At 41.0% G+C, this 144,179-nt stretch overlaps 5 protein-coding genes across 5 annotated transcripts; 1 reads left to right on the forward strand and 4 right to left on the reverse strand.

Moving 5' to 3' along the window:
- Positions 1-117: 117 nt before the first annotated feature.
- Positions 118-1,068, reverse strand: LOC311613074 (olfactory receptor 6K6-like; the record flags this gene model as incomplete). The annotated part of the gene is made up of 1 exon (XM_084866544.1): positions 118-1,068. The coding sequence occupies exon 1, from the start codon at positions 1,063-1,065 to the stop codon at positions 118-120; it is 948 nt and encodes a 315-aa protein (XP_084722670.1). The 5' UTR covers positions 1,066-1,068.
- An 11,235-nt stretch (positions 1,069-12,303) lies between these two features.
- SPTA1 (spectrin alpha, erythrocytic 1) lies at positions 12,304-81,481 on the forward strand. Its single transcript, XM_084865792.1, has 52 exons — positions 12,304-12,528; positions 13,884-14,123; positions 14,974-15,099; positions 17,239-17,379; positions 18,150-18,296; positions 20,634-20,767; positions 21,279-21,423; positions 22,469-22,623; positions 23,573-23,708; positions 23,809-23,910; positions 25,359-25,496; positions 26,113-26,223; positions 28,711-28,788; positions 28,928-29,083; positions 30,714-30,918; positions 32,509-32,690; positions 35,593-35,836; positions 37,555-37,677; positions 40,383-40,600; positions 42,759-42,851; positions 44,019-44,156; positions 46,182-46,333; positions 47,126-47,312; positions 49,284-49,385; positions 50,385-50,476; positions 51,837-51,981; positions 53,045-53,226; positions 55,200-55,299; positions 55,388-55,585; positions 56,769-56,912; positions 57,728-57,831; positions 58,271-58,433; positions 58,686-58,817; positions 59,527-59,664; positions 59,863-59,967; positions 60,760-60,968; positions 62,801-62,921; positions 63,521-63,642; positions 64,615-64,747; positions 65,385-65,483; positions 66,610-66,772; positions 67,339-67,415; positions 70,637-70,846; positions 72,719-73,015; positions 74,032-74,144; positions 75,597-75,614; positions 76,098-76,149; positions 77,226-77,413; positions 78,538-78,591; positions 79,534-79,680; positions 80,392-80,536; positions 81,021-81,481. Exons 2-52 carry the CDS (start codon positions 13,887-13,889, stop codon positions 81,147-81,149), a joined length of 7,230 nt encoding a protein of 2,409 aa, XP_084721918.1. The 5' UTR covers positions 12,304-12,528; positions 13,884-13,886; the 3' UTR covers positions 81,150-81,481.
- Positions 81,482-86,085: 4,604 nt separating this feature from the next.
- On the reverse strand, positions 86,086-87,039 carry LOC311613138 (olfactory receptor 10Z1; the record flags this gene model as incomplete). Its single annotated transcript, XM_084866627.1, has 1 exon — positions 86,086-87,039. One exon carries the CDS (start codon positions 87,037-87,039, stop codon positions 86,086-86,088), a length of 954 nt encoding a protein of 317 aa, XP_084722753.1.
- A 7,846-nt stretch (positions 87,040-94,885) lies between these two features.
- On the reverse strand, positions 94,886-108,439 carry LOC311613075 (T-cell surface glycoprotein CD1e, membrane-associated-like; the record flags this gene model as incomplete). Its single annotated transcript, XM_084866545.1, has 5 exons — positions 94,886-94,902; positions 105,394-105,711; positions 106,539-106,817; positions 107,748-108,044; positions 108,355-108,439. The coding sequence occupies 5 exons, from the start codon at positions 108,437-108,439 to the stop codon at positions 94,886-94,888; spliced, it is 996 nt and encodes a 331-aa protein (XP_084722671.1).
- A 21,110-nt stretch (positions 108,440-129,549) lies between these two features.
- Positions 129,550-135,793, reverse strand: LOC311613288 (T-cell surface glycoprotein CD1b-2-like). Its single transcript, XM_084866997.1, has 6 exons — positions 135,617-135,793; positions 134,839-135,105; positions 132,574-132,852; positions 132,086-132,364; positions 131,051-131,144; positions 129,550-130,045 (listed from the first exon to the last, which is right to left on the reverse strand). Exons 1-6 carry the CDS (start codon positions 135,675-135,677, stop codon positions 130,024-130,026), a joined length of 1,002 nt encoding a protein of 333 aa, XP_084723123.1. The 5' UTR covers positions 135,678-135,793; the 3' UTR covers positions 129,550-130,023.
- Positions 135,794-144,179: the final 8,386 nt, after the last annotated feature.

Here is a 144,179-nt window from a genome sequence, read left to right on the forward strand (position 1 = left end):
TTTATTTATAATAATAGAACAAGTATCTGTAGCAATAGAAAAAGCATAATCATAAACAAGTCATAGAATGTAAAATGCTGAACTTCCAGAAAGTTTTTCACTCTCTAGGATCTAAATCTAGCTCCCAATCCTTCCTGCTCTCTTCTGAGAGCAGAAAAGCTTCTGTATAGCAATTTTTATATCCTTGTTTCTCAAGCTGTAGATAATGGGGTTGAGGAAGGGAGCCAGGATAACAAAGGTGACAGCGATAACTGTGTCCCAAAACACTGAGTAGGTGGCCGAGAAGCGCAAATACATGACAGCCACACTGCCTAAGAACAGCAGGAACACTGCAATGTGGGCAGCACAGGTAGAGAAGGCCTTGTGACGGCTCTCGGCTGAGGGCATCCGCAGAATCACCATGATGATCCGGATGTAGGAGAGGGCAATGACCATGAAGGAGGACAGGATCTCCACTGCATGTATGGCATCCACAATGACCACCAAGGATGTGTCCGTGCAGGCCAAGCTCAGCACAGGCGTGAAGTCACAGAAGATCTGATGGATCTCATTGGAGCCACAGAAAGGCAGGGTGGCAATCCACACAATCTCTGGGAGTACGAGGAGGAAGCCACAGAGGCAGGAGCCAGCTGTCAGCTGGATGCAAAGATTGGAAGTCATGATAGTTGGGTAACGGAGAGGATTGCAGATGGCTATGTATCTGTCAATGGCCATCGCTGTGAGGACACAGCCTTCTGTGATACCAAGAGAGTGGAAGAAGTACATCTGCATGAGGCAGCCAGCCAGGGAAATGCTCTTCTGCTCGCTGACCAGATTGCATAGCATCTTGGGGATGGTGGTTGTGGTATACCAGATCTCCAGGAAGGAGAGGACACTGATGAAGAAATACATGGGGGTGTGCAGGGCCGTGTCCAGCTGGATGACAATGAATATCACTAGGTTCCCAGTTATGATAAATCCGTAGATGAGAAGCAATGGAATGAAGAATAACAGTCCACGTTCATGCAGATTCAGGAAGACAGAGAAGACAAAGTCAGTGACCATGGTCTGATTCCCACTGGCCATAGACTGTGTAATCTGTGGAGGGGAGAAAGGGGACAAACTCCTGGAAATGGGATGGTGATTATTCATTGCAAAGTGCTTCACTCTTTTCTGTAATCAGTTACTTAAGCTAATTCTGGGGCCCTAAACAGGCCAGTTAGAAATATTTCTCAGTTGTACTTAAAGTGAGAGAAAAAGCTCAAATATTTGCTTTTGGAGCCCTGAGTCACTGGTTCTCAACCTTTTTAATACCATTACCCTTTTAATCAGTTCCTTATGTTGTGGTTACCCCATCATAAAATTATTTTTGTTGCTACTTCATAACTGTAAATTTTGCTACTGTTATGAATCATAATGTAAATATTTGTGTTTTCCTATAGTCTTAGATGACCCTGCTAGTGGTTCTCAATCTGTGGGTCATGACCCACAAGTTGAGAACTGCTGCTGTTGAGCCTAAGACCATCGGAAAGCATAGATATTTAGATTACAATTCATTAACAGTAGCAAAATTATAGTTATGAAGTAGCAAAATTACAGTATGAAATAGTAAAAAACATGTACCTATCTTTCCAGCTATTCTTTATTTCTGTTTTTCAGAAAAGAAGGTTTAAAAAAAAAACTGTCAGAAGCCCTTCTAATAGTTCTTCATGCTGCTCTTCCCATCTTTTCTAGCCATGTTATCTAATCTGAGGTTGACTAAAGCATTCGTCTTTATGTCTCTGCCTTTTCCTGTTGATTTTGTAGTGTTATTGATGGAATTGTGGTGTCCCTTTTCCCACTGGGTGCTGAGTATGGGGTCCTTATGATATCTGAGACTCACCTGGAAGGATGAGTGATTTTTATTTGTGTGGAATTACATCCCTGGGTTTTCAAGGCCCCATTTACCTCAATCCAGTCCTGGAAGAAGCACAGCTGGGGATTCAGCAGAGCTAAAAGCAAAGCCAGTGTCTAGAGTTTCCGTTTCATGTTGAAAATGGGTCCAGTTAGCATTAGGCTAGTTGGAGACCATTAGTCCATTGAGTGTGAGGTCCACATGGCTGTGGGCCATGAGGGCAGATGTCGGAGGGAGGAGCAGGAGAGTGAGCAAGAGTGCCAGGAGACAAGAGTATGAAAGCCTTTGCTTGGGGGGTTAAATATCTCAAATCTTCCCATGCTTACATTGGCTGTGCTGACTCTGGCCAATGGCCTGTTCTCGGTGTGACTGACAGACAAGTGCCTTCCATATACCTCGCAGACGTTACTGGGCAGGCATCTATTCTCAGCCCTGCTCAGTCCTCCCCGCAGTGATCTATGGGGCATTATCTCGTAGCTCCCTGGGAAGTGTTAAGCTGCAGCTTCCTGGCAAAGCCTATAATTTTTGCCTTCCCTTCACTCCTTTTTGGTTATTTATAACTAGATAAATTACAAGGGTAGCAATAATAACATGCTTGTTTCTTATTAGATAATAAATATTCAATTGTCAGAAAATATTCTTCCTATCATTCAATCTCTCTCTCTCTCTCTCTCTCTCTCTCTCTCTCTCTCTCTCTCTCTCTCTCTCTCTCTCTCTCTCTCTCTCTCTCTCTCTCTCTCTCTCTCTCTCTCTCTCTCTCTCTCTCTCTCTCTCTCTCTCTCTCTCTCTCTCTCTCTCTCTCTCTCTCTCTCCTCTCTCTCTCTCTCTCCTCTCTCTCTCTCTCTCTCTCTCTCTCTCTCTCTCTCTCTCTCTCTCTCTCTCTCTCTCTCTCTCTCTCTCTCTCTCTCTCTCCTTTATCCTCCTTTCTCAATAGTTCATTTTGATAGTTACTCAGACCAAGAGCCTCTCCAGAATGGCCTTAGCCTAATTAGTGGATGCTGAATTTTGGACGAGCATATAATTCCTCCTTTGCATATTCCATCTGTTTTAGGGAGGTCACACCTAAGACCTCAAAAAAGGAAATCATTCTGAATTTTTTAAAAATTACTTCTGTGTAACTATGGCTATATTGGGAAAGAGGTGTCACAAAAGTCAACTACAATAGAAATCAGAATAGCATCTACTTATTGGGGAGGAAGAGCAACAAAAGTTTTTGCAAGGCTAATTATAGTGTCAGAAGGATGCATTACCACTTACCATGACTATTTAAGCATCTTTTCCACTTGTCTTCTTACCTCCAATAAGTCATTCTACAGATGAATATTCCTAAGCATGGCTTTTACTGTCTTTCTTCTGTTTTTAAAATTTTAAAACTTTTAAATATATATATTATTGGCCCTGACTGGTTTGCCCCAGTGGATAGAGAGTCACTGTAGTGTGGTGATGGCCAGACAGATGGAAGACTGGGTCTGGTGGAGGTGTGCAAAGTAGGGGGATGGGAGGGCATCTGTAATGGTGTCAACAATAAAAATAAAGTTTAGCTCTAACTGGTTTGGCTCAGTGGATAGAGTGTCAGCCTGCGGACTGGGGGGGTCCCAGGTTTGATTCCAGTCAGGGGCATGTTCCTTGGTTGTGGCACATCCCTGGTGGGGGTTGTTCGGGAGGCAGCTGATTGATGTTTCTCTCTCTTTAATATATTTTATTGATATTTTACAAAGAGGAAGGGAAAGGGAGAGAGAGTTAGAAACATCAACAAGAGAGAAACATCAATCAGCTGCCTCGCAAACACCCCCCACCAGGAATGTGCCACTAACCCATCAGTAGAGGCGTAGATAAAAAAAACTGTTTCTCTTCTTTTCTAATACATTTATGGATAAAACCCAAAGGTTTTAGCCTGATATTCCTTGTCTTTTTTATCTGGTTCTAATTAAGCGTTAGAGGCAAATATTTTTCTACCTACCTATCAGCTCAATCAAATAGGACCATTTTCTTGCACTTTAATTTTTTGCTCATGTCACTCTTTCCTTCCATTTATAAAAATCTCTTTCTGTTGGAATTCTAGTTGCCAATATTCATTAAATGTTCCCATTATCATGGAAGTCTCATCCATCCTCACCAGCAAAAATAAACACTCTCTCCTCTGACTCTTAAGGGTGCTTTATTTTCCTTTTTCATGACTTGTAACATATCCTTCTTGCATTTTAGAAATTTACATGTAAATCAGCATGATCTCCCTCAAGTAGAACGAAGGATAAACAAAATAGTGTTATTGAATAGTTCCCATGCAATGGTCATGAGACTAGGCATTTTCATATTTTATTTCATTTAAATTATTATTATTATTATTGTTTTATAGGTAGAGAAACTGAAAACCAGAGGGGAGAAATAACTTGTCCAAATTCACACAGAGAGGATGCAAAACAAAAATGGGAAGTCTGGTCTGCAGGTCTTAGAAGCCCACTCTTATTTTTTATGCCACAGTGGGAAATTTAGGTCAGAATTTTTCAGTCATTCTGTCTGTTTCCTGCTCTAAACACCACTATATATTAGAACTATGCGGAGTATGAAATGATAGAGCTGATATGTTTTTGTTTGTTAGCTTGTTTGTTTTTTAGGTAAAAAATAGATGAAAATGAATGGATTGCAGATTACAAACATTACTTTAGAGAGGATGCCCTTGGCCTTAGGCCTTCAGCCTTGAGAAAGAAGGATGGAATGATGGGCTTTGGAAGGGAATAAGCAATGATGCTTAGCAGAATGGTAGAGCCCAAATGGGGAAAGGTGTGACAGATCTGAGGGTGCTCTGGCCTAGGCAGCCAGCCACTTCTTTCACTGTATCTTTACTGTGTTGTCTTTCTCGGCTTAAAGTACCAGAGGATGACCATGCTAAGTAGTCATTATTGAAAACAAGTCAACAAAGCAGGAGACGATGGGGGCTATGAGATAATGCAAGAAAATGTGAGCGCTATGTGGCCCATAAAGGCCAAATAAAGTGGCTACTTTGTGGCTCTAGGTGAGGCCCTTCTTTCTCACTAATAGGGCTGCATTATTCTTCATTATTCATCATTCATACATTGATACTCATATGCTGATTGATCCTCTGTTATGTGCCAATCACTGCCACATGTTGAAGGGCTATATAAAATGGAATACAACATTATTCTTACTTCTGAAAGGGCATTTTCAATTTCCTGGAAAGATGGATAATATACAGTGCCATGGAGCTCTGTCTACAAATAGTCCTTGTATTGTAAACAGAAACTTGAATTAGATTTAGTCCTGGAACAAAAGCACTGAGTTTCTCTGTTACTCCCCAATGAACCACCATTCTTTGAGATTCAACAAAATAGTAGTGTTGGGAAGACCTTAGACAATATCAGTATCTTTATCCGCTCAGTGAACTATATCCTTTCTAATGTTCCTTCAAGAATTATTCATTCATATAATAGTTTCCAAATTGTGAAGTTTTATCCCATATATTGAGAAAGTTTTATCCTGAAAGATTAGGGAAAATCAGGGCCCAGAGAGTTAGGATTTAAGGAATGTGTTGGGCAATAGTAAAGGTAAAAGGCAGGTTAGCATTGGATATTGCCCCTTTGATAGTCTTAGCACTTACCATGCCTGAGCCCACAAAAATCCTCCTCAGAATCCCTGCAGCAACATGCCCCCCTCTGCTAGTGGGTCAATGAGGATATAAATGCCTCTGAGGGATGTCAGGGAATATCCCGAATGAAAGATTGTCTTTCCTGGGAGTTCCTCTTTAGATGATGCAAGATCAAAGGAAAATGGTGCATCTCTCTCTCCTCTAAGGGACAAATTAGGGGAAAAGTGTCTCGTAGTAATTAGACATTCCCCAGGTGAGATGGAAGAAACTTCCAGGCAGCTCAACAACCTTGTCTCTCACAGAGAGTGCACCTGGGGGTGAAGAGAGTGGGTGCCTGGTGTAGTTATCAGAATAGACTTCAGTTAGGATCATGCTTCTGTGGAATACACAGTCATACACCTCACTTTCTTCTCAGCCTTTCACTCACTGGTTACTATGCTTTTCATTTCTTCTGCTGATATACTATTGTTACTTCTATTAATAATAATGTGTTTCAAAATTTAAAATACACATTGCCTCCTTTGATTCTTTACATGTCCTCTGTAAACACTGACTTTTTAATCACTCAAATAATTTGTATGCTAAACATGGTTAAGATAGTAAATTTTATGTTACATGCTTTATACGTATATGTATGAAGCAGACAAGAAAAGTTATTTCTATTTTGCAGACAGAGAGATCAGAGAATCTAAAGTCTTGCCCCAGTTTACATAAGCAACACAAGATGGCGAAGAATTTGCATCTTGGTCCTCTGAGCTCCAATCTCATTAAACATTAACTTTATCTGTTAATTATAATTCTACTAGAAGCAGGGTGCATGAAATTTGTTCAATGTGTGTTGGGAGGTGTCCCTCAGCACAGCCTGCACCCTCTCCAATCTGGGATCCCTTGAGGGGTGCTTGTTGCCCATTTACTGGGATCGGGCCATAGGGGTGTGGCTAGCCTGGGTGAAGGGCTGAGGGCTGTTTGCAGTCTGACTACACACCCTGGAGACCCAAGCTCCCAGCCCCTCCTTTTTTTTTCCTTTTTCTCCTTATTTATTAATATATTTTTTTTTTTTATCAGTGCCTCCTTGAGCAGAGGCCAAGGCTGGCTGGAAGCAGGTATTTGGGATTTATTTATCTTCTATAATTGAAACTTTGTAGACTTGAGCGGAGGCAAGGTCCAGTCAGGGCAGGCAGGAAGTTTGGCTTCCTCCATCACCAAGGTCAACCCAAGTCTCCTGCTTGCTCCAGCTTCGTGGCTGTCACCATCTTTGTTGGGTTTATTTGCATACTAGCTCCTGATTGGTTGGTGGGTGTAGCAGAGTGATGGTCAATTTGCATTTTTCTCCTTTATTAGTGTAGATTGGTTACTTCCTATACATGTTATTATCAGAGATTACATAATTCATTGCAAAAATATAATGGGTTTTCTTATTCATTATAGTAATACCAAATAAATAAAACAGAAAATAATAAAATAAAAAAGGTAGAGTGAGAGAAGATAATATAATAATATGGGGAAAAAAGGAGTTCTATTTTTATTATACAACTGGAGGCCTGGGTGCACAAAATTTGTGCATGTGGGGGGTGTCCCTCAGCCAAGCCTGCACCCTTTCCAATCTGGGACCCTTAAGGGATGTCCGACTGCAGTTGGACATCCCTCTCACAATCCAGGACTGCTGGCTCCCAATTGCTTGCCTGCCTTCCTTCCTGATTGCCCCTAACCACTTCTGCCTGCCAGCATGATCATCCCCTAACCACTCCCCGGCCAGCTTGTTTGTCCCTAATTGCCCACCCCTGCAGACCTGGTACCCTCAACTGCCCTCCCTTGCAGGCCTAGTCCTAACCAACTGCACTCCCCTGCTGGCCTGATCTCCCACAACTGCCCTCTCTTACAGGCCTGGTCCCTCCCAACTCCCTCTCCTGCTGGCCATCTTGTGGTGGCCATCTTGTATCCACTTGGAGCAGCCATCATTGACCACAAGGAAGCAGCCAACTTGTGTGTTAGAGTAATGGTCAATCTGCATATTACTCTTTTATTAGATAGAATAGAGGCCTGGTGCTTGGGTGGAGGCCAGCTGGTTTGCCCTAAAGGGCATCCCAGATCAGGGTGGGGGTTCCCTTGGGGCATGGGGCAGCCTGAGTGAGGGTCCTGTGGTGGTTTGCAAACCACCCATACCCACCCCCCACCAGCAACCCAAGTGGAGGCCCTAGTATCTTTGATTTATTTATCTTCCATAATTAAAACTTTGTAGCCTTGAGGGAGGCCAAGGCAGGCCAGGACTGTGGAAGTTTGGCTTCCTCCATTGCTGGGGGCAACTCAAGCCTCCTGCTCTCTCCAGTTCCATGACTGCCACCATTTTTGTTGGGATTTATTTATTTTCTATAATTGAAACTTTGTAGCCTTGAGTGGAGGCCAAGGCAGGCCAGGGTGTGCAGAAAGCTTGGATTCCACCATTGTCAGGGAAACCCAAGCTTCCTGCTCACTCAGTGGCCACAGCCATCTTGGTTGGGTTAAGTTGCATAACCGCTCCTGATTGGCTGGTGGGCTTGGCTTGTGGGTGTAGCAGCATGCTGGTTAATTTGAATATTACTCTTTTAATAGATAGGATTGAAAAAATTGAATAATATATGATTTAAAAAAAAATACAGTCAAGAGATAAATACCTTTAGAGGACCTGAAGCAATAAGAGTTGATGTGAATACAATAAACTGCAAAAAGCATTTTTATTTACTTTTCTGAATAATATTGTCTAATATTCTAATCCATTTAGGGACCAAAAACTGGAGACATTTTTAAATGAGAACTAATTCTGAAGAAACAAAAATAAAACATAGTAAAATAATGATGACCTCTTTTAAAAAAAATAAGTGTTTTTGCTTTAAAATTAACACATTTTTCCTGTTGGTAAATAAGTTGAGAAAGTTTGCCTCCAAAAGATCTATAGTAAACATATGAATTTTAGTGATGCAGGTTGAGAAGACTTCAGAAATTTTGTATATAAAGCATCTCTTGGTGTTACTGAGCCCAGGAGAGGACCATCTGATAACGGAGCAGAGTTCAGGCAGGCTGGGCAGGGCAGATTAAACCCGTGTGTGAAGAATGTATCTGCTCAGGGCTGATAGCCACGACCAATAAAACAGCCCTCCGAATCGCTCCCACTTCTCATTGAAGACGTCTCCTTAATGAAACGTCCGTGTGAACTCCAGCTCCCTCTGTAACCTCTCAGCACTCATGCATGCACAGTGCAACAACGTGCAGTTTTCAACATGAATCTAAATGCCCACGGGATTTGTCCTGCATTCTTTACCTGAGCTTCTCTGACCAGGTCTCTATGTCATCAGAGCCAACAGGCATTCTTAAAAAACTATAAAAGTGGCAAGAGGTCAGAGTCCAAATGTTAAGCCACTGGAGTTGAAGATTTATTCATCGTGCTCATCCATAAATCCTAAGGCTGCACCATGACATACTAATAATGGTAAACAATGCTTGGAGTCTGGTAAAACTTGGTCAGCCTTTTAGAACATAAGGTGGGACTAAACTTAAAGTCAGCCAGTACCAAACTAGCAGCCAGGGGCTGTCAGAGAAACTTGTACCATGCATTTTAAAATTTTTAATTTCAACTGTTTCTTATTTTATTTTTATTTTACAGAGAGGAAAGGAAAGGGATAGAGAATTAGAAACATCAATGAGAGAGAAACATCAATCAGCTGCTTCCTGTACTGGGAAATGAGCCAGCAACCAAGGTAGATGCTCTTGACTGGAATCAAACCTGGGACCCTTCATTCCGTGGGTGGAAGCTCTATCCACTGAGCCAAACTGGTGAGGGCCTTTTTTTTTTTTTTTTTTTTTTTGTAGTGACTAAAAATTCAAAGAACAAACATTTCTTCATCACTATAAAACCTCTTTGCTGACTGTCTCCTGTGCACAATCACCTTGTTACACGCTTTAAAGACTATTCTTCTTATCCACATTTATTTCCTGATAACCAATCCTGCTGATTGTTTCCTATTATTTCTTTGGTCATAGGTTATCTCATGGCTGGCATTCTTGGTGAGAAGGTCCTGGAATAGGACCTTCAGAAATATTGATGGACTGGGAGAAATAGACTAACACCGAGGAGGAGCACAGTGGCATCATGGACATACTCACATGGATTTGGCTTTGTTTAAAAACACACAAACCAGCCCTAACCAGTTTCGCTCTGTGGATAGAGAGTCAGCCTACGCACTCAAGGGTCCCAGGTTTGATCCTGGTCAAGGGCATGTATGTACCTTGGTTGTGGGCACATCCCTAGTGGGGGATGTGCAGGAGGCAGCTGATTGATGTTTTCCTCTCCTTTCCTCTCTGTAAAAAAATCAATATAATCAATCAAAAAATCAAAAAAATCAATATTATATATATATATATATATATATATATATATATATATATACACACACAAACCAAATAACATAAGATGAGCTTACCTCTCAGGGACTATCTCTGATTTCTCTGTTTTGCAAAACCCTCTAAGGATTAGAGAATAATAAAGTAATCATATTGATATGCAAATTAAGATTTGATAGATTCTAATTGAAGGTAGTCCATCTTATCTCTTGAATAAAGATAAAAAATGTTACCTCTCCGCCTCAATTGCAGTCAGAGTTTCTTAGGTGTATGTGATATAATGCATTTTTTTAAAAAAAAGATTTATGCCCCTGCCTTTAGTACTCAAATTTGATTTGAACATAATAAAAGTATATGGGGAAAAAAGTAGTACTAGACTCCCAAGAAGGGAATTTAAGCTCGCTCTGTTTCTCTAGGTGACATGATCCAGGAACAGGGAAAATTGGAAATGTAGAACCTTGATTCAAGCTAGTAGGTCATGAAACTTCGATTATTCAAATTGGACTTATACTAGAATGCAGTTTGGCATAGATCATGCCATTGTTAACATACGGTAGGTAGTAGATATCAATGAAGGAAAGGAGCAAAGAGGATCGAACGTTATTAAGATAAGCAAACAGGAAGCAGAAGCCTGCTTGCTAGGAAGCTGCAGCACTCCAAGGTACCCCAGGGGATCAGAGCATCGCCCAGACAGGGGGATGAGCACCCCTCAGTCCTCCCACCCCTTAGAGAGGAGGGACCTCTTTTCAACCTTCCCGGAATATGACAGTCCCTTCTGCCAGACCATGGGGGAAGAAGTAAAACTAGCAGGAGAAATTCCTCTGCTAAGAGCATGCCCACTAGAAGCCAAGAAGGCATTGGGAAGGTGTTTCCACCATGCGGCCTGCACAGGAGAAGCCAAGAGGGTGACTATACAGGTCTGTCTGCACAGGCCAGGAAAAGGATCAGACTGGATACAGGACACAGAACTCGAAGATCTGGGAAATGGGTTGGTTAGGGGTAGGAACCAGCAAAGCCCACAAAAGGTTGGGAAGTTGGTTACTTAGTTTGAAAAAGCAGCAGGCCTAGCCGGTGTGGCTCAGTTGGCCGGGTCTCATCCCATGCACCAAGAGGCACATGCCTGGGTTGTAGGCTCATACAGGAGGCAGCTGATCAATGTCTGTCCCCATGTGTTTGCCTCATGGGGACAGATATGGACTGAACCAATGGCTCAGACCCTCTGGACATTGGCCCTATGCCTGGGCTTAATAGAGACAAGGCTGAACTCTTTCCATGGCTCAACGGACGGAAATGAGACACCAGATCTGCAAACACAGTCGTTTGTGTTTGCTCCACCTTCTTCAATCAACCATCACGCCCTCCCAGGCCTGGTCTCCCAGAAAGCTTTCCCTGTGACTCTGTGACAGAACCCACTCCCACTGGCAACACCACTGCTTCGTGGGAGGATCTGAACCATTCCACGATCTTCCTTTTGTTTCATTTTGGTCAAGTTGCCTTAAAAAACAACAAACAAACAATGCCTTTGAGAAAGAATTTCTGCTTCCTTTTCTCTCCATTAAAAATAATAAAATAAAATGCATTTACACTTAAAATAGGATGACTTTATCTCACATTTTAGATCCTCTGTCCCATTTTCAAAGGCTTTGCGACTCCATTCGTTTGTTAAATGAGGTCTCTTACATTTTGCTTCATGAAGTGCAAATAAACGTATGCATTTTACTTCCTTTGGAGCCAAGTCAGATTTTTTTAAAATATATTTTATAGATTTTCCACAGAGAGGATAGAGAGCTAGAAACGGCGATGAGAGAGAAACATAGACCAGCTGCCTTCTGCACAACCCCCCACTGGGGATGTGCCCACAATCAATGTACATGCCCTTGACCAGAATCGAACCTGGGACCTTTCAGTCTGCAGACCTACACTCTATCCACTGAGCCAAACCAGTTTCGGCCCAAGTCAGATTTTTAAATCCCAATCTGTGAGGCCAGAAATAAAATTTCTTTCTATTTAGGCAGCAGTTCTACAGCAAGAAGTAGGATACCTTGTTGAATTAAAGGCTGTCAGAAATCTGCGGTGGGGTCTGGATGCTGTTATTGAGTTGTGTTTCGTAGGGACCGGTTGGCACAGAAACCTATGCATGCCCTGAGTTCTTTTAATTTTGCTCAGAGTCTGAAGAATGGGCGACATGAAATTATTTCTTAATTTATGGTTCTCAGACATAAACTAACTAAAGAAACAAAACACAATCTCAACACAGCCTCTTTATCTTACATCTGTAACTGTGTGTTTTTTCCTATTTTTTCCTCTAAGAACCTTGCTTTTATTTTTTATGAAGTCCTACTGAGTACCTTAGGAGCCACAGTTCCCCCCACCGAACCCCCCAAACTGCTGAGTCACTCAGCATCTGAGAAAGTTTGCGGCTGCCTCAGGCTGCCTCTGTCTCTGGAGATAATGTAGGTGGTAGCTGGCGGGATTCTGAGCCTGAGTAAAAGGCTTTTTTTTTTTTTTTCTTTCTCTGACACATGTAACGTTTCTCTAGTCACTATCTGAATTAGACTAGACAATTCCATGTGAATTGTCTGTCTTTCTCTCCTTCTTTGCCTCTCTCTTTTGGATACATTTTATCTTCCCAGTTCCGAGACCTTTAGGAAAACTAGAACACTTCCCAAAGGAAACGGTGAGTAAAGAATTCTTTTGTTTTCTTTTAAAATATGTTTTTATAATTTTTCAGAGAGGAAGGGAGAGGGAGAGAAAGATTGAAACATCAATGAGGAGAGAGAATCATTGATCGGCTGCTTCCTGCATGCCCCATACTGGGGATGAGCCCACAACCCAGGCATGTGCCCTGACTGGGAATTGAACTGTGACCTCCTGGTTCATAGGTCCATGTGCAACCTCTGAGCCATACTGGCCGGGCCAGAATTCTTCCTAGTGCAAGTTGTCCTTGAACTTTCTGCGCTGTCCTTGACAGGAGGATTAAAAATTGTCCTTGGCTCTTACAAAATAGAAAAGTTAAATTCTAACTCTCTTTTCGGTGAATGTTTCCTTTTGAACAGTGTCCTTGAACTTTTGGCTATACAGGACTAAAACCCAGCATGACCTGCTTCCATGGAGAATGACTAAGTAACGTGGGAAAAAATAATACATAATTACTTATTTAAGTTTCCATAGGATGATTTGGTTCTCTAGCCAGACTAGTAAAGGACAGCCACAGGGCAGTAATATATTTAGAAAGAAAGAGATGGAAATTTGAACTTTATATTGAATGTTCTGGCTGAGATAAACTAGGGAATACTATACCTTTATCCAGATGAATGGAGATGGACACTGTGGAAATTTATAAGATATCATCACAAATTAGTTAGCTCCCACTATAGAAAGGCAATATTTTATGTTGCGTGTTTTATATTTCAAAAGCTAATTCCAAAGATATTAATAATTTGACATTTGTAAAAATTTGAGAGAAGGGCTGAACTTTCAATTTGGAGTGTTTATGAATTAAGCAAATAAAAAGAGTAAAGAATCTATGAGCTACATTTTTTAATAAGAAGAAAACATTTTAAAACTTCTGTTATAGCATCAGTAAAATTAATTGCAAGCCAGTTTTCATCATTTATTACATTGAGTTCAGAATGATTAGTATTTGTCAACCTTATTCGCCTTTGTAAGCAATAAAATTATATTTTTACCTATCTGAAACCGTGATTTTGCTAGCTTAAACATAGCACTTATTATTAGTCCAAATCAATTCTATTTATGTAACTCAATAAATGACACAGGCTTATGTGAAAAGTTGGCAAAAAGTGTCGTGGCTGATCAGGAGTTCTTAGCCTAGTCTTAGCCGTATATGGTTAAAATTATATAAATGTACTAACAGCAGGCTTTTTACTAGGACAGGCTTAAAGATACAATGTAATTAAGTAAGTTTGAATGTAAGTAAGTTTGAATGTGAGCAAATGCCTTGGGACTCCTTAAAGTGACAGTGTACTGGAAACTTGAGAGCCAGCAGCGGACAGAGCTTTTCACTTGCAGGCCATGGAGAGCGGCGGGCCCAAGGTGCTGGAGACAGCGGAGGAGATCCAGGAGCGGCGGCAGGAGGTGTTGGCCCGGTACGCGAGGTTCAAGGACCTGGTTGCCGAGAGGGGCCAGAAGCTTGAGGAGTCCTACTACTACCAGGTGTTCAGACGGGACGCGGATGACCTGGAGAAGTGGATCTTGGAGAAACTCAAGATTGCAGGAGATAAGAGCTATGAAGACCCAACTAACATACAGGTCACTGGGTTGTTGGTTTTTTTTTAAAATATATTTCATTGATTTTTTACAGAGGGGAAGAGAAAGGGAGAGAGAGTTAGAAACATCAATAAGAGAGAAACATCCATCAGCTGCCTCTTGCACACTCCCTACTGGGGATGTGCCCGCAACCAAGGTACATGCCCTTGACCAGAATCGAACCTGGGACCCCTCAGTCCACAGGCTGACGCTCTATCCACTGAGCCAAACCGGTTTTGGCAGGTCACTGGGTTTTATGAACTTCCCCAGAACAGACCACTAGATCTCTAGAAAAGGAAATATTCCTGTAATAAGTGTGTATTTGGTTAACTGCAGGAGGAGGATGTAATAGAAAGATTAGACTATCTGTTAGAGGCAGTAATTTTGCCTATAAGTAGCCTATGCCTTCAACTTTTTAAGCCCCAGTGCCTTTTTTACAAAGGAGTGTCATTCTAACATTCAATGAATATAAACTATGGGCAAAACCGTAACTGAGAGTCTAAGGAATTTGCTTGTGTGATTTTCATGTTTTGTGTAGTTAAGGATGGAATTGAGGTGAAGAGACAGCAGTGCGTCTGAAACAACCGATGTCCACTCTCCTCTGGAAGAATGAGTTAACCAGTGTTTTCCTGGTTTTTCTACAAAATATGAGTCATACCCTTTGTTAAGTCCAAATGAGAGGTCCCATTTCTTTTAGGGTGTGACTGCTCCAGCTGTGGTCATAGGTTGTCACTTAACGTAGGTTGGGCAACAAGTAGTTCTGACTAAAGGTAAGAAGGGGAACAAACGGACCCCTTTGTGGTCCAAGGAGGCAAGGCTCCATTAACCACAAACTGTGCTTTCTAAACCTCAGGGGAAGTATCAGAAGCATGAATCCTTTGAAGCAGAGGTGCAAGCAAAATCGAGGGTCATCCCTGAGCTGGAGGAGATCAGGAAAGTCCGGTTTGCTGAGGGGCACTTTGCCCACGAGGACACCAAGGTAAAGACGGGGAGGGCTCTCAAAGGTCGGCTTCTAATTGTTGATTACTTCATCGGGGCTTTCATTGATTATGCGAATATGAGCTTTGATGCAGCTGGCTTGAAATTAAGACGTCTGACTCTTATCTTCTGTGGGGTGGGGTAAGAAAAACAATGGGATGTCCTGTGTTTGTTGGGGAGAAGAGCTATGACCCAAAAGCTGTCGTTGATGACATCACATTCCTCCTTTCGCCACTGCAGAATAAATGGACTCAAGATCGAGCCCACTTCAATCTGGTTCCACAGTTCCCAGAGGAAATGGCTTTCCCAAATATCCCAGTTATTTCTTCAGACCTCAGAGTCCTTGTCCCTTAAACTTTTCGAACAAGGGGTGCTCTTCCTTTGAATCTTCTCTGAAATCTTTACCCCTTTGTCCATAATAACTCTTTCTCTTCACAGCCCACGTGGTGTGATCACTACTGTAGACCTCCAAACCCTCCTGATCACTTTGAAAAAAATCCTACAAACCCCTTTCTTCAGGGAATTCTTCTTGCACACTGAATACTGAAGATCACACCACTGTGGAACCCGCTATTAATGTATCAGCTCTCTTCTAATTTAATCTATGTACTGTTCCAACATACATTATATAGTCAATTCAGGATGTTTTTCCTATAAGTGGAGTTGGTACTGCTTATGTACTTTTAAAATTGTTAATACATTTGTGTCACATATTTTTAAAAATATATATATTTTATTGATTTTTTTTACATAGAGGAAGGGAGAGGGATAGAGAGCTAGAAACATCGATGACGAGAGAAACATCGACAAGCTGCCTCCTCACAACCCCTACTGGGGATGTGCCTGCAACCAATGTACATGCTCTTGACCGGAATCGAACCTGGGACCTTTCAGTCAGCATATCGACACTCTATCCACTGAGCCAAACAGGTTTCAGCTTGTGTCACATATTTAAAAATTGGAGCTTGACTTCCGATATTTAGCAAATTCGACCCCATTTTACTGTCAATAAAATATAGCCAGGTAATAAAATATAATTCTATTAGAAAAGAATTTGTAACAAGACAATTTCAAAAATTATTTATTGATATAAAATAGAAATCATTTGTTATGAATCACTGTTTTGCTGCCACCAAGATCCTACATTAACGAAAATGTTTGGGAAGTGTTTAAAACGTCTTCACTTCCATCAGAATCACCAGGGCTATGTCAGATTTCATCCTGCTAGATTTAGAGAGAAATGTGGCCTTACCTATTACCTTGAACAATGGAGTAATTGTAAGATACAAGATCCTGTAAGACATGACAAAGACGATAACTTCATTTTTATAAGATATGTATTACATAATATCCAAAATAACCTGCCATCAAAGCCCTCAACTATATGCTCTCAAAATTTTATTGCTTTGGGGCCATTCATTTTTTTATTTTTTGAAAGCTAGCAAAATTGTAGTTCTGATATTTTCTGGCAAGCTGCTCATGCTACGTTTCTTCTGTGACTTTGTCACTGCTTAGGACACCCTCTGCCTATCACCTATTTGTCGAAGTTTTGCTTCTTTTTTAAAATATGTTTTATTAAATAAAATAAAAAAAAATAAAAAAAAATAAAATATGTTTTATTGAATTTTTTACAGAAAGGAAGGGAAAGAGGGAGAGAGTTAGAAACATTGATGACAGAGAAGCATTGATCAGTTGCTTCCTGCATACCCCCCACTGGGGATGCGCCCGCAGCCAAGGTACATGCCCTTGACCAGAATCAAACCTGGGACCCTTCAGTCTGCAGGCCGACACTCTATGCACGGAGCCAAACCAGCTAGGGCCCAAGTTCTGTTTCTTAAAGTCCAGTTCCAATGAGCACTCATTCCATGAATCCTTGACATTGTCCATCTTTGTGTTTGTAATCATTTTATGGTGTAAAACCCCAAAGCATTTCTAACCATTTTTGTCTTATGAAAGATACTATATGGCTTAGTTTAATAGCTATTCCTACATATATCCTATCTTCCCTTTAAAATATTTGTTGATCAATTGATGCACAGTGAGTGGGAGGAGACTTTCCTACCTGGACCCTCTCTGCACAAGTCTCTGCGTCTGCCCCTGACCCACAGCCTCTGAGCAGTTTTGCCTCTTTTCCCCGCAGGTCCATCTGGAGGAACTGCGCCGCCTGTGGGACCTGCTGCTGGAGCTGACTCAGGAGAAGGGCGCCTTCCTTCTGCAGGCCCTGAGGCTCCAGCAATACTTGCAGGAGTGTGCCGACATCCTGGAGTGGATTGGAGACAAGGTGTGAGGCTACCCAGTATGCCTTTAGGACCCACCGCCCTCTATCCCAAACACCCAGCGCAACTAAATATAGGCTACTCATAAAAAAGGCCGGGGTCTGCTCCTGGACTTGTTCCTTGGAAGAAGGAGACATTTGGGCAAAGGTTTAGAGATATTCTGGAGATTGTTAACACAGTAGGTGAGAGGGTAAGCTAAATTATGACTCTGGCTCTGAAGAAGACGTGACTTACACAAAAAATGTGCTCTGGAAGACAATCTAGGCTTTGTCCCCTTCTACCTCCCATGATATTTCACTCCTTTTTCTAGATTTTCACTCTTACTCTAGGTCTAGGCTGACAGTATTGCTAGATCTTTCCCTGGTCCCTTGTCTCTCAGTGCCTAGAATTATGAAGGTTTCTTTAAAAAAAAAATACTTAAAGATTAATGACTTTGTAGATATTAAGTATGTTGAGCTGAATAGAACAAGGATAAATTTAGTTTTATGTTCCAAATTTACATTTTACGATTCATAACATAAAGGGAGCTTCCACAGGCCCTGGCCAACAATACCCTGATTGCTCTAAAGTATTAGCCCAAAGAGCACTGTCCCCTGGGCTCGAGTGCCATCTTAGGAAATACACTTCTGCTTCTGGCTCTTTCTAGAAGTAGTTCTCCCAGGCTCCACCTGTATCTCCTCAGTTGTTCTAAGAAGAAGGCAGGCAGTTAATGCATTTTACCAAAAGGAACTCCTAAAGATTGCTGGTGATTCAACAGACTTTTCTGTGTCTATAGGAGGCCATCGTGACATCGGTAGATCTGGGTGAAGACTGGGAACGCACAGAGATTCTGCATAAGAAGTTTGAAGAGTTCCAAGTAGACCTGGCAGCTCGGAAGGGGAGAGTGGACGGAGTGAACGAATACGCTAATAAGTGTGCTGAGGTGAGGCAGAGAACAAAAGGCTCAACCCATAAATAGGGTCCTGACCTTCAAGAAGAACTTGTGGTCATTAGCAGCTGTGACTGGGGTACGTAGGGCATTGTGGTAAAATAGAGACGCCTGTCCCTGGAGTGACATGCCTAAATCAGTTTCTTCTCCTCTCTGGATCCATGCCTTGCCAGTCCATGGGAAAGGAGGTGTGAGTGAGTGAGTGCATATAGAGAAATGAAATATACAGTGAGGTAGCTACTGCATTGTGCACTATACTAATTACTCATGCTTATGTAGCAATCTTTCCTCATAAAGAAGTATCAGAATAAAATAGCAAAGAATATAATATAATGGTGAGCTACTATAATATATACTAGAGGCTCAGCGCATGAAATTTATGCCCTCAGGGGGGGGTAAGGGGTCCCTCAGCCTGTCCTGTGCCCTCTCGCAGTCTGGGAGTCCTCGGGGGGTGTCCAACTGCCTGCTTAGGCCCACTCCCCAAGAGTCTAAGCCAGCAGTCAGACATCTTTAGCCCTGTTGCGGAGGTGGGAGAGGCTCCTCCTATTGCCACTGTACTTGCCAGCCATGAGACCAGCTTCTAGCTTAGCAGCACAACCCCTGTGGGAGCCCACTGACCACCAGGGGGCAGCTCCTGCATTAAGCGTCTGCCCTCTGGTGGTCAGTGCGCATCATAGCCCTTTATTATATAGAATGATATCATTATAGATCACTTCTATGCAGGGGCAGAGGGAAAGGAGGCAGATTTAACTGTAGTTAAGAAAATGCTTAAATATGTTTTCAATATCTGAGCAAATAAATAGAATAATATGCAAGAAAACTTGGAAGCCAGTATGGTTTTATATGTGTATACAAAAGTAGAGACTCTAACAGTTGGCTCTTTTTGCTTTCCCATTCATGGTTTTATTATCACTACAGTTTTATAATGGCAATTATTTTTTTCCGAGTTAATAGAACCAAGATTTCAGGATAAATACATAATGGAGTAGAAAAAAATGACACATTTCTCAAATTTTTTCCAGGCTACCATTCCAACAGTTCCTAAATTTACCATATCTCTCTTGTTTTAGAAACTTTTATCTGTTGTTATCACCAACTGCCACAAAATTTAAAATAGCAAACATGATTTTGCTGAAAATTAAAATTATTTTTTCATGATTTAGTAAGTCAGATTCACTGATTCATGACTCAGTGATTCAGTTGTTCAGCTGGGCAGGTCTCCACATCGCTTTTAAGTTGCTGTAGTTATTTGGTGGTTAAAGTGGAAGATCTAAGATGACTTTGTCCAGTGTCTGGGGTCTTGGCAAGGATAATGAAAACTTTCTCCATACGGTCTCATATTTCAGTAGCTCTGTGTTTTTTTGTGTCAGTGTTTCAACAGGTGAGAACAGACGCTGAAATGCCTCTTGAGGCCTAAGTGCAGAAGCTAATAGAACATTTATGCCACATACGATTAGTAAGCAACACCCAGGCCAATCCATAGCCAATGAATGAGGAAATAGAGTCTGTCTCTTGACATATCATGGCCACTTTTTTTAATCTACCATAATAAGGACTAATCCAAAACAGAGTTTATCCCATGTTCTTTTGAAGTGGGGCTCACACAGCTGCAATAAAGGGGGCCATACACTCAGAAAGAAGAATGTGGAAAATTCTGGAGAGGCTTTGGAATGGGAATGGAAATGGGAAGAAATGGGAGATAGCCATAGAGGAACTACTCAAAATTTCCAAGTATCAAAACAGATTCATGTTCTATTCATAAATCTCATCACTTCAGATGATTTGCAAAAATGTATGTAAATAAATATAATAATATGCAAGAGAAGTGGGAAGCCAGTATTAATTTTCAGCAAAAATTAAATGTGTGTGAATTTGTATATAATTCTGGGTAGAGAAAAATTGTTCTCATTTGATTTTTAAAGGTATTAGGACCCCGAAAGTTTTAAGAAATACAGTGTTAAGTTTGGAAAATTAAGTCATGCTTCACAAAGGGAATTTTCTTTTTCTTTTTCTTTGTATCAATGATGTTCAGGGGGTGTAGCTAGCATCATCAAGTTGGAGCTCTGAAAATAACATCATGATTGGGCAACTGTGTTAGTAGGCTAGACTAGTGCTGTGAGAAAAGATACAGCATCTGGCAGGTTAGTTTTTTTAGATTTTGTAATGTAGTTCAGATTAGAGCCAGGGAGCCTGGCTAATGTGAATTTCAGTATCTGGCCCTATAGTCGTTCTTCACTTCTGAGAAAGCATGAGCCAGTGTGAAATGGAACGTGTTTAAGTGATGGAATAATTTCCTCTTCGCATAACTCCAGCACTTGTTTCCTCTCAAAGGAGAACCACCCAGAACTGCCTCTGATTAAGGCAAAGCAGGACGAGGTGAACGCCGCCTGGGACCGTCTCCATGGTTTTGCTCTCCAGCGACGGAAAACACTGTCCGACGCCGCAGACCTCCAGCGATTCAAAAGGTATGAGCCCAGGCACTGCATTAGCAGCATGACCTACTATTAGTGATTAGTGGCCAATACCGCAAAGAAAACCATGTGTTGCCTTTAAGACAATGAGGGAGAAAGTAGTTCTAAGAAAACTGTAACCCTCTCTATAGCTAAACTTGTGTTGGCTGGAGCCCAAAGCAGTGAAAATAGCACCAGGAATTAGTGATGGAAGCTCTGGAAAGGCAAAGAAAGCCGATTAAGTATTGGATGGGGAAAGAAGATGGAGCTTAGAAGAAGAAAGACATTCATGAAGTGTTGGCCATGATATGAGAATTATTTGGAGGCTCAATGGTCAGGTTGAGCAGGTCTCTACATCTCAAAGGAAACCATGAAAAGCAAGAACTCTTTACATTGCTTTTGCTGGCGTGTAGGAAGATAGCGTAATTTCTAGCTGGGTGAATTAGGTTAGATCTTGCTGTGTGCTCTGTTTGCTCTGGAATGCCTGCTATCTTCTTTTGTTGGAGCTCATGTGGATGTCTGACAGGGACGTGACTGAAGCCATCCAGTGGATCAAGGAGAAGGAGCCCCAGCTCACCTCTGAGGACTATGGCAAAGACCTCGTTAGCTCTGAGGCACTGTTTCACAGTCACAAGGGACTTGAGCGGAACCTTGCAGTCATGGATGACAAGGTAAGCCGTTATTGGAGGAGTGGCCGACCCCTGAAGCTAAAGAGGTATTTATTGATCTTCTTGCCTCCAGAGAACACAGTAAATGTACTATTTCAATAAAGTAGAAGTTTCATGGTCCTTGAGCGTGCTTTCTCATTTAAGTTCATAATTTGTATCTGAATATTGGATATCCTTCATTTTATATATTTTTCTCCAAGTAACTTTTAAAAAATTAGTTGCCTATATTTGTACGTAAGGTTTTCTGGTACCAAGAATTAGCCAATGAGACACAACCTTTTTATGTGACATGACCAATCAGATGCAACTCTATTATATGACCTATATATTTATGGTTCAAGACAGGGTAGTCACATCAGGTGGCTGCTGTTGTATTGGCTATCGTCATTTTTCTGTTTGACAGTCTGAAGTAAAGAGGTCAGTACCCCTAACTAAATAGTCGGGTATTCTATGTTTTAAAAATCTCTGCGATACACAGTTGAAAATCACTGCCCTAGACAATACCTGATTTTAGTTAGTTTTAATAAAGGACTAATGGTAACATGTGGAAAGTCACCCATATCCATAGTTTTGCCTGATAACCCTGCTTAAAATGAGCTAGCATTACTGGCATTTCTTGTCCTCTAAAGCAGAAATGTCTTTCTGATTCCCACACTAATATTTATGGAAACAGTATGCAGGCTGGTGAAGAACAGACTTAAGTCTACACCTTGCTTCTGTCAGTTCCTCGCTGAGTGATCTTGAGCTAATAAAATATTGAACTCTCAGGCATCACATAAAGGGACTAGGAATAGTATGTACTTTATAGTTTCATTAAATAAAGGCTATAAATCAAGAAAGCACATGTGAAGTGCTTAGCATGAGAGACTAAAAGTGCTTAGTAAATTATTATTAATATAGTTCATTAGCGTATTAATAGAAATATGTCAATTAATGTGTATTAATAAATTATTATTATTTATATGATCATTTAGTTGCATCACTCCACTATAAGTCTTCCAGGAGAACCCAGATACTTTTCCCACTAGGTGTCCTTTTCATCCTAAAGGTGAAGGAGTTATGCGCCAAAGCAGACAAGCTGAAGCTCTCCCATCCTGCAGACGCACCTCAGATCCAGCAGATGAAGGAAGACTTGGTCTCCAACTGGGAGCATATCCGTGGCTTGGCTACCATCAGATATGCAAAGCTGCAGGCTTCTTTTTGGTGCAGAATTCTTCCTTTCTATTATTCTATTCGTCTCTACAGAATTCAGGCATAATCCTCAAAACAGAAATGAAAGAGCAAAAGCAGTAAAACAACGAGGCACTCAAACTCCCTGCCCACTCAGTAGAGGCAAAAGAAGTACTCAGCTGCCAAGAGAAGTCTTTTGCAGGCCTATTGTCCTAGCATGACAGCTCTGCTTACCTGCACATCTTTCCTCTTCCTCTGTTTGTTTAGTTGTAAGATGCTATGAAGTGGCCCGTGAAGCTGGGAAAGCAGTTAAAGAAATGTCAAAATCTTGGTTCTAATGAAGGAACTGAAAGAAATTTCCAATCTGATGAGCGTATTAATAATAAATCTAGAATTATTTTCTGAATGTGGATTGGCTTGTCAAAAACATGGGGATCATTTCAGTAGTTAATTTTATGATGAGTCATTAAATCATCAGAAAATACTGCTTATCTTAAGGTTATGATTTAAATTAAATGGTGAGCATTTAATTTTTTTGAATTGTTTTTGTGAGTTTTGTTTGTATTAATAGGGCTAAGGGTGAACTCAGATACATGAGGCCTCCTCACCTTAACTCTAGTACCCGATTCTCACAAGGTGCTTTTTTTGCTTGTTTCTATATTATGTGCTAATTTATCAGCCTCATTGGGGGTACTTTACTTCAAGCGCCTCGGGGGTAGGTGTGACCTTGTGATGTTTGAGATGTAATGCCTATTTGCCCCATCACATAATGGCATGTCTACCCAAGAAATACACAACCTGGAGTGAAGGACTTACAACTTGAACCGTTAAAGGAACAGGGAGTCCATCAGGGGAAGAGAAAGGGTAGAATCAGGGCAAGGAGCATATTGCACTTTTAGCTCAACTCAACCCATACCCTTCGACAAAGTCAGTTTACATCTGGTTTCTCCTTCTTGGCCTTGTTTGTACCTTTCTCCCACAGGTACCAGCGCTTCCTATCCGACTATGATGAACTCTCAGGCTGGATGACAGAGAAGACTGCACTCATCAATGCTGACGAGCTGCCCACAGACGTGGCTGGTGGAGAAGCCCTACTGGACAGGCATCAGCAGCATAAGGTAAAGAGAAAAGGCCTCCTCTAGAAGAGGAAAAGAGAGGAGCTAGGAATGCCATAAAGTTCCTCGCTGCATGTTAAGACATGTTGTCTTGTGGTCACAGCATGAGATTGACTCTTATGACGACCGATTCCAAACGGCTGATGAGACTGGTCAAGCCCTGCTGGATGTCAACCATGAAGCCTCCAGTGAAATTTTGGAAAAGGTAATTCATTTACCAGAAGTTGTGCAATTTTGATGTATATTTAGCTCTCATTTAACCTCATAATAATATAATAATCTTTAAATGGGAAGAGGATAGACATCATATAAAGATATTAGTAATATGACAACAACTCACACTGCTTCCTTCACATATTGCTCTAGCTAAATGGAGCAATTTGAAATTCTCTGGACAAAATGTGTGCTTAGCTTTGTATCATGAACCTATTTAATTTCACCAACCTACACACAGCCTAATTTGAAGCCTCCATACCATTTTTCCTTGTCACATAGAATCTGTTTTGTTTCTTTCCCATGATCACCTCTAGATGATGAATTCTGTGAGGACTGCACCTCACTGATCTTTGGATTCCCCAGGGTGCCTGGGATGTATACTTCCTCTTTTCTCCTCCATACAATTTCAAATCAAAAACTGATTCTCCTTTTTCTGTGTTTTTGAAAACCAAAAAGCTTTGAACGTTAAGAATTCCACTAAGTAAAGAACTAGGTTTGCCATCATCCTAACCTCCTGGATTGCAGGGGCTCATCTCAACTATCTGACCCCTAAGAGACATTTTGCTCCAGTCACCAAATCCCAGGAGCTCTTTGGGATGATACTCAAAATAATATCCGTAGGTTTTTTTGCATTTTGTTACATTCTAAGCACAGCCTCCAGTGCTGTGTGATGGATGACGTTGAGATAATCATAACTTGAATTTCCCCAGTAATCTATGGGTACCTTATAATATGGCTTTTATTATTAACCATTTCTACCAAAGGAATGATAGAACCCTACATTTTTAAAAACTTACCTATTATCCTTGGATTCTGAGAATTTGTGCTGCCCTTTTGGTGGAGCTCACAGCAGCTGTGGTTACAGACTGGTGTCTCCTGGATAGATGCTTGGGCAAACACGGGCTTTTTTATGGGTTTGGTAATGTCACTTTTCTCTTTGGTGGTTCTTATTTGCTTTCATATAATTTAAGTGCTCTATGAACTTGAAATTCAACAAATGTCCACTTTTTAAAGGCACATTCATTTCTCTGGAGCACTTTGTACAACCTAACAATCACTTGGAACAATTACTTATTTGTGGCATTATTTCTACCTACAATCCTGATTCTCCTCCCCACCCTTTAAATATCCACTTAGTAATATACTTCCCATATTTCTACTCCTTGGGTCTTCCAATCAGAATTAATCTTTTCTTGTTTATTTATGTAAAGTAAATGTGCTGTACCTCTGTTATGGTATTTGTCCCATTTTTTTCTATGCTACATTTATTCATTTAGCTGTTGGAGCCCATAGAGAAAAGCCCACTTACTGTTCATTTTTGTGTCCTTCAAAATACCTTGTATTTATTAGATGCTCAATAAAGTAGACTTTTTGTTTAGTGGACTGATATAAATTAGTTAAATGCCTTCCTGATACATCGTCGTTTCCTTTCCAAAGATGACAAAGCTTGCCAACAACTGGGCTGCACTGCTGGACCTATGGGACAAGCGCCAGCATCAGTATGAGCAGTGCTTGGACTTGCACCTATTCTACCGTGACAGTGAGCAAGTGGACAGCTGGATGAGCAGACAAGAGGTAACAGGAAGGATTCAGCAAGTGTCTGGAACCAGTATTTTACCCCTCAATTACCGCCATGATGAGTATCTACAGTCTCACAACCATTTCCTTGGTCCTACGCTTGTCCTGGGAACTGAAGAGTGAACCACTCAGAAAAGATTGACTCCTTTTTATACAAGGCTGTTATTAGTCCCTCATGAACAAATGTATGGAAATAAATACCTAAATATATAGCAGAGAGTTTGATCTCAAATAAACATAAGGAAAAAATAATATCAAATTGTAAAGGGATTGTGATGAGTCGGGCAGGATTAACCAGAGATTTTCTGGGGGATGTGAGTGGTCCTCATGAGGCAGCTTCGAGAGCTCAGAATAGTGCCTACATTGGCTGGGAGAATTCTATATGAACAGACCTAGAGACAAAGGTGATTAGTTCTATGAGAGGCCTGGGAAGAAAGTCAGAAGCTCCTGCTTTTGAGATTAATCTCTAATTACTAAACTTTTCATGTTAATTCCCACCTTTTTCTCCAACTCCCTTTTCACCTCCTTCCTTAGTCCTTGTCTCAAAGATATTCCAAAGGCATGTTTTGCACCAATGAGGTACAGCACAGGTGTGTCTTTCTGTGTTCTATAGGCTTTCCTGGAAAACGAGGACCTGGGAAACTCTCTGGGTGCTGTAGAAACCCTTCTTCAGAAGCACGATGACTTTGAAGAAGCCTTCACTGCCCAGGAAGAAAAGATCACAGTAAGAAATGGGCCTTGGTTTGGGTATTGGTTTTATATATATATATATATATATATATATATAACCTCCAACACTTATCCTTAGGGAGAATCACTCTTGTAACTATTAGCTATAACATGAGAATTATTCTTAAGAGAAAATATCCAGAAAAATAGTTATACTAATTTCTATTGATTCAGTATTTGCTCCACAAAAAATAATTAGAATTTTTTGAGTATTTATGACATTTATATTTTTGATCAAGTAAATGATTGCATTTTTTCTTCAATATAAATAGAAACCATAATATTCATAGTTTGACTGTATTATTTTATTTTTTTCCTTTTTAGTAATAGAGAGGGGGAAAACAAAAACTAAATAAAGTTGTTATTTTTCTTTATAAGCATATCTTCATCTTTGTATTTCTCATCTAATGCTACTACAATTTTCCTGTGAACTGTATATTGCAATGTCTAGGAAAACTAGTCAATATGTAAGCAGAGCCCAGAGAAATGTATGAAAATTTTTGTGGGTCCAATATATTTTATCTTTAGTCATCTCCTAAGATGGAACTGGTTGAAATTCACACATAGGCACACATGCCACCATCATTGCAATAATTAAAATAACAATCAAATTCTAAGTCTTCCCTGTTAATCATCAGACATATAATTCTTTGGTTTATTCTCATTGGTAAAAGCAAATGGTATAAAATAATGTTTTTAGTTATAAAGTGTTATCATTTATTTTAGATTCTTTTCCTGTTATGAATTAATTAATCCATCTTTCACTCTGGACATTTAGCGGGAGGGAGATCCATGAATAAATATAAGTAAAAATTTACCTCTGCAGACATATGGGCAGCTGGCTGGTGGCAGCAGGCTTTGATGCCCTGAACCTTTGGCTGACCTGCCTCAGGCTTGATGCTGGTGGAAGCTGTCTTCACTTTGCATTGTGCTCCCTCCCATATGCATCCAGGCCAAGCACAGGCGGCCTGCACTGCAGATCTCTTTGTACTTCCTAACAGGTAGCCCTGGGACAGTTACCGACAGCATCTAACACTGATCTGCACTCCAGTTCCTTCAAAGAAATCACAGAAACAACTCACTCAGTGACCAGTTTAAGACCACCAACTAGCTCTACAAGTGGTACACTGAAAGGAGACCTTTATAGACAACAAATTCCACTGGGGCAAATCCCACCCCATGCATCAGCCCCTGCACAGGAGCCATTCTTAACAGTTATCCAGTCTAAGGGGCATTCTGAATCACTGATGTACCAATAGCAAATAAGGCTTAACTACAACAAAAGGGCACACACAACCCACACAAGGGACACCCTGGAGTAGCTGGCTCAGGTGATGAGGAGGATGTATCACTAGGCTCCAAAGAACACCAAATACACAGGCTACCCAGCAAGACTCAGGGACATAGCAGATTTACCTAATACATGGAAACAAAGACACAGAGACAGATAAAATGGGGAGATAAAGAAACATATCCCAAATGAAAGAACAGAAAAAAAATCTCCAGAAAAAGGAACCAAATGAAATGGATGCAAGTACTCTATCAGATATAGAATTTAAAAAGCTGATTATAAGGATGGTCAAGGAACTTAGAGGGAAAATAGGTCAGTTCAGTGAGAACATCAACAAAGTGATAGTCAGCATAAAAAAAGGACATAGAAACCATAAAAAAGAACTAGTCAGATAAAAAGAATACAGTAACTGAAATGGAGAATACACTAGAAAAAAATCAACAGAAAATTAGATGAAGCACAGCATTAAATGTTGATTAGACCATCAAACCTCAGAGGGAAGGTAGGGGAGGGTGGAAGTAAGGGGGAGAGATTAACCAAAGGACTTGTATGCATGCATATAAGCCTAGCCAATGGACACAGACAACAGGGGGGTGAGGGCATGAGTGAGGGGGTGGAGTATGAGTGGGGAGGTGCGGTTAGTGGGGGGATAAGGACACATATGTAACACCTTAATCAATAAAGAAATAAAAAAAGATAAAAACACACAAAAGAAGACAAGACAAAAACACCAGACATACACACACACAATCCAATTAAAAAATGGCAGAGGACCTGAATAGACACTTTTCCAATATCGAGATGACCAACACACATATAAAAAGATGTTCATCCTCACTAATCATCAGAGATATGCAAATTAAAACCACAATGAGATACAGCTTCATACCTATCAGGTGGTTATCATCAATAAATCAACAAACAAGTGAGAGAATGTGGAGAAAAGGGAACTCTTGCACTGTCATGGGGATGCAGATTGGTGCAGCCACTATGGAAAGCAGCATGGAGGTCCTTCAGAAATTTTATAATAGAACTAAGGTCTACATTTTAAAATATAATTTATAATAGAAATTAGAGTAGGATCTCTCTCCACATTACCATGATTCCTTCTTTAAATAGCTACCCAAACATACTCACGGATGGCACTCAGTTAATCAAAACAACCCTGGGTTCTTTTGTTTTGCTTTTCAGACATTAGACAACACAGCAACCAAGCTGATTGACAATGATCATTATGATTCAGAGAACATCGCTTCTATCCGGGATGGGGTATGTTCAAGGGCTCATCTGTGCTGGTCTGTGCACCCGGCCAGGGAACGTGCGGGGGGCTGGGTGACCGGTGTGAGCAGTGACTCTCCTGTGCCCACCTTTGGTTGAGCCGACAATGACTTTGCTCCTGGTTTTGCAGCTGCTGGCTCGCCGGGATGCCCTGCGCGAAAGAGCTGCCACTCGGCGCAGGCTGCTGGAGGACTCCCTGCTTCTGCAGCAGCTGTACCAGGACTCAGATGACCTGAAGAACTGGATCAACAAGAAGAAAAAGCTGACAGATGATGAAGAGTATAAGGTAGGCAGGGTTTCCCAGCCCTGGACATCGTCACCAGGATCTGTTAGTTTTGTGGACTTACAGTCTTAAAGCTGAAAGGACCACAGGGTTCAGTTAGTAAGCCTCACTTCACAGATGAGGAGACAGAGTCTCGGAGAAGGGCAATGGTTCCCTTAAGGCAGTGGTCGGCAAACTCATTAGTCAACAGAGCCAAACATCAACAGTACAACGATTGAGATTTCTTTTGAGAGCCGAAAATCGACTTCTGCGCATGGGCCATGAAGTTTCAATCGCACTTTATATGGGCGCCCACACGTGGTCTTTTGTGGAAGAGCCACACTCAAGGGGCTAAAGAGCCGCATGTGGCTTGCGAGCCGCAGTTTGCCGACCACTGCCCTAAGGCTCTGCATATAGGGAAGAGCCAAGAATCTAGTTTTTGGTTTTCGTATACCCTGCTGCCCATCACCCTTTCTTCTGGCACAAAATTTCCAAAGGGCCTTAACAGAGTGGTGTAAAGGAGGGACTGCTCCTTACTGAGCTCTTTGTTGATCTTTTATCACGTCTTCTGTTCCCCTCCGCACCCTGATAGTAGAAAAACCTTGTGTTTAATCCTAATGGACACTCACATTTCTTGGAAGCTACTTGGGTTTGGTATAAGATAGACATAGAGTTTTGTAGCTCGGAGGGAACAACCTCTAGTTTAATAGATGAGAAAACCAGGCGTATAAATTGTGAAGTCAGTTGCCCAATTTATCCAATTGTTTAGAAGGCAATTTAAAATAAGGGGGTTAGAGGCATGAATTTTGGAGGTGAACTTGGGCTTCTTTGGGAAATTCCTAGATTATCATGTATTTGTAAATGTATACCTCAGATTTTTTTGTATATCTTTATAGAACTACCAGAGGCCTGGTGCATGGAATTTGTGCACTGGTGGGGAGCACGGCCTGTGGGGATTGGCCTGCTGTGGGAGCACTGCTCATCCTGGTCAGCCAAGCAGCACTCCCACTGTGGGAGCACACTGACTACCAGGGGGCAGTCCTGCATTAAGCATCTGCCCCCTGGAGGTCAGTGCGCATCATAGTGACTGGTCGAACGGTTGTTCTGCTTTTCAGTCACTGGGCTTTTATTAAATACGATTAAAATTACCATCTTATCTGAACCTTTTATTCTTTCTGTAAAACTCAGCACCATCTGCCTGTGTTCTCTAGGGGAGTTGTGGTTCTGGTGCATTTAGGGTCAACATGTCTTCTACATGGGGCAAAAGGATGGAGGGTAGATATACTAGGACAGAAATGGACCATAATTTTCATCCTTCATGACAGCTCTGACTGATAGTTATTTCTTGTGTGAGGTGTCCAGTTCAAAAACAATTCCAGGCTCAGTAGAAATAATTTTAGGGATTGATTAGCTATGTCTGCCACATGTATAGAAGGAAAAATTAAGTCACATGTCTGACTCTGCACTTGGACAAGGACAGCTCTGTCTTCTTTCTTCTCCCTAGGACATAGTGAGAAGTAACCCCTGTCCTCAAAATGTTTTCCCCTCATTTTTCAAGTAATGATTAATTTTTATTATTATTTTATTTATTTGTTTGTTTGTTTGTTTGTTTGTTTATTTATTTATTTATTTATTTATTTTTGCCTTGTCTCAGGATACACAGAACTTGAAGAGCCGGGTTCAGAAGCAGCAAGTCTTTGAAGAAGAATTGGCAGCTAACAAGATCCTACTCAGTAACCTGGAGAAGACCGGCCAGGAGATGATCGAGGGAGGCCACTACGCCGCGGACAGTGTGGCTGCTCGGCTGGCGGAAGTGGCCAGCCTGTGGGAGCAATTGCTGGAGGCCACAGCGCAGAAAGGTGAGGAGCAGAGGTTTCATGGAAAGGCTAATTCTTAAATTCTGAAACCTACCACGTTCATCTTCACCTTCATCTTCTTGAATTTCCCTGGTGACCTCTTTGAGAAAGATGCTACTCATCCGCTTCCCAGTATCTTCCTCCATTAGTCAAGACGTTTTCAAAGTCCAACCTAAGTTTATCACACTATACATTTACAAATTTTATGTTTCCTTCATGCACGTAGTTGTGTTTTGTTTTGTTTTTTACTGAAACTTCTTTTGTTTTCTTCCATTTGAAAAATTTTTTCTTTAAAAAAAATATATATTATGATTTCAGAGAGGAAAGGGGAGAGAGAGAGAGAGACAGAGAGAGAGAGAGAGAAAGCATTAATGATGAGAGACAATCATTGATTGGCTGCCTCCTGCACATCCCCACACTGGGGATGGAGCCCACAACCTGGGCATGTGCCCTTGACCAGAAACAAACCTGGGTCCTTCAGTCTGCAGGCTGACACTCTATCCACTGAGCAACACCGGCCAGGGCTAAAATTTTTCTTAAAAAATATTCAGCAACCATGAATTCTATGTTGTCTATGCAACTAATACTAGTGTCCTTAAATTAAGGTTCTGGTTCCATAGACAAGATATTATAACCCAGGTAACTAAACATTAAAAGATTGTCAGCGCCAAATGTGATGTTTCCACAATATTTTATTTTTATAAAAAGGGCTTAATGACTTTGTTGTTGTTTGTTTCTTACCTATCTTGAAGTGTTCAGACTCTGCAGTAAGCTCTTTTTAAAAACTCCACATATCTACTTGAATATTTTTACTAACATTGAATTTATCTGGTGACCTCTAGGTCAGTTTTCTCTAGTGTTTTTTTTTTTTATAATCAGTTATAATTAACACAAATAATGAGGTTCTCTTATTAATATTCTCCTTGTTCTGAACATGCTCTGTCCTGGTTAGAGAAGGATTCATACTGATTTTGTTTGATGTCATTCTGAAAAGTAAGGGGGAAATCCAGCTTGACTGTAACAATAAGAAATCGCCATACAGTAATTGCTATGCAGAAAGAATGTCATTAATTGCTATAAGTTCATATAATTTAAAGTTTATCAGGGAACAGTGTGCATAGTCAGGACTGTTTTTGGAAGAGAAGGTGTGGTGCCTGGTTTGTGGTGAAGGACAGGCACTAAGAGGGGCTAACAAAGTTCTGAGAAAGGCATTTATAAGAAGACACTTCAAAACTGTAAATGGAGCCAACCCCCAGTGTTATACTTCTCTTGGAAAATGCAGTGCTTGGGTTTAAATTCCCTTGAAAAGGAGGTCTCAAAGAAGAGCAAGAAATGACATATGAAAACACCCAAGCTGTTTAAAATCTAACAGCAGCCCTGACTTACCGTTTTTCTTTGTTTTGAGAACATAACTTTATGTGAAAACAAATACCAAGAAGTTCTACAAATGTAAAGTGGTTTCTTGTATGACATCATATGATAGTTACCATTTTCATTGGATTATCAAAATGTATTTCTGCTTAAGTTGGCGGGAGGTATTATTTGTCAGGAGAAGCAGTGACGGTACCTCTCATACTTGCTGTCCTTTCGCAGGGACCCAGTTGTTCGAAGCTAACCAGCAGCTGCAGTTTGAAAATAATGCCGAAGACCTGAAGCGCTGGCTGGAGGAGGTGGAATGGCAGGCCACCTCGGAGGATTATGGGAAAGGCCTGGCTGATGTACAGAATCTACTCAGGAAGCACAACTTCTTGGAGTCTGGAGTGGCTGCTCGTCAGGTTTGTTGCTAGCTATTTACCAGTCGTAGGCCAAAGCACCTGAGCAAACTCATCCCAAGTAATTATTATCAAGAGAAAGAGATTAAAAAAAAATTAAAGGTAAAAATGCAAAGATTTTAGTTGGTAAACTGCCTCTTTCCAATATTTCCTTTAACACAGCCATTCTCCTGGTTGCCTGGTCTCAATATATAAGGGTTTGGATAAAATTGCCTTTTCTTGTTTGAGCATTCTGCATTTCAAAGCATGAACATATCTTTTATCCTACCAGTTTTATTTGTTTGTTTTAGTTTAGAAAATTGAAACCTGTACAAGTAACATAACTTCATAGGGAAAATTAACACCAGGGCCAGGACTGTGATACAGATGTCTAGGCTCTTACTTTGAAGTTACACCCCCTGGAGTCCCCCCAGACTGTTATTTAAAATACATTTATCTAGTAAGTTTCTAGACTATAGACACTGTGCATGAGTTTCCAGAAACCTTAATGGAAATTCAATTCCAGTTGACTCAATTTTTCAACCTTGGGAATCTTAGCTTGTGTTTTAAAATGATTCTGCTGTTTCCTAGAAGGTCTCCCTAATCTGTCTTGTTAAAATACATTCTTATGCTATTTACTTTTTGGTCACTTTGGGTGATATGGGAAAGAAAGAACAATCTACAGAAGACAGAGCTAACAAACTAGGTCATTTACATGGCTCTAAGAATGGCTTGATGGGGCATGAAATAAGGCTGGGGATAGAAAAAACACAAACTGTGTGAAGATGGCTTGAAATCTAACATGGAGGGAGAGAGTTTGCAACAAGTTTTCAAATGATTTGATGAAAGATAAACAAAACATACAAAGAGGAAGAACAGTATATGTAAATACATAATAAATATAATAAATATGTGAACCTTTGGGGAAATTTAGGGCATCCAATCACCAGGAATTGGTTCTTCTGGTTGGAAAAGAGGCTAAGATATGTGCTTGCAAAAGTAATTTCAAGTATGGAATATTATAGTTAGAAAGGATCTTAAAATACCCTCCAGCCCAAAGTCCTTACTATATGGACGAGGACATTAAAATTAAAATTAAAATAGGTAAAAGAGCTTTTCCAAGATCAAGTGGCAACTTGCTGACTGGCAGCCAAGAATAAAAGTCACGTCTTCTATCTTCTTAGTCTGGGCACCTTCCACAGCACTTAGAGGTTTTCAAATAATGCAGTAGATCCATCATGATGATGACAATTGTGATGTTTCAAAATCACTCTAGTACACTATGTTGTTTTCCAAAGTTAAAGTATCCTAAGAGATGAGAACAGTTGGCTAGTGAGAGATATTAATTTTAATTCTTTAAGGAGCTTTTACTTTTTTATGAATAAGTGTGTATATATTTTAAGGAGCTATTGATGGTTAATGGTTTGTTCCAAATTGAGACAAGGTATATCAAAACCTTTATAGGTTGAGAATTGGATATCAAAATAGAATAAGTAAAACCAGCGCTTACTGTTCATTTACCTCTTGAAGAACTATTTTGGGGCACTTTTGTAATTTTTTATTTTTATTTGTGTTTTAATGAATTCATTGGGGTGACCCTGGTTAACTAAACCATACAGATTTCAAGTGCACAATTCCACAACGCAGCATCTGTGCACTGTACTGTGCACTCACCACCCCAAGTGAAGTCTCCATCAACCACCAGAAGTTTCCTTATGTACCTCTCTCCCCTACTCCAGCAAAAAGGCAAAACAAGCAGACAAACAAAAATCCTATCTACCTGTTTCTGCCAGCCCATTTATAGTTGACCTCACTAATAAGAAGGAACACATCTGTATATCTATTTTAGCATACAGAAATACTACTGAAATTTTTTTTTTCCAAGGAGATCTTTTAGAACCAGATTTCTGTATTTCTCCTTTCTTAAATAATGGCTCAAATGAAGACTGTGATTTATTCCATTTCACACAGCTGGGTACTGACCAAGGCGTGCCTTTACATTTCTTTTTCTGGGGTTTTGACATTTGTTTTGTGACATCACATGTAATCTCATAGCAATCATTCCTGTTATGCAACAGACTTCGGCTTCAGAAGTATCTATGTTATTTACAATTATAGCTCATTTTAAAGGGAGATGATGAGGATGAAAGGGGAACTGAGATTGAAAAAGCCCAGCACCATTTTCCTTAGGACCAAATTTATCAATAGTCCCATACAGTTAAGGTTCTATAGCTCTGGTATCTCTGCTTTCCTTGGCACACACCATAAATATTTAGTCCTTTCTGAAATGGGGTTTGAAAGTTACTTTTGAAGCATAGTAACCTCCATCTTGGCTAAAAACTGCTGTTTAAAATTTTAACCCTGCTATTCTGGATTCTGTAAATGTTTCCTTGCTTAAATGACAGGGGGAAATAAGACCACTCCCATTCCAGAGAAGCCATAAACTGTGCCTCAGACAGAGTTGTCAGTGCTGGCACCAGGCCAGGCCTTGAGATATGGCCTCACAGTCCTGTCCCAGCACAGAGGACTTTTTCTCAGGTCTGGAAGTCATGCCAAATTTGGAAGACAAAAGGCTGAAAAGAACATATAAATAGAAAAGACTTCCACCATCTTGGACCCCAGAATTTGAGAAGCAATATTTTCTCTGGGTCCGCTAGTGCTAGCCAAATGAAAAAGACTCCACATAAATTTGGCTTATTGTAAATTAAGGCGTCTTCTGATTTACAATATAACACTTTCCCACAAATCGCTCTTTTAGATTGATGAAATGGTCCTCACAGTAGCAACCCCTTCTGCTCGAGTTCACTGATTTGATTAGAATCACAGCACCTAATGGGGCTGATTCTCTCCAGGGCCTCTCACCAAACCCTCATCCCTTTCTACTGAATGGCAGCATTTCCTGACCCACATGCAATGTCTTCCTTAGGAACAAGTCGACACCATCACAGACCTGGCAAACTATTTTGAAGAAACTGGCCACCCCGATGCCGGGGACATTCGGGCAAGGCAGGCGTCCCTGGTGTCCCGGTTTGAGGCCCTGAAGGAACCACTGGCTACCCGGAAGAAGAAGCTCGTGGACATCCTTCGCCTGCAGCAGATTTGCAGAGACACTGAGGATGAGGAGGCCTGGATCCAAGAGACCGAACCTTCAGCAGCCTCCACCCTCCTTGGTTAGTACAGAGGGACCCAGTGGAGCCGGAAGGCGAGCCCCAAGGTCTGCAGATAGTTAGAAGGATCTGGGATACAATAGCAGGGTGGGGCAAAGCTTGGAAATTGTTTTAAAAATTGGAACTTAAAAGTTTATGTCCTAAAATCGACATGAACAGGACCATGAACTCAAGGTCTTTTGGAAGAGCTTCAGTGCTCTGCTCTTGGCTACTTTCTCTAATTTAGGTTATTGCCAAGGTTCCTGGTTGAGCAGTCATAGTGTTTGAGGTACCAAGAGTTTTTAATCTAAATTGTTGACGAATCCCTTTTATAAGCAAATGAGCTATTACAAATATAAAAGGGGTGAAGTAGCAGATAAAGGACACATTTTCTTTTCCTTGGAAGCTATCAGTTTACCATTGTCAGTGCCAGGACGCTTGCATTGAAATAGAAAAAAAAGTAGGCATCAATATAATATAAACTTAATATGCCCGTATTGGGGACATCCATGAGGGTCTAGACAATGGTGACAATGGGAGGCTAGTCTGGGAAAACTTCCTAGAAGAGAAGGATCTCTTTTAAAGGTGGACGACATAGAAAGTTTCTAGAGAGGCATTTAGTGTGGAGTATAGGGAAGGAAATTTTGAAGGAAAAAGAGGGGAAGCATGGATGGGAGAAAAGGAGGATTCACTAGGGACCTAGGAAGATGGAGGAAATTAATAAGATATTGTATTTAGCCGGGACCGGTTTGGCTCAGTGGATAGAGCGTCGGCCTGAGGACTTAAAGGTCCCGGGTTCGATTCCGGTCAAGGACATGTACCTTGGTTGCGGGCACATCCCCAGTAGGGGGCGTGCAAGAGGCAGCTGATCGATGATTCTCTCTCATCGATGTTTCTAACTCTCTATCCCTCTCTCTTCCTCTCTGTGAAAAATCAATAAAATATATTTTTTTAAAAGATATTGTATTTATTATATGCTTTTGAATGATAAGCAATGAGCCCAGCTGGTGTGCTTCAGTGGTTGAGTATGATTCATGAACCAGGAGGTCATGGTTCAATTTCCCGTAAGGGCACATGCCCAGTTTGCAGGTTCAATCTCAAGTAGGGGGCATGCAGAAGGCAGCCAATTGATGGTTCTCTCTCATCATTGATGTTTCTATCTCTTTCTCCCTCTCCCTTCCTGTCTCTGAATCCAAGGAAAACTATATTTTTTAAAATATGATTAATATTAAGCAATGAGAAAGGCACTTTTCATGTTATATCTAATCCTTACAAATAAAAATTTAAAACAGCTAACATTGTGCCAATTTTATGATAAAAAAAAAAAAACACAACTAAATTTAGAGGATTAAATAACTCCTTGACACCCATAAAAATTAAAAGTGGAAGACCCTGATTTTTGTGCCACAATATTCTGAAAGAAAATCGGTTGCATTATATTGGAAGTTGATTTGGAAAGTTATTTACCTTTCTACTATCTTACAAAGAGAATAGTGATTTATTTATCTTTTGTTGTTGTTGTTGTTGTTAGTGAAAGAGTAGAATTTTCTTAGTACAGAGAGGCAAGGGAAATAAAAAAAAAACTGAGCAGAGTTAACTCAGACAAATGGGGTAGATTTCAGCAAGCCATTCAGTGGCTAGAACCTTGAAGGAAAGAACTTGTAGATTCAAGAGTAACATAGCCTCTTCTTATTGAGTACACTACAATAATACCAGACCTTAAACTTATTTTTCTTCTGTAGGCAAAGACCTGATTACATCAAAGAATCTTCTGAATAGACACCAGGTCATCCAGGCTGACATTGCCAGCCATGAGCCACGCATCCGAGCGATAACAGAGAAGGGAAACAAGATGGTAGAGGAAGGTATGTATGATTCAGATTGAGTTGAACAATCATCCCTAACCCAAACTCTAGGAATTTGAGATCCACCTTACCATCTAATACAGAAATTTCCCTTGGCCATTTCTGACAGATACAATGTTTGTATCTATCTAATAAAAGAGTAACATGCTATTTGTGATGCCCACCAGCCAATCAGAAGTGAGTATGCAAATTAACCCAACAAAGATGGTGGGGGCATGGAGGGATGCAGGTGTTCAGCCCTGCCCCCTGGCAACTCTGGGCCTCTGAGCAGTGTAGGAAGGTGGAAAGGCAGCTCAGGCCGTAGCAAAGGTGGTTCTGGCAGCCAGGGAAAGGAAGGCCCATTCTGGCACTAATCTTTGTGCATTGGGCTTCTAGTTATTAAAATAAACTACATTACCCTAATAATCAATATAATTTTCTGTAGGAGTTATAAAATTCAGAATTTATGATCCAAATCCCATAAAACAAATCAAACACTTTTCCCCTATGGGAACTTCCAAGTCTGTAAAGACATGTCTGAGGTTCCCACTGTCTTATAGTCATGGTAGTAAGTAACACCACTTCTTCACATTTTTTGCTTTAATTGTCTCAATGTCTTTCCTCTTCTTGGTCTCCCATCTTCACAAACCCCTACTGGTTAAATGTTGTTCAGGACCAAATATCAAATACCAGGTGTGGTATAACCAGTGCAGACTAAATTAGGATTCTCCTTCTATTGACTCAAAAATAAATTGTCCAGCTATCAAAAGTATACTTTAAAAGGGTGCTGAACAAAATTTTAGAGCTTAGTTGAGTGATTCAAACCTAAAAAATTTTTGTTTGGTATTTCTATTTTATTATAGTGACTTATCTTATTGTTATTTTTAATCTCTAGCTGTAATTGTGAATTTTATCTATTTCTATTTCTTTTAGTTACATTTTATCTATTTCTATTTCATTTAGTATTTTGAAGCCCTGTTATTAGATTCATGTATATAGGCCTGTTATGTCTTTTTGATGAATTTAAATTTTTAGCATTATGGTATAACATTCCTTATCCCTGGTGTCACCCTAAAGGCTACTTAGGACAACTTTAGCAAAGCCACACACCACAGTGTCTGGCTCCTGTTTGCATAATATGGATTTCTCCATCCTTTTGCTTGCGCTCTCTCTCTCTCTCTCTCTCTCTCTCTCTCTCTCTCTCTATATATATATATATATATATATATATATATATATATATATATATTATAGCAGGGTTTTGTTTGTTTTTTTTATCATGCTTGCTTCAGCAGCAAGTACACTAAAATCAGAACAATGCAGAGAAGATTAGCATGGCTCCTGTGCAAGAATAAAGCAGATTTCTTATAGGCAGCATATACTTAGATTTTGCTTTTATTATATGCATTCTGGTCATCTTTCCTTTTTATTGGAATATTTAGACCACTTACATTTAAAACAATTGTCAATATATCGATAGTTAAATTTAAATGTAACATTTTGATATTTTTTTGTTGTTGTTTGTCAGTTTCTGCTTTCTTTGGATTAGCGGTATATTCATTATAATTTTATCTACTATCTCTACTTGTTTATTAGCTATAGTCCTGTGGTGTGTGTGTGCATGCACATGCATGTGTTTTATTCTAGGGTAGTGATTCTCAAGGTTTGTTTTATGGTTTTCATCATGATGCTAAGACATTTGCCTTTTTCACACTCATTCTTTCACAAGTGTACAGTGAAGATTTCTGGGGTCTAATGGCCAATGGAATATATATTTGTGTATACAGTTAACATCTGGCCCGCAGACCATACATATAATGATCTAGAAATCGTTTGGTCTGGCCCTGCCAAGGCATTAGGAGTGAGTTAATTAAATGTTTGACCAAATACATATAGCAGGCTAATTTTTAAGTTGACAGTTTTGTATGGCCCAAAAATGATGTTAGAAATATCCAAATGGCCCTTGGCAGAGAAAAGGTTCCCCACCCTGCCCTAAGGCACCTCTCTGCATGTCTTTGAAGCTCCATCTCTGGGCAGCACTTTTCTCTTCTGTACTGGGTTCCACAGGCTCTACCTGTCTGGTCTCCCCATAACTCATTCCTGTCTCCTCTACTCAGTGTGATCGCTAGTTCTGTCTGGGTTACCCCTCCCCCTCCCACATCTACTCCTCCACCTTCCCTCCCTTAATTACCCCCCCCCCCAACAACACTGCCGTCTAGAAACTGATCCAGACATACACTATGGCAGTCATAGGTCATGCCTCATTTCTTTCTTCCCCTTCTCTCAGAAGTCACAATCCTCTGCCTATTGTCTGGAAATCATCGCATTTTATAGTTTTCTAATTGTTTAGGTGCAGAACAATTCCTATAGTAATATGTCCTTTATAGACAGAAATGGGAATATGTTGAATTTTCTCTTTAGTCTAGAGAGCACATGTTTTTGGAACACTGAGCAGCACCCACACAAGTGTATTTTGTTTTCAGGTCTGTATAACAGAACATAGCACTTAATGAACCACCGTATAGACACACTTACGCCACCACACATACACATCTATCCCTCATTAGCATCCAGCATCCTAATCTCCAGAAATTTAGGTAAAATGGCAGATTGAGTACATCAAGCATCATCCTCATCCTCCCTTTCTCTCCCCAAGATCACCAAAAGGATTGAATTGTAGTGAATGGTCACGAGGGTCACACTCACCTTTTCTGTCTGCTCCACAGGACACTTCGCAGCAGATGATGTGGCCTCCCGGGTCAAAAGCTTGAATGAGAACATGGAGTCTCTCCAAGGTCGAGCTGCGAGGCGGCAGAATGATCTGGAGGCCAATGTCCAGTTCCAGCAGTACCTGGCCGACCTGCACGAAGCAGATGCATGGATTAGAGAGAAGGAGCCCATTGTGGACAATACTAACTATGGGGCTGATGAAGAAACAGCTGGGGTAAGGCAGACATGGGGTGGCCGTTGTCTGGTGTTCACCAAATTATTTTGTGGGGCGTTAACAGGTATTGTTAGGTTATTCAGGTATTTCAGAGTGATACGATAGCTTTTGGGTTTCCCCCTATACCCTCCGAGTTGGCAGAGATCCCAAAAGATAGATTACGTTTTCCCAATCCCACAGAAATCTACAGATCCCCTAGAGATAAGTTAAAGTCAAAAAGGCATGACTGGAGATCCCTGCCTGTCTTGGTCCCAGCTTAAATTTCCCAGAGTCACCTTCAGATGTCACAAATCAACCATAGTTTTAGTTTTAAGAATTAATCACCTTAAATAGTTGTGTCTGTTTTTTTTAAAATATAATCAGACAGACATCTTGGGACAAGAAAAAGAAAACAAAGATCATGTTACCTTTTATATCAATTTATTTGTTTTGCTCATTGTCCTGTGGGAATACAATATAATATTTCATAATTAGTGCAAGAAGTAATTAAAATGAGCATATAAATTTATACAAATGTTTAATCCTACAAAGTGGCAGTATCAGCAGGAGCATCTTTTAGCTATATGTTTTGATAAAATGCTTGTGCACTTTTGACTTCATGTTTATTGAGGCAAATACATTAAAATTATTTATTTATTTATTTATTTATTTATTTATTTATTTATTTATGACAGTATTACAGCTGTCCCCTGAATTTCCCCATTTTTACCCCCTCCTCCCAAGCCCTGCTTCGCCCCAGGCCTTCACCACACTATTGTCTTTGTCTATTAGTTATGCATATACTGTATGTATATGAGTTCTTCGGTTAACCTCTTCCTGTCTTCCCTCCCAACCCTCTAAAGCACATGTGTCAAACACAAGGCCCGTGGGCCAAATCCGGCTGGCCAGGCCTTGCAATGTGGCCCGCACTGCGCTGTCATCACTGCACTCCGCTGTCAGTTTATGACATTGTCAGTTTATGACTGTTCAGTAAACCATTCTGCCCGCGATTTAGCCTGGATTTTAGATTTTGGCCCCTTCTCTGATTGAGTTCGACACCCCTACTCTAAAGCATGTCAGAGGTTGTCTGTTCCATGTCTTCATGTCTCTCTCTGGACCTCTTTTGTTCATCAGTTTATTATGTTCACTAGATTCCACTTATAAGTGAGATCGTGTGATATTTGCCTTTTTTGACTGGTTTATTTCACTCAGCTTAATACTCTCCAGGTCCCTCCGTGCTGTTGCAAAGGGTAAGAAATCCTTCTTTTTTACAGATGCATAGTATTCCCTGGTGTAAATGCACCACAGCTTTTTTATCCATTCATCCACTGATGGGCACTTAGGCTGTTTCCATATCTTTTATATGGAAGCTATTATAAATAGTGCAGCTATGGCCGAAACCGGTTTGGCTCAATGGATAGAGCGTCGGCTTGGGGACTGAAAGGTCCCTGGTTCGATTCCGGTCAAGGGCATGTACCTTGGTTGCAGGCATATCCCCAGTAGGGGATGTGCAAGAGGCAGCTGATCAATGACTCTCTCTCTCATCTATGTTTCTAACTCTCTATCTCTCTCCCTTCCTCTCTGTACAAAAATTAATAAAATATATTTTTAATAAATAAATAAATAAATAATAGTGCAGCTATGAATATAGGGGTGCATATGTCCTTACTGATGTGATTTGGTATTTCAAGCTTCTTAGAATATATTTCTAGAAGTAGGATCACTGGGTCAAACTGTAGTCCCAATTTTAATTTTTTTAGTAAATTCCATACTGTTCTCCACAGTGGCTGCGCCAGTCTGCATTCCCACCAGCAGTGCGCGAGGGTTCCCTTTTCTTCGCATCCTCGCCAGCACTTGTTTGTTTCATTGATGGTAGCAGGTGTGAGGCGATACCTCTTTGTCATTTTCATTTGCATCTCTCTGATGCTCAGTGACTTCGAGCATCTTTTCATATGTCTCTTGGCCATCTGTATGTCCTCTTTGGAATTATTTATTTTTTAATTTCTATTTTCTTGTACTTGCTAATGTAAGGTTAAAATATTAATATTAAACGTGTTTTGCCAGGAATTGGGTCAATCCGGATAACCCAGAGTAATGTTTGAAACACCCCCAGGGCCGCTTACTGACCTTACTGACCTTTCTGGGTTGCTTCTCATGATCTTCTCATCAACAAATCCAGGTCCTTCTAAAGAAGCACGAAGCCTTCCTGGTGGACCTCAATGCGTTTGGAAACAGCATGCAGGCCCTGCGGGACCAGGCTGCAGCCTGCCAGGTAAGGAAAAGTCAGGGATGACAGGAATCACAGTGCCCACAGCAAAGATAAAGGAATTCTCTTAGCTACTGGGCTTTACTTTCTATAATCCAGGAAATAATTGCAAAGAAAATAGTAAGTTCTATGATCTTTATGTACAAAAATTGTAGCATCTTCATAGCATCAACAAAGTTTTAGTACCTAAGGATTTCTAGATGAGTGTTATTTTTCACTGTTCTTTTTCTAATTATCTCTTTTGTTTGCATCTCTTCCTCATACATTTCTTCTTGATTCCTTTCCTTCCTTTATTCGTTTTTTCCTATACCAACACTTTTAAATGTCCACCATATGCAAACATGAATAAAAAATAATCCAAATTTGCAGGGAAATTGTAGTCTTTGTCTTGTTGTTAATTATCACCTGAGGATATTTTTCCATTGACTTTTAGAGAGAGTGGAAGGCGGGAGGAGAGACACACAGAGAGAAACCTCCGTGTGATAGAGACACATCAGTTGGTTGTGTCAGACCAGGGCCAGGGAAGCTAATGATTTAAAGGTCAAAGGGTTGCAGGGGTCTTCAAACTACGGCCCACGGGCCACATGCGGCCCGCAGAGGAGTCTGATCCGGCCCGCCAGGTTTTTTGGGCAGTGAGCGCAGCTGAGGTGTTACAGTAGGGATTAGTAGTTCATATAGTCCGGCCCTCCAGCTCTCTGAGGGACCGTGATCTGGCCCCCACTTTAAAAAGTTTGAGGACCCCTGTTAGAGGATTCCTACTGGAGGCCCAAGGAATGAAAAGGGTGATGAGAGATAGGTAATGAGTCTTTACATTTCTCAAATAATATTCTGAAGCATTATGTATATAATGATTTAATATCTGCTTTAAGAGCTGATGGCTTAGAGCATTTAATATATTTCCAACACATTGCACACTCACTTGCTCACTATGTGTTCGCATTGCCAGCCTCCCTGTTCCCCGAGAAGTGTTAGGATGGAGCAATATCTCTGCAAATGCCACGTTGAGATCTCTTTGTTACTGTCAGCCATGGAAGAGGTTCCAACTAGAGGTTTCTTTCTCTTGTGAGGTGCAGGGAGAGCCCCCTGCACCCCCCTTCCCTGCCCCTTCGTCAGGTTCTACAGAGAGATGTTCCCGATGGGTGACTTACATGGACTTCTTCTGGTTTTGTTCAGCAGCAACAGGCTGCCCCCGTGGAGGGCGCCGCTCGAGAAGAGAGGGTGCTGGCTTTGTATGACTTCCAGGCCCGCAGCAACCGAGAAGTCACCATGAAGAAAGGGGATGTCTTAACGCTGCTCAGCTCCATCAACAAGGTGCGTACTCCTTCCGACTTCTTCCCGGCCACGAGGGCCTCCTCCACAGTCCTGCCAGATATTCCTGTTTCAGTCAGTCAGCATTTTTCTGGGGTTGCTTTCCCTGGTTAAAAAAAGTTACAAAAATAAACCTTAAGGTGGTAGTTTTTTCTAACACAAACTTAGCTGTCAGGTTTGTCGCATCATCTGGTTTCCATCAGATTCACACAGTTGGAAGGTGTTGTTCATGGACCGGCCGCCCTCATTCGGAGGACCCCGGTTCAAAAGGAGCAGCATTGGCCCTGCTCTGGGGTCTGAGAACGGGGGTGATGGGTGAAGGGTCTGAACTGTGGCAAGCAGCCTGTGCCACAGCCGTAGAGGCCGATACTTGAGGCTCCTGGTGAAATCCGCTCAACTGTGTATTCATCTCTGTTCCCTACTCCAGTCCCCACCCGCGCACTCATTCTGTGCTTTTGGTCTCTTATATCATTACTCGAAAGTAATAACTACTGGGTAACCATAACCAGGTGTGAACGTGTTGAGATTTTTGCTGTGTTTAGCATGACAGGAAAATTCTGAAAGAACACATATGAAAGGTTTACTGGCATTTAAAAAAAAGCAGAATTGAGGTTGACTCCCAAGAGCTGATAGACTTGGCCTGCGGGAGAGTGTGTGTGTGGGAAGCTCCTCATTCCTGCATGGATGCAGTGTTCTTAGCCTAGTGTGGCAGACAGATATTTATATATATATTTTATTGATTTCAGAGAGGAAAGGAGAGAGAGATAGACACATCAATGATGAGAGAATCGTTGATTGGCTGCCTCCTGCACGCCCCGCACTGGGGACTGAGCCCGCAACCTGTGCATGTGCCCTTGACTGGAATCAAACCTGGGACCTTTCAGTCCGCAGGCTGACACTCTATCCACTGAGCCAAACCAGCTCGGGCTGGCAGACAGCTCTTACAGGGCACAGCAGTGTGGTGGTGGCTGTTCCTGGAGCAGAGCTAGCTTTGTCTGTCTATAGAAGTCAGTGGGCTTAGCCATAGAGGGTAAAACTAGCTGGTTATCCCATATCTTAATGCAAACTGGATCTTGGATAAACAGTTGTATTTAATGCTTAATGATTTCTTATCCTCTCCAATTCAGGCACCTTTGGGCAAACCTTCGTCCTCCTTTGAGGGGTTTTGTTGTGGGGTCTTTGTGCTTATTTTTGTAGGTATTTGCCTCATTCTATGCCTGTGCTGTGCAGGGAGACAGATGTGATTCAAAACTGTGTTCGAAGGTGTTTCTTGTCTGGAGTCATTGGTTTGCAGCGTTCCGTTTTTGCTTTCCCACTAACTGGGGGCGGGGTTGGTAATCCACGAGACAAGCTGAGTTGTTAGTCCTTGGTTGGAAAAGTTAGCTTGCTTTTCATTGCTGTTTCCTGAAAATGACTTGGAGATGCTCCTGAGTTGTCCCATCTGCTGCCTTGATTGCTGGGGTCTCACCCACCCTTCCCTTCAAGAAAAACCAAGTCCTGTCACAGCGGTCTCTGTGTTTCACAGAGGACTTTTGTAAGAATCCCTTTTCCCAAATAAAACAATTAAAAAAAAAAAAGAACTCTCTTTGGTTTTTATTGATAAAAACCTTATCAAAGTTAAAGGTCTAACATCAAATGTAGTGTATCTTGATTTCAGAAGCTTATTTCTGCAATCCCTGCAATTAATCATTTACATTCTTTTTCCCCCCTTTTTGTATATAAAGTTAATAGCCTTCATTTTTTATATTTTATTATTGATATATTACAGGTTCTCCCCCTCCCCATTTACCTCCTCTTCCCAGCCCCTGCCTCCCCTCCAGGTCTTCACTACCCCATTGCCCATGTCCATGGGCTGTGCATGTAAACATATATGTTCTTTGGTTATCAGTGAAAATTATAATGCTCCTCCCACAAGTGGTGGTTCGCTCCTCTTGGCTATCAGCCTGTGCTTAGGGACTTGGTTGAACCGTCTCCTATTGGTGACCTTTCTAAGAGCTAACGCCGGAGTGGGGTCTGCTCTCCCTCCAGGACTGGTGGAAGGTGGAGCACGAGGACCACCAGGGCTTTGTGCCGGCCGTCTACGTCAGGAAGCTGGCCCACGACGAGTTCCCTGGGCTCCCCCAGCGGTGGCGGGAAGAGCCGGGCAGCATCACCCAGCGCCAGCAGCAGATTGAGGACCAGTAAGTTCTGGAGGCTGCGCAGGTGTTTGGCCACACTTTTCCTTCTGGCCAAAGGCACTTCTCACAGCTGCAGAGAAGCTAAACGTAAACTTGGTGTCTTCCAAACACTTCATTTATTTATTCATTTATTATTTATAAAATATATTATTATTGATTTCAGAGAGGCAGGAAGAGGGAGAGAGAGAAACATAAATGGTGAAAGAGAATCATTGATCGGCTGCCTCCTGCACCCCGCCCCCACTGGGGATCAAGCCCCAACCCCAGGCATGTGTCCTTGACTGGAATCGAAACTGGGACCCTTCAGTCTGCAGGCCGAAGCTCTGTCCACTGAGGCAAACCAGCCAGGGCTGAAATACTTCATTTTGTCTGTGAAGCCAGAGAACCCCAGTACCATTAAGCCAATTGCCTGAGGTTAGATTCCTAGTAAAGTCATGTCTTCTGACTCCCTGCCTGGCATTCTTTCAAGTTTAGAAAAAGGTTTGCTGGCTTCCGTGTGAACTTTGTTCTCTCTGCCAGGCTGTTTCCTATTCAGTTGTCAGCAGGAATTTCAAAATTTCGCTTCTATTAGATGTCACTTTTATTATTTTTAAATGGAACACTGTGTTTGTTTCTCTGCCCTCAATGCTATTTTCCTTCTCTCTGTATTTCCTTCACTTCTTTACTATTTTTCTTTTTATTTTATCTCTCTTTTGTGTCCCTCCTCTCCTCTCTGTCTCTCACCCTGCTTCATCTCTTCAATGTTTTCTTCGTCTTATATTTCACCTTTTCCATTCTCTCCATTTATACACCTAGGTATCACTCTCTCCTCGACCGGGCAGAACAACGCAGACGTGGTCTGTTGCAACGTTACAATGAGTTTTTGCTGGCCTATGAGGCGGGCGACATGCTGGACTGGATCCGGGAAAAGAAGGCAGAGAACACTGGCATAGAGCTGGATGACGTGTGGGAGCTGCAGAAAAAGTTTGATGAGTTCCAAACGGTGAGAAAGAGGAGCCATTTCTCCCAGGCAGTTTTTTAGGGGTTATTATTATTTCCTTCTATCCCATATTTCCTCCTGAGTATCACTTTAATTTCAAATTTGATAAATGTCTACCACAAACCTGCTGAGAGTTCCACATTGTAAATCTTTCTCTGGGTATTGCGGATGCAAGGAAAACGCAGAGGGAAATAGTCACCTCAACTTTGCAACCTGAGTTTCCTGCTGTTCCTAAGTCCTAGAAGAAGTGGTGATGTACCTCAATTCTTCAAAATGTGCCCTATCCTGTGCTGTGCTTCTGACGCATAGATACAAGGCCAGAGATCGAGGTTGGGTGGGCACATAGGAAGGATAACCTGACTTTAAAGCTAGACTATTTCTAATTTCCCACCTACTTAAAACCCTTCCATGCTCCTTTATTCTTTCAGACTCATTTTAGTATTTTAACTAGCAGTGAACATAAATCCCTTTCTTTCTTATATAAAAAAATATTTTTATAATTTCAAAGAGGGAGGGTGGTGGAGATAGAGATAGAAACATCAATGATGAGAGAGAATCATTGATTGGCTGCCTCCTGCATGCCCCACACTGGGGATCGAGCCTGCAACCCAGGCCTGTGCCCTCACCAGGAATCCAGCTGTGACCTCTGGTTCATAGGTTGACTCTCAACCATTAAGGTATGCCGGCCAGGTCTTTCTTTTTTATGATGGGTTCCAGTGAAATTCAAAGTAATAGATGATTGATGGATAGTAACCGAAATTACATTTTATTTTTTTAGGAACATGTAAAGAGAAAAGTGAAAGAAAGAAAAACAAACATAAAATTACAAAATAACACCAAAAATGAGACTTCCATAGGAAAACTCCTTGAAAGGCTACTGTGTAATACAATGAACAATATTGTCACTGTGGACAGTGTAATGAGCCCCCGACGGCTGTTTCTTACAACACACCTCAGCAGAAGCAGATCTCAGCTTGTTCACGAAATTCTATAGAAGGTGGAGGAGTATTTTTTGGCCGAACAGAATATTACATGGCCAGGTGTAGATCCCCCTGACGGTGCTATTTAACCCAGGGAGAGATTTGTAAGAAAGCTAAAAAAAAAAAAAGGAAATTCATCCTGTTTTCTCTCAATATGTAAATGGATTCAGTTTACATTTAGATCCTGGTCATTTGGAGTTTATTATGGAATATGGTGTGAGGGAGAGCTACATCTTATCTTTTTCCCAAATAGTTAACCAAGTTTTTCAGGATCATTTACTAAAAAGTCCATTTTTACCCTAGTGATTTGAGGTACTACCTGTATCATATAGCAAAGGTCCATATGTATTTAAAATTATTACTGTAAATTATTTGTTTTTCCTATGATGGATTTGATAAACCAAAGTAGCCTGTATGTTCATTCATTATTTACAGAATTTCTATATTATGTTTTAATACCTTGTAAGGAAAGGCTTTCTAACTACTACTCAAAGTTCAGGTTCACGGAATGCACTAAAAGAAAAGATTGATAAACTTTAGCATAGCAAATATGGTGATAAAACAAATCAGAATACAATCAACAAACTGGGAGAAAATATTTGCAAGATATCTTATAGATAAAGGGCCAATATGTCTGTATGTAAGTATCTAAAAAATTGGGGGGGTGGGAATAAAAACTGTTAAACAATAAGAATAGGCAATTAAAGCATTACATTGGAAAATGAAAAATAAAGAGAAATCTAGGAAAATGGATGTGCTCCATACTTCAGATAAATAACAATTCTCTGACCAAGTTTCTGATAGTCATGGGATGTCAGGGAGATTAAAGGTACTCTACTAAGGGCCAATTTGGGGAGGGCAGCTTGTTTTGTATTGAATATAAGGTTAGCAATATGTTTTAATATTTAGCCATGTCAGGGCAAAGATAAGCAGGCAAGTATGAAAGCTTCATCAGAAGGGATCTACACTGCTTTGCCTACATTTTCCCATCTAGGATTTGAAGACCAATGAGCCTCGACTGAGGGACATCAACAAGGTAGCTGATGATCTGCTATTTGAAGGGCTTCTAACACCAGAAGGAACTCAAATACGGCAGGTAACGAAGGCTCCTTCCATTTCTCCTCTCTACCAGGCTGAGCCTGGGGAGTCCTCATTCCTCAAACATACTCAACTTCATATTCCGCAGTTCAGCTAGGACATGCAGAAGGTCAAGGTGGTATGGAGCTGCCACCAAAAAGGTTAAAGACATTAGACCAAATTGTTCAACCATTTGAACTGATCTGAAGTCCATAGATTGCAACATATACTCAGCTTTCCCCTATCATCACAGACACAGAAATTCAGTGCTCGAATATGAATACAATGAAAATGCAGACAAAGGAGTTATGATAATGGAAGGGATACATCAGAAAGATGTATTGGAAGAGATAGATCCTAATAAAATCTGATGAAAAAAGGAAAAGAATATAGGTCAGTAGAGATGGGAAAGGGAGCATTCTAGAGCTGACTCAAATTTGGACTTGGACCCATGGGTTCATGAAATATCTAATGAACATTAGTGGAACATCACGTCCAGCTCTCTGGGTTGTAATGAACTAATGAGGATGAGTACTCTTCTGCTTTTTGTGGGGGTGGATGTGGAAAAATGGAAAAGGAAGGTTCACAGGAACCATTTACTTGCCATCTACAGAGAGCAGGACTCTAAGAGACCACTTTGTTTCATGAGTGCAGGATGAAGAAAGACACACATTTCTCCTGGAGAAATGCAATAGCTTCTAATTACTAAGGCAATGCTTCCCGCCCACTTTTCAGAGGACACAGCATAGTCTCTGTGGCAGCAAACACCGATGGCCACTCCAGGGTTGATGGCTTCACCCTGAAGCATCAGTTTGGGAAGGAAAGTGATCCCCTTCATCACTGCACTGGCATAAATCAGGCCCGAACTCGGAATATCCAACAAAGACATGAACCTATCCAATTTTGGAAGGCAATGACATGAAAACAAACATGATTTAAACCCTGTTTAGTGTTCACACACCACGGAGCTGTCTGAGTCAGTTCCCTGGCTCAGGTCTGACGTGTCTGCCTCTTCTAGGAGCTGAACACCCGCTGGGGCTCCTTGCAGAGGCTGGCAGAGGAGCAGCGCCAGCTGCTGGGCAGTGCCCATGCTGTCCAGATGTTCCACAGGTAAGCACTTGAACCCTGAAAAACAGCCTTGTTTGAGAAGTCACTCAACAGCCTCCATGTCTAATTATCATAGTGGAACCATAGCTATTAGTATAGCTCTTCTCCCTGAGATAGAGAAGGTAGATCAGGTGTTTCAGTGGTATATTCCTCACTTGGCACATAGCATACTCCCGGATAACCAGTGCCAGTTTTCTAGTGCCTAGGCTTGGGCAGTCCATGTGTGTTGTCATGTCAGTGAATAAAACTTTAGGTAGAAGCAAGACATTTAAGTAACTATATTTCTGAACTAGATGTAGACGGTAGAGAACAACAGATATCATAGCGACATTAACTATTGCTTCAACAATTTATTTATGATTTCCAGTTCTGTTTCTATACTAAGAAATACACATATGTAACTAAGCAAGCAAACAAATGAACAAACAAATAGAAAACCAAACACCTTCTCTGTGCACAAATGTATTTTTGAATATCCAGAGAAGGGAACAGTGAAGTGCAGATGGTTGTGTTTGTTCAGAGTGGCTTCAGGGGGAATGCGGTGAAGTATAACAGTTAAGCATGCAGCTTCGCAGGCAGGCCACCTGGTTCAAACATAGGCTGTCATTTAGCAGTTGTGCAACTTTGAAAACTTATACTTAGCATCTTTAAAATTCAGTTTTCTCATAAATGAAGTAGGAATGGTAGTAGTAACTATGCCTCAACTTGTGAAGATGAAATAAGCATATGTTCTAGCACAGTAAAAAGGATGATGGTGGTGGTGATAGTGATGATGATGATGATGATGGTGATGATGGTGAGGATTATAATAACAATGGTGATGATGGTGGTGATGCTGCTGCTACCGCTGATGGTGATGGTGATGGTGATGATGATGGTGTGGTGATGATGGTGGTGGTGGTGGTGATGATGATAGTAGTGGTGATGATGATGGTGGTGGTGGTGATGATGATGATGATGGTGTTGGTGATAATGATAATGGTAGGGATGATGATGATGATGATGATGTGGTGATGATGATGGTGGTGGCGGTGGTGATAATGATGATGGTGGTGATGATGATGTGGTGGTGATGATGATATGGTGATGTGATGATGATGATGATGATGATGATGATGATGGTGTGATGATGATGGTGGTGGTGTGATGATAATGATGTGGTGGTGGTGATAATAATGATGATGATGATGATAGTGGTGATGATGATGGTGGTGGTGTGATGATGATGGTGGTGATGATGGTGGTGGTGGTGGTGGTGGTGGTGATGATGCTGATGTGGTGGTAGGGATGACTTCCTTGTGAGGCCAGCTAGCCATCCCCTGGTGCACATTCTTACTTTTAAACTTTTTCCTCTCGTTAAAAGAGAAGCAGATGATGTGAAGGAGCAGATTGAGAAGAAGTGCCAGGCCCTCAATGCTGCGGATCCTGGCTCCGACCTGTTCAGTGTTCAGGCCCTTCAGCGACAGCACGAGGGGTTTGAGAGAGACCTTGCACCTCTGGGAGACAAGGTGAGACAGGAGCTTCTAAGCTTTTCTAACATTTTCTTTTTTACCTATCAATGCCCTCTCCTGTGGTTTTAATTTCCCTTCCATATTCTTACATTTATCTTTCTATTACTCCGTACTTGTCCTTGTCTTGTATCCTATCCTTAAAGCAAGACCACTGGAAAGACATGCCCCAGACCCATTAGCAGGGGAAGAAAATATATTCGAAATGAACCTCCTGTCCAAGTGCCTATTTAATGGGCTACAAGCGAGCAGATCGTACAGAAGCTATTTGGAAGCCTGTAGCCTAAAGTAAGTAGGAAATGGTCACAGCCAAGATGGCCAGGCCAGTGCCTGAGCATGGTGCATCATTTCCTTCACAAGTAATTGAATGACTTTAATCCTATCCCAACCAAAAAGTGAACCTTGGAGCTTGCCTGATACACTCTGGGATAAATCAGAGTCATCATACAGCATGGCTTTATCATGCAGAGCAAAAAGAAGCCCAGAAATGTTGATATTGGGAAGATCTTCACAAGAAAAATCAGGATCCTTGGTTCCCTAATGATGCTGTCACTCACCATCTTTTACTTAACCACCTTCCTCAAACTCCTTCTTATCTTAAAAAGTCTATGGCCCAGCCACCGTGGCTCAGTGGCTGAACATCAACCTATGAACCAGGAGTTCATGGTTTAATTCTCGGTCAGGGCACATGCGCAGGTTGCTGCCTGATCCTCAGTAGGGTCATGCAGGAGACACCCAATCAGTTATTCTCTCATTGTTGATGTTTCTATCTCTCTATCTTCCTTCCTCTCTGAAATCAATATATATATATATATATATATATATATATATATATATATATATATATATTTTTTTTTTTTTTAAGTTGTATGGGCATGTCAATGTGGCCTACTTCAGGGAGTCACCAACAGAGCTGCCATTTTAGTGAAGAAAACAGCAAGATGTCCTTGTACCTCACTGATGTCAGTTTGAGGAGCCAGGACACTCAGGACTGTGGGTTTTTCTTTTGCGAGGATCTAAGTGTGACTCTAAGATGATGACCAGAGCTCTTGTACCTCCTCAGGTGACCAAATTGGGAGAGACAGCCGAGCAGCTCAGCAAATCCCACCCAGATGCCACCGATGACCTGCAGAAGCAGCGAACGGAGCTGAACGAGGCCTGGGATGACCTGCTTGGACTTACAAAGGACCGGAAGGAGAATCTAAGTGAGGCCCAGAAGTTCTACTTGTTCCTCAGCAAGGCCAGGTAAAGATCAATCACCAGGTGGGTGGACGATTTCCTGCCCAGACCCTGAGGAGCAGTCTGGGTACAGGTGCTCTTCACCGCGGATCTGGAGGGTACCTCAATGTCCAGATAGTATTTGTGATCAGGCACAAAAATCTATAGTTCAATATGTTGAGCCAGAAAATGTTGAAATTTGAAGGAATGTGAAGCTATCTAAGCAAATCAGATAAACTTCAATAGAGTGTATGCTGTACGTATATAAGACGCTATGTGAGGACTTGTAGGATATGGGTATTTTCATTGTACTGAGAAAGCACAGAGGAATACAGATAACCATGGTAGAATGCAGTACAACCCCAAACTCTCATCTTAATATGTAAATGAAACTATACTACCCTGTTCACCCCAAAATAAGACAGTGTCTTATATTAATTTTTTCTCCCAAAGTTGTGCTAGGTCTTATTTTCGGAGGATGTCTTCTTTTCGGGGAAACACGGTAGTATACAAACAAAGGCACGAGGCTAAGAAAGGGGCAGCATGTTCATGGAACAGGCAGGGATAGCTAGAGCACTGGCTTTGTATCAGAGGGGTAGGGAGAGGTAGAAGAAAGAAGCTTAGAAACGTTGAGATCAAATACTAGAGAATTATCATTACCTTGCTGAAGAGTGTAGGCATTATTACACATTAGTAAATGTACACTTTGTGGAGCAATTTCCACAGTCTTTCCCAGCATATCAGTCTGCTGGGAGGAGCACTCACAATTTTTGAAGAAAAAATGATGCGGTTGCTGTTGGGGGCACCCATCCCAATTCAGCACCCCTGGAAAGCTATAGTTTTTTATACAGTAAAAATAAATGGTTTCCACACTCATTTCTACAAATAACATTTTGTTCCTAGATGATAGGTAGATAGGTAGGTAGATAGATAGATAGATGATAAATAGATAGATAGAAACCTGGATGTCAGATTTGAAGTCAAATATTACCCCTTTCCCTTTATAAAATCTTACTTTTCAGTGCTGGGGAAGGAATATTCCCAGCCTTAGAGCAAATTTAATACCTTATTTTACCTCTTTATGACACTTTTGCTTTTAAGATTATTTCTTTTAATAGGTGACTTCCTAGAATGCACAGATTTTTTTTCACAATATTTGGAATTTAGTAAGCACCCAACAAATTTTAATTGTTTGGATAATTGAATAAATGAGTTTACAAAAGAAGAGATTGTTTCTCTTATGTATGCCTTCCTTGAGATTCTGTAATAAGATACATTTTTAGCTAAATTTAGCTTGACTGGTATGGCTCAGTGATTGAGCATCAACCCATGAACCAAGAAGTCACTGGTTTGCCTCCCTGTCAGGGCACATGCCCAGCTTTTTGGCTTGATCCCCAGCAGAGGGCATGCAGGAGGCAGCCAACTGATGTTTCTCTCCCATTCATGTTTCCATCTCTCTTTCCCTCTTCCTTCCTTTCTCTCTAAATATCAATAAAAATTTTCATAAAAAAGTAAAAAGTATTTACTCTTAGAAACTTTTGAATATGCACTATAGTATTATTAGCAATAAAAAAAATAATCTACTGTAAAGGAACATGAACCCTTAGCAGTGATGGAATACGTACTGTTTCAGGACTCCAGTGTCTGGATTCCAGTCTAGATGTCTGCTTCTCTTAGTTATGTAACATGGACAAATCACTTATTATCTCTACGCCGACTTCTTTATCTCCAAAATGAAAACAAAAGAACTCCCAGGATTCTGTACAGAATTAGTACAGGAATTGAAGAAAGCAATATATGTAAAGAAATTTTCAAGTTTAAGGGATTGCTATTGTTAGTCAGGCAGTGAAAACAAACACCTAAGATCTGTGAGGCATATAAAGCCAGATCAACGGTATTAATCTGGAAACATTTCCAAGGGGGGAAAAAGCCCAAAGACAGACAGCCCTGTAGTGAGTTGCAAGATTTTCTTGTCAATCCCAGCATGTCTTTTCCTCTAGGGACCTACAGAATTGGATCAGTGGCATGGATGCCATTGTATCCTCAAAGGAGATGGCTGAGGACTTAACTGGTACTGAGATAATGATAGAGCGACACCAGGTATGGCCACAAACGCCGTAGCTTCCGTTCATGTGACTTGGCTGTGATGTCGTTGGCCTCACCCGTTCCTTCTCCTTCTTCCCCACAGGAACATCATGCGGACATGGAGGCTGAGGCTCCTGCCTTCCAGGCCTTGGAAGACTTCGGTGAAGAACTCTTAGACAGTGGGCACCGAGACATCCCTGAAATAGGAAAAAAGCTTCAAGCTGTCAGACAAGAGAGAGATGATTTGGAGAAAGCTTGGGAGCAGCGCGAGAAGATGCTAAACCAATGTCTCGAGTATCAGGTACAGCAAATCTACAGCCGTGGAGCATATTGGCCTCTGTCTGTTTCTTCCATGCAGTTTTGCATGGTGAAGGAGGGTGGTCATTTTACTAGTCTCCCCATGCAGAAAGCACCGGGGCAGCTCTTGGTTATCTGACACTACGTTCTCCGCTTTGCAGACTGACCACTGTGGTATTCGTGGCCCTTATTCCTGTTAAAAGAGTCAAACAAAATGGGGGTCATTTCTCAGCATGAAGTGGGATGATTATAATTTACTTATTCATTGACTTTTTAATTTATTGGTTTTTATTGAGGGCCTATTGTGTGCAGAGCCAGGGCACACAGTAGGCTCTCAATAAAAACCAATAAAGTTTAGTAAGACAGCATTCCTTTTCTTAAGGAGTGAAATTAGACACGTAGGCAGATCATTCTAGTTCTTGTTAATGAAACAAAGTGTATGAATGGTTTGAGGTTAAAGAAGAGGAAGTGACTAACACTTTTGAGGGAAAAGAGTGAGTATTGCAGGAGGGAGAATGGTCACCCACCTTACATAAGCAGCCAGTATTCACCAGGGGTAGATGTGGGAAATAGCACCCCAAGAATGAAGGATAGCTTATGTAAAGACATATATGTGTGTACAGGGAAATGTAAGAGGTCCGGTACAGTGGTCCCCCATTTGTTTATGGGAGGTATGTTCCAATACTCTTCTAGGAGAGAGCTTGGGATGCCTAACACCACAGATAGTACTGAACCCTACATATACAGTCTTTCTTTTTTTTCTGTACATATATACCTGTGGCAAAGTTTGCAAATTAACATATTAGGATTAACAATACCTAAATAATAAAATACAACCATTATAACAATACACTATAATACAAGCTATGTGAATGGTTTGGAGGCCATTATAAAGTAAAATTGGGGCTACTGGAACACAAGCATTGGTACAGCAGGTCTAGCAACCAAGACAGTTAAGTGACTGGCAGTTGGGGAGGGTATAAAAATGTGGAGTGTAGCAGAGCAAGCTGTCTGGAGACTTCTCGCTCTGCTCAGAAAGGCACATTATGTAAAAAGTATGAATTGTTTACCTCTGGCATTTCCATGTAATAGTTTCTGATCGTGGTTGACCTTGGCTAGTTGAAACTGCAGAAAATGGAATTGTGGATGAGGGAGGACTCATGTACCTCTAACCTGACTTTTCATAGTTGTTCCAAGGCAACTGTGACCAGGCAGAGAGCTGGATGGCAGCCCGTGAGAACCTCCTGAGGTCAGATGATAAGAGTTCCTTAGACACTCTGGAGGCCTTGATGAAGAAACGTGATGATTTGGACAAAGCAATCGCTGCCCAGGTAATAATATAAGAATTCAAAACATAACTATAAGTAATAACAGAAACTCTGCATATGTTTGTGGTTTACTATTTAAAATATTCCCATTTGCTGCTATAGGAAACTCTGAGGTAGTTTGACACTTGGGCTTATTCTAATTTAAGTCACACATGAAAATGAACTTTCTTAATTTATGTCCAACTTTTCAAAACCTAATTTAAGTCACACATGAAAATGAACTTTCTTAATTTATGTCCAACTTTTCAAAACCTGAATTTTTACCCACTTTGGCTCAGTGCATCGAGCATCGGCCTGCAGATTGAAGGGTCCCGGATTCAATTCCAGTCAAGGGCACATACATACCTCGGCTGCAGGTTCCTCGCAACCAATCGATGCATTTCTCTCACATCGATATTTCTCTCTCTTTCCCTTTCTCTTCCACCCTCTCTAAAAATCAATGGGAAAATATCCTCGGTTGAAGATTTTTTTTAAAGCCAACCAGAATTTTAGAGTTGGAAGAGATTTTTTATTCTGTCTATTCCAGCATCGCACCCAGTGCAGAAGTAACCCTCCACATGGCCATGGGAAGTAATAAAGGGAGGCATTCGGTACCACACAAGTAGCCCATCTAAGTATTCTTAGTAATATTTCTCATTTTGTTTATTTAAGGTCCACCTCCCTGTAAGGCATCTGCCCTTTGGTCCTGCTTTGGTTTCCCTTCATGAAGTCACAAAAGGATATCTCTGTTCTTTTCCGGGATTGTACAAGGGCTTAATATCTCTCTCTCTCTCTCTCTCTCTCTCTCTCTCTCTCTCTCTCTCTCTCCCTGGCACTAGGAAAAGAAGATCACCGAGCTAGAAGATTTTGCCGAGCGGCTCATAGCTGATGACCACTATGCCAAGGAAGAGATTGCCGCTCGGCTCCAACGGGTGCTAGACAGGTCAGGCCTGAGCAACTGTTTTTGAGCGACAGGAAGTGGCCCCTCTGGTAGCATTGAGCATGGGGGTAACGCTGAGCTTTTCTTATCTCTAGATGCCTAAAACGACCTTGACACTTTGGGATACTTTGTGATCTACACTCCCAGAATGAAAGACATAGCCGTTACCTTAGCAATTACTTGACTTACCTACTATATTTTATATCTAAAAATTATGAGACTATATGTTACATATAACATAGAAATATGGTGTGTATATATAATAATATGACATATAATCATATGATATGTGACTAAATAATTTTTAACTCTATTATACATAACTCATAAATATAAATAATGAGCGGGGAAGGGACAGGTTGGCAAATGGCAAGAGTCGTGGCTATGCCATTTGAGCTTGGGGGAAGGCAGAGGGCAGAAAATGATCCCGCCCCTCTTCCAGATGGAAGGCTCTCAAAGCACAGCTAATTGCTGAGCGGACAAAGCTGGGAAACTATGCTGACCTAAAACAATTCTACCGCGACCTAGAGGACCTGGAAGAATGGATCAGTGAGATGCTGCCCACCGCCTGTGATGAGTCCTACAAAGACCCTACCAACATTCAGGCAAGCTCAGAATAAAACCCCCGGGGAAAGTCAGCGTTCGGAGATTGCCAGATGAATGGTCACCGCCTTACCGTGAACATTTCCTTACTGTTGTGATCCCTCCTGCTATCCTCAGAGACGTTTGCACCTCATGTGGGGTGGGTTCTTCAGAAGCCATCATCACGATGGAAACGTGGCCTCTTCTGCCAACAGAAGTTACCTTTTCTTGCTTCCCTAAGTGAGAAGGCAGCTTCGTTTCTTCTTTCCCTGCAGAGGAAGTACCTGAAGCACCAGGCCTTTGAAAATGAGGTGAACGGCCGAGCTGAGCAAGTAGAAGGACTCATCAACTTGGGGAACTCTCTGATTGTGCAAAGGGCATGCGAAGGCAATGAGGAGACCATGAAGGTAGGGGTTCTGCCCAGCATGGGTTTTGGGTTATAGAGTCACACGAAGATAATTTTTTTTTTACTTTTTTATTGTTTCCATGTGTAGAGATATGGAATATGTTTTCTGCTTAGTGGCCTTTCCTCTGATTGTAGCATAAGGAAGGAGGAAAACGGTGATGCTGGGACCTGATTGCTCCTACCACACCTAGTACCTGAAACTCCAAGAAAGCTTTAGACTTAATTACTAAGCATCATCATACTCGCTTTACATTATATATCCCGACTGCTAAGAGTCATTGCCATTCAGGCATCAGTCCCTGTAAGCAGTACAGCACCCTTTCTTCAAACTTCTCACACCTTCTGTTCTTTTCCCCAGATTAAGCATACTGGTTTAACACATGATATTCAGCCCAGCTAGTATGACTCAGTGGTTGAGCATCAACCCATGAACCAAGAAGGTCACAGTTCCATTCTTCGTCAGGCACATGACTGGGTTGCAGACTCGATCCTCAGTAGGAGGCAGCAAATTGAAGAATTTCTCTCATCATTGATGTTTCTGTTTCTCTCTCCCTTCCTTTCTATGAAATAAATAAAAACCTATGATATTCAAGTATTGGAAAATTTTGGTTAGTCCCTACCTTCATAGCCTTCCTATATTATCCATTCAAGTTGTTATTGGACCCAGGATTCTAAAGGTCATAATGACCTTCTCAATTTCTCTGGGTTAGGGTCAACTGGAAGAGCTGGAGAAACACTGGGACTACCTGCTTGAGAGAACGATTGACAAAGGGCAGAAGCTCAATGAGGCTAGTCGCCAACAGAGATTCAACACAGGCATCCGGGATTTTGAGTTCTGGCTCTCAGAGGTAATTGCACCTGGAGTGGAGGTGGAGTTGGGGGGGAGGGGTATGGGAGTTTAAGAAATGCTTATTAAATAATCAGATTTATGTGTGAATAACCTCCTTTACTCTTCTTGGGGAAAGTCTGGGGACACGGTTGCCAATCTTGTTCCTTCTAAAGGTGGTTTTAACTGGCAGCTTTCTTGCTTATTCTTCTGTTCCCAGGCAGAGACACTGCTGGCCATGAAAGATCAGGCCAGGGATTTGGCTTCTGCGGGAAACCTGCTCAAGAAGCACCAGCTGTTGGAAACAGAGATGTTGGCCCGGAATGTAAGTAGTGTTGGAATCCACTCCTCTGGGACTTGCAGTCCAAGAATGAAAATGTTTCCCATCATAGGAGGCCATTTGAGAATATTATCTTGCAAAACTAACCTTAATGTTCTCGGCCCCCTAGTCATTATCATTAAGTCATATCCATGGGCTGCAAAGAGAGGTTGCAACAGGTTTTTTTTGTAATTATTATTATTATTTATTTTTTACTGTTGACACTGTTACAAATGTCTCATTTCCCTCTTTCTGTCTCCCTCCACCCAACCCTCGCTCCCCACCCCTAGACCTCTGCCACATTAATGTCAGTGTATGGCCTGGGCATATATGCTACATGGTCTTTGGATAATCTCTTTCAGTCCTCACCACTCCCCTCCCCTCTAAGATCTGTCAGTCTGTTCCATGTACCACTCCCCTCCCCTCTAAGATCTGTCAGTCTGTTCCATGTACCTATGCTTATGGCCCTATTTTGTTTGTCAGTTTATTTTGCGCATTATATTCTCCATTATAAGTGAGACACTATGATATTTGTCATTCTCTGACTACCTTATTTCACTTCACACAATAATCTCCAAGTCCATCCATATATCTGTGTGTGTGTGTGTGTGTGTGTGTGTGTGTGTGTGTGTGTGTGTTGGTTTCAGAGAGGAAGGGAGAAGGAGAGAAAGACAGAAACATCAATGAGAAAGAATCATTGATTGGCTGCCTCCTACATGCCCCTTACTGGGGATCGAGCCTGCTACCCAGCTTAACGCCTGTACTGTGCTAGTCACTGAACACACTTGGGTTTTCTAGGATGCACTGAAGGACCTGAATGAGTTGGCTGCTGAACTGCTCTCCAGCGGGACTTTCAATGCTGACCACATTGTGGAGAAAAGAGACAGTGTCAACAAGCGCTTCCTGGACGTCCAGAACCTAGCAGCCGCACACCATGAGAAACTGAAAGAGACCTATGCTTTGTTCCAGTTCTTCCAGGACCTGGATGATGAGGAGGCCTGGATAGAGTATGTACTGCCAACATACATTGCGTTGGTAATTCAAGAGAGTAGAAAACCCACACAACACGTTTCTATTTGATGCTGAAATGAAATATGTAATGTTTCGCACAGTTGGTTTTACTTCTGATTCATGTCTGCCTTCGCTTAAAGTTAACACTTACTTTCTTTTCCCAAACTCCCTCGCTGTATACATGCGGAGGAGACAAGAAAAGAGCGAGTGGGGAATAGTTCACATGTAGTCTGCGAACAAAGTTAAGAAACCATAGCTCTAGATAGTTCTTAGAATGTGTAATGCTCCTTCGGAATGAGATAGCTGGACATTTACAACTTACCCAGCTGATGAGATCACTGTCTTTCTTTTTTCTGTATCCTCTGTAACTAATTTGGTACTAAACTGGACACTGGGCAGGGAATGTTACACATTACCTACCATGGTTTTATTACTAATTAATTCTACCTTTGTTGCAAAAACATACAATTGGCAAGAATCCTGTGTGTGTGTGTGTGTGTGTGTGTGTGTGTGTGTGTTGGTCTCAGAGAGGAAGGGAGAAGGAGAGAAAGACAGAAACATCAATGATGATGAGAGAGAATCATGGATTGGCTGCCTCCAAGCTGCCCCTTACTGGGGTATGTGGGGTATAATATTGGAAGCAACAAATAAACAAATAAGTATAACAAACAAACAGAACTCATAGATAAATACAATAGCATGTGGTTACGAGGGAAGGGGATGGGAGTGGAAGGGTAAAGGAAGTGAAATATATGATGAGGGAAGAAGATTGACTGGGTGGGGAAGACACAGTGCAATGTACGGATCATTCATCATAGAATTGTACACTTGAAACTTACATAATTTTATTAACCAATGTCACCTCAATAAATTTAATTAAATTTTTAAAATAAGACAAAAAACAAAATTTTTATACTTATTTGGAAAAATAAGATTAGGAATATATTAGCAAATCAAATTATTCGATTTATTTTCTGTTTAACCCACCTCATCACATTTGTCTTCAACACATCTGCTGATTCTTCATAGTAATCAATGAATTAGAGAAAAACATCGTGCACAGAGCAACAAGCAGGGCCTTTTAGAAACGCTTTTAGAAACAGTGAGATAACATAATCTTGTCTTTGTAGTCTTTTACTGTGCTTCATAGTGATATTCAAATATTTTACACTCAGAACCATTTCTGCCATTATTTCTAGAATATCAGCTCTTTATAACTCATTCTAACTAAATGTATTGGTAGATAAAAATGGCAAATGCCATGAAGTCCTATATGTATATATGTTTGTGGGTGGGTGTGTGCATATAATTTTCACTTTTACTGAAAGAGGGACACTAGTTACATTCTTGAGCAAAGAAGGGAAGATGCGCCATGAGATGGGCAGGGACCTAAGGGAAGGCTGGTGCTGCTGCCCAGCTGGTGGAGGCCAGTTGTTATCTTAACTGCACTAGCTAAGTCAGAAATTTTGCTGAAAGCCTTTGGTACTAATTATCTTTGGATTACTGACTCCAGAGCGTTATTAGCACCTCACCCCCAGCCACACACACACTCAGAAAACTGTTACTCTAGGACCGTAGTCGGCAAACTGCGGCTCTCGAGCCACATGCGGCTCTTTGGCTCCTTGAGGGTGGCTCTTCCACAAAAATACCACGGCCTGGGCAAGTCTATTTTGAAGAAGTGGCGTTAGAAGTTTATGTTTAAAAAAATGGGCTCTCAAAAGAAATTTCAATCGTTGTACTGTTGATATTTGGCTTTGTTGACTAATGAGTTTGCCGGCCACTGCTCTAGGATGACCTCAGAAGCCTAAACTGTGTTCTTCCTTTGCAGAGAGAAGTTGGTTCGAGTGCGCTCCCAGGACCAGGGCAGGGATCTGCAGGGGGTTCAGAACTTGCTGAAGAAGCACAGACGCCTGGAGGGGGAGCTGATGGCACATGAGCCTGCCATCCAGGTAGGAACAGTGGAGTCTGAGGCCTGGGAAGGCAGAGATAATCTCATCATAGGCGCTCCCTTTGGGATAACTGGGATGGTTCTGTAAAATGCGAAGGTGACATGCCATGGTCACTTAGTCATGACATTCAGAAGTGTTCTTTCCTCCTCCACATTTGTACCCTGTGACGAGAAGAATCCTGCACAGGGACTCGTGCTCCTCTTTGGAAGGGGCACTTGAACGTGCCAGGGCACAGGTGTTGATAATTAAGACACAGGCTGGGACATTCAGAGAAGCTGTGCTTGAGCCGAGCCGTATGGAAAAAAGACAACTCTGGTTCTGGCTTGACAGCAGGGTCACCCTGTGAGGGTGACTAATCCATACGTCAGGTCACGGAGTGCATGGCCTGGTACACGTGTGACCGCTCAAATACTTGGGTAACATGAACATGGTCTATTACTGCAGCTTTCTTCGTCCTCCCAGGATGTTAAGACCACCCCAAGTGCCATGAAGTTAAGAAATAATCTACCTAGACACTTAGCCTAGGAACTGTGCCTAAATCAGAAGAGGTATATGAGGTGAGGCAACAAGGAGGGTTTTTTGTTGTTGTTTTTTCTCAGAATGTGCTGGGCATGGCGGAGGGGCTGGGAGACAAGGCGGAGGTGGGGCGAGAGGAGATCCAGGAGCGGCTGGCGCAGTTTGTCCAGCACTGGGAGCAGCTCCAGGAGCTGGCCAAGGCGCGGTGAGTGGGGGACGGAGGCCAGCTCTCCGCCTGGGTGGCCAGTATTGGCCCGGTGTTGGGGAGGACACCCACTTGCTGGCTTAGCATTTCTCGCCCGCCACCCATCTCTCTGTCTTCTAAGTCCCTCCTCAGGCGCAGTCTTCCATAAAACATCCCCCCTTCGCCTCAGGCAGGAGTGATGCTGCCTCTGTGCATATGGACCTCTACTCCTGTATGTACTCACAACCATCTTACATCATTGATGCTCTTTGCACAAGGCTATTTGCCACGTCTGTTTATATGTTGCCCCAGTACAGCTAGTAGTGAGAGAAATGTGTTTTTTTTAATATACTTTTATGATTTCTTTACAGAGAGGAAGGGAGAGAGATAGTGAGTTAGAAACATCGATGAGCTGCCTCCTGCACGCCCCCCACTGGGGATGTGCCTGCGATCAAGGTACATGCCCTTGACCTGAATCAAACCAGGGACCCTTCAGTCTGCAGGCCGATGCTCTATCCACTGAGCCAAACTGGTCAGGGCGAGAAAGAAATGCTTTTTTTCTCCCTTGTAGCCATATAGCCATTTAGAATCACATAGTCATGTAGCCAAACAAAATAACTCCCGCTATAATTTCATGTCTGTTAGCATAGGAAGACATTTCTTTCTGGGGAATAAAAGCACTTCAGATGAACGGCTGTGCTTTGACTCACTGCCATTATCCTCCAACTCCAAAGTCTTAGCACTTTTGTTTGGACAAGATTTTCTTTCCCCAACAAACATTCCTGGAGAGCAGATGATCCACAAAACGGAACTTGTGGGTCAAGGGTCTCCCCCTTTTCAGAGGAGATCGCCACAGCTGACTAGTGAACACGTGCTCCATTCTTTTGTGGCCCAGTTCAACGGTGGCTGCCTCGTGGGGTTGTGCTTTTTGGCTCTATTACCATGCTTGCTGGTTTTCTCTTATTCTTACTGGGGCTTACTGGCCTGTCGTAGAGGTCTTCAGTTGGAAGAGTCCCTAGAATACTTGCAGTTTATGGAGAATGCTGAGGAAGAAGAAGCTTGGATCAATGAAAAGGAAGCAATGGTTGCCCGAGGAGATTCTGGAGACACATTGGCTGCTACTCAGGTGAGCAATAGGCTGAACGAATCCATTTTCTTCTCTTTAAGATGAATCTCTTCCTCAATTCTCAGTGTTCACCTTAAAATTAGACTCTCCCTCCTGGTAGGGAAAAACAAATTTAACATCAGCCCTTAATATAGGATGTTCTTTTTTTTTTAATATATATTTTTATTGATTTTTTACAGAGGAAGAGAGAGGGATAGAGAGTTAGAAACATCAATGAGAGAGAATCATCGATCAGCTGCCTCTTGCTCGCCCCCTGCTGGGGACATGCCCGCAACCAAGGTACATGCCCTTGACGGGAATCGAACCCGGGACCTTTCAGTCCGCAGACCGACGCTCTACCACTGAGCCAAACCGGTTTCGGCAAGGATGTTCTTGATATTTAATATTTTCCTGGTAAATGCAATGTTGCTTAGAAATGTTTAAATTTCAATATGGAGAAATCCTTGACCAACACTCTTATTCTAAACTCCAGAAAACTGTAAGGTCACATGGTGAGATAGACTCAATATCACTTATATACCTTTGACCCTTTTTCTGGTAAGTTTGCCCCTTTTTGGCAAGTGAAGAATTTGTGAAGCAGAATGTGGGTGGGGTATGTTGTCCAGATGTGTTGATTCTCACCGACTTAATTATGCAGAGTTTGCTGAAGAAGCATGAAGCCTTGGATAATGACTTTGCTGTCCACGAGGCCCGGGTGCAAGATGTGTGTGCTCAGGGGGAAGACATCTTGAGTAAGGTGAGAAACGCCAGGAATTCCCGGTCAAACTTTCATTTTCAAAAGGGATTGGCCCAAATATAGACTCATGAGCAGTGCTGAAATCAGACATAGAATTTCAATAATCTCTTTTTAACATCTAACAAACATATATTTATTTTTAGTGTCTAGGGATGCACTGTCCAATATGGCAGCTACTAGCCACAGTGGCCAGTTAGAAGTGATGTGCTGGTGATTCCTTAACAACCAGCTACTGCTCCCCAAAACATAAATGCCACAACTGATTATTTTTGGGGAATAAATTTTCCCATGGTGGCCCAATTGAATCCAACTCTTTAAGCTGCCATTTTTCTTGTTGTTGTTGTTATTAGCCAATAGTTATTTAATTTCTGTTTTCTGAAAACCCTTTTTTCAGGCTCTTATAAATACACCTTTCAGATTCTTTAAATTAGTTTTTGACACACTTACTTTTATCCTCTGCACAACATGGCATTTATGCAGTTTTTATAAATGACTTGCTTTGGTCATAGAAAATTTGTAAGAATAGGAAAAACTTTCTTGTAAGCCTCTAGGACACATGTGTCAAACACAAGGCCCGCGGGCCAAATCCAGCCCGCCAGGCCTTGCAATGTGGCCCGCACCGCGCTGTCATCACTGCACTCTGCTGTCAGTTTATGACATTGTCAGTTTATGACTGTTCAGTAAACCATTCGGCCCGCGATTTAGGCTGGATTTTAGATTTTGGCCCCTTCTCTGATTGAGTTCGACACCCCTACTCTAGGAGGAGGACCAGTTGGAAATTTATCTGTAACTTGAGTGTCATTCTTTAGTTTAAGTGCTTGTTTTTACAAAGCCTCACTGGTCTAAGTGCTACACAAAGAACCCTAAACAGAGATGACTTCATACTTCTTAGAATCTAGATGCTTACACCCACTCAGAAGATCACAGTTTCGTGAACAAGCATGAGAAGGTCATCCCAGTGCTGGGGCAGAAATAACCATCGGGACATAAAGAAATCACAGAATAAATTCACTACCCCTAGAGGAAAGTCGTTAAATACTTTTGAAAGAGGGAGGGGAGAGATTTTTCACAATCCCAAAGAATTCAGATTTTTGGCCTCTGCCTCCTTTCACTGTCGGCGTTGCAGGAGGAAAGTCGGCACAAGGAGAAGATTTCCGCCAAGATAGAGGCTTTGAAAGCAAAGACACCGTCTCTGGCCCGGGCGATCGCTTCCTGGAAGCTGCAGTTGGAGGATGACCATGCTTTTCAGGAGTTCAACTGGAAGGCTGACGTGGTGGAGGCCTGGATAGGTTCGACGGGGGAAGGCCAGGGTGCTGGGCTGGAGAAATGCTGATACGTTCTCTCATACTATGGTTCCTGGGGCTTTCTCACGTACCTTGTGAAGAGAGGTGTTCCCTCCATCACCCATTCCTGTCCTTCTGGGACGCATTACAATGACACTCACATGTGCTCACACACACACACACACACATGCTGAAGTATCAGAAAACATCTTTTTGATAATTGGCGATTCCACATGTGATATTCAGAAAGATAGGGCTGTGGCCAAAACTTCTAGGGAATAAATGTGTGTTTGACTTAATTAAAATTTATGTCTAATATGGAAGTTTTGTGTCCTATGAAACACCCGGGCGTTCCCTTGGGGCTAGCTTTGTTTCTGCCACTTTGTCCTGAATAAGCCTATGAAACAATCCATTTGCCCCCAATTTAATGTTTACTCACAGCCTAAGGAATCGCCGACTCGTAGAGTTAGGAGGCTCTCTTGTGAACTGTAGGACATATTCCTGTTCTCTTTATCAAGTCTGATCCGAGGTCGACTGTCTTTCTCAACCTATTCATGATCTTTGCCCTTTAGCTGAGAAGGAAAGAAGCCTGAAGATCAATGGCAATGGTGCAGACCTCACTGCCTTCCTCACGCTCCTGGCAAAGCAGGTGAGAGCAGGGTTGTCTTGGTAATAGATGCCCGTGAGGGCCAAGACCATATCGCACAGACAGAAGCTGAACACAGAGTTATCCACTGCTAGGTTGTGTGGTTTGATTATCTGTAGGACCTGTAATATTGTTCCTTTTATTCTTCCCGATATTGATCATTTGCTAGTTTTTCCTCCCTTTTTGCCTCTCCCTGCCCACTTTCTCTAATTAATTTTGCAACAGATATTTACCATTTTTATTAGAGAATCAGCATTTGGCTTTTTAATTTTTTCTGTTCTATCTTTATATTATATCCCATTCATAACTTTTTATATCTTTACATTTTTACCATTTTCTTTAACTTTCTTCCTGATTACTTGATTTAAAAAATTTTTAGATAGATTTTGAGATTTCAAATATTTAGCTATTGTTTTATAATATGTTAATTTAAGGATATAAATTTCTAAGTAAAGCTTAACTACATCTCAGAAGTTTTATGTTTTTGTTATTCACTTAAATATGTTCTATCTAACTCAATTTCTTATTTGACCCACTAATTATTCTGTTTAATGAATAGTTTTTGTACAATTGAAAGAATGTGTATTTTTTCAGTGGTGTTAATCATGTTGTTTAAATACTTATTACCTATAATAATAAAAGTGTAATGTGCTAATTAGACGGGACAGCCAAACAACCTTCTGGACGTCCTTCTGAATGAAGCCTGGGCTGTGGTGTGGCTGCATGGGCTGAGGCAGCTGCTGTGGCTGCAAGGGCCAAGCCCCTTGCATGGATTTCATGCATTGGGCCTCTAGTTTTTATATATTTTGAGGCTAGGTTAAAAGTTGTGTTGACATTTAGAAAAATTTAATCATCTTGATGAATTGACACTTTTAATTATGAAATGGGCATCTTTCTAATAACATTTCTTAATTTAGAGTCTTTTACACATACTAGAATAATACACCAATTTCTTTTTTGTTTGTTTATAATATATATCTGTTTTCATCTTCTGTTGTTGTTTTTTATGTTTCCATGTCTTTATATTTACTAGGGGCCCGATGCACAAAAGGGGTCTTGGCCACAGCCCCACCCACCACTGCTGCAACCAGGGGCCTCTGCCACCTCTGCCGCAGCCCCCACCCACTGTAGCTTTGTCCAGGAGGAAGGATGTCCAGAAGGACATTCGGTCTAATTAGCATATTACCCTTTTATTATTATAGATTTTATTTTTCTTGTTGATACATTTATAGACTGCAAAATGATTATCACCATAGAATTACACAATACTTTCATTCTGTCATATAATTACCGTTTGTGTTTAATAAGAAAATTTAATATTTACTCTCTTAACAACTTTCAAATATATAAGTATATAATACAATATTATTTGCCAAAATAACCTTGCTGTATATTAGATCCCAGAACTTGTTAAAAGGAAGTTTATACCCATTGTATCCCGCCCCAGCCCCCAGTTCTTGATAACCACTATTTGAGATTCACATATAAATGCATCATACAGTGTTTGTCTTTCTCTGACTTAATTTCACTTAGCACAATGCTCTTAAATTTCATCCAAGTTGTTGCAAATGGCAGGGTATCCTTCTTTATCACGACTAAATAATATTCCATTGTATGTATGTATGTATGTATGTATGTATCTATATATATATATACCTCTCTATCATCTTTTTCTTTTTTTAATCCTCACCTGAGATATGTTTTATTGATTTAAAGAGAGGAAGGGAAAGAGAGAGAAAGAGAGAGAGAGAGAGAGAGAGAGAGAGAGAGAGAGAGAGAGAGAAACATTGATGTGAGAGAAACTTCAATTGGTTGATGGCCCTACATGCTCTGACTAGGAATTGAACCACACAACCTAAGTATGAGCCCTGACCAGGAATTGAACCCAAAACCTTACTAATGTATGGGACAATGCTCCAACCACCTGTGCCACCTAGCCTGGGCTACATTGCATCTTCTTTGCCTGCTTATCTGTTGCTGAACACTTAGGTTGTTTCTGTACCTCAGCTATTGTGAATAATGCTGCAGTGAACATAGAAATGCAGAGTGCCTTTATATTTTCTAAAATTTTATAGATATTATATAATGAGTATGGCTTTGCCAAACTAATTTGGTCATTTTGTTGGAATAGTGAGATCATTTACATTTAAACTAATTCATTGGTAAGTTTTTATTTAAACTGTAATCTAACATCTCCCATTCCCCATCCAACCCTTACTTTTTAGCTAGGGATTAAATTGCTTCAAAGCAATCTTTTAGTTTTATCTATCTATCTATCTATCTATCTATCTATCTATCTATCTGTCTATCACTTATTTATCTGAGGACTAGTCCCTTTTCAGTTTGCTTTTACACCTGGGACCTTGCAGGGGTTTCAACTAATCTCTTCCGCTGGGGCTGCTCATGCTAACTGTGTCCTGAAACCAGCACTCTGTGATTTCAGAGAACTGTCTGTGGCATTTAGATCCACGGCTGCTGTTTTCCGCTTGGCTTCTAGGACTTGTGTCCTACACAGTTTAGGGCTCTGTAAAGGTCCTGAGGAAAGGACAGTGGGAACAGTGAACTTGCTTTTCTGCAGTTCCCCCTTCATGGGCCCTCACACTCTGGCTGCCCCAGTTCCCAGAACTCCAGTTTTTGTCTTTTTAGCCCCATTTGAAGCTCTCATCAGCTGCTTTCCCCTCTTCCCCTGTTCAGTGTGTACTTCAAAAGCAAAAGTAACAGAGACTATTACTCTTACTCTACTACCAATCCCTCCTCTCCAGGATTTTAATTCTTGAATTTCAAACAGCGGTTAAAGCTGTCCTCAGAGAGATAATTGGTCCAATACAAGCTACTCAATTAAAGCTGAAAGTGGAACATCCCTAACTTTGTGATTCTCCCAATACCTCCCAAAAATATCATTTGTGTAATATAGCATCTGTAGGTCTTCTTAAAATTCCCATTCTTCCAAGATCTCCAGTAGTGCACTGCTGGTAACTAGAATGCAAAATCTAAGAAGTGATTCAAAAGATCTCATTTCAAAACATACACCGGAATGTAGCCACAATCCCAATCCCAAATGTTTACTTGAGTCTCTAAGTCATATTTCCTTTTCCTTGGCCATCATTCTAACTCTGTTCTAGTCCTTATCTTGTTCATAATAAAAACATGGTGGACCCCGGGTGTAAATGACCCCTCGGAATCGGCATTCGTTCTCTGCTCACTGCTTCCCTCCGGTTTCCCAGGACACACTGGATGCCAGTGTGCAGAGCTTTCAGCAGGAGAGGCTGGGCCAGATAACGGACCTGAAGGACCAGCTGGTGGCCGCTCAGCACAGCCAGTCCAGAGCCATCGAGGAGCGCCACGCGGCCCTGCTGAGGCGCTGGGAGCAGCTGCTAGAAGCCTGCGCGGCCCACAGGCAGAAGCTGCTGGAGAAGCAGCTGCCCCTGCAGAAGGTAAAGGCTGAAAAATGCGGAGGCATGATCAGACCCGGATTCTATATTAGCCACGGAATCTGGAAACAAATAGTGGAAACCCTGTTTGGATATATTTGAGTGCGTACTTTGGAAAGGACCAGAAAGACGTTCTTATTGAGCAAAAAAGACTTTAGATTGCTAGGGAGGTTTTTTTTAGACTTTTATCAGTTACCCAGCTGACCTGAGATGAAAGCTTGGCACAGGAAATAGAAGCGGTAGGTGGCACAGCAGGGTGAGCGATCTTACTGTATAACAGACCTACAACTGCTTTTCTCCAGCTCAAATGAAATAGCTAAACAAGTAAAGATTGCGTTTTTCCATGTCACTTATCATCTCTGAACCTTGATTTTTCCACTTATGAAATAGGATAATATTACCACCATCTCTGGCTGGTCTCTGTTATTACTATTAAAAAGGATAATGGATCTGAAAATTTCAGTATAAACCACTAAGCTCTATATGGATATGTGATTAAAATGTCCTTTCTAATTGGTTGCTAATGTATTAGATGTTGATAATAAAAAATCAATAATGAAAGGAAGTTGGATGATCAGTAAATGACTGACCACTCCTACCCCATAAGTATTATACCATATAAGGTAGGGAGTTCAGGAAATTGAAAAACAAACATACAAATAAAAATCAGTCAGTTTTAAAAAAAAAACAGACTGGACCCTTAGTTAATTTTTACTCTATTGAAAGACATGAGACCTAATTTTAATGAAAAAATAAATCAATTAATGGAATATATCTATATCTTATCTCTATATATAGAGAGAGATAAGATATTTATATATGGAGAGAGATATGAAAGATATTTCACAATCTGATTCCATTATTTTACTTTCTGATTATAAAATATTTTTAAAATATTCAGTTGATCCATACTACTTTGAAAATAATAAGAAGTACTTTATAGATTTTTATATTCTTCATATGAGTTTTCTCTGTGTTGGTCTATTTTAACATATAGATTGCAGAAATCAGTACCGGAAAGATATAATAGTGCTCAATCTCTTTAATGCCTATGTTTTGGGATGAAAACGAATTTGCATAACAAATTTCCATGGAAGAACTGTCTGCTGACCTCAAATCTATGATGATTTTAAATTTAAAATATGTTTGATGACATGCTGTTTGGAACAATCCATGTTCCATGCTCTCATTAGGAAGTTCAATCATTCAGAACATACAGATAACTCCGGAGAGTATTATAGGAATAGGGATAAAGGCTAGAGTCCAGGAAAGGGATTTAAACAGGAACTGCAAGCATGAGATGAGCCCTGAACAAGTTTTAGAAGGATGATAGGAAAAGAACTCAGTCTTCAAAGAGACTTTAGAGAAGTATCGTCTATAGGCGATCAGAAGAAAGAGGAAGTGGATAAAGGATAGGATATATTTGCCTATCCATGAATGATTCATTCATTTAATCATTCATTTAACATTTAGTTTTGCATGTCTACTATGTGCCAAATAGAATTGAAACAGATTTCAGGATAAGAAATCATAAAATCTTCTCATTGAAAACAACCTTTGTCACTCTTGGAATCTTAGAGCTAAAAATGTCTCTAGAAATCATTGAACTTGCTCATTTGCAGACGGTAGAAAACTTGACCAATTTCACAATGAGATGCCAGGATCAGGACTTGTATTTCTAACTCACCTGTCTATCTATCCAATTGTGTGGTTCCCGTTGGCTTCAATTCTGATCGTTTAAAGTGTTTGCCCTGAAAATATTGAAGACAATTACTTTTTTATTTTTTATTTGAAGTCTTCTTTTCTCTCCTCCTTTTCTCTTCTCTTTCTATTGGGAAAGATGAGTGTCTTTTCTCTCTCTCTCTCTCTCTGTAGGCTGAGGAGCTATTCATGGAATTTGCCCACAAGGCTTCAGCTTTCAACCACTGGTGTGAGAACGCTGAGGAGGACCTGTCAGAAAGTGTGCACTGCGTCTCCCTGAATGAGATCCGCCAGCTCCAGAAGAACCACGAGGCTTTCCTGGCCTCCTTGGCCAAGGCCCAGGAAGATCTGAACCATCTGCGAGAGCTAGACCAGCAGATTAAGTCCTTAAATGTGCCCTCTAGCCCATACACCTGGTTGACCATGGAGGTGCTAGAAAGGATGTGGAACCACCTACCTGACATCATCAAGGTAGACTGAGGCACAGCAGGGACTTCCTTTGGCTATAGTGATCATCACAAGTATCCAAGTTGGGGGACTTTTGAGAAAGAAAGGAACATGTTTAGTTGGGAAAGCAGTCTTACATTGGATAGTCTAAGACACATGTGTCAAACACAAGGCCCGCGGGCCAAATCCAGCCCGCCAGGCCTTGCAATGTGGCCCGCACCGCGCTGTCATCACTGCACTCCGCTGTCAGTTTATGACATTGTCAGTTTATGACTGTTCAGTAAACCATTCGGCCCGCGATTTAGGCTGGATTTTAGATTTTGGCCCCTTCTCTGATTGAGTTTGACACCCCTAGCTCTAAGAGATACTTGAAAATATGTTCACAATAAGCAGAGCCCAGTGACTTAGTTTGGACAGCTTTAAGCTCCAGGGTGTTGAGCCGTGATGTAAGGCGGCAAACACAAGCTCTAGGACATGACTCTGAAGATGAGTTATAGAAAGTTCACAAAGCTTGCAGATATCTTTAAAGTCTCTATATGCCTTCATCCAACGCATTCTCTATTTTATACAGACCTCCAAAAGTGCCCTTTAAATGTGTTGGCATTTAACTTTTGTCTGTCTATCATGATGTTCATTATAGAAGCTATGGAAAATATTTAAAAGTTTAACAAAGAAAAATTTTACCATAAAATCGCCAATTTTAGATGGCAACTCTTATAACTACCTTTCCCTTTAAGGCTGTTTTTATGTTCATTTAAATGAAATTTCACCTGGAAAAAAATAAGCAGAAAGATTTGCCTATTATTTTTACTGAGTTTTGCCTTTGAAACATCTGTAAATACTTATGGGAAGTGACATGAGTTTTCCTCATCTTTCCGAGATGAGAAGAGGTAGGCCGGAAGCAGTATGAGCACATAGGCACATGCCTCCGGAATATAAATTTGGGAGAGTTGAGGTATGTCTGAGCTTGGGAACCAATTATTTTACTGCAAAGAAAGGTTTTCAATGTGCAATTCGCTGTCTGTGATTTGGATTTCTAGGAACGGGAGCAAGAGCTGCAAAAGGAAGAGGAAAGACAGGTCAAGAACTTTGAGATGTGCCAGGAGTTTGAACAGAATGCCAGTGCCTTCCTTCAGTGGATCCTAGAAACCAGGTGCTATGTTACCTCGAAAGTTATGGTCCTTATGCCACACACTCCATTTCCCATAAGGATAAAGTTCATAAAGGAGCGGAGTGGGAGGGACTCCTACAGCATTTATGCTGCCCTAAATTACCACGTGCTTTCTATTGGTAATTGGTTACTTTCTGAATCAATCCTTACAAAACCGAAAAATGAGAAGTTCAGCCTTCTACTCATTGTGAACCCTTCAATATTCTCTTCTTGATACTCTCAATTTTTTTTCTGTTGCCTATCATTACAGTTCAAAAATAATAACAGTTCTTTTTTATTTGAAATTTTTAATGTTGACATTATCTTTGCACTTTACAAAGTACTTCTCTGTCCATTAACTCACTAAACTTTTAGAGTGCCCTGGAAAAGTATACAGAGAAGACCTTGTTACCTCTGAGGGAAAGAAGTTTAGTAGATGCATTGATGGGCTCACGGCCACCGGTGTATTTACTGACATAGCAGGAGTAGAGCACATTGTAAACATCTCGTATGAAGCTCATCTGTGGCCTGAGTAAAGCAGTGATGGGAGTCAAGTGAGACAGTATATGCTAAGTGCTTTGATGGAATCCAAAGTGTTCTGTATGTGAAAATAACATTTGTCGCATCTTCTGGGCAAATGACCTTGAAAAGGAGGAGGTGTAATACACATTAGGCCGAAGCCGGTTTGGCTCAGTGGTAGAGCGTCGGTCTGCGGACTGGAGGGTCCCAGGTTTGATTCCGGTTAAGGGCATGTGCATTGGTTGCGGGCACATCCTCAGCTGGTCGATGTTTTTCTCTCATCGATGTTTCTAGCTATCTCTCTCCCTTCCTCTCTGTAAAAAATCAATTAAAAAAAAAAGAAGGTGTAATACATATTAGAATAAATGCTCTAAGTTGGTAGACTGTATTCAGTAACTGGGTCAGATTTGTGGAATTTTGAGAGTTAAAGAATTGGTTTAGACCAGTGGTCGGCAAACTCATTAGTCAACAGAGCAGCAAACCGTGGCTCCCGAGCTGCAGGTTGCCAACCACTGGTTTAGACAATCTACACACCACTGGCAAGGATAAATCACACAATTAACAAAGGAAAATCAGTCTCCTTGCAAAAAAAAGCAAAAAAAAAAAAAAAAAAACACCCGAGAGAAGGCATAAGCAATATAGCTCTTCCTTTGGTTTTGGTCCCTCCTCGTCTGGCATCATGTGCCCCACACTGAGCATATCACATGATCACCTGTGCTTGCTCTACTACAGCAAGTAGCTGCATGGAAGGCTGTTAGCTTCTCAGTGTGAAAGAGACTTTGGAAACAGTGGATGGAACATGTTCATATGTTTTTGGCTACAAAAGAACTTAGAATGTTTCATAAGTCTGAAGTAAAAAAGATGTTAAAGTAACCCATATTAACCTATGATTTCCCTTTCTTTCTTCTGATTCCTGTTCCGGACCTCCATGTCCAGGGCTTATTTTCTGGATGGGTCAGTATTTTATGTTACCATGTTTGTTTTGTTCTAGCATTCGGGAATGATTAAACAAGGAGACCTTAGTACTGGGGCATCTCATCTCATCTCAATCTGATGATGCCCAAATGAAAATGTGGGGTGAGAAAGAGAAGCATAGTATATATTATTCTGGCTCAATTCCCCGTTAGGTGGAGTCTTGCTTATATTAAATTAAGAGTGTGTTTGAGAATAAGAACGAGGCGAAAGACCTGGAACCCCTCTCGGAGGCAGAGAAGAACTAGAAGGGGCCTAAGTTCCTTCTCATATGTCTGGCAAGGTTGCCAATAAGCAGAGGGGTTGGTTTCATGAAAATTTGGTGTTGGGTACATTTATTTTCGGGAGGCCAAGTAACTTGGAAGAAGTAGCAGTAGAGAAATGTAGGAGCTCTGAGTTTGTCTGTCTTTGTGAAATATGGACCTCTGATATTAAAAGTAATTTTTTTATCTGATTCTTAACTAGGTCTTTGCTCAAAGAAACAGGAACTCTGGAATCCCAATTGGAAGCAAATAAAGTAAGTAATGTTTATTCATCAGGTCAAGATATTGCCAGCATTACAAGGAGTGCAAGAAAAACTACTTAAAGGAAACTCTTAAATAAACAGTTTTATGCAAATTCCCTGGCCTGAAAGTTAAGAGTCTAAGGCTCTGGTGCCAACTTTGCCAAAATGTTATTCTAACCATTGGCCACCACTTTGTGGACATCAGTTTGCTGCACTCTCTAAACTGCAATTTCTGTATCTATGTAATAATGTTAATGATATTTCTATTGTAGAGTTACTGTCATTGACTAAGAGGAAAAGTGCAGGCTGCTAGCTTACAACTAGAAACACTGACAATTTTTAAATTTTATAATGACAGTTATTTGATAATGCAGTTGAATCTAGATGAACTCTTAAAAATTGAGTGAAGCTATGGGCTGCAGCTGTGTTTCTTACCCTTATTTTCATTATTGACCCCTCTAGGAGAAAATGTTAACTAGCTACATTTTATTTCTTCCTAATGAGAGAAGTTAAATACTAAAGAATAAGTATTGTCAGATAGGGAGTTCTCGTCAAGAAGGTGAGTACATAATTGGTGTGCTGACCGCCTGCCATGACCACATCAAAATTACAATTAAATTATAGCATGATCAACCTGCAGAACATAATACTAGCTGAACATAAGAGGTATTACTAAGGGTACAAAGAAGAAGCCACCATCCAGACTGATAAGAAGAGGGGAAGAATTAAAGCAGGCTGGATCTACACCCATGTGTGCCAGTTGAAAATCTGGCAGGATATCTCAGCTTCAGAAGTCTCCACTGAGGAACAAAGGGAATCCCAGCATCTACCATGCTCATGGGTTGGAAGAAAGACCATCATTAAAATGTCCACACTACCCAAAGCAATCTACAGATTCAATGCAATTCCTATCAAGATACCAATAGTTTTTCTGAGTAGTTTATTTACCATGGAGGACAGGAATATCCCTGAAAAGAATTGAATGGAAGCAGTTAGAGGAAACCCCAACCCACCCATTTCTGATCTTCCTTCCCCTCCCAAGGTTTGGAGTGGTGCCCCGGGTAAATCTCTGTCTTCTCCTTTTTCAGAGGAAGCAGAAGGAGATCCAGCTGATGAAGCGCCAGCTGACCAAGATTGAGGATCTGGGAGACAACCTCGAAGAGGCTCTGGTTCTGGACATCAAATACAGCACCATTGGGCTGGCACAGCAGTGGGACCAGCTTCATCAGCTTGGGATGCGAATGCAACACAACCTGGAACAACAGATCCAAGCCAAGTACTGGGAACCTAAGGGCAGGGCTAGGGAAGGGTGTGGATGATACTAGTTTTAGGTAGATAACTCCAACGCTAGACTTTGGGGTACTGGTTAAAAGTACTCCTAAAGAACTAGTACACTCACTGTATTCAGAAACAAAATTCTCTTTACTGCCCCACCAAATGATGGTTTCTCTTTATGCTCTTATGCAATTGGAAACAGTGCTCTCATTGTCCTGAAAATACTCATACGGCAATTCTCAAATTCCTTCACCATCTTATGTAATCTCTTCAGAGAGCATTCCTTTTTATAAATTTTTCCCTAAAATGTCTAAAGTGCAAGAAATAGTCAAGATATGGAGCAGAAAAGCAGAATTCATTTTTTTCCCCTAAACAAATTAATTGTCTTAAAGAAGCTTTAGGTCTCCATAGCTTTTTTGGGCAGTATTATTATCTCAATCAGAGATTTCTGTAAGGCGTTTGATAATAAACATTTTGAACTCTGTGAGCCAGGCCCTAGCTGGATAGCTTATTTGGTTAGAGCCCTGTCCCAGAACAATAAGTTTATGGGTTTGATCTCCAGCCAGGACACTTACAAGTATCAACCAATGAATGCACAAATAAGTATCTCTCGCTCTCTCTCAAATCAATTTTAAAAATTAAATTTTGTGAGTCATACAGTCTCAGTTGTAACTACTCAACTCTGCTGTTGTGAAAAGAAACCAGCTATTGATAATCCATAAATGGATGAGCATGAAATTAATACAATAAAATATTATTTATGGACATTTAAATTTAAATTTTATGTATGCTTAATAAAGCATTCTTCTTTTTTGTTATTTCAACCATGTAAAAATATCAAAACTGTGAATAATGCTACAATGAACACAGTTTCACACAATGCAATACACAGATGATGTGTCATAGAATTGTACACTTGAAACTTATTAACCAATTTCAATTTAAAAATATAAAAAACATTCTTAATTCATTGACTGTACAAAAGCAAGTGACAGACTAGATTTGGCCCTAAAGTAGATGACTCAGATAGTGAAATAGTCACTAGAATTTCTATTTCATGTGACTTAGCTTCTGCTTTTCTCTGTTTTGTTTCATGAGGTAATTAAAGTTTTTTTTTCCTTTCAGAGATACTATAGGTGTGAGTGAGGAGACACTGAAGGAATTTAGCACAACCTATAAGTGAGTATCCTATATAATAAAAGGCTAATATGCTAAGTGTCCAGTTGTTCAGTTGGCCATTCAACCAATCAAAGTATAACATGCTAATGATATGCTAAGGCCTCTCAAGTGTTTGCTATGACATGCACTGACCACCAGGAGGTAGATGCTCTGACCAGTAAGTTGCTCCCCCACTGGCCAACCTCCCCCATCCCTCCCTGGCCCCAATCCCTGATTGTGTACTGGTGGGGTCTCTTGGCTTGGCCTGTGCCCTCTTTCAATCCAGGTTGATCCCTTCTTCCCTTCCCCACCCCACCCCCAGTGCACAATTTTCATGGACTAGGCCTCTAGTAACTTTATAATTGCTTTATTCTTTGTTTTTCAGACCATTCAAAATAAATCTCAAATTTTTTCCCTTCAAGGTGGCTTATTAGGATTTTAAATGAAGATCTAGATATGTTATTTAGCTTTAAGTTATAGCTTGTAATATGTCTCTGAAATTCCTAGATTTTAGAAATATCTTTTTTATGTTCAACATTTTATCCTTTTTTTGTCCAACCATTAGGTTTAAAAAAAAAAAGTATAGAAACACAGGCAAGCTGTCCACGCATTTCTTTGATAAGATTGGCCAGCTATGCTGCTTGGCCAGTGTGGCTCAATGGTTGAGCATCATAACCTATGAACCAGGAGGTCACAGTTTGATTCCTTGTCAGGACACATGCCCAGGTTGTAGGCTTGATCCCCTTGGCAGGCAGGAGGCAGCCAATCAATGATTCTCTCTCATCCTTGATGTTCCTATCTCTCTCTCTCTTTTCTTCTACCTTCCTCTGAAATAAATAAAAATATATATTTTTAAAAAGATTATGCCATGTTAATAAAACCCCAGCTGATGCAACAAAATTGTTCTTTTCCATTGTTAATATGCTTCTCTACTGAACTTGATAAAATGTTTTTATTCTATAGACACTTTGATGAGAACTTGACAGGACGTTTGAGTCACAAAGATTTCCGGTCCTGCCTGAGAGGACTCAATTACTACTTGCCCATGGTGGAAGAGGGGGAACCTGAGCCCAAGTTCGAGAAGTTCCTGGATGCCGTCGATCCAGGGAGGTAGGAGGAAGACCAAGGCCAGGATACACCACAGAATGAGGCTTTGTAAGATAAGCACAAAGAGTAAAGTGATCCATAGGGATTAACTCGCCTTGAGCATAGGAATGTGTGGGCCACAATAAATAAACAGTGTTTGGTGCCCTTCTAGGATTAGCTCAGAAGTTCATGGCACTAACTGCAACTCAGGCTCCACTCCTGCAGTTTGATGAATCCCTGCTTTATGTTTGGCATGAATTTCAGTTAGTTCTGAGCATGGAACTTGACAAGAAGAGTCCCTTCCAGTGTATAGTGTCTTAGGAGAGGATCACTAACATGTGGGAGGGGGGTTGTTGTATGCTTGTGAGGGTGACATAGAATCATAGAGGTACCACACTATTGTTAGGGACTAATTCTTTAATACCAAAACCAAAGAAGACCAGAAAGAGAGGTCCTCAAATCAATGTGAAGAGCTTGAGGTACTGGATGGGTCCTGGGGCTGATGGGAAATTCTGAAAGTCAATATAGTGTGTCAGGCCCATATAGAAACGGAGGCTGGAACTTGGGAAATGGTTGTAAGGGGATGAGAACAAGGGTCAAATAGGTCATAGTCTTAGAGACCTGAGTTGGAAAGGCACTTGGAAAATCCAGTTTCCCTCTGTCTCTGTGACACCAAATGGGACTGTTTCTTCTCTGTGTTGAGAAGGCGCAGTTCTTGATCCATTTATCCAACAGGAGGGGCTATGTCTCACTGGAAGAGTATACCTCATTCCTGATTGACAAAGAATCAGAGAACATCAAGACCAGCGATGAAATAGAGAATGCTTTCCAAGCCTTGGCAGAGGGCAAGAACTATATTACCAAAGAGGAGATGAAGCAGGTATGGTTTTAATTGCACCTACCCTCATTGTACTCTCATAACAACCTAGATTTTGCTCATCTCAGGCCTTCTTGCCTATTATCCCCCGCCTCTATGTTTTTCTGTGGATATCATCTGCTTTGATCACCATTTCATGTTGTGATCAAAATGCAGAGTCAACCTCTAATGACGATCAGGGTCAATCCCAAACCTGAAACTTGTTTTCAAGAATGCTTTTTATCCCATTTATTTAATAAGCCAAATTTAGAGGACGGGATAAGAAGCATAGTCAAAGTGACATGGAACTCTTCAAGTACCCGTTGACTTGAAGAGATCGTTGGTTTTATTCATTAGAAAATATGAATTACTGTGAAAGATATGAGATGTGAACAGTGCTGGCTTTTCCTTCTAAAGTTCCTCCACTCCCTGAGTGTAGAGAACATTGGCATCCCAAGGAGCCAGCTATTTTGAATTCTTATGACTGCATCTTTTTCCTATGTTTCAGGCTCTAACACCGGAACAAGTGTCCTTCTGTGCCTCACATATGCAGCAATACGTGGACCCCCGGGGCCGAAGCCACCCTGCTGGCTATGACTACGTTGGCTTCACCAATTCCTTCTTTGGCAACTCTTAAGCGACTCTTACTAGATCATATAAAATCTTGGTTGTGGAGTTATTGGGGAATGAAAGAGGCGAATACAGAGGGAAGATAGTAGTGTGTGTATGTGTGTGTGTGTGTGTGTGTGTGTGTGTGTGTGTTACATTCATTGCGGACCCGAAAGAGAAACAACCTTGGGAGATATAAGGCGTTAGTAGAGTTGGAGAAGAGGAGACCAGGAGCTTATTTTGCATGAAACTAATTAAACCAACTGATGAGCGCCAAGTTCTCTCTTTTCTAAAAGAAAATAAATTAAATGTATTAGGGGGACATTGGTTAATAAAATCATATAAATTTCAAGTATACAATTCTATGAGACATCATTTGTAGATTGCATTGTAAGCCCATCACCCAAAGTAAAACCTTGCATCACCAAACATGGACCCCTTTTACCTTTTACAAATTCCTTCCCACTTCCTTCTGGTAACCACATACTGTTGTCTGTATCCATGAGTTTCTGTTTCGTTTTCAAGTTTGTTTGTTTCTTTTTTTCTGTATCTTCTTAAAATGCATCTTTATTGTTGAAAGTATTACAGATGTGCCCTTTATTCCCCCCATGGACCCCCTCCACCTTGTACTCACTCCTCCCAGGCCTTCACCACACTATTGTCTGTGTCCACGGGCTAAGCATATATTCCCATAAGTTCCCAGGTTAATCTCTCTCCACCTACCCTCCTACCCCACCTTTCTTCTGAGACTCACCAGTTTGTTCCATGCTTCTGTGTCTCTGGATCTATTTTGTTCATCAGTTTATTTTGCTCATTAGATTCCACATATGAGTGAAATAATGTGGCATTTATCTTTTCTCTGACTTATTTCACTTAGCATTATAATCTCCAGGTCCCTCCATGTTGGTGCAAAGGGGTAAGAGATCCTTTTTTTTTTTTTTTTTTTTTTTTTTTTTTTTACAGTATGTAGGATTCCCTGGTGTAAATATACCCCAGCTTTTTCATCCACTCATCTACTGATGGGCACTAGCATTGTTTCCAGGTTTTGGCTATTTAAAGTGTGCCACTGTAAACATAGGGGGCATAAATTTTTTCTGATTGGTGTTTCTGATTTCTTAGTAAATATTCCTAGAAATGGGATCACTGGCCCAAAAGGCAATTCCGTTTTTTATTTTTGTAGGAAATTCTATAATGGTTTTCATAGTGGCTGCACTATGTCTGCATTCCCACCAGCAGTGTACTAGGGTTCCCTTTCTCCACATCTTTGTCAGCACTTGTCATTTGTTGATTTATTGATGGTAGCCATTCTGACAGATGTGAGGTGATACCTCACTGTCATTTTAATTTGCATCTCTTGGATAATTAGTGACTTTGGACATCATTTCATATGTCTCTTGGCCATCTGTATGTCCCCCTTGGAGAAGTATCTATTTAGACCCTTTGCCCATTTTGAAATTGGATTGTTTGTCTTCCTTTTGCTAAGTTGTATGAGTTCCTTATATATTATGGACATAAACCCCTTTCTGATGTATCATTGGCAAATATGTTCTCCTATGCAGTGGGCTCTCTTTTCATTTTGTTTTCTATTTCTTTTGCTGTGCAGAAGCTTTTTATTTTTATGTAGTTCCATGTGTTTATTTTCTCCTTTGTTTCTCCAGCCCTAGGAGAAGTACGGGATCCTGGTGGCTATCTCTTTAGCTTTTCCCCCAGAGCCACAAGCCCTACTCTCTCCTCCCCTGATTCTAATCCACTCTGCCCTCCCTCCTCCAGAGACCAGGGTGAGTGGCTATGAATGAGGTTTTGTGTGTGGCCCTTTAAGAGAGCAGCTGTATCTCTGGCAGATCTTCTCTCATCAAAGGAATGTATCTTTCACTGTGTATGCATGTGTGTGCATGTGCATGAAAGAAGGATTGGTCCACATTGTCACATTATTTTTTAAGATATATTTTTATTGATATCAGAGAGGAAGGGAGAGGGAGAGAGACATAGAAACATCAATGAGGAGAGAGAATCATTGATCGGCTGCCTCCTGCACATCCCACACTGGGGATCAGGCCCACAACCAGGGCATGTGCCCTGACCTATGACCTCCTGGTTCATAGGTTGATGCTCAACAACTGAGTCACACTGGCCAGGCCATATTGTCACATTCTTAATCAGGGGAGGGAGTTTTAAGCACCCACAGACATTTTGTAAATTATTTTTGCCTGTCTCCCCTCCCCCGCCCCCGCCAGACCAATTGTGACAAAGTCTGTAGAGATAACTCCTAGAAACATCTTTCTAAAAAATACCCCCATGTGATTTTTATACCCTTTCATCCTTAAGACCATTGCTTCTGAAAGTTAGATGGACCTTAGAGTATTACTCAGCAATCCTGGAATATCTTTACTCACCCTTGCTCAGTTTGCATTTAGTGGGTGTTATGCTAGATAACTGGATAGATTTCAGAAATAAACGTGCTCAGATAACCTCTGGGCAATTGGGATTTCTGCAGGCTTATAGTGGAAAGAGCCTAGAGGGCGTGACCTTTCTCCCCTGACCACGGCCCTTTGTGCCATCTAACTTTCTACTTCCCTGCACACTCTTTCTTTCCAAATTTGGTTTTCACCAAATCTCACCTGGGGAAGTATTTCTTCCCCGAGAGCAAGGAAAATTATGGCTGTAACCAGTTTGGCTCAGTGGATAGAGCATCAGCCTGCCAACTGAGGGGTCCCAGGTTCGATTCCAGTCAAGGGCATGTACCTTGGTTGCAGGCACATCCCCAGTGGGGGGTATGCAAGAGGCAGCTGATCGATGATTCTTTCTCATCCATGTTTCTAACTCTCTATCCCTCTCTCTTCCTCTCTGTAAAAAAATCAATAAAATATATTTTTAAAAAGAAAAGAAAAATTGTGAATTTCTATCTGAAAAATGTCTCCCCAATATGTCCTTCCCTATCTCTCAAGTATTACTCCGTTTCCAACATGAGTCATGTTAATATCATTTTCAAATATCTTACCTCTGTAATTTTCTTCCGTTTCCAACACCACTCTCAATGTTCTGGTCTTTTTGCCTTTCTTTAGGATGCTGTCAATAAATGTCTTACTAACCTCCTTCATTTTCTCCCTACTGAGGTCCGTGATCAATCTGCTGCTGGATTAAACATCCTACATCATCCTCCAGAGGCCACTCCGCCCTTCGCTCACAGTGTTACTGTGTCCCGTCACCCACTGCAGAGGCTCAAGTCTGAAACAGCATATTCAGACTGCTGTCTGCAAAGGAATCTTAACCCAAGCCAACTTCTCAGCACCATCAGAGAGTCATTGTTAGTTCCTGGACTCTCTGAGACAGGCCTCTAGTGTCTTGCCACTGACACTTTAGTTACTCTGTTCTCTCTTCTTAGCATATGCTTTTTTCTCACTCACTGCATTCAACACTCACCTAACCTTTGGGAGCGCATTGAAGTACTACCTTAGTCATAAAGTCTCTGATTCTCCTCTGAGAATAACCTCTCCCTAAACTAAAAGCCACTATTACCCTTGCTTAGCACATTCTCAATTGCAGCAGCTGACATTTATTGGGGAATTATTATTTTTTAAATATATTTTATTGATTTTTTTTACAGAGAGAAAGGGAAAGGGACAAAGAGCTAGAAACATCAATGAGAGAGAAATATCGACCGGGGATGTGCCCGCAACCAAGGTACATGCCCTTGATCAGAATCAAACCCGGGACCTTTCAGTCCACAGGCCAACGCTCTATCCACTGAGCTAAACCAGTTTCAGCAAGGGGGGAATTATTATTATCCAGGTTTTGTGCTAAATTCTTTACATGTGTGATCCTGTTTGGTCAGCAAAGCAAGACTATTAACCATTTTACATACCCTGTTTCTCTGAAAATAAGACAGTGTCTTATATTAATTTTTTCTCCCAAAGTTGCACTAGGTCTTATTTTCGGGGAAACACGGTACAAGAAGACTGAAGCTTAGGAAAGTTAAATAATTTATCCGGCGCCACACAGTAAGTTGCAGAACCTGTATGCAAACTCTCACCTGTGAGCAGCGCGATTAATTACACCTCTGCCTATCCCTAAGAATGCCTAGCGCTGTGCATGCCATGTGGAAGGTGGGAGGGGAAATGGACACAATATGGGGTTCCACCACAGATTCTAAAGGACAGTATACGTGCTGGAGAGTGACCCCAATAAGGGGGTCTTTGTCACCCACAATTATGAGGTCATTACAGAGCAATAGCAGCTATCAAGAGAAACAGGAGATACATATATTTTCCTGAAATAGAATCTACCCAAGTAGAAGAGCCAGTTAAAAGAAAGAAGGTAAAAAATAATAATAATAAAATTAATTAATTAATTAATTAAAATAAAATAAAATAAAATAAAGAAGATAAAGTAATCATGAACCAGGGACAGAGAGGGCACACTGCACAAAGAGGAAGGACTCCCAATGAAAGAGAAAACAACCTCCCTCTTCCTTTAGCCAAGCATTCACCCTAATTTCACTGAGTTTAGATCTTGGGAGACCATTAAAGATCTAATGGACTGATCCTGTCATGATGTTAGGACTCGCTACAGAATCACCGACAGGGCTCCAGACAGCACCGCTTTCTTTGAACTTGAGCACTCCAAACTTCCCTCCTCATCTTGCTCAGAACAGTTATAAAATGCTTTCTTGTGTGTGGTTTTACTTTTACACCTCTATCTTTTACATTTCTTATTTACACTTCACATTGAATAATATTGTGAGCTAGTTTTAGGTGTACAGCCCTGGGTTTCCATAACGATAAAGGTGGTACCTCTGAGGCTGGAAGTGAACATTCAGATTCTGAGCTCACCCCCTGCAGCCCGGGGGCAGGGGGAGCTCTTCCAGGGGGCAGCTTTGACTTGAGGTCCTGAATGCCTGGCCCCTAGGTCTCGGGTCCCGGTATCCGCCAGCGTGCGCAGAGGAGATGGCCCCATCGCTGTAGTCTTCATCCTTTCCCCAGCAATCTACGCTGGAAAACATTCTTCAGAGCTGTCTGCACCGCCCGATTCCTCAGACTGTACACAATGGGGTTGAGGAGAGGGGTCACCACAGTGTAGGTGACAGCGATAAGCTGATCCCGCTCAAGAGAGTAACTGGCTTTGGGCCTCAAGTACATGAAGGAGGCACAGCCATAGTGCACTATGACCACCGTGAGGTGTGAGGCACAGGTGGAGAAGGCCTTCTTCTGCCCCTGCACCGAGGGGATCCTCAGAATCGCGGCCAGGATGAAGATGTAGGAGATGGTGATGAAGAGAAAGGACACCAGGAGGACCAGCAAGCTGAGGATGAGGATCCCCAGCTCGCTCAGGCGCGTGTCCCCGCAGGCCAGGCTTAGCACGGGTGGCGTGTCACAGAAAAAGTGCTGGATCTCGTGGGAGCTGCAAAACGGGAGGTGGAAAATGACCAGTGTCATCCCCAGCCCAAAGAGATAGCCGTTGAGGAAGGAAATGCCGATCAGCTGGGCGCAGAGGATGGGATTCACGCGGCTGTCATAGTGCAGCGGGGCGCAGATGGCCACGTATCTGTCAAAGCCCATGACGGCCAGAAGGAAGCAGTTGGTACAAGCCCACGAGGCGGAGAAGAACATCTGGGCAGCACAGCCCACATAAGAGATGTGCTGGTCTCCCAGGGCCAGGCCGGAGAGCATTCTGGGGACGATGCCCAAGGTGTAGCAGGTCTCAGAAAAAGACAGGAAGGACAGGAACAGGTACATGGGCGTGTGGAGATGGCTGTCCAGCCTGATGACGATGATAATGAAGACGTTGCTGGTGAGGGTGACAAGATACAGGCAGAGGAACAGCACAAAGAGCAGCAGCTGCAGCTCCCCGAAGCCGGAGAAGCCCAGGAAGACAAAGCCCCGCCAGGAGGTGGCGTTGGGCTGCCCCGTGCTGAGCAACATCCTTGGCAGCTAAGCTGACTCTTTCACCTTGCCAGCGGATGCCCCGTTTCTTCTGAAGGCAGGGTGACTGCGATTGTCATTCTCCCGTGCCTGTTGTAACTTGAAAGTGAAGCTCTGATTTAGACAGCAACTAACTTCAGAAAGGCATTGGTTACGTTAGATACACAGATTTGTGGATCCCTTCTCACAGGCACCTCTGCATACAGACATACAAAGGTGCCACAATATGCACACACGCACGCATGCGAACACCTCACTATAAATATGCTGGCATATATATACATGCATACCACATACAAAACACGCACACATTATTATGCACACTCTACTCATTCAAAACTATGCAGAGCACATGTATCCTTCATGGCAATATTCACAAATATGTCAGTCATGCAAATGTATATATATTCAGATAGCATATATATATGTGTGTGTGTGTGTGTGTGTGTGTGTGTTCAGATGCATCACACATTTTTTCCTACCAACATCAGGCATAAGCTGCCACCTAAGAATACACATATGGACACTTCCACATTCCCTGTTAGAATTTAAGGTGGGTGGCTTGATAAATATGATTTTAGAGATCAGGCAACAAAGCCAATTCAGTGAAGTGACTTTCTCACATTCACACAGAGACAAGACTGGAGGAAAGGTGTCTTTTGTTCTCATCCAGCAGAATTTCTCCCAAACCTGGTTACCCTTCCCAGACACGAGGGGATGCTCCCTAACGTGAAAACAGAATAAGAAGCATCTTGCTCCACAACAGTCTCTTGTCTCTATGCCTTCCCCACCCCAAGCCTTTCACCTGGGAGTCTGTGCTAATCACCGAAGGAAGAACCAGGGCTCGGGGAAAGTTGTGTACCCTCGGCCCAACAATCAGCCACAGGCTCCACTGACTCACGTGGACCAAACTATGCGGAAGATTGAGCAAGGAAAGAGTCTCCACGCACCTGCAGAGGCTCTGTGACACAGTCCTGCTTTTCCGCTGCCACGCACTAACGGCCCCCCATTAGGCCTGCCTGCGGCAGAGGGAACCTGGACTCCATCTCAGAAGCTCTTATTCTGAACAAAGAGTGATGTTCCCAAATGATGCTAGGAAATCTTTTACACCCTACCCCCAGGTGGTGAATCATATCTATTCTGTCAAAACAACTTCTCTCTCTGAGGGTTCCCCAGTCCCAACGGGTGCTGTTTCAGGAAGCACATCTAATTGTGTTTGTCATTAGCTGGGAATGCTTAGGGGGAAAATCAGAAAAGAAAATTAACAAAAACATGCTAGGCTCGTGATTCAAACCATAATACATATGTACATACATATCCTATCTAATAAAGAGGGAATATGCAAATTGACCCTCACGCCCTTGCAAAAGATGGCCACCCCCATGTGGTCAAAGATGGCCACCACAAGATGGCTGGCAAGGGAGGGTAATTGTGGGAGATCAGGCCAGCAGGGAAGGGAGGTTGGGGGGAACTGGGCCAGCAGGAGAGGACAGTTGGAGGTAGTTGGGGGCAATCAGGCCAGCAGGTGAGCAGTTAAGCATCCATCAGGCTGGCAGGGGATTGGTTAGGGTGTGATTAGGCTGGCAGGCAGGCAGGCAGTTGGGATCCAGTAGAACCAGATTGTTAGAGAGATGTCAACTGCCGGTTTAGGCCCTATCCCACAGTCTGACATCCCCTGAGGGGTCCCAGATTGGAGAGGGTGCAGGCTGGGCTTAGGGCGCACCCCACCCCAGTGCACAAATTTTGTGCACCAGTCTCTAGTATGTATATATAATGCTAAATATTATATTAAAAATTTTACATGTTAAATCTCTTAAAACTTATAATTATTTAGTAATAAATTAATAATTGCATTTTATATAGGGGAAAATTGAGTCTGATAGATTTTAAGTGACCAGTCCAAAATAACAGGATTCAAGATTTATACTTCTAACCCTAAATGGTTTGGCTTAGTGGATAGAGCATTGGCCTGTGGACTCAAGGGTCCCAGGTTCAATTCCAGTCAAGGGCATGTACCTTGGTTGTGGGCACATACCCAAAAGGGAGTGTGCAGGAGGCAGCTGATCAATGTTTCTAACTCTTTATCCCTCTCCCTTCCTCTTTGTAAAAAATCAATAAAATATATATTTTTAAAGATTTATACTTCTAAGTTGACACTATAACATGCATAGAATTCACTTTTTCCATACTGTTGTTTTAAGAGCTTGCAGTAACCATTTCTGATTTGTTTCCAGTTTCAAAGTCACATACACGTTTATATTCAGATATTGAAAAATATGCTGATTTCTCATAAATTCAATTTCTTCCTGTGGCCTCATCAATCTACTCCACTTCTTTCAAACACATCTTAACTTTAAAAGAAACTTTACCTTATTTTTTATCTTTTTTTCTTCTTCCTACAATAGGGTAATGTCTGCACCCACATTTCTAATCTACTTTTGATCACTCAGATTGTCCTAAAACCTGAAAATGTTCAGAAAGTTCATCAAGATTAATTATTTTATCTCTTTACTCTCAACATGTATTTTTCTCTAATACAAAAATGGTGTGAATATTTGCACCTCCAATATACATTTTTGCCCATTCACTGATTCAATGGAAATAATGATAATTATTAACATGTGTTCAATACCTGACATTTTGGTGGTATTGAACACATGAACAATTTAAATATGAATTTAAAATTACAATATTGAAGGATTACAGAATCCACCTAAAATGGAATCACTTATGTCTTGAATCAAATAAGATAGTTCAATGCATGTGCTTTAAAGAACACCTAACCTAACCTTACAGGAATTTACAGCTCTTCTCAGGAATCAGCAGAAGACACAGCCAGTATATTTACATCGCTAAACTTCTTTGCTCCCTTGTCTCAGCTACCCTGTTCCAAATAAGAAAGAAGAACACTAGGCAACCAATAAGCTAAGATATATAAATTTCTGTGTTTGTCCCATAAGAACACCTTAGTCTGTAAGCAACTCAGCACCCACTCCTTCTGTAGCCTTGAGTTTCCCAGCTTGCAAGTAAAAACCCTTGTAATAAACTTCCTGATTTTATTCAGTATTCACGATAATTTTGACATGATTATTAGTATTGTCCTCATGGTTTTAGATGGGAAAACTGAGGCATGGAAAAATAAAATAACTTATTCAAGATACAGCCAACTTATTCAAAATACACACAGTGGCGAATGGGATCAAGAGCCTATTCTCTTAACTACCCTACTATTCCAGGTATTCTGTGCCAATTAGGAGGATCCAAAGATGAATAAGAGGTGGAGGCCAGCATAACTGTTGACTTTATAGCTATTTTCCTTGTAGCATTGTTTTATTTGTTGGTCTAGAGTGAAGCATGTGTTTTAATATAATGTACTTACACTTAATATTAAGTTAGTTCCAGTAAAATATAGAAAAGTTACTGTGGTTTAGTTCCATTAACTGAAATCCAATAATTATTGTTATAACTTTTAGACAGGCATACACTTTTTAAAAGAAATTAATAGAAAAGTTGTATGTGTGTATAGAATCTTTTATACTTAATACATTTTCCATTTGTAGTGTTCTTCATTCTTTCCTGCAGATCCAAGTTACCATGGGTTTCCTTTTTTATTAGCCTGAAAAATTTCCTGTAGTATTTCTTATAGTGAACTTTTGCTAGCAACAAACTATCTTAGTTTTTGTTTATCTGAAAATGTAATTTTATGTAGGGTGTATTTTTTTCTGGACATAAAATTCATTTTTAATATGCCATTTTTAATGTCTTTATTCTCTATAGTTTAAGATGAGAATACTACCATTAATTGCTTCACCAGTACTTAATGTAGTATGGCAAATTTCATTTGCTGTTTCAATGTTTTCTTTTTACCTTCAGCTATCAACAATTTTATTACAATGTGCTTACACATGCTTTTTAAATTTTTTTTACTTTTGGTTTCATTGAACATCTCAAATTTGTAAGTCTTCCACTAGTTTGGAAAGTTTTAGCTATTATTTCTTTAAATATTTTCTTCTCTATCTTTTACTTTCCTTTAGACATTCCAGTCACACATATGTTGGACCACTTGATATTGTCTCAAAAATCTCAAAGAATTTGTTCACTTCTCTCTATTTTTTCCTATTCAGAGCAGATAATTTCTATTTATCTTCAAATTTACTGATTCTTTCTTTGATCATCTCCAAAATACTACTGAGTCCATTTCATAAATTTTATCTTAGCTATTATAACTTTAATCACTAGATTTTCAATTGCTTCCTTTTATAACTTCCATTTGTCTGCTAATATTTCACATCTGTTCATTTTTTAATACTTTAAAAGAATCTTTTGAACATAATTATAATACCTATTATGAATGCTGAAAAATCCAAATTGTGGATTCACTTGGAATCAATTTCTATTAGCTGGGTTATTTTCTGTGTATGGATTACACTTTACTAATTTTTTGTTAAAATAATCATTTTCTTTTAAAAAAAAAAAGCATCTTAGATAAGACACAGCAGTAACTCTGCAAATTTGTTTTTGTTTTATTTGGGGTTTGGTTTCTTGTTTTTTGTTTGTTGAAATATGTGCTTTTATTGATAGCAGGCAGTTAACTTCTCTGAACTAAAAAATTCAAGATATTTCTCACCTATTTTTTTGTAGCAGTTGACGTTTCTGCTCAGAATGTATTTGGTTTCCACATGCTGCTGTTTTTTAAAAGTTGGTTCCTAAGCACTGTTCATACATAGCTTAGCTGTCAGCAAATATTTGTTCAGCATTTACTTTGGATCTTGAGACTCTTCTCTAAAATTCTGCTTGCTTTGCTACTCCAGATTACTGCTATCTGACAAGTTGGGGCAGTAAAGAATCCAACTTTAGCTCACAAATTACTGCAATAATCAGGGAGAATATATTCAATGAAAAGCACATGAAATTTACAAATCTTACCATGAGCCATTCAGTCCTCCAAGAGTAAGTTTTGCTTTCATTTGTGCATGTGTTTTCTTTCGCTGAAACCTTGTAATTAGGGCTTTGAGAAGAGATAATATTCTGATTCGGAACTTCTGTTCTTCTATAGCAGTTTCATTTACAAAATTCCTTTCTTAAACTTCTAATATTTGTTCTCCTCTAAACTTTAAAATACACTTTCTTGAAAGAATTGAAAAGGGGGTGTACTGGGATCTGTTCCCAAGCAAAAATGTTTCAAAGTCACAATTCTCACTTACTGTGCTAAAATAGCCATATTTTAATATTAAAATATCCATATTTTAAGCTTCCCAGACAAGATAAGAAAAGCTAAAGGAGAAAAAAAGAAAAATATATAAATAATAAAATGGTAATAATTACATAAAAATCAATAATTACTTTCAATGTTAATGGATTAAATACTGCAAACAAAGGATAAAATGTGGCAAACTAGATAAGAAAACAAGACACATATGCTGCCTATAACAGAGTCACTTCTGATAATAATAAAAAAAAAAAAACACAGAGATTAAAAGGAAAGAGATGGACAGTTATTTCATGCAAGTGGAAACAAAAAAAGAAAAGCTGTGGTAAAAATACTATAGCAAGAGAAAAAGAAGGTCATTTTATAATAATAAAAGAATCAATCCAATAAGAGAATATAACACTTGTAAAATTTTGTGCACATAACATCAGAGAACCTCAGTATAATAAAACAGATATTGATGGACATAAAGGGAGATATTTACAGTAGTAGAGTAATTGTAAGAGACTTTAACATCTTATTGACCTCAATGTGTAGTTCATTCAGACAGAAAATCAACAAGCAAATAATAGCCTTAAAAACACATTAGGACACATGAATTTAATTGATATTTTTAGAACATTTTACCCCAAAGCAGCAGAATATTCCTTTTATTAAAATGCACATGGATCATTTTCCAGGATAGACAACATGTTGGGCCACAAAACATGTCCCAATAAATTTATGAAGAGTAAGATCATATCAATCATATTTTCTGATCACATTGTGAAGCTAGATATCAATTACAAACAGAAAACTGAAAAACACACAAATATGCAGGGTCCAAATAACCTGCTGCTAAACAATGAATAGATTAGCAATGAGATAAAAAAATCAAAATATATCTTGAAACAAGTAAAAATGAAAACATAATAATCCAAATTCTGTTTTATTCGTCCAAAGCAGTGCTAAGAAGAAAATTTATAGACATACAGGCCTACCTCAAGAAACAAGAAAAATCTCACATCAACAGTCTAAACTTACACCTACAAGATCTAAAAAAAAATAAGAACACGTACTATGTAAAGTGAGTACAATTAAGTAAATGTTAAATATTAGAGCAGAAACAAACAAAATAATCTAAAAAATGCAAAAGATTTTTTTTTCTTTCCCCCTCCTTTCTCCAACACTCCTCAGCCTTCCCAATTTAATTTGACAGTCTGTTGGGTGCTTTACTGCCTCTGTATCTATCTTTTTGTTTATCAGGTTATAATGTTCTTTATTTTCCATAAATGAGTGAGATCATGTGGTATTTTTCTTTCATTGCCTGGCTTATTTCACTTAGCATAATGCTCTCCAGCTCCATCCATGCTGCAACTATCAGTAAGAGAAATTAAAAAAAAATCCCATTTAGAAATGCATCAATTAATAAACACCTTGGAATAAATGAAACCATCCAAAATGGTCAGTGGATCTTAGTAGACATTTCTCTAAAGAGGACATAGAGTTGATCAATAAACATGTGGAAATATGCTTAGTGTCATCACCAATCATCAGAGAAGTGCAAATTAAAAACACAATGAGATAATACCTCATAGCAATCAGAGTGGCTGTCATCAATAAATTAACAAACACAGTGTTGGTAAGGATGTGGCAATGGGAACCCTTGTGCATTGTCGGTAGTATGGCAACTTGGCACAGTCACTGTAGAAAACAGTATAAAAACTACTCATAAATCCAAAATAGAGCTATCATATGACTTAGCAATTCCACTTCTGGGTATTCAAGAAATTTAAAATATGAGTTTAAAAAGACATGTACTTCCCTATGTTCATTGCAGTATAATTTACAACTTGAGGCCTGATGCATAGACTCGTGCACATTAAAAGGAAGTTAATTAGAAGGAGGCCAGCAGAGCAGGACTGGGTGAGGGGTGCCAGGCCCCCTGGAGCCAATCTCCCACAGTCCCTCCCCGGCTGGCTGCACCTGGGATAGTGCCAGGACTCAAAGGGCATCTGCGGGAGTGGGCGGGGTCCCTCCGGCAGGTGGGGTCCCTCTGCTTGGCCTGCAGGGATCAGACAGAAACCTTCAGTCCAACATCCCCCAAGGGGTCCCAGAATGCGAGAGGGCACTCTGCAAAGCTGCTGTCGCTCAGCAGCTCCTGTGTTAAGCGTCTGCCCTCTGGTGGTCATTGCACATCATAGCTACTGGCCAGGCAGTCAGCCAGTTTCTTAGGCTTTTATACATATAGGTAGCCAAGATATGGAAGCAACCTAAAGGTTCATTGATAGGCAAATGGATAAAAGAGTTGTCATACATATATACAATGAGATATTTCTCAGCCATAAAAAAGATTAAATTCTTGCCATTTGTGACTCCATGAATGGATCTAGAGTAGGGGTGTCGAACTCAATCAGAGAAGGGGCCAAAATCTAAAATCCAGCCTAAATCACGGGCCGAATGGTTTACTGAACAGTCATAAACTGACAATGTCATAAACTGACAGCGGAGTGCAGTGATGACAGCGCGGTGTGGGCCACATTGCAAGGCCTGGCGGGCTGGATTTGGCCCGCGGGCCTTGTGTTTGACACATGTGATCTAAAGGGTACTAGGCTTAGTGAAAGAAGTCAGACAGAGAAAAACAAATACCATATGAGTTTACTTTTTCATGGAATCTAAAACACAAACAAAACAAACAGAAACAGACACATAAACACAGAGAACAAATGTATGGTTGCTAGGTGGGTGGGGGATTGAGGGCATGGGTGAAAGCGTGAACAATTAGGAAATACAAATTGGGAGTTAGAAAATAATAATGAGGATGGAGTGCAGCATCGGGAATAAGGTTTTTAATAAATGTGTATGGTATCAGGGGGTACTAGACCATCAGGGAGATTACTTCATAATTTCTGTAAATGTCTAACCACTATGTTGCATACCTAAAACTAATATAATATTAAATATACTGTAATTAAATGTTTGTTTTTAAAAAGTGAGTTTGGAATAAAAGAAAAAGCATTACTTCTTGATATGTGGCTTAAGCACTGGCTGCAATTTGATGTGAGTATTTGACATAGGTGAGACTAGAATAGGGGAAGGTTTAAAAAGGAAGCAAGCTCTGTGGTTTAGCCATGCTGGATTTATAATAACCATTAGAAATCCACAGAGCATGTTCGATAAAAGGATCTGGAGCTTACTGGTGAGGTCAAATACAGAGACAAAACTTAAGGTGGCATTGACATGTAGATGGTACTTAAGGGCATGGGGCATGGTGAGGCATATATTCTAGGGAGAAAATGGAGTTGGTGAAGAGATGAGAACTTGGGTCTGACCTGGATGCGCCAACGTGAATGTAGTCCAGAAAGGAAAGGAGAACAGTAATAAGGACGGAAGTGGAGTGGCTCTGAGGCAGGAAAATTAGAAAAGTGAAGAGGGGATGTATCACACAGAGGGTACCAGTCTGCTGGTAGTTGAGTAAGATGCTTGGTGACCATCATATTTGCAGCAAGGAAGGTCTCATGCACTTGACAATATTAATCAGCGGTGAACCTGGAAGATAAATTGAAATTGGATTGGGAGCCAATGAAAATGAAGAAATAGATGCAGGGGGGAAAAACAGTTAATTTGAAAAATGTTATTGCAAAAGAAAGCAGAGAAATTGAGCAACAGCTGAGAAAAAATAGAGATGAGAGAGCAATATGTTATTCTGCTGGTTGATTGGTTTTTTAAAAAGTAGAGGACAGAGTGTACTTTCATAAGAAAGCTATGTTAGGGTGGTATTTTATTGTTGCTATTGATAGAAACTCATAGCTAACTTATACAGCTTAAGATATTCAGGCATAAACCACTAAATAAATATAAATTGCTTATTTACAGAAAAATGATCTCTAGGTAATTTTCTAACATTCTTACTTATAATTTAAATGCGTATTTCTGCATCAGCCCTGAGGTTGAGTAACTGAGGTTTAAATTTTTTTAGTTAAACTAGCATATGTTCTCATTATGTCTCTTATTAAAGCAATAGCTATGCTTCTTGTAGGGTAACAAATGTGTGACAAAGAAATGATGACCGAGGAAGACTAATTGCATCAGCCAAAGTTAAGTTCACAGGGCAAAAGAATAAATTTTCAATCATTTTTCTAATACATCTCATGAAGTTGGAAATTAAGTTATTATAACAAATGAAACTGTTCAGGTTTGTACATCTGGGTAAATTACAAAATATTTATGCACTACATCTGTTGTCACAAAACCAGACACATCCCACGTCTTTTCTGCTCCTACTCAAATGACAAATGACCTTGACATGTATGACACAGCCCCTACAGCCTACCAACTGCCGTGTGCCGTTTCTAAGACCAGGACACCCAGACTCCATATGTGAAAACCACTAACCTGGATACTTGCTAAAAGAAATAGCTTGGATTAGTATGGAATTTGGTGCAACCTTGAAATATGGGAATTTGTTCCTAGCATTCCCTGAGAAACCAATTTTCTGTCAGGAAACCCAGCAGACAGTGTATTGGAACTAAGACTGTGATTGACAAACATGGTTTCATAAACACCGAGAAACAGAAAACACCTAAGATAATTTGTTTAAACGCTTTATATGCAGCAGATATAGGATTTAACATAACGTTCTCAAATTAAACTGAAATCATTACTATGCAAATGCCACAGCTAATTCACATGAAAGACTAAATACCAGCCTGGCAAACTGGTTTTTCTAAAGGGCACTTCAAGCCATAAAATTGCATGTTGCTTTCTAGAGAAATATCTTCCTCACTGAAACCAGTTTGGCTCAGTGGATAGAGTGTCAGCCTGTGGACTGAAAGGTCCCAGGTTCAATTCAGGTCAAGGGCATGTACCTTGGTTGTGGATACATCCCCAGTAGGGGGTGTGCAAGAGACAGCTGATCAATGATTCTCTCTCATCGATGTTTCTAACGCTCTATCCCTCGCTATTCCTCTCTGTAAAAAAATCAATAAAATATATTTTTTTAAAGAAATATCTTCCTCTCTATAAATCTTTATTGATCTTTTATGTTTTGATAGAAAACCCATGGATCAGCATATGTTTTGGAATTTCTGAATGACTGACTTTTAGAAAACTTATATTGAATGTGTTGGGGTGACACTGGTTAATAGAGTTCTATACCCATCATCTGTGGATTGAATTATGTGTTCACCACTCCAGTTCAAGTCTCCTTCCATCACCATTTATACCCCCAAAACCTCTTCTACCTCCCCCTACCTCTCCCTTCCCTCTGGTGATTACCATACTGCTGTCTGTATCTCTGAGGTGCTGTTTGTTTGTTTTGCTTAATTGCTTCACCTCTACTAAGGCATGAATGGACCTGGGGGGTATTATGCTAAGCAAAATAAGCCAGTCAGAGCAAGACAAACACCATATGATTCCACTCATGTGTGGAATCTAATGAACAAATAAAACAAACAAAATAGAAACAGACTCATAGGGAACAGACAGGCTGCTGTCAGAGGGGAGGGGGCTGAAGGTCTGGGTGAAAAAGATGGGTGATTGGTTTTTAAAGCCTTGAAAGCATTTGTTTGCCACCTACTTAGAAACATCATAGGAACCATTGCTGCCATAAAAACAACATGACTCTAACCACAGAGCTGCACCACTTCAAAAAAGAGAATGGGTGTGCGGTGTGCCACACGGTTGGCACACATCTGGGTTGGTCCTCCCGTTATATGCCAGTGGGAGGTCATAATCAGCAGGTGTCACCGAGAACAAGTACAGAATGGCTTAATCAAAAAATAAAGTATTTTCTTGGACAACCTACTGAATAGAAGATATTTACCAATGGAATATCTGATAAGGGTTTAATATCAGAAATGTAGAAGGATTTCATACAACTTACCCCCAAACAAACAGTTTGGCTAAAACACAGGCAGAGACACTTCCAAAGAGGAAATGGTCAATAGACATATGAAAAGATGCTCATCACTAACTGTCAGAAAAATGCAATTAAAATCATAATGAGATTTTACCTCACACCTGTCAGAATAGCTATTATCAATAAATAAACAAACAACTGTTCACAAGCATGTGGAGAAAAGGGAACCCTTGTGCACTGTTGGTGGGAATGCAGATTGGTGCAGCCACTATGAAAAACAGTATGGAGGATCCTCAAAATATTAAAAATTGCACTGCTTGACGACCCAGTGATTCTACTTCTGGGTATACAGTATATCTCAAGAAACCCACAACACTAATTTGAAAGAATATATGCGCCCATGTGTTCATTGAAGCGTCATTTGTAATATGCAAGATATAGAAGCAACCTAAGTGTATATAATAGGTGAGTGGACAAAGATGTGGTACATATATATAATGGAATATTACTCAGACTTAAAAAAGAATGAAATATTGCCATTTGTAGCAACATGGATGGAACTGGAGGGTATTACACCAAGTGAAATAAGTCAGAGAAAGACAAATACCACATGATTTCACTTATACGGGGAGTCCAAAGAACAAAATAAACAAACAAAACATAAACCAACTCACAAATAACAGAGAAGAAGCTGATGCTTGACAGAGGAGAGGGAGGTTAGGAAAGGGGCAAAAAAGTGAAAGGAATTAATATGCACAAATTGCCACTTATAAAAACATTTTCAGGAATATAAAATATAGAAAGGGAATATAGCCAGTAGCATTGTAATAACTCGGATGTGCACTAGTCTGGCTTACCGAGGAGATCACTTTGTAAGTCATATAATGTCTAATCACTATGTTGTAAACCTAAAACTAATATAATATTGCATTTCAATGGTAAGTTTACATTTTTAAAAAATTAAAAACATATAATCCAAGATGGTGGGAATTAGGTGGAAGCTACACTAACCTCCTCCCAGGGGAAAAAAAAAAAATGGAATTTGAACTAAATTATAGAAAAATCATCCTGAATAACCAACTGAAGACTAGCTGGAGAGAAGCCTTATAACCAAGGGCTTACAGAAGCAGCTACATTGAAACTGGAAAACCAGAAAAAGCATCCACATAACATCCAGCTGTGAAAAGCTGCAGAGTCTCTGTTCACCAGTGAGAGACAGCCAGAGATGCAAGCACCTCTTAAAGGGCCAATTTTCAAAATTTTGTGTGCAGCAATTCACCTTGGGCTCTGGCAGAGGGAGGACAGAGTGGACTAGAGCTGTGTGAGGAGAGCAGGATGGTCAGCTACCAGGACCCCTGTGCTGAGTCATTCCCCTATACTGCAGAAGCCATCTTTCTAGGGCTGAGCAGTCTCTCCAAGTGGCATCAGCCTGAAGGGAAGTTATAGCCCCCTCCGCCCCCCTGCCAGCACTTCACCCTAAAGAGCCTGCACCTTGCTGAGGAGTAGAGATGGCGGCTCTTTAAGTGACTAAGCCTTATAGGCTGCATGGAGAGGCAGATCTCTGGGTGCTTCGAGATTTTTGCTGACCTGCACCAAGACACGGGGATAGTCAAAGCCAGCCTCAGAGCACAGGGTCCTCTTCACATGCACCAAGGAGCTGACAGGCAGCGTCAAATCTCAGGGCCTTCTGCTGGACATTAAAAATAGTTATCAGAGTATAACTCTGTCACAGTAGGGGAATTTAACACTCCATTGACATCAATGGATAGATCTTTCAGAAAAATAACAATGAAGTGGCCTTAAACAATACAGAGAGACCAGATGGAATTCATTGATATGTTTTTAAATATATTTTTTACTGATTTCAGAGAAGAAGGGAGAGGGAGAGAGAGAGAGGAATATCAATGATGAGAGAGAATCACTGATCAACTGCCTCCAGCACACTCCCCAGTGGGGATCGAGCCCACAACCTGGGCATGCGCCCCAACCAGGAATCAAACTATGACCTCCTGGTTCATAGGTATAGATGCTCAATCACTGAGCCATGCCAGTCAGGCGTAATTGATAGTTTTTAAGCATTTTTTCCCCAAAGCAGCAAACACATTTTTTTCAGGAGCACAAGGAACATTCTCTAGACTAGACCACAGTTTAAGACATGACACATGTCTCAATAAATTCAAGAAGATTGAAATTACATCAAGCATCTTCTCCAAACACAATATTATGAAACTAAGAATCAATTGCCATGAAATATTTGAAAAACAAACCAATACATGGAGGCTAAGTAGCATGTCCCTTCCCAGAGCACTCGTGTTAAATAAGAAATGACCTCCTGAGACAATGGAATGATGCATTTTAACTGCTCTAACTGAAGTTGACCTTGATTCTCCAATTCCCTTAACCCACCTGTTTTTGTTGAAGAAGATACCACCCCTCCTGCATTTATACATCTAAGGAAATAAACCGTCTTCTGCATAAAAGGCTCAGTGGTTACACCTGGGGCAACTTTTCCAACACCTGACTTTATTTCTAGGCCTACAACAGGAAATAGATGGCAATGCACACTGGATAAAGAGGTACAAGGGGTGTTCTGAGATAGCTGAAACACACACACACACACACACACACACACACACACACACACCACTCAAAACCATATCATTTTTTTTATCATTGGGAGATGGGGGTTATATATGTGAGAGAATTATAAAAATCTAGGCCAAGGGTGAAGACACATATATCTCAATCTAGTAAAATTCCTTGATATAAGAGTATTCCCCTGGGATTCAGAATTTAATACATTGGCTCATGTATCCAGAAATGGGATTGATAGTCTGCTAGGATGAGTAATTAAAGACTAAACTTAAATTAACATTGACTCATGGTCAATAATTTGGAAATGCCACCATTTTTGAAACACACAAATAAAAAATAAAAAATAAAAAAACTATAGACAACATCCTCAGCCCCTAGCCATCATTGTCCAGGGGTCCTGATGCATTTGTAAAATGTCATGGTGATAGGGATAGAAACACCCTTAAAGAGTTCTATAATAATCACCATCAGTAGACCAGAGATGAGAGCGTGAACACTACAGTTCACTGATCTAAATTAGGGTAATAGTATAATATAGGATAGAAGCCCAGGAGTTCACACAAAATGATCAGAAATGAGATGGGGGCAATAATTAATATAAATTGAAGTTTAGGGTAACGATTAGTGTTTTAATCTGCAGAGATCTGTGGAAATGGCTAATTGTTCAAGGTGTTTCTAGCAATGGAAGAGATGAGAAGCCAACTAATGTAGTTCACGTCTGATGAATAGCTATGTAAGTTACCAGTGTGGCAATACAAGGCTTCTTACCCAATTTCAGACCTGGACCAGTTCCCAAACCTGAAATTCCTTTACTATAGAAGATGTGAAATTTTGAGGAAGAACATTGCAACATGGTCAATAGTATCTCCTGAGAATCCTAATTCAATATTTCCCCAGAAGGACCATTGGCATTTACCTAAGTCCCTACGCACTGCATAAACAAAAATACCTAAACTTCTTGTAAGCATTGGGTACTGTCTATAAACTTATGCCAATCTAATGAGATCCAAAATGAATTACTGACCAAAGTAGGGACTTATAGAGGTCACATATAGATGGGGTCTTCTCTCAAGCCTGCCAGGGTTTGAGGTTATGTGAAACTGAACTCAGTTCCTGTATAGTGGCTGGACAATGTCTTCTTTAGTCTCATTTTTATTATATTTTCTTTTGGGGACTCAACTCAAAGTTCACTAGCCCACTAGTCTTTGGTGGTCCAAGAACTGTAATTTTGCCCTCTAGCTGCATACGTCTCAACCTTCGACTTTTCAGTGGTCTCTTCCAGATCACCATGTTTTCCTAGGGAGGTAAGTGCTCCTCAAATACCAGATCAACCTCTCCATGGTTTCTGTTATTCCTGGACCCTAATCCTTTGTTAGGATCCTGATGTCTTCCAACCATTTTTTTCCAGTAATGTAGCTTTGCCAATTCTACCTGGTGTGTGAGTTGATCCAAATTTTCCAATCCACCATTCCCAAAAGATAAAATTAAATGTTTCAATTTATGGATAATATACATAATGAAAAATACACAAATAAAAATGTATAGCATAATAAATTTTTACAAATTAAACATACCAGATAAATTGAATATTATGAGAATACCATAAGATTCCATTTTGTCTCTTCCCAGGTATTATTTTCCAAAACATAACCTCTATCCTGACTTCTATCACCTTATGTTGTTTTTTGTGAGTGTGTGTGTTTGTTTTGGTTTTTTGTTTTGGTGGGGTTTTTTTTTCATTTTAATGTTTATTTGATGTTTCCAAATATTTAAAAAGTAAAGATTCTTACACCAATGATCTCCAGTGAGACCATGCAAAACAATTCAAAGGGTATGCAGCCATCAACCCCTGCTTCAGTTTTGCTGCTTTATACCATTGTGGAATCAACACCAGAAAACTGAATGGAATGTGCCTGCACGGGAAATTCCTCCCATTTACAAAAAAAGCAAAACAAAAATCATGCAGGATGCTTACTACTGTGTGTCTGTAAGTCAATTTCAAACTTGCTATTTTTATTTAGGAGGCACATGGGACTGAAAATTTTAGCTGTCCAATTTTATCCAACTGTTGCTAGGCCCTGAGTGGGCCTGCCTAGGGCCAGCCAGTAGTGTATGGGTTCTTGACTACATGCAGGAAATAGTTCAGAACATGAGTTCAGGTGAATTTGAGGGTATGTTTATGAAAGCTGGGGGCAGAGAAACGAGGAATTGTTTAGCATAGAAGAAGCAACAGGAGAACCTAGGCTCACCAAAAAGTCAAAGAAAGAGGGCCAAGTTTGCAATTAGCACAACTGTGTATAATGCAACAGAATACAGTTGTCACACTTTAAATGTCAAATGAGGAGTTATTCACTACTATTCTGGAATCCAGTCTAGCAAAATTAGAATAAAAGGAGATTTATTTCTTTTTAAAAAAATTTTATTTTTTTTATTTTAATTGTTTAAAGTATTACATGTAGTACCCTAGTACATATATCTCCCCCCCCCCTCCATTGACCTTCCCCCAGTCCCCCCTACCCCCTGTCGCATGCCTTCATCCCTCCCCCCATCCCCCGCCCCCCGTGGTGTCTTGTGTCCATTGGTTGTGCTTATATGCATGTATACAAATCCTTTGGTTGATCTCTTTCCCCTCCTCTCCAACACTCCTCTGCCATCAGAGTTTGCTTAGGCTTATTTTTCCTTCCTTCAGGAATCTGTTTTTCATCCATGATTTCTGTGCCAAGTAGAGCTGATGTCCTAAACTCCTGGGTTGTTGGATGCTGGCTTCTGTGGGAAAGGCAAGGCTGGGTGCATGGGGAGAGGAGACGGCCCAGCTGGAGCTGTGGGAGAAGAAGACAATCTTGATCTCAAAGAAAATAAATCAAGAAAGGGGGAGTCTGACAGGGTCAGCTTTTGCCTTAACTGAGCCCATCTGTCTTTTTGCATCTGTGATAACATATCCTTGAAATGTCTGGGTAACTTGTAACTTCCCTTTTTCCGGACCCCTTGGGACACAACCTAATGTGCCAGGGCACCAGGACAGAGACCACAAATTCCTTCATTGTTCTTGGTATCCTATTAATTGTGGACTGTTAACTATCCTCCAGCCACCTAAGTATGTGTCTATCATTTTACTTTCTATCCAATCCAGAGGTTCCCCCCGCCCCACCCCCATTTGCTTCCTCCCGCCTCCCAGGGGTCTTCAAACTACGGCCCGCAGGCCACATGCGGCCCGCAGAGGAGTCTGATCCGGCCCGCCAGGTTTTTTGGGCAGTGAGCGCAGCCGAGGTGTTACAGTAGGAATTAGTAGTTCATATAGTCCGGCCCTCCAGCTCTCTGAGGGACCGTGATCTGGCCCCCACTTTTAAAAGTTTGAGGACCCCTGCGAGTGAGTCTAATCTATCACCAGTGGATTTCATGTAACCACCTCTGTCCCCTCCTTGGATGGCAATCTATGAAATAGATGAAAACCCGCCATTCTCTGGAGCACTATCGCAATCCGTTGAGATTCTGCTTCCCAGAAATTGTCCACAGATTGGCTCAAAAAAGTTCTTTTTAGAAAACAATAGAGGAAAAAAGAGTGGTTTGATAAGTAGTTGAAGAAACAGAACAAGAAAATCTCACCTCTGCTTTTGAAACCACCGACCAACCACAACCAGCACAACCAGGGTAACCATTATAGCCAAACAGATCAATACCGGGAGGATGTGGTATCCATCTGGTTGGGGATAAAATAAGAATGCCAATTTATGAAGTGTCTCTCTTCAACCTCAGGTAATGTTTCTCATCTCACAGGGGTGGGGCCTTCCACGCCTTTTCCTCTGTATTTTCTAGAGCTCCCCTTTCAGTTCTGCCTGCTCTATGCTCCTGATCTCAACTTGCTCTCTCTCTCTCTCTCTTTTAACCACATCATTAGATTCTTCCTTTTTTCTTTAAATATATTTTTATTGATTTTTTTACAGAGAGGAAGGGAGAGGGATAGAGTTAGAAACATCGATGAGAAACATCTATCAGCTGCCTCCTGCACACCCCCCACTGGGGATGTGCCCACAACCATTGTACGTGCCCTTGACCAGAATCGAACCTGGGACTCTTGAGTCTGCAGGCCGACACTCTATCCACTGAGCCAAACCGGTGAGGGCTCTTTTTCCTCTTTACTACCTCTAACCCTCTCCTGTTTTCTTGAAATTTAATTGCTTTCGTTCTTTACCCTTCTTTACTTGGATCTTCCCACTTTCATCCTCTATGCAGGGCATTCCTATCCATTTCGCCAAGGGGCTCATTCACTAGCCCTGGAACTATGAGGGAGACTCTCATTTTCCCCAGTGGCCCTCGCTCTTCCTCACCCCATGTAGGGAGCGGTTATAGGGTTATAAAGTCTCAAACAGGCCCCAGCTTAGAGAGCACAGTCCTCTAAGCATAATTAAGCTTGATCTTATGACTATTCCCTAGATCTTTCCTTCTAGCTAGTTGGCTGTGGGAGGGGCAGCAAGTGCTGCCAAAACAAGTGAAACTTATAAGAACATTGTAAATTACCTTGTTTACACCTGACTATAAATAAAGCATCAGCTTTGCAGTCTGGATCTGTTCTGTGGCCTCAGCCAGACACAGAAGATCCACCTAGACCCAGCTTATTCTCTTGTCTGTCTTTTTCTTCATCCTTCACCAGCCCTCCCTCAGGCTCGCCAAACCCAACCCCAGTGCAGGATTAGATCATGGCCTCCTTCCTCACCCCAACGCATGATTAGATGACGGCCTCCTTCTTCCTTGCCCCAGGGGATGACTAAGTCATGGCCTCCGAGGCTGCTGTGTTTCACTCGACAACTCAGGCCAGTGGCCTCTCTGGTGGCCACGTCCAGGGTCACTCGGAGATACCACGTTCTGTCAGCATTGGGCAGGACGTCCCCTTGCTGAGTGTCTGGCTGCACCTGCTGCCCCCGCATCCACCGCACCCACACGGGCTTGGGATGGAAGCCAGACACGTGGCACACCAGCAGCAGCCGCCCGGGACCAGGACTAGCGCCTTGGGACACCCAAGCCTCCGGCTTCACTGGAAACAGGAGAAGAAGTGGACTTTAGTGAGCCAGGAGTCTGAGCAGTTTGAGTAACCACTTCTGTCTCTTCTCTTGGAAACTCATCCTCTAGCCTCTTATTTCGTGCTTCAAAGAGATGATAAAGAGTTAAAAACGCAAATACAACAACTAAAGCACTAAGGAGGTGGGAATGAGGAGGAAACTGGTCTTGCCAGGCCTGTCAGGCCATAAAAACTGTTAACAATGCACTACCCTGGGGATGGGGGTGGGAGGTGTTATCGCTGGCCTCAAGACAGATCACCCAATATGGCCTGGGAACCCCAACACCTGGAGGCCTTCCTGTAAGCCCAAGAAAGGGGGTATTACCATGACTACAAGACAAAGACCCTAGAAGGTTATAAAAAGTGAAGCCCTCTGCGTATCTCTTCACTCTGATTTGGAAATTATTCCCGAGTCCATTGGTGTTAACAAATGGATCCCTGTGCCGAAACAGGTTTGGCTCAGTGGATAGAGCGTCAGCCTGTGGACTGAAAGGTCACAGGTTCGATCCGGTCAAGGACATGTACCTTGGTTGCAGGCACATCCCCAGTAGGGAGTGTGCAAGAGGCAGCTGATCAATGATTCTCTCTCACTGATGTTTCTAACTCTCTATCCCTTTCTCTTCCTCTCTGTAAAAAATCAATATCTATCTATCTATCTATCTATCTATCTATATATATATATGTATATGTGTGTGTGTGTGTGTGTGTGTGTGTGTGTGTGTGTGTATTTTTTTTTTTAATGTATCCCTCCCTTTTGGTATTTCTTTGGTCTTCCGCAAAAAGAGGAGGGGGAGTTGGCTGACCTTGCCGCTCCAGTTCTGCCTTCCCTGCTGCAGCGATGCCGGCCAGAAAGCGAGGGCAGGTGTTACCGAGAAGATTCTTGGCAACTTCTTTAACAACTCGGTAGCGATTGAGCACTTTGCAGACATCCCGAGCCCGACTTCCTGCTCCTGGAGCCGGCCTCCAGGAATACCCTTGGAAACTCAGGAAGTCGGATCCTTGGTATGCCCCATATAAGAAGGCTTCTGAGGCCTTCCCAGGACGCATTGTGCAGCCGGATGACATCTGGATCACAAAGGGGTCTGGGGGTGGACAAAGAAGAGAGCGTCCGTCGTGTGGGAATAATTGTTGGGAGGGAAAGGGAACAGTCTGTAAAGTAAAGGGAATCAAGGGGAGAAAAATGATCTGGTGAATCGCATGGGATACTAGTGCTGGGATGAAAAGGAGAGGGGGGGATTGTGGGAAGAAAATGTGAAAAGAATAGAGGTACATAAAAATAATTAATCTGACAAGTATCACAGGATCGCACTCATATGTGGAATCTAAGTAACAAAATAAACTGAAGAATGGAGTGGATCCAGAGGCATGGAAGCATGGAACAGAGTTCAGAATCTTGGAGAGAAGGCGGGGGAGGGTGGGAAGTAATCAACCAAGAACCTTGTATGGGACAGTGAGGGCCTGGGGGGGTGGGGGGGGCGTGGAGGAGGTGAGGCCTGGGACAGGCTTGGGGGGGTCAATGGGGAAAACAGGGGGACATATATAATACTTTCAACAATAAAGAATTGGGGTTGTGGAATATGTTTTAAAATTAATAATTAATTTGAAGGAGCTAGATGGGAAGGCTTAGAAACATAGCAGACTTGTCAGGAAGAGCTTACTTGGGAGGCTTGGGTACTGGTAGGCCACGTGAACACTCAAGCCAGGAAGAAAGGAGAGCAGACCCTTGTCTGGGAAAAGCTGAATGTGAGGCCAAGGGTGAGGAAAGAACATCAAAAGGAGCCAGAATGTGAGGGTACATTCAGGGCTGTGAGGAGATACGTGCATGTAGGTCCTTCTGTGTTGGTGCTGGGGTGGAGGTAGAGTGGGAATGACAGGAGGGTGAAGCAAAGAGGAGAGTGAATGACGAAGACAGAACACAAGGTCGGGAAGGTTGAAGGAAGGTCGGAGCCCATATACCATCTTCACCTTAGCGGACCCCTCTGGCAAAAACCAGCTCAGAAGAGCAAACTCACATTCCAACTGAAACTGACTGGCACGCGCCTGAACTTGCCCGGGAAAGAGACGGAAGTACAGCTGCAATAGCGCATGGATGCCCTCCAGCTCCTCCTTGGTAAAATTGCCCCGGGACCAGGGCAACATGTAGCTGATGGTGCCCAACGCCCTGTCCCAGCGATGAGTCTGCACTTCACCCAGCCAGCCTGAGCCCTGGGTGCTCTCCCAGCTGTGGTTGGCGAACGAGGAGATCTGGATCAAGCGAAAGGAGAGGGGTTCTTCTCCTGCCGGGTGATGGGGTCCTAGGACATGGCCGGCTGAGAGACAGAGAAATGACAACGGAGAGAGGGTAAAAGGATGGGGGAAGATGGGCCCATATGGGAAAAGAGAAATGCAGATAAAGTTTGCACATATTCTCATCTCCCCTTCCCCTTGACCCAATTTCTTCTCCCCAAAATCAGAGAGGGAAACTGAGGGGTCAAGGATATGTTGCCCAGAACTAGCCTGGCATGCAGAATAGAAGGGCACCCATGGGGAGCGTTACTCCCTGTCCCCAGATCCTCCCCAGAACCTTTCTCCACTCTGCTATACCCACCACAGGTATCATTCCTCCCGGCTTCTCCTTACCCTCTGGGCTTGGCCCAACACAGAGAATTCCCTGGAAGAGCAGGGGCAGCAGCAGCACTGAAGCTTGGTGGGTAAAGGATGCCATAGCAGGACAAGTGCTCCTCAGAACTCGGAGACCAGCTTCCCCTCCAAACCCTTCTGCACTCTTATCTAACTTCCCCTGGCACACAGACAAACACACCTCTCCTTCTGCTCACTTCTCTGTCAGAGAAACCTCACCACAGCCTCCCTCGCCACAGCCTCCCACAAGGTCTCTCATTTCCCCACATCTAGACCACTATCTTGGCCTCCACATTTTTTTCTGCTCCTTTCTGTGCCCTAACCTCCCCATGGTGCCAACCGCTATGAAATGAGTCTGGCTTCCAAGGAGGTCTGCAAGTCTGTGGTCTGGCTGGGAAATTTTGTCCCCCTTGGCCTTGGAGAAATCAAGTCCATACTTGGGTTCTCGTATCCTTTTCTACAAAAGGAGGTGAGAGAAGGTCCTTGGTAGTGGCCAGTGACCTTTCCAGCAGTTCCCCCTCTCCTTATCTCTCTGCGGTCTCCTCCCCCACCTATCAGCATCCCAGCCTTGCTTTCTTCTTTATCCTCTGGGTACCCTTTCCTCTGGAGTCTATCGTCATTCTTCTCATTCCCCTGCCTGTTCTCCTTATCCCCTCTGACTCTAGCTTTTTATTCTGCTCTTCACAAAGACATTATTAGAAGACACGAGGCACTTTGAGTGTAGCTGTATCATCACAGACAACTCTCCATACTCCATAATGAAAAGGGAGCAGCAGTAGCAATACAGAGGATCAGATCATCGAAGGAAGACGCGGTTCTTCTCAGTTTCCCCAGTTAGGCACACTGTGGCCATTGAAGGGAACCATGAGTGGCATTGACCTGGAAGTGGTGTGCTGATAGACAGACATTCTCACTCATGTTGTATGAATGGGTCTGTTGGGAATACACAGGGAGAGGCCTCGGAACCCCATTCTACCCTAAGTGAGTTGAGTGTGTGCACAGGTGCTCCGAGTTTGAAGAGCAGCCATGCAGCTTTCTGCTGACAGTTCATGGCCTGGGAGCTCAGGTGTCCCCTGGGTGGCATTTGATTAGAGAGGAATTTTGTGTGAGGCAGAGAAGTGACTCAGGGGACTCTAGTGCTCATGGGAGAATTAATTACTATGTTGAGTCTTTATTTTTTCCCTTTCATTAATGCTTGCTATGGCAGCCTGGAGATAGTTTAAATATTATTTCTTTGTTTGGTTTTCATATAAGCATTCAACTGGCATTTATTCAGAGCTCTAAAGGTATGCCAGCCACTAATATTTCAGATAGATGTCCTTAGGAGAAAACAACAACAAAAACCCAGCCTAAAACCTCTACTCTTCTGCTTATAGAGGACTCACAGAATTGTGCTCCCAGTATGGAGAAAAGTTTACACTCAGTCTCACCCGTTGTCTGAATTTTAAGACATTAGCATTAGATACCTCATGTTCAATGCTGGGGGAAAATATTTGAGAATTCTGAGGTAATGTGAGAATCTTAAATTTTTTTGTTCAGAAAAATTATCATTATTTTATATGGCCAAAATTAATCCATATTTGAACACTCAAAGAATATGTCTCATAATTCTTGTTATGAAATTAATGATCTGAATCAAACCAAAAATTTACCTGAATAATGTAAGGAATACTGATATAAATTTTTTTAGAGAGGGTGAAAGGGCAAGGAGTGGGGGATGGGGAGAGAGAGACAAGGGGAGAGAAACAATGAGAGAGACATATTGATTGGTTGCCTCCCAGAGGTGCCTAACCAAGATCAGGGTAAAACCTGCAACCCAGATACTTGCCTTGACTGGGAATTAAATTGCAATGGGCTGATGCTCCAACCACTGAGCCATGCCAGCCAGGGCAATTTTTATAAATGAATCAGAGTACATCAAACCAAAATACTTCTGCACAGCAAAAGAAAACATCAACAGGATGAAAGGCAACCAACTAAAGGTTTGAAGATATGTGCAAACAAAATCTCTGATAAGGAGCTAATTACATAAAGAACTCATATAACTCAAAAACAACAACAAAACAATCAATTTTTAAAAATTGACAGAGGACTTGAAAAGACACTTTTCCCAAGAAGGCATTCAAATGGCCAACAGATATATGAAAAGATGCTGAACTTCACTAGTCAAAATGAAATGCAAATTAAAATCACAATGGGTTGCCACCTCACACTTGTTAGAATAGCTATTATCATCAACAAGATAAGAAATAACTTGAGTTGGAGAGGGTATAAAGGAAAAGAAGCTATCATACTGGCAAAAATGTTAATTTATACAGCCACTCTGGAAACAGTATAGAGTTTTCCCCCTCCCCCCCCCAAAAAAAAAAAAATACAATAATAATAGAGGTCAGAGAAATGGTGCAGTGAGAGGTCACCTTGGTTTCTCCCCTTGAAGTTTCCGCTATTTAAACAGCTGTAATTCAACAAAGAGTTCCCTTCTCAACCCACAAACACACCTGAGAGAGCTGCACAATGAAACACCTGAAGGAGGGCAAGGGGAGCAAACCAGGGAGCTGGGAGAGAGAAGAGCTAAGATGGTGCCAGGGATGAATCCCTGAGCTTGCAACCTGGAGCTCACTGTGAGTCTCAGCCCACAGAGGGAAGGGATTGGGTTGTCGCTGGCACTCCCTTCAGAGAGGAACAGAGCAATACAGTGAGATTCCTAGCAATACAGTGGTCAGTGTATGCTGCAGCTGAACCCAGGGACCTAGGCAAGCACAAAGAACAGACGTATGGCTATGGTTGTCTGGCAATTGGCATTTCAGACTGAGGAACAAAGCCACCAAGCCTGGCCACCTCCCATCACTGCTCCTCTCACCCTCCCAGAGCTAGAAGCAGGGCCCAGAAGAAGCGGTAGCAGTGAGTGTGGGATTGCAGAGCGCATTATCTGCAAACCTGAAGGCGAATACTACAGAAACATTTTTTCCCTGAGCAAGAGCTGCACTCTGCAACCAATTCCAGGGTCAGTGGAGACACAAGGGGGAGACCACTGAGGTCTGCCAGTCACCATTTCTGGATATAAAGCAACAAAGATAGCAGCCTGCTTCTCCCAGCTAACCCCACACCCACCCACTGTGCTTACCTGCCAGCAGTGTCTAGCTTCAGCAGACAGCATAGGGATGTTACAGATTGGGAAAGCTAATGTTCACCGCATTCCCTTGCAGAGTTTGTCCCCTGACACTGAAGCAACCTAGACACAGAAAAGATGTCCAACTTCCCAGAAATCACAGGACATTTTCCACCAACTCACAGAGATCTGAAAAGCCAGAGCAGTTCAAGAGAACTAAAAAACCTGTGATTCAGTGTCACCTACTAGAAATCATCAGACTTTTCTTGAATCAATCTACTAGAAAAGAAATCCATCAAACACCATGAATAACCAAGATAATTAGGCAGCTCAGAAAGAAAAATTTTTAAATCTTGAGAAAATGAACTTAGACATAAAAACAAGTGATTTAAGTAAAAAAAAAAAAAAAAAATTCAATATTGCAGTTACAAAAAGCTCAACAAGATACAAGAAAACACAGATGGGCAATTTAATGAACCCAGAAATAAAATCAATGAACAAAACTAGTACTTTACTAACAAGATTAAAACTTTTTTAAAAAAGAACCACATAGATATTCTGGAGATGAAAAACTCAATAAAATAGATATAGAATAAACCAGCAATCTTAAGAAATGTAGTTGATCAGATGAAGGAAAGAATTAGTGCTATTAATACAGAAATCTAGAAATGATGCAGGGCAAAGAAGAGAGATACTGGAAATTTTTTTTAATGAAAGAACTCTACAAGAACTATCTGACTCCATCAGAAAGAGCAGTATAAGAATAATGGACATATAAAAAATAAGAAGAAATGGGAAAGGAAACAGAGAATCTACTCCAAAAAATATAGTTGGTGAGAAATCTCCAAACTTATGGAAAGAACTAAATCCTTAAATCCCAAAAGCAAATAGAATACCTAATTACCTCCATTTAAAAATGCCTTACTTGAGGCACATTATATTGAAACTGTCAAAAAGTAATAACAATGAAAGAATTACCAAGGTAGCCAAGAAAGAAGACAGTAACCTAAAAAGGAAATCTCATTAGATTATCATCAGATGTCTCAGAAGAAACCCTACAAAGGAGGAGAGCTGGGAATAAAATATTCAAACTACTTAGAGAGAGAAATTACCAGCCAAGAATAATATACCCAGCAAAGTTATCCTTTAGGTATGAAGGAGAAATAAAACATTTTCTAGACAGACAGCAGCTGAGGGAATTTGCCACAGAAGACCTCCATTGCAAGAAATGTTCACGGTGGTTAATATAACTGAAACAAAGAACAAAAGAACAAAAGGTCATAAAACTACATGAAGATTACCCACAGGCAGACAGAAGCATGATATTACAACCCTTTTTTAGAATAGGGCACTGTACTGTACACTTAAATATCACACGAAGGCAAAAGCAGGTAATAGCATTTTAAAAAAGGAAGAAGACAAAAGCTACTCGAATTCAAAAATGAACACATAACATAAGTAGGGATAATCTGTGACAACAACAAAAGCATAAAAAAAGAGAAGCAAAAGAATGAATTTGTGAAATGGGATGGTGATTACATGCATTCAGAAGAACAAAGAATACTGTCCATATAAAATTTTCTTTTACATAAACCTCGTGGTAACTGGACACACACACACAAAAAAAACACCCACAACTGAATGTAATTGGACTAAACTCACCAATAAAAAGGCATAGATTTGATAACAAACAAAACCAACCTAAACATATGCTGCCTTAAGGAGACACATCTAAGCTGCAAAAACAAATATACTGTAGACCCTAACTGAAAGGGCAAAAATAATAATTCTCCAGGCAAATGATATCCACAGGAAAGGAGGTATAGCATTACCTATATCTGACAAAATAAATTTCAAGATAAAAAAGGTAACAAAAGAAAAGATATACATTTTATAATGACAAAAAGAACAATATATTAAGAAGACACACCACTTCTTAATATCTATGCACTCAATCCAGGAGGACCAATATATAAAGCAACTACTAACAGCACAAAAAAAACAAACAAACAAACAAACAAACAAAAAATAATAAAAACCCAATTAACATAGAAGACTTCAATATCCCATTGACAGCTATGACAAATCAGAAAATCAGGAAGAAAATCACCTTAAATGAAACACTAGACCAAACGAACATAACTCACATATACTGAGCCTTTCATCCCAGAGTATGAGAAACATTATCAAGGATACACCACATATCAAAGTATAAACTAGTCAGAGCAAATTTATGAAGACTGAAATTATATCAAGCATTTTCTCTGACTACAATGTTTTCACATTGGAAATCAACTATAAAAAGGCAGAAAAACACACACACAAATATATGGACATTAAAAACATGCTACTAGAAATGACTGGGTCAAAAAAGAAATAAGAGGAGAGATAAAAAATTATATAGAGAAAATACAACATATCAAAATGTTTAGGAAGAATTAGAAGTAGTAATGTGAAATGTTTATATCACTACAAGCCTATCTTTAAAAAAACACACACACAATAAAAATCTCAAATTATATCTTTAAAAATTAGAAAAAGAAACACAAATGTAGCCCAAAGTCAGCAGAAAAAGAAGAAAAAAAGATAACTAGAGCAGAATTAAATAAAATAGAGAACAAAAAGATAATACCAATTTAAATCAACAAATAGCTGGTTCTTTGAAAAAAAAAATTGACAAACCTCTGGCTAGACTCACTAAGGAAAATAGAGAACATTCAAATATTCAAACTCAGAAGTGAAGGAAAAGTTATCACAGACACTACAGAAATACAAAGGATCACGCAAAAAATTCTATAAACAACTATATACCACCTAGAAGAAATTGATAAGTTCCCATAAATATATATTTTTCCTAGACTGAATCATCAATAGACAGATCAAGAGTGGGGAAATTAAAAGAACCATCAAAAATTTCCCAAAAAGTAAAAGTTCAGGACCAGATGGCTTTATTAGTGAATTCCACCAAATATTTAAAGAAAATGTAACACCTATCTTTCTCAATGTTTCCCCAAAAATTAGAGAAAAGATAATAATTCCAAACACATTTTATGATGTCAACATTACCAAAACTTTTCAAGGATAAATCCCCCACAAAAACAAAGAAACAAAAACTATTGATCAATATCTCTGATGAATATAGATGCAAAAACCCTAAACAAAATACTAGCAATTCAAACACAATACATTAAAAAGATTAATACCTCATGATCAAATGGAGTTCATTTCTGAAGCACAAGGATGGTTAAACATAAGCAAATCAATCAATGTTATACACTACACTAACAAAACAAAGGATAAAAATTATATGATCATATCAATAAATGCAGAAAAACATTTGATAAGATACAACATTCATTTATAATTAAAACCCCCAATTATCCCTGGCTGGTTTTGCTCAGTGGTAGAGCATTGGCCTGCGAACTGAAAGGTCTCAGGTTCAATTCTGGTCAAGGGCACATGCCTGAATTGTGGGCTGGATCCCCGGTATGGGGCATGCAGGAGGCAGCCGATCTATGATTCTCTGTCATCATTGATATTTCTATCTCTCTCCCTCTTCCTTCCCCTCCAAAGGGATCTATATCCAATTAATTAGTTATAGAAGAAAATTACTTCAACACAATAAAGTAATTAAACCTCAGCTAACATCATGATTTCATTCATGTGTGGGTTATAAAACTGAAAGCAACAAATGAACAAACAAGAAAGACAAACAAAAAAAATCAGACATAGACAACAGAATGGCTGTTACTAGAGGAAAGGGGGTGAGAGTTTAGTAAAATGTAAAGGAGGGTCAAATATATGCTGACAAAAGACGATTTGACTTTGGGTGGTAGGCACACAATAAATTTAATTTTTTTTTTAATTAAGAAAGAATAGAGCTCCCCCCCAGGGCCCAGCAATCCCTTTTTGGGTTTCTACTCTAAAGTGTTGAAAACACTTATTCATAAAGATATATGTACCCCTATGTTCATTGCTGCCTTGTTCACAGTAGCCAAGACATAAAAATTACTTGTGCCATTGGACTTATGAATGTTTAAAAAAAGATGTGATACATGGGCTAAAAGGGGTCATTCTCGAGAAAGAACAACAAAGTTGGAGGGATCACAATACCAAATATTAAGTTATACTATAAAGTCACTGTAATCAAAACAGGCTGGTACTGGCACAAGAACAGGCATATAGATCAATGGAACAGAACAGAGACCCTCCCCCCCAAATTGACCCAAGCCATTTGACACTCGATTAATATTTGACAAAGAGCATATAATGGACTCAAGATAATCTCTTCAAAAACTGATGTTAGAAAAATTGGACAAATACATTTAAAAATGAAACTAGACCACCAACTTACACCACACACAACAATAAACTCAACATGGATAAAAGACTTTAAAAAAAAAAAAAAAAAAAACTAGGTCGTGAAACCTCAAAAATGCTAGAAGAAACCATAGGCAGCAAAATCTCTTTTAGCAATTTGTTTGTGAATACATCTCCTAGGGCAAGAAAAACTAAGGTGAAAACAAACAAATGGGACTACATCAAAATAAAAAGCTTCTGCACAGCAAAAGAAACCATCCACAAAATGAAATGGGGCCCACTGCATGGAAGAGCATACTTGACAATGATACCTCTGATAAAGGGTTAATATCCAAAATACATAAGGAATACAACTTAACAAAAGAAAGATAAACAGCCCAATTTAAAAAAAAAAAAAAAAATGGGCAAATGACCTAAAGAGACACTTCTCCAAAGTGGACATACAGATAGATGGCCAAGAGACATGAAAAAAATGCTCAAAGAGAGATGCAAATTAAAACTACAGAGAACTATCACCTCACACCTGCTGGAAGTGCTCCCATCAACAAAGGGCACGTGCTGCCGAGGATGCGGAGAGAAGGAGCCCTCCTGCACTGCTGGTGAGAGTGCAGACTGGTGCAGCCACTGCGGAGAACAGATTGGAGTTTCCTCAAAAAATTAAATACGGAACTGCCTTTGACCCAGCGATCCCGCTTCTAGGAATATAACCTAAGAAACCCTAAACACCATTCAGAAAAAATGGATGCACCCCTATGTGCAGAGCATAGCTAAGATCTGGAAACAGCCCAATGGCACATCAGTAGATGGGTGGATAAAAAGCTGTGGTACATGTATAGCATGGAATGCTAGGCAGCAGTAAAAAAAGAAGGATCTCTTACCCTTTGAGACAGCATGGAGGGACCTGGAGAGTATCATGCTAAGCCAAATAAGCCAATCAGAGAAAGACAAGTATCACATGATCTCACTCCTATGTGGAATCTAATGAACAAAATAAACTGATGAACAAAATAGATCCAGAGGCATGGAAGCAACGGAATAGACTGCAGAATCTCAGAGGGAAGGCCAGGGAGGGTAGGTGGGTAGCAAGAGACCAACCAAAGAACTTGTACAGGTATGTGCATAACCCATGGACACAGACAGCAGGGTAAGTGAAAGCCTGGGGCAGGTGGCAGGGATGGACAAGAAGAGGTCAAGAATAAATATTTTTTTTTTAATTTAGTCTGGCCAGCATGGCTCAGTGTTGACCTATGAACCAGGAGGTCACAGTTTAATTCCTGCTCAGGGCACATGCCTGGGTCTCAGACTCAATCCCCAGTGTGAGGTATGCAGAAGGCAGCCAATCGATTCTCTCTTATCATTTGTGTTTCTATCTTTCTCTCCCTCTCCCTTCCTCTCTGCAATCAATAAAAATAGATTTTAAACAAAAAAAAGAGAGGAAAAAAAAGTAAAGCAAAAAGGAAAGCAGATAAAATGCTTCTAAATCCACAGCCCAAAATACATGCAAAAGAAAAGTAATACAAATATGAGAATGCAAATATCATAAGTGTACATAAAAGCATACAAAATATAATAATGAAATTTTTTTTATTTTAAATGGTTGGTTAGTAACATTATAGAGGTTTCAATTGTACAATTCTATAATATACTCTCCGTAATTTGTAATGTGTAATTTGTTCACCACCCAAATTAAGTCTTCTTCCGTCACCATGTATTTGACCTCTTTACCCTTTTCTACCTCGTCCCAACCCCCTTTCCCTCGAGTGACCACCATACTGTTGATTGTCTCTGTGTATAAGTTTTATTTTGTTTGTCTTGTTTGTTCATGTGTTGCTTTCAGTTTTACATCCCACTATGAGTGAAATCATAGTTTTTTACTCTTTTACATCTAACTGATTTCACTTAGCATAATATTCTCAAGATCCATCGATGTTGTTACAAATGAAAGTATTTCATTTTTTCTTACGGTTGAGTATATTCCCTTGTTTTTATGTACCACGTCTTCTTTGCTCTATCATCTATGGAAAGACACTTCAGTTGTTTCCATGAATAATGCTACAATGAACATAAGGGAGCATATATCTTTATATGCTTTCCAATTTTTCAGGTAGCAACCAAGAGATTGCTGGGTCATAAGGGGACTCTACTTTTAATTTTTGTGACACCCCTATACTGGTTTTTCATAGCGACTATAACAATTTACATTTCCACCAGCAGCATGTGAGGGTTTCTTTTTCTCTACAGCCTCTCCAACACTTACTATTACTTGTCTTGCTGATAATAGCCAGCGAATTATTTAGTAACACTGGTTTATTGAGTTTCCAGCTGTAAGAGCAGTTGGTCATGGCAGTCACCCAAGAATGTCTCTCAGCAGAGTTATAAGCCTGGGAAATTACTCCATCCTGAAAACAGGTACTGAACCTGCAGGAAATCCAAGCAGGGACTACGGCACCTGGACCCCTACAGCCCCTCCTTTGCTTTTACTAGAAACTAAAGGATCCATTGCATCATGAGCATGAAATATAAAGGGGAGCAGGGAGGTGGGGGGGGGGGGCCCTGTTTGAGTAGCAGCCCTTTAGTTCTACAGAAAGTTCAAGTAGATTTGACTTTTTTCTTTTTTTTACCTGGGGGTGAGGGGAAGGAGTAAGATCCTACATATTTTTGCTAAAAAATAATGAAGGGAAGACCTGCCTTATCACATAGTAAAACATACTAGAAAGTCAGTGTTAATTTACAGGGGAAATGTACAGAAGCTTAGATGAGAGAAGTGGATGTTGAAGCTTAGGGACCAGAGGTGAAGGAAAGAGATATGGCCAGAGTAGGCCCAGATGACAGGTGCCATATTGAAAAATTCTTCTGTTTTTCAAGGAAGTGGAGGATTTTGAGCAGAAGACTGAGGTGGTTAAAATGGCACTTAGAAAAGTTCCCTAGTTTGCAATGCGATTTACAATAGAGAGTGACCTGAACCAGGCAGAGGCAGTGAGAACAGAGAGTGGAGTGACACAGCATGGTAGCAATTCGGATTAATCAAACAAAGAGTGCCCAGGAGGAGGTAGCATGGTATCATTTACGAAGATGGACAACACCATTTGGGAAGGATGGCATTGAGATGCACGGGTCCATTTGGGCCATGTTCGAACGGAGACTAGCTGGAGGTATTTGGCTGGTTCGAGGCATACGGGTTGCTGCAAGGAGATGCAATGGGCTGCACAGCATCTGCCAAGCACACGGTGCCGTAGGAAGAAGTGTAGATGTCTGTATATCTGTCCTTCTCTTTCAAGTTATATTTTTAAGTTAAACTTAATAAATAGTATTATCTGTATCTTGGAAAATGTTAAATTCGGTTGTTTTAATAAATAATTATTGAGCATTTACTATATGCCAGGCATTTTATTAAAAGCTGAGAATATCATGGTAAAGCAAATTAACTGTAGATAAAGAGGTATAAATTCCTTGTTCTGATGGAGTTCAGTGTGAATGAAAAGAGTTATACAAATAAATATATAAATACAGCCGTCATAAACAGTAAATTTAGAAATATGCGGTGCCATGGAAAACAATAGGAGGCCTGGGCCAAGGGAAGGAGCTCGGGAAGGGCTCCCATAGAGTGATGACAGATTTGCATTCTGAGAGAGGATGAGGAGTAACCTGAAAAAGAGAACATAGCTTACGCTAAGACCCAGTAAAGAGAGAAGTATACCCATTTGAGGAACTGAAGAAAATGCAACAATTCGCATGTATTTCATGACACAAAACTACTCAAATAGCATTACAATCAGCTTCTCTGTTTTAAGTATATATGTAAATTAGAGGCCCGGTGCATGAATTCGTGCATTGGTGGGGTCTGGCCAGCCTGGCCACGGGAAGGGGACATGGGTGGTTGACCAGCCTGCCTGCTGGTTGAACTAGTGGTCGAGGGGACAATTTGTATATTAGCCTTTTATTATATAGGATGTATACTGAGTGGCCAGATTATTATGCATTCAGAGATCATCATAATCTGGCCACTCAATATGTATTAGAGGCCCAGTACACGAGATTCATGCCCTGGTGGGGGCATGGCCTGCAGGGATAGGCCCACCTTGGGAGTGCCGCTCATCCCGGTCAGCGGAGTGTCTGTGGACCCACTCTCTGAGTGGCTGCTCCCTGCTCCAGCATCTTCCATAGAGCCAGAGCACTCGCCTCTCCAGGAACCCAGTCAGGGCCAGCACAGGGACAATAGCACTGAGAGGCGGTGGAATAGACCTCAATCCTGCAGTGGCCATGAACCCACCTCCCAACCTCCAGGGTCAACTCTGCCAACCTGGTGGTGGCGGCACTGCACAGCCTGTGGGCATCCAGAGGAGGCAGCAAGGAACAAGGAGGAGGAGCCCGGGGCAAGGAGGCAACGATCACAGCCCGGGATTTTGCCATCAGCTCAGGGTTCTCAGTGGGAGCAGCTGCTCATGCTGGTCAGCCAAGTGGCTCTCCCGCTATGGTAGTGCACTGACCACCAGGGGGCAGCTCCTGCGTTGAGCTTCTGCTCCATAATGGTCAGTGCCCCTCATAGTGACTGGTCTGCGGGTCATTCTGGTCCTTCTCCTATTCAGTCGCTGGGCTTTTATTATATAGGATATTTGGGAAAAAATGGACAAAAGATATTTTGGGATATAATATGGGTTCCATATTATACTCTTATAAAATTTTATCATGTCTATGTCTAGTAATATATTTGGAGGCTGATAACAATTGGATAACAGTTATTGGGTGTTTTTGGTTTATCTGCAATATTTAATTTGTTTCAAGTTTTGTGTTTGTTTGCTTTGTTTTATTTTTTGTCAGGTTGTGGTATTTTTCTGTTGTGATAGCCTAGCCTCATAAGATGACTTTGTTTTCTGTCTTTTTTATATCCTGAAATTCCCCATCACATAAGCACTTGGGACTTTTTAGGTTAGTTATTACTTTGCCATTAGGTTTCATTTTTATGGTAACGGGCATATTTAGGGGTTGTAGTTTGTTTGTTTTTTCCTTTGGCTCTTACTGGTATAATCATTTATAATTTTCAATAAAAATGTTCATCACATTTTTACTTCAAACCACTTGAAATAAAGTTTACCTTCTTTTATTATCTTTTACTCTTTACTAAATCCATTAACACCCACTTTTAAAACCCCAATGTTGTTTCATTAATTCTGCTAGAATTTATTTTTATATTTTATTAATATTTCCAAAAAGCAGTTTGTGGATAATTTGACAATTCTATTATATGGTTTGTCTTACTTTCTATTTTAATAATATAGCCTTCATATTAATTTTTTTTCTTCTACACTTTTGGACTTATTTTATGGTGTTGGTGTTTTTTACTTGTTTTCAGAATGAATTCTAGATAATTTATTTTCAACATTTATTCTTCTTCACAAATAATTTTAAGCTATAAATTATTCTGTAAATCTATCTTGGTTTTATAATGCCATTATGGACTATAGATAAGGATAGATATGGAAGAGAATATATACCAACCTAAAATAAATTAATAGTCAAGAGATTAAAATGACATATGCCAAACATAAATGTTATAAGTAATTGTACTAACTTGAGAAAATTTAGGATCATTTACAAAATAAAACAAACAAAAAAATTAGTGAATAAAATAATTTCTCTATTATATGGGTAAAAATATCAAACCCTGTTTTTCAATTTTGTAGCAAATCAAATTCACAAGTCACAGCAATGACCTGGGTAAAGCAGAAATAAATTTCTGATAACAACCAACAACACTCCACAAAATCATTAGTAACATTCCTTCTAAATTAAAATCATGCAGAAAACAAATTCCAAAGGAATATATATATATATATATATATATATATATATATATATATATGTAAATTTATTTATTTCTAGCTTGACAAAATGGTGTTAGTGCTTAATCACCATGTTTTACTAAAAATACTCATTCTCTGTGGCCAGGTCTCTTTTAAGAAGTAATTCCCCTTCTTATGTGTTTCCTTTGGAGTGTCCCAGAGTCATACTCACAGATCCCCTTTGTTAAACTTCCTGCCGACAGTGAAAAATTCACTGGAAACATATTACAAGATGTGCTTTAGGCAAATTAAGTTCCCTAAGAAAATGATGGGGGATACCACCTAGGATTGATTTAAAATCATATTTTTAATTAATTTGTATAAATGTAAGAAAATGTTCCACCTGCTATTATTGAAACCCTGGCAATCATCTGATGACCTACCTGTATCTCCTTCAAGGAAGTCGGATTTACAACGTTAATGATATTAAAATAAGCAATGCCAACTTAATAAAATGTTAGCAGAAGTTATAAAATAACATTAGATCTATAATAATTATATCTATAAACATTCAATTGCCAACTAAAGTTTCGTATAGTACAGAATTTCATCTTTCCATTGGAACAGGTCTTTCATCCTATGTCTTAAGGAAGGTCAGTGCCCACGCTGTCCTATAAATTCACACAATTGGGCCTTTCCTCAGTCTCATTCATTCACTCAGCAATTATTTAATCCTCCAGCTCTGATTACACAGCCAACTCCTTCTTATGGTTAATTTTTAGGAGTTGTTTATACTCCAGCTTTTTCCTCTCCAAATCAAATTGTAATAACAATTTCTCTCTGAGGCCTCATTCTTTTCCGAAGTGATCTCCCTTTAGTTAACTTTATTAATGTGAACTTCGGAAGTCCATGCTGGCTCGGATAACTACAGTAAAGGCTACAAAAAGGTCTCTTTGGTAGCATCAACCCACACTTCTCTAATCATTGCTCATCCCTCTTAATTGCATTACCTTCAAATTCCTCAAATAATTGTGTTTCTTTTATAAACTCACCAATGAATCTATTTAGCTCTCACTTTTGAAAACCTGTGTAAAAAATTCTTAGCCCTAACTCTCATGCCAGTGGTCAGCAAACTGCGGCTCGCGAGCCACATGTGGCTCTTTGGCCTCTTGAGTTTTTAGCAGAGGCCAGCTTAGGAGTACCCTAATTAAGTTAATAACAATGTACCTAGCTATATAGCTTACGTTTAAAAAAAATTGGCTCTCAAAAGAAATTTCATTATACTGTTGATATTTGGCTCTGTTGACTAATGAGTTTGCCGACCACTGTCCCATTCCCTCAGTCACCACCTGTAATGTATCGTTATAACCATGGCTATTGCCATAAACTGGGCCCACATGTTCAAAAGTATTACATAAGCTCAAATGCCCTTAAAGTGCTAAATTCAAACGGAAATCCTATCTTTCTCCTTAGTTTTAGTTACATTTTTGTTATGTACCTTAAAGAATTTTAAAGAACTTAAAAGAACTTTAAATTATACCTGGCTGGCATGGCTCAGTGGTTGAATGTTGACCTATGAACCAGGAGATCACAGTTTGTTCCCAGTCAGTATACATGCTTGGGTTGCAGATTCAATCCCCAGTCGGGGGTGAGCAGGAGGCAGTTGATCAGTGATTTTCTCTCATCATCTCTCCCTCTCTCTCCCTTTTTCTCTGAAATCAATAAAAATATACATTTTTTAAAATAATCGAAGTTATGCTAACCATACCTTATAATAGTGCTGTCTAGTAGTACTACTATGGAAGTGTTCTATTATGTGCTGTCCAGTGCAGTATTTAATTGAACTGATAAATTATTTAATTAAATTTGGAAAGAGGAGTCAATAATGACTTTCACTTTTTGTCTCCAAACCTCTTGCTTTCTATGACTCAAATGTGCAGCCCACAAAGCAAGCTGAGCTACCCCTCACCTCTGAACCCTGAAGACAGACACTGTTCATCCCAGGCCAGAACCCCTGACACTCTTGAATGGTGACTGCATGCTTCATTTAGAAAGTCTGGAGAACTTATCACCACAGCATTCTACCCTTCTTCATCCAGCTCCCCAGTCTGTGTTATCTTACATTCTACTAGTAGCCCTGTGCACAAATCTGTGCACCAGTAGCTCACGCTGTGCGCTCTCAGTGGCTGCCCTCCTCCCAACCCCCGGAACTGGGGGACTCCAGCTGGGCTGAGAGGACTGGGTGCCAACATCTTTGTGATGGAGTGACAGTTAATTTGCATATCACCCTTTTATTTGATAGGATGGCTAAAGATTACGGTTTCTTTATTCCCCGCACTATTAGGAAAGTACAACAGAAGGTCGAGTGGCCATTGCATAAGGCTGTGTTCTTTAACACAAATGTCAGTTTTCTGATGCTCTCCAGCCAGAATAGTTGCCATGGCCTGCCTTATGGAGGTTTTCAATTACAAAAACTTCAGTGGATTTATGAAGTTTCCCAATGGCAAAATATGTGAATAATAGATTTAATACAAATTTCAGTCTTTATATTTTTCATTTCAATTAAGTCAACATGTTTCCATCTATTTCTAATTAAATTTTTATTCCAATTGTTCATACTCCAAATTTTTTCACTTATTCTTAGTTTATATTATAGAGTGCTTGCCCTCAGAGTAAATACTGTTTTATGAGACACACACGTGTGTGGGTGATATTATCAGGTTATATGCTTTAGAAAACTCTGACCTTTTTTTTTAGTTTTTACTAGAACCTTTTAAAAATAAATACTTTATTTTGAAATAATTTTAGATTTAATGAAAAAGTTTGATAATAAGTATATAGTTTTCATATTCCTTTACTTGGCTTTCCCTAAAGTCAACATTTTATGTAACTGTGGTAAATTTGCCAAAATTAAGAAATGAACATTGGTGCATGATCATTATCTAACGTACAGATTTTTTTCTATATTTCACTAGGTTTTTCACTAATTTTTATTTCCTGTTCAAAGTTTCAATTCAGGTTATTACATTGCATTTAGTTATCATTACTTCTTAGTCTTCTCTGATCTGAACAGCTTCTCAGTCTGTTCTTGCTTTCATGACCTTGATCATTTCAAAGAGTACTGGTCAGATATTACGTAGAATTTTTCTCACTTTGGGTTTGGCTGATGCTTTTCGCATGATGAGTTTGAGTTGTGGGTTTGAGGGGGAAATACCACAGAGGTGACATGCCCTTTTCATTGTGTCATGGATCTCTTATGTCATAGCTGGGGCACATGATAGTGACATGACTTATGAATGGCAATTTGATCCTTGATCATTTGGTTAAGGTTGTGTCTGCCAGTTGACTTTTCTTTAACAGTAAAGTTACTATTTTACCCCTCCACACTCCAACCCAATTCAAAGGGAGTGAGTTAAGTTTCACCTCCTAGAAGGAGAGCATTTGCATAGATTATTTGCGATTCTTATTTAGGGAAGATGGATCCTTTTTCCCACACTTGTTAATTTATTCACAATTTCCTTATATGGGTGTAAACTTATATATACCTATCTTACATTCTGGGTTTTACTAAGATTTCAAAGACCTGCTATCACCTCTCCTCCTAGGTGACTATTTGTGTCTCTGCATATTCATTTCCCTAACTTTTCTTTGTAAATCAATTCTCCACGCTGAGTCACAGCTTCAAGCTCTAAAGTCATCTCTTCCCCTGTCCTAATACTATATAAAAATATCCTAAGTTCTTTTCCTCAGAAGTCATTAAAAAATACTAAATAAAACAAGAATATGATTAAGCTCTCTGGCTCTTTGTAGATATAACTTGAATAAATTTTATGATTCTGTTTGTCATCCACATCTGCGAAGTGAGAACAATTATACCACTTTTCTCATGGGGTTATTGTGAGTACTGAATGAGGAGTATGGGGGGGGGGGGGGGAAGCACACAAGAAACATTAAAACATTATTATATCTTAGTACGAGAATCATTACAACCACCATCACCATTATCAGCATCATTCTCATCATGTATGATCTCTGTGATTTGAGAAAATAAATGTCTCCCTTGTAATGATGCCTAAATGCACTAATGTCACAGATTAATGTTTCCACCAATTACTGAGTAAACTTTTGAACTTGCAAGGTCATGATCTTAACCCATTTTATTGAGTTTTAAATTACACTAAAATTTTAATTCAAATGATGATAGATTAGATTGTTTAGGGGAAAGTAGCCTGCTATGAACAACTAGTAAAAACAGATTTTTAAAAATTTCATTTGTATGAGGAAATCTGAGAACTGCCAAGATGCTAAGGAATTTGAGTGCCTTAACCCAGTCAAGGTAAGAGGTGCTGAGAAATGGAGCCACATTTTCTTCACCTGCTGGCCCCTGCTAATTCCAAAAATGGTGCCTAAGGAGACGAGAGGGTGAGCAGAACCATCCACAGCATCATTAGACTGAGACAAATGTTTTCTACAGAGTAAGAAGAGCCCTAAATAATATAACCCTAAAACGTTACATTCTAAAACTCTATACTGTGAGAGCAAAAGTGAATCAGAAATAGAGAAAAATAGAGCAGCCATCATAGGGATGGAAATTCACACTTGAATAATTGTAATTTCTGATTGGATTAAGGCCAACTGACATTGCTAGCACCCAACCCTAACAGCAAAGTTGAGCAATAGAAAGGGTAAGTAAATAGAAATAAGTATTTACTGTGTTAGATAAATTTAACTTCAAATTTATTTAAAATGTTTTATTTACTATATAAAATAAAATATATGGCAACTGCAGCATATAAGTCAGGAAAGGATACATGGAGTTAAAGTTTCAACCTGAAATTAAAAAGCCTTAAAAAGTGAGGGGCAGCAAGCATTTCTTTGAGGGAGATTAGGAAAGAACAGCTACGAGGAAATCACTGCTTCCCATAGAAGCCCAATAGCATTTTGATTAAGAGACAAAAGAGCCCTAGTTGGTTTGGCTCAGTGGATAGAGTGAAGAGTCCCAGGTTCAATTCTGGTCAAGGGCACATGCCTGGGTTGTGGGCTCCATCCCCGGTATGGGGCAGTCAGAAGGCAGCCAATCAATGATTCTCTCTCATCATTGATGTTTCCATATCTCTCTCCCTCTCCCTTCCTCTCTGAAATCAATAAAAAATATATAAATATTTTTAAGAAAGGAGACAAAGGAAAGGGGCAATTACATTGATAGAAGGAAAGCATTTTGATTGGTGCAGATAAGCTACCATAGTGGTGTTCACTTTAAACAGTGTTTTTAAATTTCAGTCCAGAAGCCATCAGTTCTTTAGTCATAATACCTGCTTTCCTCTTGTTCCTGCAAAAAAGTTCTTTTCAAAACAATGTTGCTTCAGGCCTAGCCCAAAAGTAATTTCGCATGTTTTAACATTCCAAGGTTTGGGCGATAAGATATGTAAGGCAATTCCTTTGGGGTGGCAGGTCTAGCTCCATTTAAAAATAACTACATTTGCATTATTTTTTTACAAAGTCTTCTAGAATCATTGCACTAGCATGGAGTGGTAAATACTAATTTGTATTACAATTTAATAAGCTTAGGATGAATGTACATGTTTCCAGGATCACCAATAAAAAAGTAGTAAAAGGCTAAGAAACCATTGCGCTAAAAAATGGTAAAATGGTATAATTAAAAATACTTAATCTAACAAGCAGACAGAAAGTCAGAGAGAAAACACAATATAAAAAAAAAGATATATAAAAAGAGGAAAGCAATAATAATATTGTTCATTTAAACTCAAATACAGCAGTAACAGCTCTGGAATTAAATAAACTAATTAAAGGACAATGATGGTTAAAAAAAAAAATCTATTAAAAACTGGCAGCCTGCCTGGCATGGCTCAGTGGTTGAGCGTTGACCTATGAACCAGGAGGTCACAGTTTGATTTCTGGTCAGGGCACATGCCTGGGTTGCAGGCTCTATCCCCAGTAGGGGGCATACAAAAATCTGCTCACCATTGATGGTTCTTTTTTTTAATTGTTTTTATTTTTTTATTGATTTCAGAGAGGAAGGGAAAGGGCAAGGGAGATAGATACATCAATGATGAGAGAATCATTGATCCACTGCCTCCTGCACGACCCCTACTGAAGATTGAGCCTACAACCAGGCATGTGTTCTAACCAGGAATCCAACCATGACCTCCTTCTTCGTTTATAGGTCACACTCAACCACTGAGCAACACCAGCCAGGCCCAATGGTATTTTTTTTTTTTTTTTAAGAAATAGAACAAAAAATTACCACCTTTGTAAGAAATCACAGCCTGACAGTTGTTGCTCAGTGGTTGAGCTTCTGCTTATGAACCAGGAGGTCATGGTTTGATTCCTGGTCAAAGCACATGCCCAGGTTGTGGGCTTGATCCCCAGTGTGGGGCGTGCAGGAGGCAGCTGATCAATGATATTGTGTTTCTCTTTCTCCCTCTCCCTTCCTCTCTGAAATCAATAAAAATATATTTTTTTTAAAAGAAAAAATTCTAAAGACTTCAAAGAGTCAAAACAGTACTGAGGAAATAAAAAACAAAACCAGAGGTATCACACTCTCTTAGTTCAAATTATAGTACTAAATAACAATAATCAAAACAGCATGGTATTGGCAGAAAAACAGACACACAGATCAATGGAATAAAATTGAGAGCCCAAAAAATGTACAATAATGTACAAAAAAAAGGGAGCCAAAATGTACAATAAAGTGGGGGAAGGGAGGAGCCCTCTTTAATAAATGGTGCTGGGAAAATTGGAAAGCCACATGCGAAAAATGAAACTAGATTACTGTTAGTTCTCACATATACAAAAACTAACTCAAAATAGATTTTTTTAAAAAACACCAAAGACCTAAATATAAGACCAGAGACAATAAATTATATAGAAAAAATCATAGGTACTACACTTAGAGTGGATCTTATGCATTTGACCCCAAAGGCAAGGGAAGCAAAGGCAAAAAAAATATATGAATGGGACTACATTAAACTAAAAGACTGCTGTAGGCAAAAGAAAATGGCAATGAAACAAAAAGAAACTAACCGAATAGAAGATATTTGCAAGCAACTCCAACAAAGGGTTAAAATCCAAACTATGTAAAGAACTCATTTGAAAGCAACAAATAAACAAACAAGAAAAACAAGCAGAGAAAAACTCATAAACACACAAAATAGTATGGTGGACACCAGAGTTCCCCTGGGGGAAGGATAATAAAGGGTAAAGGGACTTTTCAATCTGGTGATGGAAGAAGATTTGACTTTGAGTGGTGAACACACTATGCAACATATAGATGATGCATTATAGAATTGTACACTTGAAACCTATATAATTTTATTAACCAATGTAAATTAAAACAAATTCAATTTAAGTAAATAACAAATGACAATAATAGTAATATCATTACAGAAGAAACTATCAAAGTCAAGAGCTAATTTCTGAAATATTTATAAAATTATTAAATACCACCCTGGCCAGTATAACTCAATTGATTGGAGAATGATCCTGTGCACCAAAGGGTCATGGGTTCGATTCCTAGTCAGGGCACATATCCAGGTTGCAGGTTCAATCCCCATTTGGGGCACATACAGGAGGTACCCAATCAATGTTTCTGTCTCACATAGATGTTTCTCCCTTCTCTCTCTCTCTCTCTCTCTCTCTCTCTCTCTCTCTCTCTCTCTCTCGCTCTCTCTCTCTCCTCTCCTCTCCTCTCCTCTCCTCTCCTCTCCTCTCCCTTCCTCTCTCTAAGCAATAAAAATTCTTTTTAAAATATTGTTAAGTGCCTGCAAAATTAGAAAGAGAAAGAACAAATGAGAGAGAACAAACTTCCAAGATCTTATAAAAGGGACATAACTATGAACCCTACAGACATTAGCATGATAATAAGAAAATATGCACAGAGCCAACAAAAGAGGACATTTGAAAACCTTGGACAAATTCTTGAAAAAGCAATAAATTTACCAAAGATGACACAATAAGAAATACATAATTTGAATAAAGGTATTATTTATTTATTAATTAGCTGCGAAATTTACCCCATCTCAGAAAGAGAATATCATACACATATTACTGGCCCAGGAAGAAAAGCAAACCTCAAGTACCATTTCTACTAAATGTGTATTGCTTTCACACCACTAGAAAGTAAAAAAGAATGTAATTCGAGGACCATCTGTACTTTATTTTATTTATTACAAGATACATCCTTTCTCACATCTCACATTTATTAAACCTCTAGGATGGAGCCTACTATTGATACTATCATATAATAAATTCAGAGTTATTAATGATTTTTCTGTCAGTGTATAAATGATGATACATCTCACAGCCTGTGGGAACCCTGAGTTGAACAAATATGATAATTCTTTGATTAAAGATGATGAACTTAACTCTTGCACTGACAACTTGAGCTTCTTGTCTTCTGGGTCCTTATTCCAAACGGGTACAAGGAGACTTGATAACATCTCACGGGATATTCTGATATGACCTGTTAAGAACACAAGCAATTTTAGCCCTATATATGAGATATTTGCACACCTATTTCATAGCAGCATTAAGTGCAACCCAAGTGCCCACTGATTAGATAAACAAACATGTTACATAAATGCAGTGGAATATTATTCATCCTTCCCCAAAAAGGAAAGAGATTCTGACACATGCTACAACCCGGAAGAATCATGAGTACATTATGCTAAATGAAATAATCCAGTCATGAAAAGGCAAATATTCATGATTCCACTTATATGCGGTGTCTAAAGGAGTCAAATTTAAGTAGACAAAAAGTAGAATGTTGGGTGTCTGGGTCTAGATGACCAGGAGATACCAAGATGTTGTTCAAAAGGCATAGAGTTTTAGTTTTTCTAGATGAAAAAGAGTTCTAGAGATTGGTGGCACAAAAATGGGAGTGTAGTTACTATTACTAAACAATGCATTTAAAAATAACTAAGATACTAAGTTTTGTGTCATATATATTTTACCACAATTAAAAAGTAGGTTTACATTACATTAAGATGGGAATTTGAGAGAAAGTGCAAAAAGTCTTGTGGAAAGATTGAGGCTAATCCTATATAATAAAAGGCTAATATGCAAATCGACCAAATGACAGAATGACTGGTCAATATGACATGCACTGACCACCAGGGGGCAAACCCTCAATACAGGAGCTGCCCCCTGGTGGACAGTGCACTCCCACAGGAGGAACGCCGCTCAGCCAGAAGCCAGACTCACGGCTGGCAAGTAAGCAGCAGTGGTGGGAGTCTCTCCGCCTCCATGGCAGCCCTAAGGATGTCTGATTGATGGCTTATGCCTGCTCCCCATCAGTCAGACATCCCCCAAGGGCTCTTGGACTGTGAGAGGGCACCAGCCAGGCTGCGGGACGCCCCTCCCCAAATGCATAGATTTCATGCACCGGGCCTCTAATGTAATATAAATAGATAAAATTGGTATGAAAGAGTGGGAGGGTGACAGAAAAGAAAGATTTTTTAAAACTTACCAGCGCCTCCAAAACCATAAAGTAAGACATATCAAAAGAATCAAGGTGGGCAATATCACTGCCAAAAGTATCACAGTGAGGGAGGTAGACTTTCCTGGCAACGGGAGAAAACACAAAGATGTCACTTCAAAGCCCGTCCTCCGATCCGCCCGCCCTCCCTTTGCTGCCTGAGGGTCACCATCATCCCTCCGCTTCTGGTGTGTGGGCATGAACAACTCCCTCTCTCATATTTACTAAAAATGTATCCATATCTATCTTCTATCTCTTCTTCTTGCCCCACTGTACCCAATACTACACAAGTCCATGATTCCTACCTATTTTACACTTTGGGTCAGCAATTTTCTATCTTTTTCATCTCATGGCACACACGAATTACTAAAATTATGCAGCACCCCAAAAATATATATTTTTCCAATATGACCCCCCCAAAAAATAGGTATAATTTTCATTCATTCACACTAGACATCTATTGTTGTGTTGGCTATTGACTTTTTTATTATTATTATTATTATTAAACTTAACCTGAAGATATTTTTTCCGTTGATTTTCAAAGAGTGGAAGGGAGAGGGGGGCTATGGATGAACCTGCAACCTAGGTATATGCCCTTGACCAGGAATCAAACCTGTGACCCTTCAGTACATGGGCAGACACTCTAACCTCTGAACCATGCCAGCCAGGGTAACTGTGGTCATGATTTATTTGACTACCTAAGAGATAAGAGGTCAAAGCCCCTGACTATATAGTCAGGTGTTCCATGTTTTACAAATTGCTGTGGCAGACCAATGGAAAACCACTGCCATAGGCCATCTCTCAGTCTCTCTCTCTCTCTCTCTCTCTCTCTCTCTCTCTCTCTCTCTCTCTCTCTCTCTATCTCTCTATCTCTTTCTCTCAGTTTTCCTCCCTCTCCCCCCCTTCCCCCCTCTCTCTCTCTCTCTCTCTCTCTCTCTCTCTCTCTCTCTCTCTCATTAAATCTCACCACTTTGCTAGAGATTGTGTTTGAGGACCATCCCCTCCCAGCGGGGCCCCAGCACTCACCCCAGTAGAGGACGATGTCCTGGTTACCAAGGCTGCTGTGCCTCACCCGGCAGGCCAGGCCAGCTGCCTCCCTGGCCGCCACGTCCAGGGTCACTCGGAGATACCACGTCCCGTCGGCATTGGGCAGGAAGTCCCCTTGCTGGGCGCCGGGCAGCTCCTGCTGCCCCCTCATCCACCGCACCCACACGGGCTTGGGGTAGAATCCTAAGACGTGGCACACCAGCAGCAGACGGTCAGGTCCAGGAGGGGGGCCACTGGACAGCCAGGCCTTGGGTTTCACTGGAGCAGGAAGGAGCAGGGACAGTGTCAAATTACGACTCTCATCTAGCACACAGGGACTCAGAAACCCACGGGTTTGGACAGCAACCCCTTCCGCTCCTCAGGAAACCAAATAACGTACTGAGTGAGCCCCTCTCTCCTACCTCCCACTGGAACATAGGATGGTGGTGGGAAGCACAACAGGGAACTCTTGGGGGGAGAGGACGAACCTTGCCTTTGCAGCTCCGCCTTCCCCGCTTCGAGGATGCTCCAGAGGTACCGGGGGCAGGTGTGGTAGAGGAGCTTCTGGATGATGTCGGAGATGCCTTGGTACTGAGTGAAGAGCGTGCAGAACCACTGGGCGCGGCTGCTGCCCTCCGCGGCAGGCACGCACGTCCCATTCCTGAGGCTCACGAAGTCCACTCCCCCTAAAGCTCCCCGCAGGAAGCTGACTGTGGCCTCCCCCTCGCGCAGCTCGCATCCTGCTGTGCCCTGGATCTCAAAGGGATCTGAGAGGAGAGAAACAGAGGGAATTCCATGTACAAGCGAGCAAGGAAAAAAGGGGGCCTAGACTCTTTGACAGCCTAAGGGATGAGAGGTCAAAGCCCCTGACTGTATAGCCAGGTGTTGCATGTTTTACAAATTGGTTGCTGGGGAGGCAGCTGGCCTGACCTGCCGGGTGAGGCACAGCAGCCTCAAAGGCCAGGACATCGTCCTCTCCTGGGGTGAGCGCTGGGGCCCCACTGGGAGGGGGTGGTCCTCGAACACCATCTCTAGCAAAGTGGTGAGATTTAATGAGTGAGAGAGAGAGAAAAGGGAGGGGGAGAGGGAGAGGGAGGAAAACTGAGAGGGAGGGGAGGGAGATGGCCTATGGCAGTGTTTTTCAACTGGTGTGCCACAGCAATTAGTAACACATGCAGAATTAGTTGGTGAGCCAACAACCAATTCAAGACAGTCGTCTGCAGTATAATCACTTTCCAGCCAACAACGAACCACATATATGAGGGTAGTCCCACAAGATTATAACAGAGCTGAAAGTTTCCTGTGGCCTACTGACGTCCGAGCCATCATACCATCCTAGCAACAAGGCATGGCTCATGTGTTTTACACAAACTGTGTTGCCATTTGTGTAAGAGTATAGCAACACAGGGTGTACAGCACCTAATACTTGATAACGATAATAAATGTTACTGGTTTCTGTACGTATTATACTACTAGAGGCCCGGTGCACGAAATTCGTGCAAGGAGCTCGGTCCCCACCGCTGCAGCAGCCGCCTCTGCCACAGCCCCCACCACCATGGCTTCATCCAGTCTAATTAGCATATTATGCTTTTATTAGTTTAGGTTCATTGTTATTTTAGAGGGTACTTTTTCTCTTTATAAGAAAAAGAAGTCTGCTGTAACACAGTATGCCGTGTTAGACCAGCAATGGCCTCAGACGTCTCATGTGTACCGCATCTCTGGATTGCGTCATTTTCTCTAGTGCTTGGTTTGATCTCATGGTTTTTGTGCATTGATGTGTTGCACAGAACTGTGGCCCAAAAATAACAGCATATACCATACAGCCTAGGTGTGTGTTGAGCTAGCCCCTCTAGTTTATGTAAGTGCAGTCTGTGATGTTTGCACAAGAATGAAATGGTCAGAACCTCTGCATTGTTAAGAACCTAACACGTTTCTCAGAATCTCTTACGGTTGCTAAGTGGAGTCTGACTGTATCCACAGACTTTCCAGAGGAGAAGGACACAGGTCACAAACAGTGGAGAAGGGCTGTGGGAATGACATAGGGGAGGGAGGGGAGCGGTAGGAGGGGAACTGCGAGGAGCAGGGTGATGAAGTCAGGATACAGCATTCCAAAAGGAATGGGAGCATTGCACTGAGAGGAGGGATCCGGCAGGAAGGAGGGGCTTCAGGAGGTGGATTGAAGAAAGAAGGAGCTCACTCACATTTTAGTTGGCGCAGGCACAGAGGAGAAGAGGTGAGGGCTTCTCCGGGGGGTTCAAGAGCAAAATAATTAAACATAAACACGCCAGGTGATCGTCCCAAAGGGGGATCTTTATCAGACAAGGGAGCAGGGAACAGGAAGAAGCTGCAATCCTTTGTGGACACATGGAGCCTAGGGCAGTGGTCGACAAACTCATTAGTCAACAGAGCCAACTATCAACAGGACAACGATTGACATTTCTTTGGAGAGTCACATTTTTTAAACTTAAACTCTATCGGTAGGTACATTGTTATTCACTTAATGAGGGTACTCCTTCAATCGCACTGTATGTGCGCGCCCACACGAGGTATTTTGTGGAAGAGCCACACTCAGAGAGCCAAAGAGCCGCATGTGGCTTGCGAGCCATGGTTTGCTGACCACAGGCCTAGGGGAAGGCAAATCTAGTGACGTTGGATAAGCTGGGAAGAAGGAGAGAAAGGCCTGGGGATGCGGTGCTTACACCAGAGAAAGAGAGAGAGAGATCGCTGATAATCTCTCCGAGCCTAACACTCACAGGTCAGCTGGAACTCACTGACGTGGTCCTGCACCACCCGGAGGAACCCGATCAGATAGACCCGGAACAGATCCACCAGCTCTGTCACCTCCTCGTCGCTCAAGTTGCCCTTGGACCAGGGCTTCAGGAAGATGGCCGTGCCCGCCTCATTGTCCCAGCGTTGGATCTGCACGTCGCCCAGCCAGCCGGAGCCCTGGTTCTGTGCCCAGCTGCTGTTGGCAAAGGACGATATCTGGATGAGGTGGAAGGTGGTCGGCCCCTGGAAAGCTATGGGTGGTGGATAAGAAAAGTGAAAAGGAGCTGAAACCAGTTTGGCTCAGTGGATAGAGCGTTGGCCTGCAGACCGAAAGGTCCCAGGTTCAATTCAGATCAAGGGCATGTACCTTGGTTGCCGGCACATTCCCAATGGGCAGTGTGCAAGAGGCAGCTGATTGGTGATTCTCTCTCATTGATGTTTCTGATTCTCTATCCCTCTCTCTCCCTCTCTGTAAAATATCAACAAAATATATATTTTTTTAAAAAAAGAAAGAAAGAAAAGTGAAAGAGAGAGAGAAACAGAAGGAAATGGGGGAATGGGGAGAGGGGGAGAAATGAAAACCAGAAAGGTCCAGAGAAAAAGAACCCAGAACCTGAACAGCAAAATGCCAGAGACATTTGCCTGTGCCAGGGCCCCGGCTCCAGCCCCAGCCCCAGAATGAAGAAGAGGCTGGAGACAGAGGGCGCAGACCCTTACAATTACCCAGACCCCGATCCCCCCGCTGGGAGAGGCTCCTCTTACCCGGCCCGCTGTCACCACCTGGGAGGAGAACCGCGAGCAGCAGAAGTGGCAGAGGCAGCATCTCCCTGGGAGACAGAGCGTCTGCCTCTCAGAGCTGGCGTCTGGTCTCTGAGCTCAGCAAGCCGTGTTCTCAGCCCTCTGCAGTGTCTTCCTCTCTCCTCCAACGAACAAACCTCTGCCTCGGCCAGGCTGCACACGAGAAAAGCTGTGCCTCCCCCCCGCCTGGCCCTCCCACTCTGCTCTCATTTCCACTCCAGCCCTGACTTCCAGACTGTTGTCTTGGCTCCTGGGCTCCCAGCGGCTGTCCCTCACCTCAGCTTTCTCGTGCCGCCTTGAAAAAGCCCCCAGGTGATTTTGAAAAGTTGTTTGGCCTCTCCCACCTTTTCTGGTAACATCGGTTACATCAGAAGGTAATGGTAAACAATTCTCTGCTTTCACCTAGGAATATTCTTTTGATTTATCCACCCAACCCTGCCTTCCTCCTCACGGCTCTCTCTTCCCTGGTGCTCTAGCCCAACATTCTCAAGGCTCTTTTTTTTTTAAATCTCATTCCCTTTTCTGATCTTCCTAAAGCCATATTTTTAATTTCTCTCCCTCCCTCTCTCCCTCCCTCTCTCTCTCCCTCTCTCTCTCTCTCTCTCTCTCTCTCTCTCTCTCTCTCTCTCTCTCTGTGTGTGTGTGTGTGTGTGTGTGTGTGTGTGTGTGTATGTGACAGTAATTTACAGAAGACAAAGCATTTAAAACATTTACCCGGTCCTGGCCGGGTGGCTCAGTTGGTTGGAGCTTCTTCCCATACACCGAAAGATTGTTTCTCTGTCTTCCTCTCTCTCTCTAAAGGTCAATAAGAAAACATATCCTCAGGTGAGAATTAAAAATATTCATAATAAAATAAAACATTTGTCTGGACTATAGTACTGCAGACCCAACTTCCAAAATCAAATAAATTAAATACTGTAGCTTATCATACAAGCAAAATTATCTTAGACTAGGGGTGTCGAACTCAATCAGAGAAGGGGCCAAAATCTAAAATCCAGCCTAAATTGCGGGCAGAATGGTTTACTGAACAGTCATAAACTGACAATGTCATAAACTGACAGCGGAGTGCAGTGATGACAGCGCGGTGCGGGCCACATTGCAAGGCCTGGCGGGCTGGATTTGGCCCGCGGGCCTTGTGTTTGACACATGTGTCTTAGACCATAGCGAATTTTGGAAAGAAAAATTACATTGGCTACTGGCATATGACCCTCTTTGTAGTAACTTTCTGACCTGTGAGAGTTTGAGTAACAGATTATTCTGAGACAAGCAGACCTTGGGAAGTTATGTCACATGCAGCTTTAGGCTAAGTCAAAAACAACCTCTTTTTGTCCATTAGTTTGTTTTTTCTGTAATCCCTTCACCTTTCTCACTCAGCCCTGCCTCACCTCCTCCTCTCCGATAGCTTTCAGTCTATTCTCTTTATCTGAGTTTGTTTCTAACTTTTGGTGTTGTTCATTAGATTCCACATGTAAGTGAAATCATAAGGTATTTGTCTTTCTCTGACTGGCTTATTTCACTGAGCATTATACTTCCCAGATCCATCCATGCTGTTGCAAAAGGTAAGGTTTCCTTCTTTTTTATGGCCGAGTAGTACTGCATTGTGTAAACATACCACAGCTTTTTTATCCACTCATCTACTGATGGGCACTTGTACTTGGTTATTGTGAATAATGCTGCCTTGAACATAGAGGTGCATACATACTTCCATTTTTTTTAATTTCTTTGGATATGCACTGAGTGGCCAGATTATTATAACCTCTGAACCCATAGTAATCTGGCCACTCAGTGTATATTGTGTATAATAAAAGGCTAATATACAAATTGTCCCCTCTACCAGGAGTTCATCCAGCAGGCAGGCCAGCCAACTGTCCATGTCCCCTCCCCCTGGCCAGGCTGACTGGACCCCACCCATACACGAGTTCATGCACCAGGCCTCTAAAAAAATACACACACACACACACACACACACACACACACACACACACACTGAGTGGCCAGATTATTATGCGTTCAGAGATCATAATAATCTGGCAACTCGGTATATTTCCAGAGTGCATGAAATGGGTCATCATAGATGGTGGGCTATGGACCTCTGAAGACATTGAATGGAGGAGGACATCAGATCAAAAGGGAGTCAAGTACACAGTGGGACAATTGTGTCTCTCTGGATTTTAGGCCATAGAAGGTAGAAATCTTGGGGAAAGATTTTTTTTTTTAAGCACGTACACGCGTGCACACACACACACCAGAAGAAATCCTGAGGAGTCAACATCTGGAATAGCCCCCAAGAAGTTAATGCATAAGGAATGTTATGGTTGGATAGGAATAATGCGAAAAGACCTAGGAAGAATGTGAGAATGTTTCCCAGGAAGATAACCTTTTGAAGAATCCCTTAACTGAGTATAATGAAGTTACATGCAAACAGCGATTGACTAGACATTTTGAATCTCCTGAGTTAATCCAGTGAAGCAGACATACATAAAGTAACAGCCCCTGGTCTATCAACTCCTTGTTGACGAAGTTATCTTTGGACAATGTGTGTGGGGAAATTTCTGGGCCGTTTGTACTCTCCCAGTCATGAGGTTGTGACTCAGCCAGCCAATGTGGACTGTGATTTTGTGCTTAGGATTGATGGACAAATGATGAGGTCAGAATGAGATGGAACCAGATATGTAACTGGACCACTGTGGGTGGTAGAAGGTCAGATGGTTTCAGGAAAAAAAAAGAAAGAAAGAAAGAAAGAAAGAAAGAAAGAAAGAGAAAGAAAGAAAGAAAAAAAAAACAGGAAAGTAGGGAGGAAAAAAAGTGGACAATAAACCAGTTACCAGAGGGAGAGAAAAATGTTCTGACTAGCTTAAAAGTGTATTGTCCTGACACAGGGCCCCTTGCTCTCCCACCTTCTTCAGAAGAGTAACCTGGCCTGCAGACCGGGATGCTCCGATGGGACGCACTCTGGTATCCTTGGAATCCAGATCCGTCTTTGAGAATGTCAACACCTGAGCCCCTGACGGATATCTCCCCATCAGGATTGTCACTGCAGGAGAAAGCAGCTCACATTGCAAGTTGCAAAAGCAGCGTGTCGTTTGCAGATGTTTCTTCTTTTACTTTGTTCCCAGCAAATGTATCCTTCAGTCTCTCTATTCTGGCTTCCTTCTTTCACCAACAGACAGCCTCCCATCAGCGGCTGACTGGACCAGGAAAGGCTGCTGCTTGCCTCACCCTTGGGCCTCCCACTTGATCTCTCACTTCCTCTGTCTCTGGCCTCAGCTTATTTTTTCCTCTCTGGGTTTTGGCTGCTGTTCTTCTTCCTTTTTTAAATTTTTTTTTTAATTGATATCAGAGTGAGGAAAGGAGAAGGGGAGAGAGAAACATCAATGAGAATCATTGATCAGCTGCCTCCTCCACACCCCCTACTGGGGATCAAGCATGCAACCCCAGCATGCCCTGACTGGGAATAGAACTGTGACCTCCTGGTTCATAGGTCGATGCTCAATCACTGAGCTCACCAGTCCAGCCCAGCCGCTGTTCTTATCACTAGACTTTATCCTGTCTATTCTCCCTCCTCAACTGCCAGAGAGAAAGTTGTGTGTGATATTGAAAGGTCACTTCAGGAAAACTTGCCCCCCCAACAAAAAAACAAAAAAAAAGTTTGGAGCTAAAACCTGAAGAATGTGCTAAATAGAAAGAATAAAGAGTATCAAACACAAGGAATCCTGGGGGGCAAAACAGAACTCTGAAGTAATTATAAGTTCCATATGGCTGAATCCTGGAGAGCAAAGGAGGAACGATACAAAGGGGAGGTAGAGGGGCTTTTTTTAATCCCCAAAGCAGGAAGTTATTGGGAGCAGTGAAAGATTAAATAATAGTGCACATATTCAAAAGTGAATTTTTTAAAAGATAAAAAAAAAAATTTTTTTTTAAAGGATGGACACTATGATGCTATGTAGAAAGTGATTAGCATCCACCAAAACCAGTTTGGCTCAGTGGATAGAGTGTTGGACTGCGGACTGAAAGGTCCTGGGTTCGATTCCTGTCAAGGGCACGTACCTTGGTTGCAGGCACATCCCCAGTGGGGGGTGTGCAAGAGGCAGCTAGTTGATGTTTCTCTCTCATCGATGTTTCTAGCTCTCTGTCCCTCTCAATTCCTCTCTGTGTAAAATCAATAAAATATATTTTTTTAAAAAAAGTGATTAGCATCCTATTGTAAGAAATCAGGTGAACCAATAGTAGCAGGGACAAAAATGGGAACAGTGAAGATGAGAGAAGTGAAAATTATTATTATTAATCATTATCTTTAAAAATATGTTCCAGAGATGAAATGAACACAATTAGGAGATTGATTGAATATGGGGAATGAAGGTAAAAGAGAACAGTAACTTCACTGACCCTCAAGTATCAGGATAATAGGACTAGATGGGTGTAATACCATTGGGAAAGAGGTCTGGAGTGGAGGTAAAGATTTATGAGTCATTGGGTTAAAGATAAAAATGAACATCGGTGTGCAGATGAGCACCCACTAGAACAGTATCCTCAAATAAATGCAAAAAAGTTCATGAAAATATAGAAAGGTCACTTGACCTCCTTGGGACTTGAATCTCAACTCTAAAATTTTAAAAGTGATGATAATAATAAAGCATAAATTACTTAGCTTTTCTGGACCCTGCAAATCACAATTTCTCTCCTCAACTCAATTCTGCCTGCAGGCTCCATTAAGTCCCCTCTTCTTAGTCATAAAATGCAGCTTTTCAAGAGGATACATAGAGAGACATTAAAAATTCACTTGGAAGTTAAATTTTGTTATCTGATAAAAATACGTTGACAAAAAAAAGAGTAACATTTGTTACTATTTCCATGTATTTAAGCAGTCTTTTAAGAAACAGTTGGTGATTTGTCAATGGTTCTCACTGGCTAATTTGAGCACCATTGAACACATGAACACATGATCTTTTTAATATACAGGCCATGTGTTCATTATTATAGTACTTCTTTAAAAAAAAACTTTAAGCAATTATTGAATGCAGGAAGCAATAATTTAAAACTGCATTTGTAGCATTATTTATCTTTTATACTTGTCAATGTTAATAATGAGGCTGGAAGTTACACAGATATTTGGACACGGATATTAGGCAACTTCTATGACCTACAAACTCTCTAAGAACTATATACAGGGTAAGCCCCGCCCAAATCACTCATAAACACCAGATATCATCTCTGCCTGAATCTCCTGGTCAATGGTTTAGGAAGCTATAGCTGATACAATTTTATATATTTACCATATATGTTCCTATCCACCTATGGGAAATTACAGCCCTCTTGCTCCCTTATAATTGGGCTATGGCTCTGTGACTAAGTTCTGGGTGATGGAATATCATGTGCTGAAGATATAAGCCACCTCCAGGCCTAACCATGTAAAATACTGATAAACTTGCCCTACAATGCCAGCTTGGAGGTCACCTGTTCCAGATGGCAGAGCTACAAGACAGCCTGATTTACATGGAGTTTGCCTACAAGAGGAATAAACTTTTTGTGTTTAAACCTCTAAGATGCTCAAGTTTATCTATAATTGCAATTCAACCTATATATACTGGTTAATACTATAAAAGCCTGAGACTCGTGTTCTTCTCCTAAACTCATAATCAAATAAGAATATAAACATAAAATATGTAGATTAAACTGTTAACCTTGTATAAACTTCTAGATAAATCTTCCAGAGAATTTCCATTAAGTGTGTAATGCAGGAATCTTGCTGGTATTGAGCTCCAAATAAGTGGCCAATACTCATTCTCAGAAAATGATTGTGTTTTCCCAAAATTAATATGTTGATCACCTAAACTTCCAGTGTTGTTGGAGATGGGCCTCTAAGTAATTAAAGTTAAATGACGTCCTAAGAGTGGAGTCTTATAAGAAGAGTCATCAGAGACTGAGTTTTCTCTCTCTCTCTCTCTCTCTCCCTCCCTCCCTCTTCTCTCCTTCTTCTTCTTCTTCTCCTTCTTCTTCTTCTTCTCCTTCTTCTTCTTCTTCTTCTTCTTCTTCTTCTTCTTCTTCTTCTTCTTCTTCTTTTTCTTCTTCTTCTTCTTCTTCTTCTTCTCTCTCCCCCTCTTCTCTCTCTCTCTCTCTCTCTCTCTCTCTCTCTCTCTCTCTCTCTCTCTCCCCCCCTCTTCTCTCTCTCTCTCTCTCTCTCTCTCTCTCTCTCTCTCTCTCTCTCTCCCCCCCTCTCTCTCTCTCTCTCTCTCTCTCTCTCTCTCTCTCTCTCTCTCTCTCTCTCCTCTCTCTCTCCCCCTCCCTCTTCTCTCCTTCTTCTCTCTCTCTCTCTCTCTCTCTCTCTCTCTCTCTATATATATATATATATATATATATATATATGTATGTAAGGTCATGTGAGTACATATCAAGAAGGCAGCTGTCTGCAAACCAAGAAAAGAGCCTTCACCAAAAACCAAATTGCCTTAGACTTCTGGTCTCAACAACTATGAGAAAATGGATGTCCCCCTTAAGCAATCCAGTCTATGTGGTATTTTGTTATGGCAGCTTGAGCAGACTGATACACTCACTTAGTTCAGGAAATTCTGGAAAACTGAAAAAATTAAAATGCTCCTGAACTGAGGGCCTGCTATTGTGAGAAGCAGGGCATGGAGGAGGAGACCAGGACTGACACTTCTGAGAACAACCTGGCTCAAGAGATAAAGAGGGAAAGATGTTCAAACAAAATATGTACCCACGTTCTCTCCTGTATCCACCAATGAGATACTTCACTCTATTTTCATGGGCGGGGTGAGAGTGAGGGATGAGTGTGTTTGTTTGTTTGTTTGTTTGTTTGTTTTTAATATATTTTATTGATTTTTCACAGAGAGGAAGGGAGAGGTATAGAGCCAGAAACATCAATGAGAGAGAAACATTGATCAGCTGCCTCCTGCACACTGCCTACTGGAGATGTGCCCACAACCAAGGTACATGCCCTCGACCGGAATCAAACCCGAGACCTTTCAGTCCGCAGGCTGATGCTCTATCCATTGAGCCAAACCGGCTAGGGCAAAACTGTCATTCTTGAGAGCATTTGAGATCTTGTTACTCATCCTATGTCATCAGTTTGACTCAGGAACTTTTATAAAAATTCTCTGCAAGTATGAATGTCTCTTACGTCAACATAGTTCTGCTCTTATTGTGTGGGGTCTGGATTACTGCCACCATCTCTTAGCTGTACATTGCAATCCACGTTCTCTCCATATGCACTTAGCACTCTCCTTCAGAATTGCTACATTAATGGTAAACCTTATTACAACGAGCTCACACTTGAGACATTTCAATTGCTTTTTTGAAAAATAATCAAAACTCCTGAGTATATCAATTTTATACACAAATCCCCAACACAAAGGAAGGTGAAGAGAATATTACTGGGCTAAAGGGGTTTGTCTGTGTGCATCAAAGCCCAATAGAATGAGAACAGAAGTTTGCAGCAAAGAAAGGAAAGATTTATTTGAAGAAATGGTGCCACACCCAGAAATATAGGTGCTCTAATGCTCTAAGACCTGGCTCTCTGATGGCGCCTAGGGAATAGGTTAAATAAAGAAAAATTTATTAGTCATGATGACAAATGGAGTTGGGTCATTGGTTGGGTTAGGGGAGGGTGTAGTTGATTGTTGTATCAGAGCATGGCATTGTTCTGTATGGTTGCACGAGGTTGTGGTAAATAGGGTAGTTATGCTTTCATGGGCTTGGGGCTAAAACACAACTGAAGTCAAAATTTTACCCTTAGCCCTAGCCAGTTTGGCTCAGTGGAAAGTGTCAGCCTATGGATCAAAGTGTCCCAGGTTCAATTCTGTTCAAAAGCACATACTTCGTTTGCAGACTCCTCCCTGGCCCGGGCCCTGGTCAGGGCTCATGCAGGAGGCAACCAATCAATGTGTTTCTCTCACATCAGTACTTCTCTCTATCTTTCCCTCTCTCTTCTACTCTCTCTGAAAAATCAATGGGAAAATATCCTCAGGTGAGGATGAACAAAAACAAAACAAAACAAAACAAAATAATTTACCTTTAGTTTGACCAAAACTCTGTTCAACAACAAACCTGAGGTGTTTTCCTTAAGGTAAAACTGGACACTGACTAAAACCTGATATTAAAGGCTTAATGATTAAGGGTTTGGACAGCTGATGTGTACAAAAGTGGAGGGAGGTGGTTGAAAGAAGACAAGTGTGTCATGTGCTATTACACTGGTCAAAGCCAGCTTGACTTAGGAAAAGCCGTATTCAGGAAATGGAGTTTCTGTGCAGCAAGAGAATGGGCTCTGTGTCCAGGGAAACTGGCCAGCTATTGGTAGCATGAATACTTCTTTAAAAAAAAATTTAATTTTAGTATATGTGTTGCCAAAGTATGCACTGGTATGAATACTTATAAACCCAGATCCAAGAATCTGAAATTTATGTAAAATGTAATGGGGAGAGAAGAAAATGGCTATATAAGCCCTCTAGGCACACCTAATCCCAAGCAATCATCTGAGTTGAGTGGGGCATTCTGTGGTTAAAAGCCAGCC

This window comes from Pipistrellus hanaki (assembly GCF_964339955.1).
Source record: "Pipistrellus hanaki genome assembly, chromosome: 18".
NCBI classification, from domain to species: Eukaryota; Metazoa; Chordata; class Mammalia; order Chiroptera; family Vespertilionidae; genus Pipistrellus; species Pipistrellus hanaki.

Coding starts and splice junctions, on each gene's coding strand:
- SPTA1 (XM_084865792.1), top strand. CDS start 13,887: ATGGAGAGCGGCGGGCCCAAGGTGCTGGAGACAGCGGAGGAGATCCAG. Junction 51,982..53,044: donor TTGCACCTCTGGGAGACAAG/GTGAGACAGGAG, acceptor GTACCTCCTCAG/GTGACCAAATTGGGAGAGAC. Junction 79,681..80,391: donor GATGCCGTCGATCCAGGGAG/GTAGGAGGAAGA, acceptor TTTATCCAACAG/GAGGGGCTATGTCTCACTGG.
- LOC311613288 (XM_084866997.1), bottom strand. CDS start 135,677: ATGCTGCCTCTGCCACTTCTGCTGCTCGCGGTTCTCCTCCCAGGTGGT. Junction 132,365..132,573: donor GGCGGAGCTGCAAAGGCAAG/GTTCGTCCTCTC, acceptor TTCCTGCTCCAG/TGAAACCCAAGGCCTGGCTG. Junction 130,046..131,050: donor TTATGGTTTTGGAGGCGCTG/GTAAGTTTTAAA, acceptor TGTTCTTAACAG/GTCATATCAGAATATCCCGT.